At 42.9% G+C, this 108,030-nt stretch overlaps 3 protein-coding genes and 1 long non-coding RNA gene across 12 annotated transcripts in view; 3 read left to right on the top strand and 1 right to left on the bottom strand.

The window, feature by feature from the left end:
• Positions 1–10,623: 10,623 nt before the first annotated feature.
• On the bottom strand, positions 10,624–45,481 carry LOC116244690 (tropomodulin-2). Of its 7 annotated transcripts, none has more exons than XM_090148871.1 (11): positions 41,556–41,628; positions 41,027–41,145; positions 32,591–32,796; positions 30,708–30,864; positions 20,743–20,865; positions 19,149–19,235; positions 16,998–17,128; positions 16,276–16,383; positions 15,865–16,008; positions 15,423–15,567; positions 10,624–13,779 (listed from the first exon to the last, which is right to left on the bottom strand). In XM_090148871.1, exons 3-11 carry the CDS (start codon positions 32,714–32,716, stop codon positions 13,745–13,747), a joined length of 1,056 nt encoding a protein of 351 aa, XP_090004997.1. In that variant the 5' UTR covers positions 32,717–32,796; positions 41,027–41,145; positions 41,556–41,628; the 3' UTR covers positions 10,624–13,744. The 7 variants fall into 7 exon arrangements, with proteins under 7 accessions (XP_090004997.1, XP_090004998.1, XP_090005000.1 ...); XM_090148872.1 differs by having other exon boundaries at positions 41,027–41,140; positions 41,556–41,620; XM_090148874.1 differs by lacking the exons at positions 41,027–41,145; positions 41,556–41,628 and adding an exon at positions 44,880–45,481.
• A 57-nt stretch (positions 45,482–45,538) lies between these two features.
• On the top strand, positions 45,539–70,077 carry LOC116244689 (tropomodulin-3-like). 3 transcript variants are annotated; one of them, XM_031616569.2, is made up of 10 exons: positions 45,539–45,654; positions 51,244–51,430; positions 52,692–52,848; positions 61,720–61,842; positions 62,454–62,543; positions 63,071–63,201; positions 64,395–64,502; positions 65,734–65,877; positions 66,226–66,370; positions 68,315–70,077. In XM_031616569.2, exons 2-10 carry the CDS (start codon positions 51,305–51,307, stop codon positions 68,347–68,349), a joined length of 1,059 nt encoding a protein of 352 aa, XP_031472429.1. In that variant the 5' UTR covers positions 45,539–45,654; positions 51,244–51,304; the 3' UTR covers positions 68,350–70,077. The 3 variants fall into 3 exon arrangements, with proteins under 3 accessions (XP_031472429.1, XP_090005003.1, XP_090005002.1); XM_090148877.1 differs by lacking the exon at positions 45,539–45,654 and adding an exon at positions 46,090–46,383; XM_090148876.1 differs by lacking the exon at positions 45,539–45,654 and adding an exon at positions 47,406–47,430.
• Positions 70,078–72,435: 2,358 nt separating this feature from the next.
• LEO1 (LEO1 component of Paf1/RNA polymerase II complex) lies at positions 72,436–85,890 on the top strand. Its single transcript, XM_031616568.2, has 12 exons — positions 72,436–72,579; positions 73,020–73,745; positions 74,012–74,119; positions 74,842–74,936; positions 75,598–75,743; positions 76,271–76,355; positions 76,691–76,785; positions 77,057–77,191; positions 77,740–77,875; positions 78,214–78,400; positions 78,671–78,768; positions 81,746–85,890. The coding sequence occupies exons 1-12, from the start codon at positions 72,522–72,524 to the stop codon at positions 81,848–81,850; spliced, it is 1,974 nt and encodes a 657-aa protein (XP_031472428.2). The 5' UTR covers positions 72,436–72,521; the 3' UTR covers positions 81,851–85,890.
• A 6,222-nt stretch (positions 85,891–92,112) lies between these two features.
• Positions 92,113–108,030, top strand: part of LOC116244687 (uncharacterized) — a 22,949-nt gene continuing 7,031 nt past the window's right edge. The window contains exons 1-3 of the long non-coding RNA XR_004170252.2: positions 92,113–92,348; positions 99,199–99,275; positions 102,746–102,853. This is a non-coding gene — a long non-coding RNA (uncharacterized LOC116244687). The remainder of the gene's footprint in view (positions 92,349–99,198; positions 99,276–102,745; positions 102,854–108,030) is intronic.

Below are 108,030 nucleotides of genomic sequence, written 5' to 3'. Positions count from 1 at the left end.
CAGCCTCTGGCCTTCAAGCTCTGTGGCTTTGTTCAGTTTTTTTTTTAGCCTTCTTGTTTTTCAACTTTTCCTTTAGGTCATAAAGACCTTGGAAATCAAGCTGTTTAATGAGTTGTCAGGCAGGTAGTTTGGCAGCACAGGAGGAGGAAGCATTTGGAGCTGCAGCATATGTCCATTAGCATCATAAAGTGTTGTGCTACGCTGCAGTGGTTGTCAGGAAGGCACCCTGGGACTGTGTCTGCTGTCCTCAATGATACCTGGGTTAAATGTGTTCCCTTTACAGCTAACACATCAGGCTGTAACCTTAATTTATGCCTCGCTGATTGCTATATGTAGTTTGCTGTTGCATACACAGAGGGATGCATGGATGTTGACTAACCTGTTAATGCATCACTAAGTGGTCCCTCTCACATTTACTCAAAGTACTCATGACAGGAGATATTAGCAACATACCTTTTGCCTCCCAAAATGGCTCGTAGGTTTGCAGGCAGTGATAGCTACTTCTGCTGCTGAGCCCTTCAGCAGCTGGTGAGCTGGGTCAACAGCACTGTGTGCCTTCCCCTGCTGAATTCAGATTCAGACAGCTAACCCCTGCTCTAGCCTTTTAATTAAAGAAGCAATTAATACAATAAATCTGGCTGTAATATGATAGTTGGTGGCACCTCCCCTGGCGTGTATACCCAGCAATAAATGTAGGCAAGACAGCCCTGTCACAAAGGATGTGAGCAGTGCAGCCGAGGGCTGGTAATGAGGGAGCACCGTTCCTCAACCCAGTGCTTCTCCACATGTGGCTTTTTTAGTCTGAGCAATTCTGGTTGGAGGATATTTTATCAGAAAACCTGTAAACAGATGATTCACCACAAGAAATGCTTTATTCAGACAGAAATAAAAATTCTCAATATATATTTGTCAAAGTAGGCGTTTTTTCTTTAGTGTCATTATGTGCATCACTTGCCAAAGTAGTTCCAGTTGCAGCTGAGCCAAAGGGAGCTTTCTTAATTAAAGGAAGAAGCACAGAGGACAAGACATTATATATTATTGCAATTACTTTTAGGCTATTTTTTACAGTCAGCTTTGTGTAACCTGTTTCAGCAGGTCAAGAGTAACTCATTCATTTTATATAGGCTTATAGTTTCACTTTAGTTTGGGAAGACTTAAAATCAAAAAGCCCCTCTAGACCTTCCTGCAGCTGTGGGGTTCAGTGGGACAGGCAGGGAGTGATTTGTCAAGAGGGCTGTCCTCTATTGAGGTGTACTTGCAATCAGTCAGTCAAGGATCCAAGGAAGCTCCAGAATTCCCTAAAAATGGGAATGAAGTTAGCTGATGCCCAAAAATCCAGAGCAGCTTATCAAGCCCTTCCCCTCCATGTGCTACTAAACACATCCTTTTTTCTGCTCACTGACCCTATTTCTCTCAGCTATCCATCTGCATCCCACATTTCCATCATTTGTTGTCTTCAATGTGGATCTGGCTTCAGCTCTGAGCTAAAGCTGCCCATACAAGGCAGAGTCTGAACTACCAGTAGGCTCAGTCCCCCATGTTCCATTTTCTTCAAGTGATCACGTGCAACTTCTCCAAAATGCAAGCTGTAAGCTTTCAGCCTCTGTCAGATACCCTCCAACTCTTGAGCCAGCTGGCAGAAGGGCTCAGGCAACTGTGCAGATGCTCGTTCTTGCCATGTGTGCTTGCAGCTCCATGTGCCTGCTTTGTCCAGGGGGTGGGCAAGTGCTTGCAAAAAGCAGCAGTTGAAATTAAGGGCGATTTGTTTGTTTTCCTTGCACAAAAGTGCTTGCAAAGCTGAACTCGGAAAGAGCAACTCCAGTTGGATAATTTTGGACTGACACAGAGCTTCATCCTGCAGCAGTTCCTCAAGGACCCCTGTGGGGCTCCTGCCCATCCCACTGCAGGGAGAGGCTGCTCTAGGGTGAGGTGAGAGCAGTGACCTGGCTGCGTTTGGAGCTGCACAGCAAGTTTCTATTCCAAGAGCTCTGTGTCCTCTGAGCTGTTTACTGATGTGTGTTTTCTTCCTGTGGGAATACATTAATTGGGCCTAATCAGCATCATGGCTGATGTTGTCACTTGGTGTCCAAAATGGGAATGTGCTTTCAGTCTGAGCCTATTTTTAGCAGCGGCAAATAGGGCACAAAACCAGCAGTGCTCATGCTTCTCACGGTATGCTTCTCATCCAGCACGATGAAGAGATGGACTTTAAGATATTACAGAGGTGTTATTGGAAGTGAGAAATGGTGCTGGATGAAGTGGGTCATTGCTTGGCCAGCTGAGTGTTTCTGGGTGCTGCTCCTTAACTTAGTCTGTAACAGGTGCAGGTCCCTAGGCTTGACCAAGCAGTAATTCCCATTGCACTCTCTGGGTCGTACCACAGTATTTCATGGTTTTCTCTCTGGACTCTGAGCGGGCTCAAGTCTGACATCTCCAACAGCGTGATGCCTGCAGGGGAAACATCCTGCAGCCATGTTCTGGTGTGCAGGAGGCCACTGACCGAGTTCCAAAGCAAGTCTAAGCCAGAATACGAGATGAAGAGTTAATAACGGGGTAATGATGACCTGTAGGCAGGCAACTTGCAGCAGCGCTGCTCTGCTCTATACTTTGCCTCTCTGCTGGAGGCTGCTGTCTATGCAGCAGTGTTGCTGGAAGCAAAAGGATGCTGGCTCCTCACTCAGTAAACCTCAGCTTAGTGCACTTAGTTTAACTTCGAGCTGCTGAGAAGTGTGTCAGTGTGTGACCTGTTTTGTAAGTTAAAAGTCAAAAACAGGAAGTGAGAAGAGTTTCTTATGTGAGGAGAGTTGAGTCTTTTGGGAAGACTTTGTTTTAATATTTCCAGTATATTCAAAATATATGGCATTTTTCCACACTCTGCTGTAGTTCAGTTGTCCAAAGAGATTGTATATATCCTACCCACATGTTATCCTTGGTACTTGTCAGAGGAGCCAATGTCATGATGAGAATGTTCTTGTGTTCTCGTGTTTTCTGAAGGACAGTAGGTACTGCTCTTAGGTGCTGTAATACACTATCATTCTGGTGCAGTGTCCAAATACTGCACTTTCTGCATTGGCACATCTAATTGGCGATAGATTTGTTTGTTCAAGCATCAGTGGGGCTTGTGAAGTCAGACATGAGTATGTATGGTCGTTACAGTTAAATTATTTCTTCCTCCTCAAAGAATTTCATCTGCAGAGTCTCTTCTAGGGAGTCCTTCAGGCCTTGTCATCTCAGTACCTGAATCTTCCCTGCCTCACTTTGCTGTTAGGTCTCTTTGAGTGCCAATGTAATGTCTTTTCGTCTCTTTTCCCCATGCCCTCATTGCTTAATCCTCTTCCTGTAAAGCACTTGCTGCAATGAGCAGCTCATTCTTGCTCACCATCCTTTGATAGTCTTTGTAATTGTTGTGTCTGTGTATAAGAAATGCAGCATGTATGAGTGTACAAAGGCCTCAGTCTGTGAAATATCCATCAAATATTGCCAGGAAAATCATCTCTATGATGACTTGGCTCAGCTGACAGCAGCCTGTGCTGAAGAGCTCTCAAAATGATTTGCATCTCTACTTCTAGTTGCTGAGAGCTCCTTAATTAAGACTCTAGTACTGGCCATAAAATAGCATGTACCATATGATCATTTTGGCTCCTCGTGGTTTTAGCCTGTGCTGTCTGAAGTCTCATCAAACCCAAGTGAGATATGGGAAGACTGTCTGGGGCACTGGCACTAAATGTGGGAACACAGGAAGGAAATGTCCAGAAGATTATGGCAGTGGGTACAATTCTGACCTGTGCTCTGAATTTGCAAACATGAGTGTTAGAGTTTGGATAGAAACTTAAATTGTGAAAGAAATCCATTGATTTCCTTGCTGCTTGCAACAAACAACTGTAGCTTCCCTTGAATTTCAAATTTGGTGATATATAGCATCATCTGTGCTGGTATCTTGCCTTTAGGAAGATCATTTGAATGAAAATGATGGGAGAAAACTGGAGAACACTGGCAGAACATGATTGCTCATTCCTTGCAATCCAATACAGAAAAGCTTGTGATTATTTTTTTCCTTTTATTTCTTGGCTGAAATGCTCAATTACTTCTGGCTTTGGTTTCCAAGCTCAGCCCAGCATCCATGTGTTAGTGTGCAGCTGATCTGTGTATGATACTAACTAGACATGGCAGCTCTCTTCTAAAATAGACTGTTCCAATCTGTCATTTTATTCCTTGGCACCAGGGGTTTTCATTTTCCTGAGATGAACTCCACTGCTGGCCTTGAGCTCTGATGGAGTGGAAGGAGTGCAGAACAACTGCCACGGTCATAAACTCACCTGAGCCAAGCAGGGAGCCGGCCTCTCTGGTGAGGCATGCTAAGCAGCTGAACAAATATTTCCAAAAGAGTGATTGAGCCACTGAGAGGGATGAACTGAGAGCCCAAACGCATCTTATGCGATGCTCAAGTTGTACTCAATCACATGGTTTTGCTGAAACTTGCCTCATCTTTTTTCCTGCTAAGCAGTTCTTCCAGGCTGCTCTGAACTACTTCCCAAATTCCGAGATACCTGAACAGACAAGTGAGGTCAAAGTTTTCTTCAGGTTCTCAGGTCATCTGCTTCCCAAGGACTATTGTGGCACTGCAACAAGATGCCCTCTTTCATTATACGTGTTGCAGCATGGCTCAGTTCCTTGCTTCTAGAAGAACGTACGATCTAAAGGGAAGAGGAGGTGAAGGAGAGGGAGTAGGGGCAAAGGAATCCCTCTGCAGAGCAAAGCCGTGAGGATTTGTCTGTTCCCTGTGAGTACAAAATGCAGAACTCATTTTTGCAGCTTCAGAGCTGGAACCAAAAGCTCAGAAGCTTTGAGCACACCTTGGGATCGGAACTGTGTAGCCCTTTGGAGACAGATGATTTGTAAAGCCACATCTGTGCCACTCTGAGTGAGGGGATAGGGTGTGTCATGGCTTGGCACTCACTTTGTGTGGATCTGAGGGGTTAGGGTGGGTGTTCAGACCTCACTGTTGCTTCAATCCTCTTCTGCAGGACTTAAAGAGAGATCCCACTTGACTCTTTTTCTCCCCAGTGCAGTTCTCAGTATTTAGTCATACAGATTAAACTCAGCAAGCTGATTGCCACTGTCTAATACACAAGTTGAGAAGCAATGAGTACTAAATATATTAATTTCTTCAGTGCTGTAAGACACCTCGTTGCCATCTGCTTTTGCAAGGATCATTTTAGTCATCTGTCACAGGTAAGAGTTAATACTCTTTTGGTAGGAGTAGGATTTTGTACAACCGCTGTACTGCTGGTCACAGTGATTGATTAGTATGACATTTAACTTGAGTGCAAAGTGTGCAATAAAAATTAAGGCAGGTCATTATGTGATACTTTTCAGGCTGAGGGAGACGGCAGTTCATGTAATCAATCCAAACCAGTGCAGGGGAGAAATGCATTAAACTGAGAAAAATACACTTGATTCTCAAGGAAAAACAGTGAGTTATGAAGTGGCTCCTGGGGTGTTTTTCACATCCCAAGTGTGCTTAGCTGTGTCAGTGCACACTTGAACAAAAAGCTCAAGCAGTGTGAGAACTCCTCTAGCAAACCAGGACTGCCTGCTATGGCAGGAATGTGTGTCTTAGTGGTAGCAGGCAGAAGGAAGTGTTGAGCGATGGCTCTGAGGAGCTGGCTGTGATGTGATAAATACATGCTAAAACTGGAATCTTTTTTCACAGCTCTGAAAAGTGAAAGACCGAGTTTAAACAAAAGCATGGTTTTGAGCTGGCAAATTGGCCTACTTGAGGGAAAAGGTGCTGTGAGCATCAGCTAACCAAGTGGTACGGCGATTCTTCAGCCTGCGCTGTTTGCCCTAAGCAACAGGAATGGATGTGTTTAATGGCCCTGTGAATTGAGATCAATATTTTAGCATAGCCATAACTGCAAAGAAAATTAATGATAATCACCGGTAATCCCAATAATGCTGTGACCTTTGAATTCTGTGTTGTTTGTAGCTGTTGTGCGTGCTTCAAAACACGGCCAGAAAGCACGTTCAGCAGTGGACATACCCACTAAAGAATTGAATGCTTCTATCCAAAACCTAATAATCAAATTAAAGAAAATGCTACTTTCCAAGTACTTTTTTTGGGTTCTGCTTAGAATCCACACTGTGAATACAGAGGATGTCCTGCAGCACCTCAGTACTGCTGCCATTTGTGCTCTGCATGGCACACTGAGGCTTCCCATCCAGCTGAGGCTGCCAGGCTCTGCAAAATGTAATTGCTGCCACAAATGCACATGTGAGATTTAGAGCTAAGTTCTGTAGTCTTTAAATGACCCAAGTGATTATCTCTCTATGGTGGGAGTGCTACCTGAGCTGTTCCAGTGTGGGGCTCAGACTCATCATCTTAAAAGCTTCTTTATGAATCATAACTCTGTGTCCTTGAATAATTGGAACTGAACAGCATTGCAAATCTTAAGATTAACAGTCCAAGCCTCGCAGTGATGGTTGGTTTTGACTCACATCCAAAGCAGGTACCACTGCTCATCCTCACTTGAGCTGTCCCTGGGTCCATATTGGAACACCATAGGGCTCTGTTCCCCCAGAGCCAGTAGCTCCACACCTGTCCCTAAGCAGAGAGGCTCCAGGCATGCCCTGTTAATCCCAGCCTACGAGTCTTGAGCAAGGTGTGGATTCAGACCTTCTGTTGCAAAGGAAGCCTATGAGAATTAGACCAAGATATCAATCAAATTTATTTTTATGAAATGGTTAAAATGTATTGCTCTGCAGTAGGTAGTGCTGTACTGTACTGGTAATTCAGTCATTTCTAACTGATTGATCAGGTGTAATTCTCATAATGAAAGTGCTTGTGAGGATTTCTGCTGTCATCTGTTGTGAACGTTTTGTCTGTGCACAGAATTGACTTGGAGTTTCACTGATAGTCCATGAAATTTCATTTTAAGGCTCTGGCTGTTACCTCAGCACGTCCACCTTGGCCTTACTGGCTGTATTCTGTCAGCTTTCTAGTCCTTGTGTGCTCAGATGACCTTGCAGTGATTTCTCCCTCCACCTTCCCTGCACGTGGCTTTGTGAAAGTCAGCGCTTTTAGCTAAAGCTTGGTTTTATTTGCAAAAGTCTTTTGTCATCTGCCTTCAGGGGAAAAGAGCACTTCAGACCCCAAGCCTTGAATTGTAAAGCTTTACAAGCACAGATGCATTGCTTTTATCCCTCACCCTGAGCAGCTGCTGGCCACCTGCCTGCACACTGCGCATCCCTCCCACCGCTGCCATCCGGCAATTAGGGGAAAATGCTGCTCTTGCTCTCCTGTATCCTGTTACAGGCCTGGTTTCTATTAGCAGTACCATTAATTATAAGATCTACATATGTGTAAAACAGAGATCAACTTGAATGCTTTTATTTAAGGAGAAAACAGGTTCTCAATGCAGTTCCATTACCATTGCTAGTAGACCAGCAGCTCCTTCCCTAGCAGTGTAAAAGTGGCTGGGAGCAGCAGTAGTAACTGCAAGGAAGCATAAGAGCTGCTGAGGAGATCAGAGCTCTGCAATATCACCAGAGACCTCTTTTAGTGCTGTGTCTGAACGAGTCCCTTGGGATGCACAGAGTTGTGATAAACATAATGACTTTAAGCTGGATGCCTCCAACACTTTCATAAAGAAATCAAATAAAGGAGCCAATCCTAAATACATGGCAACCGTTCAGAATACTCAGTGAAGTGTTGTTGTGGTGTAAAGACGACATGTATGTGCAGGATGACCCTCCCCTGTGGTGAATCCTGGTCCTTGCCCTGGGAGGAGAGCAGTGAGCTCTAATCACCTCATGGGGGCACAACAGTGGGCACTTGGGAGATTCTGCTTCTGAACAGACAGTGCTGTGTCCTATGCGGCAGATAGATGTGGAGATCCTCTAGCTCAGCCCAGCAGCTGTGTTTATTCTCAGCCCCTAAAAGGAGGATGCTGCCTGCTGTTGGGTGCCATCAGGTAGGTGCCTGCTGTGGGGTGGCTGCTGGTGGCACCCAGATTGCCTGCAGTCAGGGTATGTGCGTTCCTGCACGTATCCTTGGCAGTATCTGTATTCTTTGGGGGATGAATTTCTCTTGAATTTCCAAGCAGCTTTGTTCAGGGGAGGAGATTCCAAGGGTCAGCCAGAGGGCTGATAGCTTGGCACCAGCTTAAGGGTTTTCAAATAAATTTCCCAAGGTCTCCTCTGTGAAGCTCCAAGCAGAGCAGATGACTGAGCTGTGTGTGAACACAGAGAATGACCCATCGGTGCCAAAGCTTTCCTAGCATCTCTGACAGCTCCTGTGTGCCAAACCACTCATGTGTCCAGTGGTGAACTCTGCTATCCCTGCACCCTGCTAGGCTCACAGACCTCAGGCCCTTCACTTCTGCTGGAGCAGGTGGGCTCTGCTGGCACCGTGTGGAAATAGCTGCATGTATTCTGCAGCATTCATTCCTGCCATTGCATTGCTTACTCCCTGCAACAGTTTTACAATGTCAGCTACTCTGTTTTATTCTGAATGATGCAAGTATTTGTTCTGATTGAGTTATAGGCTAAATTAAGGACAACAGATGCACAATAGGCTGGACAAGCTGGCCCCATAGCCCATGTTATGGAAAAACATGACCCCAAATTATCGTATTATGAAGTAAAAAGGCTGCTTGCAAACAAAGGGAGCTGACTGACTCACAGCTGATGATCTGTGCATCAGGGTGACCAAATACACACATGGCCTCTGGAATAACTCATCGGGCACCGAATACCAGAGCTGGGTGCTACAGTGACTATGCACTCATGGGACATTAGTGGGAAAAAAGTAAGCTGAGCTAATTTACAAGTCTGCTCTTGTTTTCCTCAGCACTTGGAGCACTTCCTTGGTGTTCTTTACTCATCTCAATGCTGCACTAACAACCCTGCTGGCTCTTTGAACATTGCAGGTCCTTACAGCTGCTGCTGGGGACTGCTGCAGCTCCCAGCACTGCTCCCTTAAGTCTGAGCCCCACTGCCTTTGGGGCGTCCAGCAGCATGGCCTTTCTCCTGGGGAGCTGCATTTCAGTGCACCAGTGCTGAAGGCAGCTTGTTCTGACCTGCTCTTTTAATTATGGACTCGGTTGGAGAGCTTTGAAAGTGAGGGAAAATCCAAACGTTCAAATTGGATTTTCTCGTCGGCACAAAATAGAATAGGAAATGAGTAGAAAATATTAAGTACAACAGTTCTGCTGTAATGAAAGATGTGTGCTCAAGGAAGTAAATGCATTTTATTAACGTGTCGTCACATCTCTTTGTTTAAACTGAGCTCTCTCCCATCTCAGAGGCGATCTCTGAAAGTGAGCGCTGCTGCTGCCAGCTGCCCGAGCTGCTCGTGTCCCGGCGGCTGCCCAGCGCCTCTCCGTCATTCCTGGGCATCGCGCTGCCGTCCCCCTCCGGGCACTGTGCTAAGATGTCACAGTCGTTAGCCCAGCTCAGCCGCTGCGCCTTTGCGGTGTAACGGTGGGAAAAGCTTAACCGGAGCTTCGACCCGCAGCCGCGCAGCGGTCGGGGCAGACCGGGATCTGAAGGCTGTTATTGAAGTGCTATCCTTCATTTTCCAATACCTTTGACCCACCTCCCCCACGCAGCCCGAAAGCAGCGGGTTGTTACGGCACGGACGGAGCGCCGTTGCCGCCTAGCGGGGCTGCGGGGCCGTCCCTTCTGGCCCCGAACGCGGGGATGTCGGGGCGGGGGGAGCGCGGCCGTACGGCGAGCAGCCCCTGAGAGGGGCGATGGGCTGCAGTGCTGCCGGGGAACGCCGCCACCCGGCTCAGCGGGCGTCTGTGCGAGGGATCTCCTCCGTTTGGAAGCTCTCCCCGCTGATTTACACAACGTATGGGCTTTCCGTGGGCACGTAAAGCGCTTTTGCTTTCAGAGATGGGATACAGAGCGTCTCTGCTCCCTGGTGCAGATTATGTTCGTGGTCAAAGGGACTTCAACCCAGGCTGTGTAATGGCAGCAATGCGGGACCGACTCAAATTGCCGTTCCCTTCTTGCTGGAGCTGAAAGTGTGTAGAAATAAAAGCCTGTCTTGGAGATGGGAAATGGAGTGTGTGACTTCAGAAGTGTCTCTGCAGCTGTATTCTCTGATTCAGCTCTAACTGAAGATCTGGGAATTTTGCTATGTATTTCCATGAGCACTCCCCCAATGTTACGCCCTGCAAATCCCCCAGAACTGCATATTGGGCACAGATGTGTTGTGCTTTCTCACTGAGATATTTCCTCCTTTTTCTCAAGTGTCTTATCCTTTTGTTGTTGTTGTTGTTTTGCATGCAAGAAAAGAAAAGTAGAAAGATGCTGTGGCATGTTGGTGTTAGTATTGAAAGCATTATTTGTATTTGTAGTGTGTGTCGGTGTACAGCAGTGTGATGATTTCACTAGCTCAGCCTTTAGGCATCTATGGAGATCCAAGCAGGCAATGTGTTGGTTCCCCTTAAGCTTGGAGAGCTGTGTGTACAAAGAAAGCAGTGTGTGCTCCCGGTGTCACGCTGATAAAGCAAAGAGCCCCAATCCTGAGCACATAACAGGGGGAGAGAAGGTGAACCCTGACAGATTCGAAGGACAACACCACAAAATATCACAGAAGCTAAATTTTTATGAGGGTTTATTTAGAAAAACCATGATGGTGGGGAGTCACTGTTACATAGTGTGGCAATTCCCTTTCCCTTGAGTAATATGCACCACACTGTGCGCATGCAGTAACTTATGGTCCCGCAGAAACATCTCCTCTAGAGCTTAACATGAACACTGCACTGCCCTTAGCGCACACCACCACTGACATACATGTTGGGACACACACAAAGTTGAGCTTTTCCATGAAAAAATTGTATAAAAAACACAAGCCAAACTGAAGCTGTCAACTCAAGAAGCAATGTGCAAAAGTAGACAAAGATACTCCTGAAGGTTTGCTTAAGAAAAAGGGCCTCTTCTGTCCTTGTCCCCTGCTCAGTGCTGTTGGGAAGTGTGGCTTTAACAGGGACTTGTCCCATCCTGACCCCTTCATGTTACCTGCAGAGATTTCCACCAGATAAATCGCCCTATAAGTGAGCTATAAATGCAAAATTCTGCCTTCAAGAATCACCACCATGCTGTCACTGTACTGAACGGATCCTTACACTGTTGCAGTGTTTGATATGTGATGCTCAGGGCCAGATGATGAAAAGCCCTTGTGCAGAGCACCCAGAAGAGGCAGGACGGATGTCCCTGATCCCTCACAGACAGAAGCAGGGCTGGCAGAGGCTGCCCAGAGCAAAGGGCCAGGCTGCTGGGTTCCCCCCATATGCCAAAGGAGCCAGAGCCTGGATCCCTGCCACACAGTGCTCAGCTTTTGAGGCTGGGGGTGATACCCCTCCTCCTGGAGAACATGTGCTGGTGCAAAAGACACGGGATATGAAGGGCAGGAGGTGGCCCTGGGCCTTCCCAAACTGTTCCCTGGCCCTTGATGTGAGCTGAACACAGCTGTGGGGCAGTGAGGCCACATGTGCAGCTCTGCATAAAGCAATGTGGAACGGCATGCTGCAGGCACTGGGGCAGCCATGCCAGCCATCCTTATGGAACGCTGCATGCACACACCGACACTGAAATGGCAGATGAGAAGAGAAATGGATTGCACTTGTTTCCCTTGAATGCACATGCATGTACCATCCTTACTAACAAAAGTGTTAAAAAAAAAATTAAATATGTTTAAAAAATGACAGTTGAGATTCTCTTCATTGGAACAAAAGAAGAAAATAGGGGCAGCATGATTTTGATCACTGAGGTTGGTCAGCAGTCATCTTCTGCCTTTAGGAGTGTGGGTTCTCTCTTCCTCAATGCTGCAAAGCTCAGCATCTGTTCCAGATGGTTTTCAAGGACTGTCTATTTAAGACCCTGCAGAGTTATGACTGTGTTACAGAACTTGCTATTTTTTAAAGGAATATCAAAGTTTTTCTACAGTAAATCCTCCATGGATCCAGGGAAGATCTCAGCGAGACTCCCATGTTGTTTTCACTTCTAAAGAAAGACTTCAGCAGATATGGTACAGACTGGGAGCTCACTGGAGAAGTCAACTGCAGGTACTTTGCATCCCAACTTGGCATCATATTTAAGTGGGATTCGAGTGAAATGTCATTCAGTTCAGACCCCCCTATGAAGACTGGCATCCAAAGAAGGGGCTGCTGTGGGCCTACTCCCATTCATGAAGAAGGCACAGAGTGCACTGTGCCTGCCAGCCTGCACTCTTGCTCTGCTCAGCCATACCCAATGCAGGGCTGTGCCCCATCAGAGCTCAGGGGCTGTCACCACGTGATCGAAGCAGCACTGTATCCCTGATGTCCCAAGGGAGCACTTGAAGCAGAAGCTGGTGTACCCCAGTGTGCTTCTGCAGCTTTCCACGAGCACTGGTGTCAGCATCACGCCTGCCTGGAGCTTCCCAGGCTGCTGATGGACAGCCACAGTGGGCACGGCTGTTTGCCAGAGCCAACTGGCAGCTGTGACAAAACAGTGGTACAGGGTAGCTCTGGACTGTAGGATGCACGATACAAACATCAGACTAATGTAATGCTGTTGCACACTGGGCTTAGCTGCTGCTTCACAAGCACTTTCCCCTGGGTTATGAGTTTGTCTGGCATCTGAGTGAAGACCCTGACTTAGCTGAGCACTTGTGCCTACCTTCAGTCTGTCCTTACTTGGCCAAGCACTCAGGTGAGTACCCAAGTGCCTCGTGCCAACACAAGTGAAGTCTGTGCATGTGAGTTCTGCAGTTGGTCCAGATACTCTCTTGTTGTTTTTCCTGGAAGCATAGCCACTGCTCAAGATTAACTACTTGATTAGCCTTCATCAAAAAGGTCCTGAGAACATTGCTATAATACTAACAAATATATATATATAAATACCAGAACATAGGGCTCAAGGCAAAACAAATGCTTGTTTAGATTAATAGCTGTAAACTGCGTTTTCTATGAGCAAATAAAAACTTGTTGGCATAGGAAATAAACCTACCATTCAAAGTATATAGGATTGGCAGCACTAAGCTTACTGTACTCTCCGGGATGAGGACAACAAGTACCAGTGTAACACTGCAACAGGTCCCACCAAACCCAAGCTCGTGTAAACAGGTGTGCTTTGACAATGCTTACACATTCAGGCATGACCCTGCACTTGGAGTCAGGCAGGCAGAGCCCTGCTAAAGGGCTGCTCCTGCACAGCCTCAGGGCCTGCTGCAGGACGCAGGGTGAGATCCTGCAATGCTGCACTGCCATTTCTAGCTCTACGCATGGGAGTGCCCCGTTGCAGGACCAGCTCAGCAGAACGATACACATAATAAGGATTATTTGCAGTGTAAGGCATTGCAGGACTTGGTCCCAAGGTTTCTATTTTCAGCAGAGAACCCCTTATCCATACACAAGTTCATACTTCAGCATATCCAAAAGTGCCTAAAATAAGGGTCAATGTCACTACATATTATGCCCAGTAACACACTTACGATGCTGCATATTGGCTTCAGATATTGTGAAATTTTTTCATTAAATTCAAACCAACTATGAATCTTCCTCATGAAAATTAAATTAACTGTGGAAGTTAAAAATGATCAGGCTGCGTTTTCAAGGTTAAGAGGAGACGTTAACAGAAAGGAGCAGCTCCCATTGCAATGGTTTTCCAACGCCTTCCCTCCCTCCCCATGAACACTCTGGGATTGCAGTGCTGGAGGGCTCCAGTTCTGCTGTGCATCCGCTGTGTGTGGCTACTGCCGCTCCCCTTCCACGCGCTTCTTGCGAACTGGGACAGCAGGACAAGAAAAGAGCAGTCAGTGAGAACCAGAGCACTTTTCTCACACGCTCCCTTCCCGTGACGTGAGTGAGAAGGAGGGAGCTTCTAACAAATACTCAGCACTGTTACGTTCATAAATACCATCACTAACTTTTCTAGTTGCAGGGGTCTCTGTTTTAGGTTTTAGAAAATAAACTGAGGTGCTGACATCAGTGAGTACAGGCAACCAGGAAAACATAGCTGACCTTAAAGCTTCTGTTTAAAGTTTCTGTTTAAACTTCATGTGCTATGATGACATCACCCATTAATGTTAACCAGCACCAATTAACTCTGAACAGAGTAGGTTGAGATTGCCAGTAAGCAGAGCAAAGAGTGATGAGCTTGGTGTTACGGGCAGGATTCAGTTGACAAGGAGACACGTGTGAATTTTTACAGCACTTGAGATGCATTATGGCTGTACAGAGAAGGTCTCATGGGGCCCCATCTCCTGCTTCATATCCCAGTAAAAATGCACTGAATATTCTCTGCCTTGCCCAGATAAGGATGTTCTTCTGTTCGTGTGATACAAGGTGGTGTTACACTGAACTGTCGTGTCCTGCTCCTGATATTAAATTGCTGGAGTAGACAACAAAGGCAGTAAAACTGGATGAATGTGCACCTTTCACTACAGAAAGCCAATAATAATATATAACTGCAAAAATCCCATTACTTTGCTATCAGGAGGTTTATTTCACAGTGTTTTCCTGGCAAACACTGTATTACTCCAAGGCTGTCAGTGTATCATTTGTCTGCTAGTGTTTTGTTGCAGTTATTTCATTTTTTGAAAATATTCTGCCCCGCTAAATCTTGAAGAAAGACACACAATGCAAAACCTGGAAAATGAAGATTAGCTTCAAGATACATGCCTAATGGCAGTTGGTTAAATAGCAGGCAAAGTTTCTAAGGAAACGAATAGTTTCAGGAACAAGAGTGTATTTTGAGGATGGTTAAGTACTGCTAAAAATAATACTAGGTAGGAAAGAAGTAGGTTCTAGCTCAATTTTTATCTTAGCACTTTAAGAGAGAAACCCAACCAAATGCATCACGATTTGACACCACACTTTGTGTTATTAATCAGTTCTACCTCGTAGAGCTTATTTTTATTTTATTTCCTTTTACTGTAAACTGTTCCTGCCTAGCCATCTCCTCCCTGCTCTGTCTATTAAGCACAGAGCAGAGCATCACACTCTGGTAAAACTTGCAAAGCTCTCTTATCCTTTCCTGTCACTGGCCACATGAGCACTAAATTTTCATGTTTCCTCAGTTGGCCAGGTTTGCTCTGCTATGGCAAGGTGAGGACTCCTGTGGTCCCTGAGCAAGCAGTAGGGCTGGTTATCTTTACTCACTGGCCAGAAGAGCCGATGGGACAGCTGGAGATCCAGGGCATTGCCTGGAAAAGGGTGCGCTTACTCCCCCTCCCAGCACAACCGGGAGAATCACAATAAGACCTTAGGTGTTCTGTGCTCTAGAGCCTATGGAGTTGCACATCACCCCTTACATACAGACTGGATGATGTGACGTTAATATTCAATCTTATGTACAGACTGGAGGAGTGTAAAGGCCAGGGCTTGGCTCACCTGGGCAGATGAGGAATGGATGGAGAAGCGTCTTACCCAGGTCGTTGTTTTTAGTGATAGCCGCTGCTACCCTGGTTCGTGGGCCTTGCTTTGTGAACTGGTATCCAAACTTGAGGATCTTGGAGTTCTCCTCCAGCATCTTGGCAATCTCCATCTCTACAGCTGTCCCCAGCTGCTGCCTCTGTTGGTGACATGGTGAAATGTCCCCAAAAGAAAAGAAACTATTTGTTCTCAAAACACAGAAAATAAGTGCTTATATTTCAGAACTGTGCTCAAACTACAAAGAGAATCCCTATCCTGGAGACACAGCTCTGGGTTTTATGTTTCCTTTGACTAGTTTTATTTGGACGTTTTCCATGGTGGGTTGCATGGGACATGAGCTGCAGAACAGCTCCAGAGGCTGCCTTGGCTTTGCCAGAGCCCTCTGGGAATCTGCACAGAAGGGAAACAGAAGGGGAGTGCAATGCTCTCTCTTTACCTGGTTGTCAATTTTAATCTCTGTCAGGGATTCATTCTCCTTCAGTGCATCAATCAGTGCCAAAATACCCGTCCCAGTTATGAAATTGGACTCTACATTCAAACTCTTCAGTGTTTTGTTCACTTTCAACATATCTGCAAATGCCTGAGGGGTTAGAAAGAGGGAACAGATCAAGTTCTTGAAAGCTTCAGGAAATAAAAGCAAATGTGTAAAACATGGCTTAGTATTATCTACAAAGAAATAAAATACAAATTGGCTTGAAAGAGAATGGAGGTAAATCAGAATAGACTATGCTTCTATTACGGATTGTAGCAGGGAAATTCTGCTAGGTAAAATGAAAGCTCTATCCTAAAGCATATACAGACCTACTTTAACACTGTATTTTATTTTCCAAACAGTGTTATAACTTACAATAGCTACAGGGTCATTGCTTCGAGTAGCAGCAAGGCTGAATGTCTTCACATGTACGTTGCTTTCCAAGGCTTTTGCAAATTCTTTTAGTGTTGGAATAGGGATATTCTACATTAAGAAGATAAATCGAGTAGTTAGGAAAGCCAGTCACATCAGTAGACACTGGTTCTATTTATCATCAAACTGATGGATTAATAGCCACTGTGTGCTTGAACCATCCCCAGAGCCCATAAGAGCATCTCAGGAAGGACCACTTGTGCTTGGGGTGCTCAGCAGCCATGTGGAGCTCTGTGCTGGCACACTGTGTCAGCGCTGCCTGTATCTGGGTCAGGCCAGGACCAGCACGTGACTGATCTGAGCTACTTTCCCATTTTGCTGCTGGTAGTTCAGAGTCTCTGCATCCCAGCTCCTCCCCATTTCTATATGTGGGCTAATTGAATTAGGGCAGTGATGATTATGTAGTGCCCAGGAGATGTCTTGCTTTACGAGCTGCTAAAGAAAGGCAGCCAGAGGGAGTCACCCTGTGGGCTTTCAATTGGCTTCTAATTCAATATCAGGCATTGATGACCTGGGGGCTTTTAGAACCCTCCCCTTTGCTGCCCTTTCCTGTGTGTGCTGCTTTCCCTGCACATTACAGAGAGTAAAAATATAAAGATAAAAGGGTACTGGAAATATTTGAATAAACCCATCTGTGAGGATTTATACGAAACCATGGCATCTACCTTTATGTTGTTCAGATTAACTTCTACGAGAGTAGGATCATTTGCTTTTATCCTTTGTAAACTTGCTTCCACGTTGGTTGGATTAGGTGGCTCCTCAAAAATGGGCTTCACCTTTTCACCTTTGACCACATCTGCAAAAGAAAACATCAGATGCTGACATCAGGACCAGGCACGATGGGTGAGCCTGACTTTTCAGTTGTTGCTTAGGACAGCTGTGCTCAGGAAGACGTTAGCATGAACCACAGAGCTCAGAGGCAGGGGCATTAGCTGCATGTCATTGTCGTGTCCCTGGCACCTTCCTGCACCAGAAGCACATCACTGGGGCCATAGCAGCTGGGAGGTATCATCACAGGCAACTTCCTCCCTTGTGTATATACAATTAGTTTGAGCCAAAGCAGCTTTTAAGACTATTGCATAGGATGTAATATACAGCAAGGGCTGCTTTGTTCTTCATCTGACATCCATAAGGAAGGAGTGCTCAGAACATACCCACTGCATTAGTGAGCAAACCTCCACATCTACAGATAGACTGTGCTAACAGAACAGCCTGGGATCAGGAGGCCCTTCCAGTTCCTTTGCTGCTCTGATGCTATCTGCCTTGCTAGAAATTTAATTAGCTCTTGTAAAATTGCAACATCTGCACTTTTTGAGTAATAAAACTATCAAAACATGAAAAGCGAGTCTGTCTGCTAGCACTAAGATTTATGGAGTCATTGAGTGAGTACTCATGCTCCAAAAGATACAATTTTGACTACTGGCAGCTGTAAGCCCTATATATCCTTAGAAATGCATAAAAGTCATAGCTTAGAACACAATTAGTACTTCTAATTCCAAGACATACAGTTGTGAGGATTAATTTGTAAGCCCTGACCACCCAAACCACTAGAAGAAACAAAGGAGTATGTTTTGGACCACATGTGTATTTAAACCCTTTCACTTTGTCACAATGAATTATTTAGAAGACTTGTGCTCAAGCCTCTGTGCACAATACATTTCTGCTCAAAGTTCATCCCACATCATGGGCCAAAACAAAACCAAATACACTATAGAACTTAACAGAGATGAATTCATTCACAAACCTGAAGCTGATTTTCATTCCATTCCCCTTTAGATCATTTTTACTCGTTTACCAATTCCCTGAGAGACCACGCATGTGCCTGAAGAACACTCCAGCCTTCCTAAAGATCAGGAAGTTGAAAACTGCTGGTAGAGAATTTGCTGGGCTTTGGGTTCAAGGATGGAAAGCAAAGAAAAGCCAGCAAAGTGAGTTTGCACTTAGAGCAATGCCATGCCAAGCTGGAACCTGGGCAGGGACTCACCCCCATCCTCAGTTGGGGTTACTCTGTTACTCAGCCTAGAATTAGCAGTATTCTCCCTTTTCCCCTTCTTGTTGTTTCTCATGAGTTTTATTTTGTTTCTTCAATCATGGTGCAGTTTCACCACACTGACAGGCAACTTCTGAGCTGTGTCTCCCTCTTGTATTGAACCATTTCAGCTGGCCAAAGAAAGGCATTGCTTTTGGACCAAAGAATAAAGCGATGTGACAGGGCAATTTTCTGGCTGGTAAGTCTGTACTTGGAGCATAGTTTAGCTGACTCACATAGCTGACATTGTGACTCCAAGCGACAAAAATAATTTGAAATCTATGTGGATTACTAATGTATGCAGTTGCCTGCTAGGAGATAGATGGCAACTTGCACAGGGCCCCACTTAGGAGAGGGAGAGCCTTAATCCTGAGAAAAATGAAGTGACACAGCATTCTGCCTGCTTTCCCACCTCCTCTTTGGTAATAAGGGATGGAAATGAAAGTCCTTGGTAAGGACAGCGGTGGTTCTCCTGGCCTTGCAAGAAGAAAGTGCTTTTTGAGTGCTGCTTCCAAGGCAAAAGGCATTCCACAATTTTGTCTCAAACAGCAAAGTTACCTTACTTGGCGTCCCAGAGCTCGCTGAGCACTGGATGGAGGCACGGCAGCTCCTGAGCCTGTGATGAGAAAAACCTGGGGTTCAAATGTAACCCTCACCTCTGAGATTTGATATACCACAGGTCTGCTTTATTTAGTATAAATGCTTCTGGGTTTCTTGGATGACTGTGCTTCCCATGTACCTAAGGAGCCACGTAACAGACATAGCCCACAAAGAAATGTTTGCTTACTTCTCATGCTTCCTTTTCCATCTTTACTGCGGGCTCCTCCTTCATCAAATTTTGGGTTATTGACCATGTTGTGCACTCCAAGGACAGCTATAAACGTGTAAACATCAGCAACAGGATACAGTGTTAATAGCAGGAGCAAGGATTGCAGAAAAACATATGCTACAAATTCTACTTTAGTTCTCCAAATTGAGTTTATAACATTTTAGCTCTGAGTTGAGCTTGCAGCATGCAGTCAGGGAAGTGCCAGCTGGAAGGCACTGCCAGGGGTCACCTTGTCCAGCATCCCTCCCTTGCAGGAGTGCTGCCAGCATTAACCAGGTCAGCCGTGGCTTTGTCTAGCTGGGTCCTGAAAGCATCCAGGGATGGAAATCCCACAGTCTCCTTGGGTAGCTTGCTGCAATGCAACCCTCCTTAATGATTTCATTTTTTTTCCTTTAACATACAACCCAAACCCCTTACTGCTCCTTGTTGTATTGCTTGGCACATTGGAGATGGTTTTGACTTCACATGTGGTTAGATTAATAAATGGGTATTCATCTTGGGGTTCTTATAGAAGCACATAGATGCTAACATGCTTAGGAAGAATCAGAATATATTCAGCACTTTAAAATAAATAGTAAGGCTATAAGCTGCTGTGAGAAAAGAGAACTAAACTCCATCAAAGATACAAAGTTATGTTTTATGCAAATGAACTTCCACAGTGTCAGAGAATAAACTATGCTTTTTCCTTCTCCCTTAGATTATCTACTCAGACTTTATGCTGTTCATTCAATTTTTACTTTTTTTTTTTTTTTTACTTTTATCATCACATTTTCCTTATGAGAGAAACTCCTTGTTCTGTAAGCAGTGATATTTGCTGTTACAGACTCCATTCAAAACTCTCAGCAGTAGGTGTGCTGCTGCTTTTTGTTAGACTTTGATACCTACAAACTCAGTCACAAATGGCTGGATGCTGACCAGAGCTGAGCAACACTTGGAACTCCATTCCATAAACTTCAGGCTCCGTGAGAAGTGCCAGCTGCACCACAGCCCTAGATTGCTGTGATACATCACATGTCAGCAGAGTCAAGTCTAATGCATCCCAATATGTGTGGTGTAGCCAAGGATTATAGAAGATAATGGTGAGATTGTGTCCTCTGATGGGACAACAGAATAGTTATACAAAGTTTGGGTTTAATGTTGATCCAACACAGATTCAGATGAATGGAAAACACTGAAATATTTCATTTAGATTTTCTTAATTAAAAACAGAAAAATGTCAATGGAGCTGAAACTCTCCCACCAAAGTTTTTATACTGATTAGAGCCATGAAACATTGGCCATGCATCTCAGCAGAGTAACATCAGTGATCTCTAACAAAGCACATGCCCCAGTCTCCCACTTGTTGACCCTTCCCTTCCCCAGATCTCATTAGCTGCTTCATCTCCTCTGCTGGCCTGCCCCACATCAATTAGAGATAGGTGAAAGGTCTGCAGCAGCTCTCGGCTCATGCTCAAAGTGCTCATGGGCACGGCATGGGACGATACTGACCCCGGTGCCAGCTCCAGGCAGAGAGCTGGATGTGTCAGGGGACCATGCTCATGTACCATCTAACCTGCAAGGTCATAGAGCTCCGTATCTGAAGCGCTGGCCAGGGCTTCTTCAAGCTCCGGATCCAGGGTCACTTTCTCTTCTGTACGAGTTTCTATGGGTTTTTCTTTAGGGATAAATATTTTTCCTAGGAGAAGAAAAAAGCCAGAGTGACTAATGGATTATTTTAACAACTCATCTGCCTCCTGGCGCTGGAGGGAGTAGGTCTGTGATAGTGGAGCTGCTTGGAAAAGTCTCAAGTGCAAGTTTTCCTGTTTCTTACTTGATGCTATCCTCAACACCAGGATCTTAATAAGAGTCTAAAAATAAACAGTGAAGACTTCTGCTCTGTGTTGGTGATTGTTACTATGGAAGCGAATTTCCTAAAATAAATCCCCAGGAGCAGTGACAGCAGGGATTTTTCTGAAGTTTCTGTGGGCTTATATTAGGCAGAATCAGGTCTACACAGAAAGCTTGCAGAAATTTCATCCTCATAATTAAGCGAGGCACCAGAGGCAATTAAAACCATCCTACTGAAGGAACTTTTGGTTTACAAATGCCGTACAAAAGCCTTAAAGCTCTGCAAACCCGATCACTTTCAGACATTCAGCTTAGTTCCCAGCCTTTCCATCAGTATTTTCCCTCCATCTCCTGATAATTGTTCACTTAAACAGCTTTTTCTTGATCACCTGTGCAGACCTGAAAAGGCTGAACTAAACCTCGTATTCCCCAAGGCTTGTTTGTTCCCTGCCTGTTTCCCATTCTCCACCCCTCCTTGTGCCCAGGCATGTTGCTGTTAGCAGGTGGTTCCATGGGACATCGCCTGAAGACCGTCAGCCCTTCTGCTGAAATGAAGAGACTGAAGGAGAAATCCAGAAACAACACAGGAAGTCAAACTTCCAGCCTTAGGCTGTTATTGTAGCCAATAGCAATAATGTGATGCTGGAGCAGAGCAAGATCCCTAAAATTAAAGTTCCAGTGGAATGAAGCTGGGATGAGTTTTGGGTGTAGGAGGATTTGGCCCGCTGTCAACTTCAAGCTGCTTTATTTGTGCGGCACGATCTTGGTGATATTATTTTGTTACTCTTAATAAATGCAGTTCTGCTATCTTGTGTTCAACTACAGACTTTCTGCCCCCGTTTTTTTCAACACTGGCATCCTCATGGTTTTTTTTTTCCCATTATCATAGAATCACGGAATCACCACGGTTGGAAAAGACCTCCAAGACCATCTGGTTCAACCATCCACCTACCACCAACATTTCCCCACTAAACCACATCCCTCAGAACAACAGCTAAATGTTTCTTGAACACCTCCACAGTGACTCCACCACCTCCCTGGGCAGCCAGTTCCATCAGCTGACCGCTCTTTCATAATGTTCCAAAGCATCACTTCTGTGTAGATAATACCCAACGCATTTATCTCTTCCATACAAGCTTTTCTACTGCAATTTCTGTATTGTCAACTTCCATGAAAGAGGTCACTGAACAGGCTCAGAAAAAAATAAAAATAAAAATGGAATTTTCTGAAGCAGACAAGCTTACTGATGCAGAATTTGACTCATTTATTCTAGAGATATTTGCACCGAGGCTAAATAACTTCAGAGCACAAAACTGGATAGAAGGTTATGCAGAAAGCAAAAGTAGTATCATATGATGATTCATTTTTTCATGTGATATTTTAAGCAAGCCATTTTTTAACAAGAGGCTTCTAGAAGATAAAGTCCTCTGTGGGCTAAGGGTAGGGATTGTTTTCACTTTCAGCCTGCATTCAGTGCTGAATCACAGACAGCCGTCCCAGCAGCAGCAATGAGAAGACAAGTGGCAAACTTGGGGTGAGGAATGCTCGTATGCTGAAGACAGATTAGTCACACTCTGCAGAGTGCAGAACAGAGCAGATGCTGTGATTTCAGACTCGCTCTGTACTGTCCCTTAACCTGAAGTGAGGGACGGCAGCTTCCAGATGCCACAGACCAGGAGTTAGCTGATGCTAGGAGTTAAGCAACTTGACTGGTTAGGATAATGCATCAAGAGAAATTCCATGACTCCACTGGAAGCTACAAGACCCAAAGGAGCCAGGATATCTGAGTAAACAATCAACAGTGAGGAGCACTGGCTGTGAGACATTTTCCTTTCAGATCAGTGGCGGTTCCTCGAGTTCTCAGTAATCAGTAGTTCATTTAAGACCTAGAGGGAATCCTGCTTATCTTTATTCTGAGTGACAGCATTACCCCAGCCAGCCGTGCTCAGAGCTGTGGCTGGTACCAGCCATCTCAGGAGGGCAGGCAGCGCTGTGCTGGGAGCCCAGAGCCCAGCCTGACTGCTTGCAAGCACTGACAGAAGGCTGTCTTTGGATTGTCTTGCTCTGCTATTCAAGGGAGCCTAGCTTGACTCCCAGAGCTGCTGTGAAAATAGCTTTGGAAAGGCCTCTTGCCATGTCAGCACCAAGTGGTGGGGCTGTCTGGGGCAGAGTGATGCTTCCATTTCAGAATCCCAGACTGGTACAAGTGGGGACAAAGTAATGCTGTTAGTGGACACAGGGCCTCAAGTCTTGGGTAAATGAGAGTGGTATATATTTCAATTGGTCCTTCTCTCTGAATTTTGGAAGTGGGTAGGCCAAGTATCTTGTACAGAAAGAAAGCAGAAACTAGTACAGGTTCATACTTTCTTCATATGGTTCACATGTATAGGAGTGTAATTTTAAAGCATTTGTTTCAGGCATATGTAATTATTGGATGGCAGCCCAAAGCTTTCTAAATGTGTATATGACTCTCAATGAGAGTTTCATTTAAAGCATTCTTGGCAAATGTTTTAGAAAAAATATTCTATTACTGGCTGTATGAAATATTTAAAGGGGCAAAGTCATGTCAGAGATGAAAATATGTCTCTTTAATATATGTCAGCCTTTCTGGCATCCAATGGCTTTGTAAAATTGTTCTTCTTTCTGCTATCTAGACAAGGACATTCTTTTGCATTAGCCCGATGTGAGGAGATTTTGCAGCATAACAGCCTTTAGAAGAGCTTATGCATTTAGCATGTTATTAAGAATTCATTACCTTTCCATCAGCAGCAAAACTGCGTGCATGTGTTTATAGACTGCAGTCGGTCCGTTTTCCTGCTTTATTTTAAGGACAGAGTTCAAATATCCAGGAGGTTCCTCCTGTCCCACATTCCTACATTGTAAATTCATTTTATAGCGCAACTCATTTTATCTTGGAATCCACTGACAAAAAAAATAAGGATTATGGCCTCCTTGTCCCAAGGGACCAGCTTAAATTTAAAATGGATTATTTGTAAATACTTTGAAGCCACAGAGGAATAGTTTTATTATTTTGAAGTTAGATTTATGAAAAAAAAGCTGCCTTTTCTATTCATGCTGTAATTTGGAATTTAGATATGATTAACGTTGGCTGGGTTACCTTTGCCTCCAGAATATGTTCACGTTCCAAGCTATTTCTTAACATTAATAGCTTATCTTTCTTTGAAAATAGTGACAAAAACATAGCAAGAAAAGCTATGTTTCTATGTGTCGTACTTCAGTGTCAGCATTAAGCCAACACACACTTAGTACCAATTATATGTATTTTTTTGTGTTTAACTGCAAAATGAATTTCTGTTTTGATGAAAACAAACTTGAAAGCATTAAAATATCATTTTACTTTTACACACACACATATATATATAAAGGTCTGGAAGCCAAAGTGAAATTCTACACATCAGTCAATGGAATTCTCCCCTTCCTTCAGTCAAACCGGGATAACTGGCTGTGGTGACCTGGATGACAACTGGGGTGGATGCTTATAGCCCAGGGGACTTTGTGACTGTGAGTGTGGTGACTGAAGATCTGTACTGGCTCAGCATTACAGCAGCCCTATTCTTTTTTAAGCATTGCTAAACTTCTATTCAAATTGAAATAGGATATGGTTCACGTTTTACTCAAAAGGGGTTCAGGGCAAGAAAAGAGCCTATTGAAAGCCAAAGAGAAGGATTCAGTAAAAAGGACTGAATCAAATACAGAGAGACTTAGAAATGCAGAATGAGATGAAAGGAAAACAAATCCTCTGGAAAAAAAAAAAAAAAAGGAAAAAGAAAAAAAAAAAAAGAAAAAAAAAGAAAAAAAGAAAAAAAAAAAGAAAAAAAAAAGAAAAAAAAAGAAATACTCCAGGTACTGTCATAAACCCATGGATGTAGTTCTGCCACTTGGTGTGAGGAAGCTGAGATTTCCTGCACTGCTCAGATGCCTCCTTTAAAGCAACGTCAAAGGAAAGCAAGGAAATGAGACACATCCCTGTCTCCATCTCCTTATGCAATAGCAATTAGCTACATAAGCATATATGCACATCTATAGGAAAACTGAGGAGGTGACTATGCCAAGCGCATTGTGGTAAAATAAGTTTATTTGCTTATTGTTATGTAAGGGGAAAACAGAGAAACTGAACAGCACAGCTGATGGGATTGTATTAACAGGCACATTCATAAAACATTTTGAAGATTTCATCATCACTTGAAGTTCACAGCATTTGGAGCAGCCTTTGTGGTGTGTCTGCTCTTTGCCTTGCTTCTTAGCCTTCATCAGACTCTTGTGAATAAATGTAAGTTGCCACCATTTTTATTTGCCTACTGTTTAATATTTATTCCCACTTTGCACAAGTCAAAGGGACTCAACAAAGTGCATAACAATGAGAAATAACTTCATTTTTACTCAAGTGCCTTTTCCAAAATGTCCTTTCTATCAGTTTTACAAAGGACAGTTACTTAATTTTATACAGAGGCATTTTCTGCCATAATTGTAAAGTAATTACTTTCTTTTCCTATAAACTGTAACTCAAATTATTGTACTTCCAAGAAAATATCTGGTTACACTTATTACTTCTTACTTTTCAGTGAATCACTGACTACAGTGAGTGTCTGTTTATTCTCCATTACAGAATGTTGTAATTCTGAGGTCACAGCACTGACCTTAGAAGTGAAATCCAATGATCTTGGAAATCTGCCTTGCATAAATCACAGACACTTGATTCACTTTTTCCATTTTGCACTATTCTTTTCTTTTGAGGCTTACTTAAGTTTCCCACTCCAGATACTCCGTGAAAATGGGGCTAAATCAATACTTTCTGAGAATAAATGTGTATTATGAAGAAGAAAGCAACCAAGTTCAAGTAAGTGTGAAGCTGAAAGCCAGAAGTAATTAAAACACAGTATCATAATTGCTGCTGTACTGCTACTCTTGGATTACTGACTGTATCATCTATGCCTTAAATCAGCACAATGCAAAAGGAAGGTTGCAAAGTTCAACTTTCCAAAGCTGTTAAATCTATTGTGCATATACACAGAGCAAAGATAAGTTGCAGCAGCATCCTTGGCTTCAATCAGCATGCAGTGATCCTGCCACCTTATTGCTGCTGTGCTGGCACATGTGCCCTCTGTGCAGGCAGGCAGAGGCTCTGAGGACACAAGTAGTATTCATGCAGGAGCACGTGTGGAGAGCACCAGAACAAACTGGAGGTGCCAAAAGTAAAATATCACTAAGATTCCAAATGCAACTGTGTTTCCCTAGGGATTGCAAAGGGCATGCATTTCTGGTCACATCTTCAAAGCATGGAGGCATTGTAGCTCACAAAAAACAGCTGGAAAAATTTACTTGAGATGGCTAAAACAATGTGTTTTCTCCTAACCTTGTTCTTGGAAACAGCTGAGTCCTTTTTTGCTGACACTTTCCAAAAATCCAGCCTGAGGCAGACTCTCAGCATGGGAAATTTCAGTGTAAACTGTGGAAGTTTGGCAAAGTCAGGAGCAACTAAAACAGGGTCTTCCAAAAGCAAGCAATGAAAGACATTGGCTTCAGGAATTACTGTCAGCAACAGCCCCTTTTTCATGCTTTAAGACACAAACATCAATTTTAAATTTAAGACTTGGAGAATAGGAAGAAGGTGGCAAAAATTGAAACAAACGTTAGATTTGGGGGGGGCTTTTTTGTCAGTCCAAAGAAGATACCATGTCCCTAAACTAAACCCTTACATTTCTATGCAGAGTCTGGTACAGAGGCTGGGAACTCATTAGCATCTGTTCTATTACTCTGACCTTCTGAAAATGACTCTCATTATCACCGGGCTGAGTACTGATACTCTGCATGGCACAGCACAACTCTCAAGATAGATGGTCTCTGCCAGAGCAACTGAAAACAGGGGTTTGCCCCAAAGTTCTCTGGTTAATCACCATTATTCTTCCTTTTTCCTTTTACCAGCCGACTGAAAATGTTGGTGTTTAATCACACACAAGCATTTTCCCCTTCCCTTTCCAGACACAAATAATAATAGCCCGATCCACTGGAGTTTTTCCATGAGGAGAACTGGATTGCATCCAGTCTGAAATGGTTTGGCCAAGAGCGGAAGACCTTGCAGAAAACAGAGACAGTGATGAAGGACTGAAACAGCAATCCTTAACAGCAATCTAAAAGGGCACGGCCAGCTTTTTGTATCTGATCATCTTTCACCATAGAACTTCTTTCAATTATGTTTCATTACTATCATGCAGTAAGAGAACCACCGCAACAAAGCAGAAACAGAAATGTTGCTAACAGCGTACGCTTGCATTACAGTAGTGCTTAACTAAGATCAGCTGCACACATCAGTGAGAGAAAGCTGCGGGCAGCATTTTCTCAGCAAAGAAGGTAAGCGCAGATCAGAGGATTATGTTCCTTTCTAGAAATGGATGGGTAGGAAAAATTGGGGACAAGGCCATGAGAACAGTGGGGCAGGCCTTAAGTGCCAGTCCAGATCCTACGACACAAAATGCACCATTCCCACTTCTCAGGCCTTCTCTCTACCTTAAACAGAGTCTCAATCCCGTTTCCTTTTATTGTAATGACACAGCAATAGCACTGCTAGTGCCTGAGAAATCAGAGGCACTAGCCCTTACCCTCTTCATCTTATTTTTTACTCCACAATAAAAAGGCTTCAGAGCAACCTTCCTGTGACCACCGGCCATCCCAGCTACATGCATAGAGGGCAGTGGGTCACTGAGCAACTTCACTGTCTTCCATGTAGGGATTTCTAGAGCATCTGTCTGAAGTAGGAACTAATCCAAACGTCCATAAGATAAACACTTAGAAGCTGCCAATCACTATGGCTACACTAATCGGCACTACACCTCTGCTGCTTATTAGAAATGAGCTCTGCTTGTGGGGATGGCTGACTAACAGCAGTTACACACCAGTTCCTGAAAGCTGCCCGATCTTCTGCATGCACCCATGGGAGCAAGCACTTGGATGGGGACATTCTGACAGAGCATCCACCCCTGACATGCATTAGAGAAGATGTGGGGCAAAGCGATCTGACAAACCTGCTCAGTGGTAGCCTGGGTGCACTGCCACCAGGCTGGTGGAACGTTCTGTCCCAGGCTCAGCACAAAACTTGGGGTTCACTGAAATTTGAGAGCTGTTCCATGAAAACTTTTTGTACAGCAATTAATGTCATAAGCTAACAGGCTGAAATCTGGCAGAGGGCCAAAGCTCTAATGCATGCCATATGTTTGACTGTTTTTGCCAAGCATTTCCAGTCCCTCAAAACCATGATTATAATCAAAACCAAGGCAATTCCCTGCACAACCACCCCCCACCTTGAGCTCGTATTTAACACTTCCTGTGCTCCAACCACTCTGAATATCCCCCTTAGCTTTGGAATTTGTTTGGCCTTGTTCTCTAGCACAATCAAAACCTTATGGTTGTGTTGAGCATATAGAGACCAACATACAGAACTGAATTCTGTCCTTCAGCAGCATTTTGGTATTGCTTTTTGTTCAAGAGCACTCCAATAAAACATTAACAACAGAAGAAAAAAGGCAGAGAAAAAAATAACCATGTATCACAGACTGTTCTGGAAGGAGGACATTTTAAATGCCACCTTCTTCCAGCTCATCACCAAATTTTCAAGTCAGTATCAGATTTGCATGATAAAGATAGGAACTGGTAGAAACATCACTTAACACTTGGTAGAAGCATCCTACCTCCTAAATGTGGAAAAATAGATTATTTCCCAGTGTATGACAAATATCAAAGTAGAAAAGAGTAACAAAAACTAAGCAATACTTCACATCTTCTAATCCTACTGACAGGCAAACATCCTCAGGTGGTAAATAATGCCAAATGGTACATAGGCATTGACACCTCCCACTTCTTATACATAACTAGAGGCACTCTGGAACTGTTCCAGAACTTAATTTTTAACTACCAGAATTGCTGTAAAATATATCTGTGGCTATTTACAATATGGCTACATTATAGTGCTGCTATAGTGTAAAAAGTGATTTAACAGGCATATATATATAGCATAATTATATAAATATTTACCAGACTGTAAATACACTTTAAAGCCCATCAACTTGCAAAGATGAAGAACAAGCTTTTCCCAAGCTATCTTCCTCAGTTTCCTGTGAGGATGTATTTTCAAAACACAAGCTATTTAACCCAAGCTAATCACTGAGCTTTAGAAGAACACTATCAACACTTAAATCTAGTCTGTAATGTCATATATTGGATATCCAGATGCATAGGAAACATTCTGATAGGCAGCAATGTTTATTTAGCCTCATCAGATGAAAACTCAGTAGAATAAGCAGTGTGTGGAGTCGCACTGCCACGGATGGCGCTGGGATTTGTTTTACGCAGCTGCTGTGCCAGTCCTGCAGGTGCATGTATCTCCATGCAGCACCATTTTGTGCATTTATGTGTGAGATTTCAAATGTGATTGCAGTGCAAAATGACAAAGTCTCAGCCCTAAGTCAGCGAGGTATCAGTAAGGTGAGACCTGACTGAAGGTGTTGGTACAAATATGCAGCGGCCTGTGAGTAGTAACTTACCCTGTTCTGGGACAGTGGTGCATAGGAGACTGGAAAATTGAAACATTTGGCAGTAAAGCTACACACCAATAAACCATTCTCCTCTCTGCACAGAACGTGGTTGATCCCTTGCTACCTGCAGGATCCCTGCAGCATTCCTGTATTTCCATAGGGCTCAGAATCAGCCCAATGAGTAGCAAGGAGCTCAAGGGACGGATGGAGGATAAAGGAGATAAATGAATATGCTGCAGGATAAAATAATGCAGTGATCAGATCTAGCTGTAAACTGTCTCCTTCATCTGAAACCATTCTTCCACAGAACAAAAATACAATGTAATGACAGTAGCAGCCACTCTTGCCTGGCAAGGAACATTTGTATCTTCAGTAGTGACACGTAAAGTGAAAAGTGTTGCACTTGACTGCCTTGAAATTCCCTCTTTTCTTTAAGTAGGTCCTACTGGAACCAGGGGCTGATGGTCAGGAATGACCCAGACTGTCCCTGTTGGAATGCAGGGATGGCTGCAGGCAGCTCTTTGTATCCACTGCATGGAGACGAGGAAACGGTGCCATACAGCACTGCTTGCTTTAAAACACGGTTGTTCCTGCCCTCAGGTTACCCTACCTATGTTTAGGTGATTAGAATTAAGTTTTCCTTTTTTCTCTTTTTCCCTGTAGCTGTAGGGCAAGGGGAAACAATGAAGCTATCTGCATGAATAGCGTTACCAGATGTGCTAGTAAACAAGTGCAAAAATACTTATTTTTGGGGAGCATATTCCCTGAGTTATCACACACAGCAACTGCAGGCATACTGGCTTAGGAAGGCATCTCTTTTCCTGCAGAACACCTCCCCCAGCACACACCCTCACACGGCCTGGGAGCAGTGTGCTGAGCGTGAGGCCAGCCATGCCTGCACTCGCCTCCAGCCAAGGCCCAGCCGGCAGCACGCCTAACCCTGAAGCTGGAGCCATGGGGCAGTGAGGCAGACACCGTGTGATGGGCAAAGCCACCGTGTCACCTCCTGCAGCAGCCCTGAGCCTGACTCACCAGCCTTGCCCTGCAAGGTGGCCTCCAGCTCCCTGTCCTGACCAGCCTGACAGAAGGGCTGGGCACCCAGGTGTAGGTCATGATTCAACCCTGACATGAAAGGTAGCCGTACCTTTCTTCTCTCCTGTAAATGGAACAAAGTCTTCCCTGTCCTTGTGCTCAAGTGCTTGCTTCTCCAAGTATGAAAGCAGGCGTTCTCTGTCGAAGGGCCCCGTGGCAGGCTTTGTTGTCTGGTCCTTTTGCCGAAATCCAGCTGGAAGCAAGGCGTTCTGTGAAGGCATGTGGAAGGGAAGGTGGCATGTAAAGGAGACGATGCAAGTTCATACAGTCTTCCAAGTTACTCAATCTATTTTTTTTTAAGTGGAATTATTATTTGCATGTTTCTTCATATAGTGCTCCTTGAGGACAGCAATAACACACATTACCTAAATGTAACCAATAAAACCAGGGTGTCTTCCTGTTCGTTACACCTCTTAATATCTTCATTAACTACATCTACAACCGTAATATGGAAGAACAGAGCAAAATCAGAGCACTTTCTGTTACACATACACATACATAGAGTTTACAGCCCGAGTAAACATAGTAGATAGGCTTCCTCTGCATTTTCTTCCCTCTATTTACTTGTTTCTCCTCCCAATTTTTTCTTTCTCTCCCTTCATTTTTTCCAAAACTCTCTTTAAGCTATTACAAATCTCTCTTGAACTTCAGAAATTAATGGAATGCACAGAAAGTAATTGGTGAATGATGTGGATGTCAGCTATTCAGAGCACGCAAGAAGCAAGTACACAAAGCCCCACTTTAAACATGTAGCTGCATGACCATGTGATTGTCTCTGCCTCCTGTAACATAGGAAGATGCACAAAGCTCTCTGCCCAGAAAACCCCACATGGACAATACATGGACATGGTGGTGAATATGCAGCAAAGCCAATGTGTGGAAGATGCCCTTGGAGTAGCGCAGGAACATTTCACTGCTGGCCAGAACATGCACTGCAAAGCTGATCTGTGGCAAACAGCCATCAAATTCAGAGCATAACCAGTGAACTCCAGACACTAGACATTTCATCTCTGCTTGCACAGACGTGCCCAGAGTGCTGCAAAATTACTGCACACGCACAGCTTGGCTACAAATACATGGTGGCTTTTTTTAAGATCTTCTGTCTCTATCTGAGATGCTAGATATTCTTGAAAATAACAGAAAATGCAATGTATTTGTGGTAAGTGGCAGTATGGAGGGTCAGAACAGTAGAGCCCAACCTTAAATTTCCAGGTAAATTCGTGTAATAAATCTACAGGCTATCTGTTGTTTTCTTTCCAGTTATTTTTGTCTTCAGAGTGAGTGGGTTTTATCTGTCAGTTTACTGGCCAATTTCCAAATTCCTACACCGGTTTGGAAGGTTTAAGGGTAGGAATAACCAGAATTCCCAGAAAGAAGGTTTGTGACTGTAGGTTTGTAGGACTTATGGTACTCAGGCCGGAGATCTTTAAACTTGTTGTGAGGCTGCTTCAAGTATCCAAATTACCCTCATTCTCTAGAAAATGACAGCTCTGTTGCTGAATCTTACTCTCCTTAATCATGCCCAAATATACTCTCTTCTGCTAAATATATCTGTGATGAATGACACAGACAACAGATTTCTGAAGTTCAAAAGATGTGATCTTCACGAACACCCATTCTGTTTGTTTGGTTTTTGCTCTGTGCTCAGAAATAGCAGCCATAAAGCACTCCTCAGTACACTGCAGTGTGCAAATGTGATTAAAGATTTAGGCTGCAGACAAGCTTGTGTCTAACAGATAAAGAAAGAGCACGGTGACTCCTATAAAAGCAAGGAGCACATCACAGCAGGAATGAAACCAGCATGTCCTTAGCAGAGCTGCTCCTCCTTCCGAGTGCATTGCCCCTCCCATGACAGACTACAGACACAGAATGCTGCAGTGTGCAGAATTTATAATGAACAGCTCCCAACTGTGAGCCCCTGGCCCCACTACTAACCTCAGGATCAAGGTCATCGAGAACATGCTCTAGCTGCTTCAGTTCATCCTCTGAGAGTTTGCTGAGTATTTCATCTTCATTGATATTCTTGTATTTCTCCAGCTCTTTTCGGAAAGGCAGAGACATGGCTCCTGCTGCACTGCTCAGCTGCTTCCCCTCCAGTTTCCAACCATGCAGGACTACGGAGCTTCTCGTGGTTTCACTCCCTGTTAACAATAAAGCATTATGAGCATCTCGGTTTAGCTGCTGCAGCCCTGAAGAGCCCGCATGCTGAGAGCCACATTTACAGTTTATTAATGAAAACAAAGCAGCACGATGCTCTGGCTCAGCTGCAGGAGTGGGATGTGCTGAGGCTGTGCAGCCCTACCCGAGGGATGGCAAGGGACCAGATGGCACTTGGGAGCCTCACAGGTGCAGTGGCAGAGACAAGCTATGATACCTATGTAAGAAAAAACATCGGGAACTTATCCCTTCCACAGAGATAAATCTGTTTTCTTTCATGTGCTCAGAAACAGCAGTATCTGCTGTTCTTTTGGCCAGAGGAATGAAAAGCATCAGAGGAAAGCCAAAGAAAGCAGCCCAGCCCTGACACAGAAGAAACAAAATGTTACACCTTGAGGTATTTTATCTTATTTCAACTTTGCCGAAGGCTAAAGGCTTACCCATATCATTTCAGCTGGCTTTCCAACATTTTGATTACTAAGCCGCTTTAGACTACGCTGGTTTGCAGTGCTATTTCAGAAATAGCTGTTTGGCTACAAACAGTAGCACTTCTGATCAAAATAAGTCTTGCAGGGGGATGTGCTACTTGGAGCTCAAGAGATCATTTGCCATTCACATGGGCACAACAATTAGTCATTGTCACATACTTTGTCATATGACTAAGAACTCTCTTTTTATTCACTGTTTTTTTTCCTTCTCAGACGCAATTTGAGAGCTAGAATCTGCTGTGAGTGGATGGAGTGACAGGGAATTAATGCACGATCAGACACAGCATCAGCTGCAGAGTTTAAATGGGATCCAGGCCTTCCCAAGCGTGCCCTGCTCCCCACCTCCACACAAAGCTCTCTGGATTACCTACAGCCAGTGGTGGGGTTTGGCAGCTGAGTTTTGCATGCACAGATTTAAGTTATGGTTGATAGGGCAAGCAGCCAGCAGGCACTGCACGTGGCTGATCTTTCAACCAGAACGTCCTTCAGCCAGGTCCTCAGCTGTCCTACACCAACAAAATCCACGCAGGTTGTGTTGCTCCTCACATGAGCTGGAAACTTGGGCTTTACTTTTCTTTTATTCAAAATCTACATGCAAATGTTGCATCTACTCACAGGCTTTCTATTAAAATATTAAATATTAAAAGACACCTCCTTTTGCTATTTATCTGAAAACAGCAGACTATAGAGACGGAAGAGAATAATTAGCACTATTCCAAATTAGACAAATCTGGAATCACAAGCCTTCCCTTGAAATGCTCAAACACGATATTCCAAGGAAAAGCATTATTTTGCCCATACAGCCTCATTCTTTTACTACTGTTTATTAGCCTTGTTAAACTGTGAGTCTGCTTCTGGAAGTTACACAGCAAGAGATGTTTCACAAAGATAGAGGAGCTGTGAAAAATTCTTGTATTATCAAAATTCTATTGTATGTGATGTGGGAACTACATTTGGGTAAAAAAGAATAACAAAGCAATGGCTAATGTTTTAAAAAAGCATTTTTTGTTAAAAAGAGAAGTATATTTTTTAAACTATGACAACAAATTGAGGAGCAGTACAGCAGTGCTAAGGGATCAGGTGCCTTCTCAAAGTTCCTTTGGATAAACTCATTAAACTCACAGCATTTCAGCTCGGCACTCATTAACAGGGCTGAAAACATTTCTTTGAGGGGATTAGAGCTTCTTAAAACTCTATTTAATGGTTTAAATGTTTCTTTCATTACAGTTAAATCGCAACCCTGGGAAAGACAGACACATAATCCTGAGGTCAGGTTTGCTGGGCACTGTTGGAAAAGCAACAGGTGAGATCACAGCACGGCTTGCCCTGCCTGGCCCAGCACTGCTTCCCAGGGAGAGCATCTTCCAGTGGCTTTATCACTATCAGCAAAACCATGGTTGTAAGGGCTGTTGTGAAAAAGGTTGTAAAGTTGAAGCCAGGTACTAATGGGTAATTACTGCAGTCAGGTTTGTTTTGGAGATGTTTCTGATTTCCTTGTGAACTATTTAAGGGCTTAGTCATAAAGGGCAGCATGCCAGGAGGTACTTTTCAACATACCAGACTCACTTCTGTCATGGCATGAAGCACTACTGGATAACCCATGTTAGTGTTAGTAGCGCATGGAAGAGCTTGAAATGATGCTTTTCTTGTATGCATGTGTTTATGACAGAAATTCCCTTGATATTTTCCCTTTCACAACTGCATCTTACTCTTTAGTGACTGAATAAAAAACAAAGGAACTGCTAAGGGGGATTCTTTGCCCACAGTCCTTGCAGGCAGTAAAGCTCTCCTGGATCTTGCCACTCACATGAGGAGCCCTGCTGAAGTGCCAGCCTTCACGTTCAGCCTCTGTGCTCACTATCAACCTTTTGCCACAATCACGTTATCAGGAACCAAGGGAACGAGATGGATCTAACAAGTCAGCATCGATCAGTCTGGAAAGGAAATGCTGAAGTCCTGAGTTCACACGCCCTGGAAATGGCACTGTAATGTGATGACTGCTATCTGCACCTTCCTAATTGGATTCCATTCTCTTAATTTTGTGTATGTAAACAGGGCCGTATGCTGTCTGTGCTGCTTAGTGCGGTTTGACTTTGTGAGTGTACACATACTGCTTACTTTTTACAGATGATATCCACTTGGGTTGCTTTGTTATGGTTACTGTAGGAAATAAACATACTGAAAACTGAAGAAAAGCAAACATAACCAGCAGCAGCTGCTAGCTGCCCTTATCTGGAGCACGCAAAGGCAGATCAGGTGTCAAAGGGAGGAGATGTTCCATCCAGCTGCAGAGGCACCGTGCTGCTCAGCATGGCCTTGCATCAGGGACACTGAGGGAAGAAGAATGGGGGTTCGTAGCTAAGACTGTTCAAACTTACAGGGAAGAGTGAACTCTGAGAATAAGGAATAGAAGAGCATAAATTCCATTTGTTTTTCCATTTAGTTTTAGTATTGAGGAAGAGTTTAACATGAGCTCAAAGACCCATCACTAAGCTGCAAGTGTGCCGTGCTGCTAGAAGCCCATTTGTGCCATCAGGACAGAGCAGAGCTGTATGGAGCAGTGCTTCTGCTAACTGTGCTACCTGTAGAGCTTTGTGGAGCACGGATGTTTCACAGTGAGCTTCAAAGGCTCCATTGCTGTCATTTTGCCTTTGATTTCTTCTAAAGAAAGAAATACTTATTTCTGATTAATCTGGGGTAGCTTTTTCACCCTTTGCTATCAGTGTGAGGATTCAAAACATATTTTCAAAGACAAAAGAGGTGTCATTGCTGTCTGCATAAAATCACTACATCTGTATGTGGTCAATGCTGTGGTAACTCCTATATTTTCTTGTGCTACATAAGAAGTTTTTTTATTACAAGCCTTATGTGCTACTGAAAGGTTTTGTAGAGTAGGTAGGCTGTAGGTTCTGCTGACACTGCAGTATTGCCAACATTTTCCACTGCTGATACTGCTGCTTCATTCTGAGATGGAATCAGTCCTCTGCTAAGTTACTGTCTGATGTCAGTGGTCCACTGTCCTGCAGAAGTCTTGGAACAAGTTGGCCTCCAGGACCAGCAGCTACAAAGGCTTCCTGTAGCACAGGCCGTACACCTAGAAAACCATCATGCACCAGAGCACTAGAGAGAATATTGTGATCCAGGTGATGTGAGCTCCTTGTTTGTGATAATGCATACAAGCTAAGAATGAAGTTGCATGGCAATCTGCACTTATTAATTAAACAGAGATGTACCAAATGGGAAATAATCTTATAGAGTAAAAAAAATCTTTTTTTAAAAATCAAATTTAAGAAATTGCTCCAAAGTGATCAAGAATTGCAAATCACAGCAACTGTTATTTATACAGGAAATCCTGATGTACAATCTCTTTTGAATGTTCTTCACATAGACAGTGATGGCTATTTACATTCTGAAAAACAGCCCAGGAACTGATCTGTAAATGCGGGAAAGTTCTTCACTTTCTTTCATCTCAAGTAGCTAAGCACAAACGTGAGGAACGGGTGGAATAAATCCCGAGTTAAACTGATACTGGACCAAATAAATAGGATTGGGGCCATTATGATTAAGAGCAGTGTTTGTGCCACACAAGCAGATGCTGTGAGATTCAGGTGATTGTTTTGTACCATCCCAGCAACACTGCCTTGAATCCAGCTCCACGCTGATGACCTCTCTGCTGTCCAGAAACTGCTATGAAAAATAAGGCTAAGCTCTTGAAAGCTGACATTTTAACACATATATATTTTAAGAAATACTCTGCTGCTTGACATACAGCTAAGGTTATTTTAATTTCTGTATGTAAACATAAAAAGCAAGAGCAACGTGTGCTTTCCAACCACGAGCAAAAGGAAGATGCATACAGTGTTACAGTATTTCCTTCTGGTTTAGAACTAGGAGGTTCTGGAATCTCTGAAGATGTAGAAAGGATGTATTAGGTCCAGCACAGCACAGAAGCACGGTGGTACTACACAGTGAAGCATTATAAGAGTGACTTTTTTGTGTGTGTGATGAAAATGGTATCAGCTGGAGATCCTGGTGTAAGTAAGAGGCATCACCAGGCAGCACTGAGGTCAAGGCTGGGCTGGGCAGTGCTTATGTTGCCAGATCTCTTCTACCCCAGATGAGTTTGCCATTATTTGTCATACTTCAGCAAAGAATCCCCAAAATTCTTATTTAAAACAGCTTTCAAATGAAGTGGGTTCTCTGCGCTGTTGTACAGTAATTGAGATCTGTTTCTGACTACACTTTATTAGAAATTCCCTTAACTTCATTTGCTGCAGAAAAAATCCTCACACACCTGTCTTTCCCCACCTGGAAATACTTGGAGGTGAATGGCTGAGCTGGCCGGCTGAGGCATTGTGCCTTTCACCTGCAGACACCAAACTCAAAGCAGGCACTACAAATGTTCTAGATGCCTAACCAAGGACTACAAAAGGGATTTGTTTGTTTCCATAAGTTACTGTTACTGTCTACAAGTACAGCTTTCTAGATTTGCACATCCTGGTCTATAAAGCAGCATTTTCCTTTCATCCTAATTTACTCTGATATTAACAATCCAACAGATCAGATACCCATCCGATTACTCAAATTGCCACCAAATGCTAGCAGTGTGTTAGCAAGGATATATTTCATCTAAAAAATGATGTGTGGTTTCTGGTTTTATGTTTGGCAAATTATCTCATTACATTTCCATTTGTATGATTAAAACCTGTTTGGCAGAAAATGTCACTTTATGTAAATGCTTTTTAACCCCCGGGCTAATCTAGAGTTAGTTCACATTATGTTCCTAGCAACTGCTCTAGTCCCAGAAAGAGACCAGTAAATAATTAACAATTGTGATGTCCTAATATTAGTCTAGGTTTGAACCTTCAGGAGGATTGGGCAGCGATCAGACACTCCATTTCATAACTGGATGAGCCTTTCTCACCACTGATCACTCTTAAGGTTACGTTACAGTTAGCTCCTCTTCTGAGAGCCTGACAACCAAACAAAATGCAAGGCATCAATTCATTTCAATTGGAGTTCGACCGTGCCCTTTATAAGTAAGTAACCATCAAGTAAATTGCAAAATTATCCATATGACTGTACCATCATTATTGAAGATAAAGAGAAGCAGTCTCTTTGATTCAGACAACATGAGAGTGTTTTCATTGGCAATAAAAGGAAGATGAAACATTAATGCTTCTCCCTCTTAAATACAGAATAAAGTTACATGATAAATAATTTCTGATTCTTTCCAAAATAACATTAACAGTACTACTCATAACTGTTCAAAACAGGAAAGCAAGTCCTGGGAAGGAACTAGTTTTCTTTACAATGGTTGATGAGTTTATAACCTATTTCTGGATGAAATTATATTTTTAGATCATAACCACCAGAATTGTTTCCATACCAAAAAACATAGTAAGTAATTAGGCGTTGACCATACGATAGTCCATAGCCCACCAACCGTAACCAGCGAACCACAAATTGCTCAGTTCCTGCCCACAGAAAGAGAATGACCAAACAAACCTAACTGTCCCTGCCAGCAGTGGGATTGCTGTTATGGTGTTCAGGCACGCCTGTGATGTGTCAGGTGTAAGAAATGGGAAAGAATACGGAGACCTGTCCCTCTGTCATGTCTCTCGCAGGAAGATTCTCTGCTATGGTCTTAGAGAGGTAAAGCTTTGGTTAAAAAATAACAAAGCAAACATCTTCTATTCCTGTTCACTGTGACTGGTGACCCTGCAGAACTGGAATGTAGGTTTCTTGCATCTTTAGAACTGGAGAACTTATTTAGGAAATCCATGCAGGGTGGTAACTGAGGCTGCACCACTGCTTGGACTGAACGATGGCTGCAGCCAGCAGCAGCCAAATGGATGGCACAGAGCAGGCATTGCACCCTGCAGCTGTTTGACTGGAACAAACCCATGGGAAAACACTGTAACTTCACACCTTACTGTCCTCACATAACTCTTTTATAAAATCACAGTATTAGTTAGCTTTTCTACAATTATAAACATGAAATATTTACTGTCTGAAACCAAGGGTGGTGTAAAACATGAGCCTGAAATCCAGCAGAGCAAAGTCTTCTCATACAGATGGACTATGAAACAGCAGCCCCACCCAAAGGCTCACAGTCCTCCGTGAGCTTTGGCTGTGATGTGCACAGAAGCACCTCTCTGCTGAGCTGTACGAGTGGCTGCTGCCCAGCACCACTGGGCTAAGATTCAAGATCCCAATGGAGACTATCAGTGGTGATGCTGGTCAGTGTTCTGTGCAAGTGGGTAAGAATCTATTGCAGAGCACCTGGAGGAAAGTGGCATCATTATGATGAGACTTTAACCTCGTTCGATAGCTACCAGACTCTGCAGGTTTGATTCTGCAAAGCATGTGCTGGGGTCAAGAATTATCCCCAGAAAAAAATCCAAATTAAGAAGGATTTTAAAAAGTAAGCTTACAGGTTCGTGTAGCCTTACATATAGATGACCAAATTCTGCTGTTAAACAGAAACCAGGGCTACACTGATGTGTTCCCTTCCATAACCTGACGTGTGAGCACACATGGCTAAAGGACACTGCCTGATCCCTCTTAATGCAAAACCCTGCAGAAATGCCACAGCCTCAGCCAAAAGGATACCCAACCATGGAAAACATCAGGCCAGGACATTCAGTAACTTAGGAATGCTACAGAAAACCCCAGAGCTGATCAGTAACAGCAGGAATGCATAAACATTGCTTGCCAGAAGTAGTAAAGCAGAGGAAATAAACAATAATAATTTGGGGAGTTATGCAACAAGAGAGCAAAGTGCACCATTTTGAACAAAATGATTTAGATCGTGAAGATGAGAGATGTTGCTAGCTAAATTCAGACAAACCCAACCAAGCTAGATGAATGGGAGAAAGGACAGGCATGGAATGTGGGTCAGCAAATAGCTCACAGAACCTCATTCACCTTTCATCTAATGGTAGAAGTCTAAATATCTCTGTAGTTTGTGGAAGTTCAGCTAGGAGCCATACTGCATACAGCACCACAGCAGAGTCTATTAGCGAGCAAAGGAGCACAGAATAATGCCACAAAGATGATAATGGCATTAGAATACATACACAGGAACTCCCTACAGCCCTGGATTTGAGTTCACATCTCCCTCACAATGATTGCAGGGGGAGATATCTGCAATATTAGGCCAGTTGGTCCCAGGTGTTCTTTCCCATTACACGTTCTTACCTCCGGGCAGAACAGAGGTTCAAGGGCAACTTCTGAGAGTAATCAGCTAAAGAAAAGCTTTCGTATGATGAGATATTGGAAAGTCCGGATCTATTTACATCAAACACACAACACAATACCTTACCGAAGCCTTCCTCTACCAAATGCTTTTGGAAGCATAGATTTACAGTCTGCTATTCAAGGCGGAAAAATAGGATCCGTCCCAATTATTATTTGATGTTTTACACTGTTGCATTTCTGGGTTTGTTTCATCACTAATGATGTTGCAATGTTGTACTAAGTTTGTTGTTCCTAATAACAGCACAGTCACACAAATCACCATTTTCATTCATTTTTCATTGCTGGACTCCTCACTTATATCTCTCAGTGGTCGACTACAGATTTTCTGCTGGCCATAGGGATTCCCTCAAAGCTTCCATCAAACTAAAAAACCCTAAACTAGCAGAGGAGCTACCGATCATTTTATCATCAGAAGATGATCAAGAAGAGTACTCGTGATACCATGAGGACACATTTTGCTCACCGAGAGCTTGGCAATGTTAGCAGATGAGCATCTTGTTCCTCAGCCAGGCGCTGGCACGTTTATTCCGGGCTGCTCTGCCGCACTGGAGCGTAACGCACCGCCTTCCTCCCGCTGCTTTCCTGCCATACAAATACATTGTGCTCCCCGCACACCTTCCTTTACAAAAAACACCTTCCTATCTTCTCATTTCATCGCACTGCTTCATCTCGGCTTCATCATTTAGCGCCCGGCATAAAGGATGTGAGCGCACCGAAATAAACACGTATGCATCACCTCACAAAACGCTCAGCAAAACAACATCCACGGCTCCAAACAGACTCAATCCGAGCGGACGGGGCTCAGCCCCGCACCGGGCTCTCCGCAACCCCCCCCCCCCCGCCCCGGCACCGCCCGGGCCCCGCACTGGGGCAGCAGCACCCCGACCGGGGATGCTCCGCCGCCCGCCCCGCTCCGCCCCACCTCGCACCGCACCCGCACCCGCACCGCCCCACCCCGCACCGCGCCGAGCCGCCGCCCGCCGCCGCCTTACCCCGCCGCGCCGCCGCCTGCGCCCCTCCGCGCCCCGAGCCCGGCGGCGGCAGGTGGGTGCCCGGCGCGGCGGCTGCGCAGCGCGGCCCCGGCCCTGCCGGGCACGCTGGGACTCGTAGTCCGGCCGTCCGCAGCCCGCAGCATCACCGCCCGCAGCCCCCGGGTATCCGACTGCCCGCCCTGTCTGGCGAAGGCCGACGGACCCCACGTTCAGAGCACATTTTTCGCCCCTCACCTTTGGCTCGTTGTCATGAGAGCACCGGGGGAATAAGAAGAGATTATTTGGATGCTTTTCCGCTCTTCTTTTCATTCGTTTCGACAATTTAGTTTGTCTGGGCTTTGATACTGTGCCAGTGTTAACTAAGGGTTGAGTTTGTGTGTAATCATACAATCATAGCATGGCTTGGGTTGGAGGGGACCTTAAAGATCACCGAGCCCCAACCCCCAGCTGTGTGTTGGGTGCCCCCCAGCTCAGCTGCCCAGAGCCCACCCAGCCTGGCCTCAAGCACCCCCAGGGATGGGGTACCCACAGCTCTGGGCAGCAGTGCCCGGGCCTCACCGCCCTCTAAGTGAAGATTTCCGTCCTAACATCTAACCTGTATCTCCCCTCTTTCAGTTTAAAGCCATTTCCCCTTGTCCTATCACTGTTAAACCATGTTAAGTCAGTCCTGCTGATAAGCTCCCTTCAAGTTCCCTTCATAATATGTAACACAATTTGAATGCAGTCCCTGCAATCAGTCTGTCCACAACCAAATTAACCACACCGCCCTCACAGGACAACACACTTCTGCCAAAGTGAGGCTCTAAGTGCTGAGCACCAAGCAATGAGTCACCAGCAGCAGAAAAACTGTTCCTGTGATTAAAACGCCTTTAAGTTTCATGATGTGTTGGCAAGAAAATGAGACATTCCCTTGTGAAGGAGCTGAATTTTCCTATGAAAAGCCATTTGATTTGGGTGGAAGCTCCACTGCAAACATGGTCCAGTCCGGGCATGAAACAGAGAGATGTGGACTCTGTTGTTAATATGGATTAAAACACCTTTTGGGTTTTCTCCAGTCTGTAGGACGAGGGCTTGAATGAGTTACTCAAATTGTTATTACACAAATACTGTAAAGGGAAATGTATGATATCAACACAGAACAAAAGTTCACTTTGGGGTGTTTGTTTTTTTGATAAACTTGTGCAAGTTTTGTACTCAGATTTTCCTGTCACGCCTTAAAATATATTTGAGTTGATATTCGGCTTCAGGGAATGGGAAGAGCCCCTCCCATGCCACCCTTTCCTTTAGCACTGTACCTGCTGACAAATTCACTTCCCATGGGTTTCTATAACCTGTAACAACACAGCACCTCCATGGTGTAGGCAGTGCTTGGCTGGACCCAAAGTTCCACTCGTTGCCGGTGCATTCTTCTCTCTTTCTGCCTTTTATCTCATGCATAGAACTTGTGAGCGAAAATAAGACACATGACCAGTGTTTGTCTAAGAAAAGCTACAGGTCCCTGCATGGCTGAGATGTACAGACAAAAATATAGGTTGCAAATACATACATCAGTTGTGGATGTACACAGCAGCAGCACACCTACGTGTACAGGAACAACATTCTCCTTAAAAGACAGCACACAAAGTAAAACACATCACATCTCAGTCTCACATACAGAGGATATGTTACAACTTATCGTTCTTTCTTCCAGAACCATGAAATGAAAATACCCTTTTTACAATTAGGGCAGTGAGGCATTGGCACAGGTTGCCCAGAGATGTGGATGTCCCATCCCTGGAGATACCTGAGGTCAGGCTGGAGGGGCTCTGAGCTCCTGATGGAGCTGTAGGTGTCCCTGTTCAGTGCAGGGGAGTTGGGACAGATGGTCTTTAGAGGTTCCCTCCAACTCAAACTATTCTATGATTCTTTTCCATAACAAGATAAAACACTACAATATTGCTCACTTATCTGAGAGGTGTTATATCCCATACATGGTATCTGCTAAGATACATCTGCATCAAATGACTGTGAACATCCAGACTGATCTCAGGGTGTTTGTTGGAGGCTACAGCCCCAAAGAACTCCTTTTTCCCTGGTAGAAATCTTCACACAGCACTTTGCCTCCAGGCCCCAAGCAGCCCGGCTGCTGCCTCCCTGCCAAGCCATCACCCAGTGAGTGCAGTGCTGAGGTTTGATGCTTCTCCAGCACCAAGCTGCATGCCAGCAGTTTGCATCTGTGTAAATCTCTAACTGGAGCATCCAAAAGCAAGCCTTATCTCCCTGGACTATTTGTAGCCAAAATGCGGTCAGTTGTTCTAAATTGTTGTGTTTTGTTGTTTTTTCTTTTAATAAAAAAGCAGAGGGGCTCCTGTGATCTTTTCATCTGTTTTCCTTATAACATGGCTTGTAAGACTTTGCTTAATTAATTCCTGCTTGAACTGGGGTATGTCTTTTAGACAACATCTGTTCCTGATTACTGTGCTGTGCGTGTTCTGATCCCTTCCCTTAAGACCAGCTGTTGATCAAATGCAGTGACCTGTATTTAGAAGCTCTTGGTTCAGGGACTGATCATCAAGCCTCACACCTCGGGCAAAGGCAGCATTGTACTCGTCTGCATGTAACATTGCTGAGTGATGGTGACATTACCAGCTGGTGTGGTTCATAAGCCCCTGGTGACAGGAGCCTGGTGGTGCTGGCATGAAGTGCTTGCCAGAAATACATCAAGTGAGGGTCTACAAGAAAACAGGGGACAGACTCTTTGGCAGAGTTTGTTTTGATAGGACTAGGGGAAATGGTCTCAAACTAAAAGGGGGGAGACATAGATTGGATATAAGGAAAAAGTTTTCTACAATAAGAGTAGTGAGGCACTGGCACTGGTTGCCCAGAGAGGGGTGGGTGCCCCATCCCTGGGGACACCCAAGGTCAGGCTGAAGGGGTCTGAGCACCTGATGGAGCTGTAGGTGTCCCTGTACAGTGCATGGGAGTCTGACCAGATGGCCTTTCAGACTTCCCTCCACTCAACCATTCTATAACTCTGTGAAGTAGCCAGGCTGCGCCCACACTCAGGCTGAGGTTTTCTAACTGCATTGGTTTGACAGATAGTAGGGTTTCCTTGACTTGTTTTACAAGGCAACATACAGCAATGCATCACAGAATCACCAAGGTTACAAAAGACCTCCAAACTAATTGAGTAACACTAACTTAAACTCAACAGTTGTTTCTCCCAAGCTTGATTCCTGTCAGTCCTTCAGTACCCATAGCACGCTAAGTCCTGAAGATACGTGTTGAGATGTGGGCACTGCACTTGCTGTGGCAGTACTGGTAATAGTAAGTCCCTGTACTTACTGATTTGTGGAACTGCATCTGAAATGGAGTCACTGCTTCCATTGGAAGGAATCCCTGGAGGGAACGTGATTTCCTCCCTCAGTTTGTTTCAGCCTGCGCTTGGCCACTCTCATCACAAATTATAAAGGATCGAGGGTCCAAGAGTTACAGGACTGAGGGTCCAGGTGCTGTGTTTGTTCATTATGCAGTTTGCTGACAGCATCCTTCCTCTCTACATCCTGCATCAGTTCCCAGGCAGGGAAATATTTCCGTGTCAGCCCACAGACACTGAGCTCGTGCTCCCCATCTGCACCGCACAGGCGGTCAGTGAACACGGTCCGATTTAAGCAGCTCAGGATTAGAGCCGAGGTGCTCCTGCCATGCGCAGCAGAGCCGCTGCCCGGCAGCAGGAAGGGCCGCGCTGGGAGCGCAGCGGGTCGCCTCAGCTCTGCGGAGCTTCCGCCGCGGTCAGGGTCCGCTCGGCGCTGTTTTGCACTGGCCGCACTTCCTTTCCTCGCCCTTGGCTAACAGAAAGCTCGCCTCAGCCTCTGAAGAAGCCGGCTTTCCGCTCATCCTTCTGAGCGCGTTCTGCCCGCCCTCGCACACCGGGCGGCCAGCTGGGGAAGCGCCGGCCTCCGGGGACCGAGGCGCCGCCGCCGCCCCGCGCAGGCCCGGCCCGCGGCCGCACTACAGTTCCCGTCCCGCCCGGGGGCGGCGCGCAGGCGCGGGGCGGGGCGGCGCTGAGCGTCGCGGCTGGGAGGCGGCTGTGGGAGCTGAGCGGCCGCCGCCCGCCCGGGTGAGTGGGGAGCGGCCGGGAACCGGGACGGAGTCGGGGGGTCGGTTGGGCCGTGCGGGCAGCGCCGGCGAAGGGGACGCGGGGCGGGAGAGGGGCGAGCGGAGCGCTCCGTGCGCGGACGGGAGCGGGAGCGGCCGGCGCGGCAGCGGCTCCGCCGCCCGCGGAAGGAGGGGGCCGGGTGGTCGGGGCGCGGGTCCGGCCCGCTGCCCTCTGCGGCCCCGAGCGCCGCTCCGCGCGTCCCACCCCCGGCGCCGGCGGCCCGCGCCGCTCCCGGCCGCGCCCTCCCGCTCCCTCTCCTCGCGCCCCGGCCCGGCTGGGCGGCTCCCGCCGCTCCTCTCGGCCGGGCGGCTGTTCGGGGCCCTGGGGGCGCCGCGCCGTGCGCCGCTCGGCCCGGTGCGTTGCGGTCCGCGAGCTGCGGCGGCGGGAGCTCTGCCCGCGGGTCCGGTCGGCTCCGTCCGTCGACTCGCTGCGTGTCTTCTGCAGCTTACGGAGCGCGCGTTAGTGGCAGCGGTGAGGAGGAACGCTTTTCCGGTGGCTGACGGACGGGCGCTCGGCGTGGTGCTGACATGAGAGTCTTCCGGTAGCGAGCACCGAGCTGCTGGGGCTTTAAAGCGTTAAATGCCATAGATGGGTGCAGGAAGCCGACCTCTGATGCTCGAGGTGAAAGGCGACAGGAAAACAAGCAATGTTTTGGACATGTGAATCCCTCTGCTGTTGAGCTATAGGCTTGTACGTCTTGTCACCTTTTTTTAGTAGATACAGACGTATGAATGTTCCTTCAGACAGCTCGTATAGTTGATTTGTTTCCCCTTAATTGAAGGGTGTGTAGAGGTTTCTCTGAGAGTGAACGTTGTGTATCAGTGCCTCTGCTGAAGAGAGTCCAGAGGTTGCCTGAAAAGCTGAGGTCGGAGGCTCCTGCAGCGGTGGTGCTGCGCTGTGAGCGGGGATTGCCTGGGGCTGAGATTTCTTCTGGAGGAACGTCCATGATAGGTGATAGGTTTGGCCAGTATGTGGCACGTAGCAGGCCTCTCTGGAATGCTTCCGAGGTGCTCATCCCTTCATTCTCCTGTCCCTGCCCCGTGTTTGGTTCTTATTGCAACGCCTGCCCTGCAGCCAGTTGGATGAGCAGGGCTGGTGGTGTCCTGCAGTGGGCATGCTGCCAGGGCATCTCCTCTGCTCTGTGGTCAGCTGCTGGGCAGGCAGCCCTGGTGCCCACTGCCACTGCTGGTATTCCATTGGCCAATAAGGACATGGATCTGCTGCCCTGTAGCAGGTGACAGGTTTTCCCAAGGTGTGCAGAAGTAGGCTGCATTGAGTAGGCCCCTGTTAGCAAGCTTACTGCCTTAATTCCACACAGCTGTGGAACTGGACAGGAGTGCAGAACATAACCACAGGTCTTGTGTGCATCCCAAGTGCCCCCTGTTATGGAGCAGGACTGGACAGGAATGCAGATAGTCTCCCATCTCCCTTGCCATGGAAATGTCTATCCCTCATTGTGCTTTCAGTTATTCAGCGCAGCTCTCTGCTCACCTCTGTCCCCATGTGGCTGTACTGACATGCGTGAACTTGAGAGGGCTCTTTGCTCCGTGTAGAACTGAGCAGATTGTGTGAGCAGAATGAAGCCTCAGGCTTGTTTATGTAGGAAAATAGCCAGAACTGCTCTTCCTCACTTCCTGGAGACACAGCTGCAGGCACAGGCGAGATGCCACCTGCTGGCTCCGTGTCACCCAACCAGGGGATGTCAGCTGCAGTGCCTGTCCATCTGCCCTTTGCTAGGTATGCATGTAGGGCTCGGGGATGTCTGAGAGCCTTTTGGGGTGGTGCTGCCTGGTCATGGTGTCCTCAGGTGCTGCAAACTGTCCTAAAGAGCTTGCTGGAGTGGGAGTGTTTAGTTAAAGTCATTTTTCTTCTTGGCTTGGTGCATAAAGATAACTCGAGCAAAATGTGTTCATCAACAGTTAATGTGTAGTTTTGCCACAGTGGAAATTCCCCTGGGAAATGCTGCCTGTGGCCATGCTGCTTCAGCAAGGGCATGTGAGGAGGGGGGTCTGAGGGAGCAGGTGGGATTTTAGGCAGTTCTGTGGACATGCTGGCCAAAACCAGTTCACTTCGTTGTTCCTGAAGTCACTTCTGTTTTAAAATCTAAGTTACAGAAACCACTTACAGAGGACTTCAGCAGGGCTCGTGTCCTGTAGGTGAGATATTGCGACGGTTACTCCTGTTGGGGTCCCAAGAAATGATGTCCTTACATATAACAGAAGTTTGCGAAGAAAACTGGGGAGTGACTGTTTTTAAACTTGTTTTTAATATGCTTTTAGATAGAAGAGAACAAAAATATCTTAATTGTAGATTGAGCATATGGAGGTTGCTTGACAGCCTTTCAAGAGATGAGTCTGGTAGTTATAAAATGGCCTGAAATAAGGTAATTGCTTTCTTTTCACTTCCTTAGTTGTTCATTGATTCATCAGAATATCTTCCCTTCTACTATATCTTCTCTAACAGGCAGTAAGTTAAAACTTGCTTGATTGGAAGTGATGGCTGTTTCCACACCTCAGATGTTTCTTATGTGACTATCAAATTGCTAGAATAAAGTGCTTACTCTACACAATAGTTATATGTGTGATAAAAAGGTTAGCCTTATAGACATTTCATGTATGTAATGTTTTTGTGGTAAAGCTATAAGGATACTTAGCACAAACACAGCACTGCTCATCAAAAAGTATTTGCAAAGCCAAAATTGCTGGTTATTTTGCAGCAAGATGTGCCATTAATATTCCCAGTCCAAATAACTGCCCCTTCTAACAATTTGTAATTTTTTTTAATGTGTCTTTCTCAACTGCACTGTTACCATGAATAATGAAAGGCAAGTGAAAATACCAGATGTGTTCGGTGGGAGGTGGAGGGAATGGTTTGATCAGATGATGACTTTGGCTGGCCTTCCTGTCCTTTTTAGGCAATGAGAATTCTGGCACGTGCTTTAAAACCTGATTTTTAGCACGTTATATATACGTATTGCAAATACTTTGACAGATATTAGAAAATGTGTCCAAAACACCTTGAATTTGCTAGGTCACAGGTGGTTCTCTTCTTGCTAAAGAGAAGTCTGTCATAATTTAATGTGGGTTTTTTTCCCTTTTTTTTTCTGTGTGTGTGTGAACATTCCAGCATTTGAAGTGGGCGCTTTCATTATATTGTAAAGACAGGTGAAGCTATGGGTTATGACCTGGGCATTAATGAATTATGAAGAATTAGTCATTTTCCAATATGAAAGATGTAAATCCAGTAAATAGAAGGTAATTAATTTTGACTGACAGCATTTTGCAGCTATTTATAGAGAGAAAACACAGCCTGCCTGGATGCAACGTATGGTTGTGCAGTGCTACTCTTGATCAGAGTGAGGGGAGCATTACTGTGCAGCATGCTAATTAGTGTGCTCCTTGTAATTACCAGTTAAAATGACACCTTTTAATATTTGGATGCAAATGGCCATGCAGAAACGTGGTAAATGGCAGCACGTTGATTTAGCACTCAGGCTGTGCAGCCTGGTCACAAACAATGCTGTCTGAGTGGCTGCAGGAAATGTTTTTCACTTCTGATAGTGTTTAATGCTTTAAATTGTGCAGCAGAGGAAAACAGTAAGGCTCTAGGAATGAGAAGTCTGCATGCAGATTGCGTGGCATGAGCTGCAGCAGCAATCTAGTTGTTCTTCAGCTGTCGTGCAGCTCCAGAAGCAAACACTGTAGGGCTGTCGGATGTGGTGCAACAGCCAGGAGAGATGCTTCTCTGGTTACTTTTGAAACACTACTGTGAAAAGCTTAGGTGTGCTGCTCTGTACGTCTGTAGCTGTTAAATTCTGTATCTGGTGCTCTCAGCTCTGTGGCCTCTTGTGAAAGGCCCAAGTTCTCCCAGTGCCATTGGCTTTAGTTCCAGGGAAGCCAGCCGCCATCCTCTCGATGTAACAAGGTTGAGAATTCCTCCTGATTGCTGTTATTTTCAAGAGGTCTTGTTCTGTGTTGGTAGCTCAGCCTTGGAGTTGTCCTATCAGTGTCAACCATGGTTTATGAGCAAATGATAGTGTGTATTAGCAGTGTTTTTCAAAAGCAGGTGTGCTGAAAATAGCTGTAAATGTGTTCCTCCTTGGGTTGCAGATGTTGGTGGGAACTGGAAATTTACCAGTCCTGTTAAAGCCAGATAGACTTTACAGGTAAAACAGTCCAACAGCCTGCGTGAACCTTCACGTGCTCAGCTCTGTTCAGTGTCTCTGAATTAAAATATCCCAATGTCTGTGACACTGCCAGCATTCAGAGAGAGACCTTTCTGGGTGTAAACAAGTGAGGAGAAGGAATCCAGTAAGCCCAGTCCCTTGGTATAACGTGGCCCTTTTACTTAAGAGGTAACAACTTTATTCATCTGCTTTTGAAGTACAGAGTAAGTCCAGGTTTGAATTAACGTAGTTATTATATGTGATGTGATGTGATCATCTGAACTGGAACTTGGGCTTCATAGAACAAACAGTGTTTGCTGAATGCCTGGTTTATTTGCTTGGTATTTCTATAGAGCTGAGAAAGGAATCAGATGTTCATTGTATGGCTAAGATGTATGGATTTTGCTGTAGCTCCCAAATGCATTAAGAATGCTGTTGTTCACAGGGAGTCATTCAAGTTTCCCTTTTTGTGTGTGTGTGCCTGCACATTGAACTCGAAGCAAGAATTTTGCAGAGCAACAGCAGAATCCTGGAACTTTTTGGAGAAAATAAAAATAGCTTGTCTGCTTAAACAACATTGTGATTAACTGTACATTTTGTTCCTAGTCAAATGGTCGAGCATTTAGATCAAAGGTTGCCTGTGTTTTCTTAGGATGTAAGAAGTACTGTAGAAGGACCCAGATTTCTTCCAGATGTAATATTAGGGGGCAGTTACACAGCCTATTACATCTTTTTGCTAGTGGGACTGAGTGGACTGCTACACAGACATTGTGTTCCCTAAGCTTTGCACCAGGGTGCTTTAATTTTCATCTGACAGAACAGAATGGTACTTCAATTGCAGTGACATAATTAATAAACATCCTCTGCTTCCCCTGTAAGTAATAGGCAAGGATATGAGTCACTAATAACCAAATATCTTGTTTGTATTGATGTACTCCTTTACTGGCCTCGAACAGCGGCAGCAGCAAGTATAAAACATCTTAGCTGCTCTTCTGACTGAGTATCTGTAAAAACTGGTGGCATTAAGCTGGGCTTATTAATCAGAGTATAACTGTTGTCTCCTTCCCACCCCATGTCCTGCCCTGCTCTTTGGGAAATACAGCTTTGGAGTTCTCAAGAGAATTAGGTACAGATGTGGATCTTAAAATATGTTTAGCTTGCTTCTGTGTTCTTGTTTTAGTTGTTGATGTGATGGGAGAAGAGGGCATTGCAGAGAGGGATTCTGCTCAGGGAGGAAGCAAGACTCAGAACAGCAGATCAATATGAATAAGGGATTAACAACTTCCCTTTCAGAAATGCATTTAGAAGCTGAATATGCTTTTTAATTCGGATATTTACCTTAATTATGGCTATTTATTCCAATTTTTTTTTCTCTCCTTTTATAGATCTGGTTAAGAATAAGACTCAGGTTCTGAAGCATTTGAGCAACTTGGTACTGCCCGAGTCATGACGCTCCCGTTTCGAAAAGACTTGGACAAGTACAAGGATCTTGATGAGGATGACATTCTCGGCAAACTATCAGAAGAAGAACTGAAACAGCTGGAAACAGTTTTGGATGATCTTGACCCTGAGGTAGGTGTTAGCAGAGACAAGTTATTTCTTTTCATTAGTTCATGAATTAGTGTGCAATAATTTGAGACTTTCTTTTACTTGAACTGAGCTTGTAGTTAGTATTGTCTTGGACAGAAGTCTTTCCTAATCTGCTAGCGGTCTTATTTACGGATACATGTGTGTATGTAATGTCCCAACGGGGTTGTTTCCTGTTTGCAATGTGAGTACAGCCACAGTAGAGGAAAATAAAATAAGGGTTTGTTAGAAGAGGCTGTGTGGGATCTATTTATACAGGAAAAGTTGCTCTTAAGTGATCTTTTTGAAAGAATTTACTTAGAAAGACCTGTTAAACTTTTCTGTTTCCGATGCTGGATGGTAAACAACTCTTTGCATCCATTTCTGTTTTGTTACCTGTACCGTTGGATGAGAGAGGGTAAGCACTAAACTCTCCCAAAGATTCCTCATCTTGTATCTAGCAGCATGACTGTTCCCATTCTTGTACCTTGCTGGGTTTGCAAAGAGGGAGCAAAAATTTTCTCAGCACCTGGACAGTTGTCAGCATGGGATGTTAAAGAATATTTTAGCCTTCTGTTATGAAGAGCTGAATGATGTCCTATACAGATATCCTGCAGATAGTCTGAATCCAAGACCAGTGTTTCCACCTCCTGATTCTCTCTGTTCTTGTTTTTATTAGCATTTACTTTCAACTTGATATTCAAGAATTGCTTAAGAATGTTATGATTATTTGTTTTGTTGTACAGAAAAGTATTCCTGATATTCTAATTTACTTTGGCTTATAAACATTTTAATAGAGGAGAACTGGCAGAAGGGATTGACTGCCTTTTTATGAGTCTGAATTTCTGTTTGCATATCCTTTTTTTCTTTAGCCAAGGTATGTTGATATAGCAAGAAAAAAAAAGCAAAACAATGGAAGAAAAAAAAAAAACCAGCAACTTGAGTCAGGCCAAAAGTAGAAATACTTGGTGTTGTTAACAGCAGCATGGACAGTTGTCTTAAGCACAGGGAAATCAGTGGTGGAGGAAGAGGACTGCTTACTGACTGTCTACTAAAACTGAATAGCAGAAGTTTATTTGTTCTTCAATTAAATAGTGCCCATTCTAGAGAAGAAATAGTAAATAACTAGCAAGCCTTGTGCTAGGTGTTATTGTACATAAAGATGTTGGGCTTGAACTTTGAGGAAGAGGAGGAGAAAGGAGAGGAATCTGACCCGGCTCACTCAGACTTTGTAAGCTGTATTTATTTGCTCCATTTTGTTTTGCAGAATGCGCTTCTGCCTGCAGGCTTCCGACAGAAGGACCAGACTGCTAAAAAGGCCTCGGGTCCTTTTGACAGGGAACGACTCCTTGCATTTTTGGAGAAGGAAGCTCTTGAACACAAAGACAGGGAAGACTATGTGCCTTTTACAAAAGAAAAGAAAGGTAACAACACCATTGCCTGTGTAGGTGGTTAGGAAGTTTGTGAAGAGGGCTAGCCTGAGCTACTCTGAACCGAAGTTTAGTGGCAGCTCGACTGCTTTTTAACCTGCAGAGTGCCTTTGTGCAGAGGCAGGGTGCTTCCTGTTCCAGCCTCAGGTGGCACTGGAGCTGGTGTACCCTTTGCACATTTACAGGAAAAAAATCAAATTCAAAAGATTTTACCAAAGGTTGTCAAGTTCTGATGGGGGTGGCATTCTCCAAATAAGAGCTACCCCTGGCTTTGTGTCAATAGTAACAAATACTGTTGTGCCTCTAGCTTATGCCCCGTGCTTCTGAGTACAGACAGTGATATTTGTAAGACTGAATTTGAAACAGAGCAGTAGAATGATGTGTCGTGGAAGATACCCAGTAATGTCTGGCATTATTAGCCTACAGCATTTTTGAGCTAGTGGTGTAAGCAATTATGTTGTATTTCTGGTATTGTTAGTGAAAGATTTTAATAAGATTGCATGGTTATTATTAGTTAATTATACACTTAACATTGCAAGAAGCCTTGAAATCTAGCTGTGGCTTATGATGTAAAAACTGTGGAAACACAGACCTGATATAATAGATGCATCATTAAAGCCTGGGATTCTAAATCTTTTGGTTTCTAGGTTCTCACTGGCTCAATATAAATTGCTTTTATTTTCAGGAGAAAAGAAAAAAGAATTCACATTTAAATGTTGCAAGAATAGATTATTTATGTTTTCACAAGATGAGTTCCCAAATTTAATGTGCCTTACTGGGTATCACTGATAGGGACAGGAGCTCCCAGTCCTGCACTGGCCACATATGCAAAGAAGGAGGCTTTTAGCTGTCACCAGTGTTTGTATGCTGCTCCTGAGTCCTAGCTTGTCTGAACCCTCCCCAGCACCATGGCAGGTCTGTTGCAGTGAGAATTGACAGAGCTGCCTTATAAAATGTGTTCTGACTGTTCAAGATGAACAGGCTCCTCTCTTAAGAGCTGTTCCTCTTTTCTTAAGGGTTTGATACCAAACCCTGCAGTTCTGTGGAAATCCGTTGCAAATCATTGCTTATGTGAGAATTGAGTCTTCATTCATTACTGAATTTGTATATGTGATTGTACTTATGCAGGAGATTCAGTGGTATTTTTTGTGGAAGTATTTGCATTTTCTCTGTGCGTACATAGCTATAGCTATTGTTTAACATCATCTCTTTCCTGAAGGATTACAGAGATTGTTACTTTATAACATGCACAGGGTGGTGACGCACTGGAACAGGTTGCCCAAGGAGGCTGTGGATGCCCCATCCCTGGAGGCATTCAAGGCCAGGCTGGATGTGACTCTTAGCAGCCTGTTCTGGTGGTTGACAACCTGCACATAGCAGGGGTTGAAACTAGATGATCGCTGTGGTCCTTTTCAACCCAGGCCATTCTATGATTCTGTTGTATAGCTTAACACTTTTTTTTTGTTGAAATAGAACCGTGGCACTTTGTTGCTGATGGAGGAGTTTCCTGACTTTGCATCTATGCAAGTACCAAGTAAAGGATGATGCTGGGTAGCACTGGGTGCAGAGGGCAGTGGAAAGCACCTGTCATTTTGGTCCTTTCTGTGCTGCTGCCTCTGTGGGCAGTGCCTCTGCTCCTGCGTTTTCCTCCTCAGCCTGCTTCTTGCCTGACAGATCTGCTGGTGTGTGCTGGAGACAGCGTAATGGTCTGATGGGAGAGTCCAAGAATGTGGCATTGCCTCTGGTGTTTGGCAATCCCTTTCAGCCCGTTCAGGACTAAGGTTGGCCAGAGAGGATTTCCTCTAATGAGCACTTTGTTGTTTTGCACATATGCTTCTTTTCCCATCGAGGTGTACTAGTACTTCATTCCACTTGGTGGTTCTTTAAAGCCTACTTATGTATACATGCACCCAGCAGAACTACTTGTTTTGGTTGATAAAATCTGTGAGAACTGCGTAGGAAAATAGAAGGGTCTGCCTGTAACACATCTTGGTTAAGAAAACTCAAATGTCACTTCCTTTATGTAATAAAGTATTACTAAACAGCAGTCTGAATGTTGCAATATGACATGCAAATTTAGTTAATAAAACTTCCCATATCTTTTGAAGAGGATTTATTATAGTAACTTCCTACTTTTTTTTTTAAATACCATGAAGGAAGAAAATGACACTGAAAATGAAATGTAGCTTGCTTTCATCCAAACTGAAAAAATGTGTTCAGTGTAGAAATTCATGCCTCTGTTAAATGAGAGGGAAGAGAGAAGAAGGCTGACTGCATTGCAGAGTAGGTGAGGGATAATCTTTTCCACTCTTGAAAATTCTATAGTTCAGTTTTGACTTGCTGCTGTGTTCATGTCAGATTTGTGCAAAAATGGCAATCCTGTATCACTTAATCTGTTAAATCTAGAGATTGTGACCTCTCATCGAGATGTGAAAACTGGAAAAGGAGTAGAGTAAAACTTGATTAGGATAAGGACTTTCTGTGGATAAAAAACAGCAAAAACCAACAACCATCCTTATGTGATTTTTCTTTAATGTTAAGAGGAGAGGGAAAAAAGGGCTGGCTCATAACTATTCTGTTTGACTAGATAAATGCAACTAGCAAGTTATGGAATGGGGCAGATGGAACATTTTGCTTGGTTATGCTGCTAATTCAGAAGAAAATTGACAACTCTAATCTTCAGATCTAAAGGATCTCAGGAAGAGAGATGGATCAGAGTTGTAGCTACTTTCTTGGTGCCATTTTTGTGAGTCAGGGTTTACTATCATAATTATGTATACCTGGCTGCTCTCACTGGTCTCATTTGGTCTAATTACCCCTTCTATGGAATAAGAAAGGAGGAATCTATCCTTCTTTGTCAGTAAAACCAGTGTCCATCATGGTGACTACACCTGCATGGTTTATCAGAGCAGCTCAACCTGGGTTGTTACCACCCTTGGTGACCTTGTTTCCCTACTGCTGTGCAAATGAAAATCTTCTCTTCCAATTGTCCTAATTCATTTTGAGTTAACATATTGTTAAAACATTGTAAAACAATGTTCATCTTTTTCACTGCTAGGTGCTGTGAGTTCTCCAGATTTTAACTTTTTTTTTTGCTGTGCTGTGAGATGTGGAAGATGCAAAATAAAGTACGCTGATACAGTGAGATGAACAGTGCTAAATGAATGTGATACTTAACAATCCCTAAATTGTTATATTTTATTTTTTCAGTTCCTGGCTTGGTTTCTAGATGCATCCTTTAAAAAACACTTTGTTTTTAAACAAGATGTAATGACTTCAGTCACATTCCATTCCAATTAAGTGTTGAACCATACAGTGAACCATTGTTGCCTGACAAATAATTCAGGCAAGACATTCATGAAACCAGTAGGGTAATAATTTAAACAGAACTGGCTTTGTCTCAGTATGTGTCCATGAACATGCCAGAAGGATTTCCCAAGGCATGCTGCAGTGAGCAGGATGCCCCATCCCAACAGAGGAGGAGGACTTCAGCTCTGGGCACTGGTGCCCTGCCCGTGCTCCCCTCTCAGCTCACCCAGGTTCCATGCTTCTGTAAACAGCAAAATGTGAGAATTATTGCAATTGATATGAAGCAGAAGTGTACCTGACATTTGTAATGCACTTTCAGCTGTGCAGTGTAAGGCATTAGCAAAGTATTAAATCAAGGTTTGTACTTCTAGGCTTTGCCCTCTTCTCATCACTCTTTTCCAGCTTTCCCTCAGCGTTCCTGCCAGGCTGTGTTTGTTCTGCATAGGTTTGCTTTTTGTGCGACTTCTGCTTTTTTTTTTTTTTTCCTCAGCTCTGTTGCCCAGAAGTCATTGTTAGGTTGACACTCTCACATGGTGAGAGCTATTTCGGTGTGACCTGCCTGGCTGGTTTGTGCTGTGCTCGGTCACTATTTGAATTTAGGATGCTGCTTCCCCCATTTGCCTTTCAATCACTAGTCTTTAAAGGAAATGTGTTACATGTTGTGAAATGAAGTTAATATCTTGTAGGAGCTTTGAAGAAACAACTTGTCGAATTGATGTTCACCATACGAGGGCCCTGGAACAAAATAGCATGTGATATACCAGCCTTAATGCACAACAGTGTTCTAATTCACAGCCACGTGTTCTGTAGACAAATAATGGATAACAGTTTTATTTCCTCAGTAAGACACCAAGGAACACTACTCTTCTAAGCTGAAGTTCAGAAAGATTAATGTTTACTTAAACTTCTAAGCAAGTTGATGAACACAAGGCTGTTGTGTGCTAAGACCTGGTGATTGAGTTGTGGATCGTAACAACCTCTGTACCGCTGAATGTTTAGTGAATGCAAGGTATATAGGATACATTAGATGTTGTGCACCCTTCTTCATGAAGTCACTGATGACAGGAGGTTGTCCTCGGGTGACACTTGGCTCCCTTTCCTCATCAGAGAGCTGCAGAACTGATGTGGGGCTTTGTTCTGGCCTGCTGTTTGTGGTCGCTGGGTGCCTCCTGGGCTGTGGGATGTGGGGAAATTGTGCTGGCAATGGTGAGTGCATGGCTGTGCTGAGCATTCCTGAACACTCTGCAAGGCCTTCCATCCCACCTTGGGTATGTGTGCAGTGTCTCATGCTTCAACACACATCATTCTGCTCTCCTGCCTTTAGTGGGATACGTTGCTGTGTAATTGGAACTGCAAGTTCATTCTGTTGCAAGGAAAGGCTTGACTTAATCCCAAGATGTGGATTGTTTAATGTGTTAGCCAAAGCCATAAAACACCTGAATATATAATTATTACAGAGGTCATATGGACATGTCAGAAATTTGCCTTTTTGTGCTGTATTGTTTAATTTTTGTGGTGTCCTTGTTGGCTGAAGAGTAAAAAGGACGCTGTGTTACTTTGTGCTATGTGGAAATGTTCCACCTGAAAGCCAAGGAAGCTGCTCATCGTATACACTGTGCAGATGTGTATTATAAAACAAAGCAAAACAAAAAAAAAGCAGGGGAGGGAGTGGGGGAAGGAAATCTCCAGGCTGCCTTGGCAGCAGGCTTTGAGTTAGATCATCGTCCCCAGAGGTGCACAGGTCTTTTTTTTTTGAAGTATTTGCTGATTGCTAGAAGCAGGGAAGGACTTGCTCTCATGTACATGCTGTGAATCTCTGAACTCTGGGCTAGGGTGAGTGAATAAGAGATTGTATACACAAGGGTGTGACCTGGTTTATAACAAAAACTGTTCCTGACCCAGTTCGTGTGCCTGGGGTTGGCTGTAATTTGTACTTCTGGAAGGGAGCGGCTTTTAACATTTTGGCTTTAAGAGAAACTTTTTTTTTTTTAAGGTTGTCCCAAGAGCCAGGCACGTATGGGTAAATTTAGTCCTATTTTTTCAGCACGCAAATGCTTAGAATCTGAAGGTCCTAACTGTGAACTTAAGAATTAGTTAAGTTAACATCAGAAGTAGTTCTCTTTTGTTGTGGGTGCTGCGTGATGAACTAGACAGGGGACTGAGCTGGGTTAAAGTGAAGTTGGTTTTAAAAACCATAGCACTTAGGAAGTTCTTTTAACTGAGCTTCTCCCACCCCCTGCCTGCTGCACTGCTGCTTGTGGTGGGGAATAAGAATCAGTAGCTGAATGGATTTGAGAAGACAAAAAGGATTGTGAAACTTCTCTGGTTTGGGCTGTTCAGTGACAGGGCGGAGTGTCAGTGGAACTAAAGCACAACTATGGATCTGCAGATAGAAGGCTGTGTTCCTTCCTGAGTTTCTTCCTGAAAGAAACAGAAGGCTTAGTCAAACACTAATGTTAAGACTGGGGAAGATTCCACAACACTGCCAAAGCACCTCTTCAGGTGTAAGACATGTGTTGAAAGCAGAAATTTTGAAAACTTGAGAATCTCCAATTTTAATTTACTCAAAATAATGACGAGAGGTATCTCCAGGATCAGAAAATGTCATTGAATGCTTTTTGCAAAGTTGTAGAATGTCTCGGGTTGGAAAAACGTTTTACAAAGTGCTTTCTTAGAATGCTGAATAGACACTTGTTGCTACAAGTCTGTACCTGGTATTTTTGACAGGTCGTCTTAGGCACTGGAATGGGCTGCCCGGAGAGGTGGTGGAATCTCTGACCCTGAAGGTGTTCAAGGAACATTTTGATGTGTGTTGAGGGACATGGTTTAGTGAGAGCTATTGGTGATGGATGGATGGTTGGACTGGGTGATCCTGTGGGTCTTTTCTAACCTTGGTGATTCTATGATTCTTGCATACTGTAGATATCTTTTCTCATCTGGAAAGTAAATGAGAAATTTTAACAGCAAAATTCATAGGATTGGTCATCTTAGAATAGGCAGAATGTCATTTTAATTCTTGTAAGATTTTTTTTTTTACAAGCATAGGTTTTTATTTTTGTACAAAACTGGTTATTAAATTACACGACTGAGAGGGCCAAGAATTCTTCACGTGCTTCTAAACAGAATTCACATGGAATTCAGAGAAGAAGCCAGCTTAATATGGAGAAAAGCATGAGATGCACTGATGCTGGAAGGCAGGTGGTGTGAGTGGAGGCTCAGGCGCTCAGTCTCACCATTTCCCTTTTTTCCTCCTCGTGCTCTGCCAGCCTCACTTTTTTGCTATTCCGTGTTACTGAGGAAAAACAACACAAACGCAGATGATGAAAGGCTTTAGGCTGTGCGTGTGTTGTTCAGAGTGTTTCAGAGGTTGATGGAAACCTTGTCACATGTTCTCTTATCTCTTTTAAAAATTCCAGTTTAAGTTGAAAATTATTCCTGCCCCAGAAGGCGATACTGATATACTGAAATGGGAGTAGAAGATGTACTGTGTCAGGTATATCAAAGTAGTCTGACGCATTTATCACTCGTGCCTTCCATTTATGAAGGCTTTCTATTTATCTTGAATTGCCACAAGCTTCCTTGTGCACTCTCCATCAAAACTAAGGTATCTGTGGCAATGTATGTCAGCTGCTTTCAGCTCCTGTTTGTAGTCAGAACAGTTATATAAGGCGATTTATTTTTTGCTTCTAAACTTACAGCTTTCCAAAGTGATAGCAACCCAGGAACAAAAGTACTGTGTTGCTAGCAACAAGTCTTTGTCATCAGACTGTTGTGAAGAGTTCAAATTGTGTTCTATGCTAGTGGTGATGTCAAAGTTCCTTTAAAAAGAAAATGAACCACAAACTATTGTAATCTAGGGTGGGGACGTGGAGAGAGGAAAGGTGGATGGGTGATAGGGTGTCAGCATTTGTCTCCAGAAATGGTGAAACCCAAACGGTAATTTGTCAGAATTTCCCCAGAATGTAAATTGGAAGATTCCTTTAAAGCATCTTGTCACTGGGAGGCATTTAGAAATGCTAAAGTTAGTTTTAGTCCATACATGTAACAAGATACACTTGTATATGTACAAGGAGCAAAATACTCTGCTCTTGGCTCCTGCCCAGCTGGCCTGCTGCTGGGTGGGGGATGAGCTGGTGTGCTCCATGGGAGACGTGGAAATGCCTTACTGTGGGTATGGAAGTGTGGGTTCCTAAATTAACTGAGAAATCTTGGGGTGTGGACACCACCTTCCACCCTCGAAAGCAGTTCAGTGCTGCTGGAAGCTGTGTCCCTCGGCTCTGGCTTCTGGTAGCCCAGGCAGGGAGGCTGAATGCTAGTGAACACATCCAGATGGTGACAGCCAAGGTGGATCATGCTTGTCTTTAGTAAGATGCAGTTGTAGACCAAAGCTATTAGACCAGTATGCATCTGATAAATATACTGTTTTTTCCCCTTCACTCACTTTTCTTGATCTTTAACAGTATGCAAAAATTTTGAATAGCTATTAAGATTAAAATTTTCTAGTTGTGCAAAGCACCTATTGAATGTATCAGTTCTGTTCTGTTATCCAGGACCAAAGCTTTTACCTACCACACTAATTTCTTTGGTTCTTTTGTAGTTGTAACTTTTTTTGTTGTTCTGAAGGGCTAATCCATATCATTCCAATCTGAACCATTTATAGAATAGTTATTCTAATAACTTGATTTTCTGATATTTTTTTATTATTATTTATTTTTTGCCCTAGCTTTTTGACCAAAGATATGTGCAGGAATTATGCTAACTACTTATACCTCTATTTGTAATGTATTTACCCTAAAACCAATTTTCCCTTTAGCTGTCTGTAGTGGCTGAAAGGTGGGTGTGACGTAGTTGTCGCTACTGTTCCTTTTTCTCATCGGATCTTCTGTGACTTCCTTGTGAATCTTCCTTGTTTCTAAGCATCATTTTAGAAAATTGTCTTTGGTAGTGTGTGCCAGAGATAAATTATCATACTTTCTGTTGTTCTCAAACCATTCTTTTCTTAAGCATCTCAGGCGTTTCATTTTTTTTTAAATTCAAGATTAAGTTGACGTACGAAACCAGAAATATGGTATATGCTGTAAAACTGCAGTGAGTATTCAGTTCTGGAATTTAAGATGATGCTTAGAGAACGTATTTCTCAGAAATACTCAAATTACAGCTCTGCCTGGGTCCCTTTTTCATTTGATGCACTTCAGTGTATCTGTCCTTGTTTTCCAGTAATACTAAATTTTATTTGCAGGCACTTTATTTAAAAATATGTTGTTTAAAATGTGTGATGCAGATTTACATTTTACCCCAATACTCAGAAGAAACAAGATTGGAGTCCTGATACAGACTCCTGAAAAGCTGGGATCTTGAATAATGTTATGTTCCTGTTTATGCCCTTTTCTCATCTCCGACTTTCAAGAGCAAATAGAAGAGACCTCATTCCTTTGTTGCCCATACTGTCCTAGGATTTCTAAAATGTTATATGTCTCCCTTATGAACAGAGAAGTTTAAAGATAAGTAGCTATGAAACGCAAAGTAATAAAGAACTTTTCACTTTCTTTACTCTAGGGAAAATATTTATCCCGAAGCAGAAGCCTGCCCAGTCTTATGCGGAAGAAAAAATTGCTCTTGATCCAGAACTGGAGGAAGCCTTGACAAGTGCCACAGACACAGAGCTATGTGACCTTGCAGGTTAGTGCTGTGGGTCTCTTTGTTTGGAAGTACAACTGGGCTGCTGCATGTTTAGAAAATAGAGATGTACAATTAATGTTAGAGGGTGTTTGTTGTCTGAAATGTAGTAGAAACTACTATGTAGGTCAAATTAAATGCTGGTCTGTTTGCAGCATATCATCTTTGTTGGTCTGTGCTAATATATAGGGATGTTTTGGCTTAAGATTCCCTATTTTAAAACTCAGAATCTTTCAGTTCATTCCTCAAACTGGCTGCTTTTTGTTTAGTGTTCACCACTGCTTTTTCATGCATATGTGTTGATATGTGCTTATATTCCTAAAGCTTCAGTCAAGAATGTTTGGCTGAGCTGCGCTTTTAACTATGATGCCTGAACCTGGTGAGGTTGAAACTTTCTAAGACATGAATGCTAACTAAAAAGTCTTTTCTATTACATTAAAAGTTTTTCTCCTTTTCTTTAAATTAGGAGATTCAGTGGGTTATTGCACTGGCGATCTGGTGCTTGATGGACTTCAGTTATTATTATTTAAAGGAACTCTGCCCCTAAGCTGAATTAGCCAGGGACACTAAAATTGTTCTTCGCTTTTTTCTTTTTTTTTCTTCCCTTTTAACAGCTATACTGGGAATGTCCAACTTGATAACAAACAATCAGTTCTGTGATATTGTAGGAAGCAGTAATGGTGTTGGCAAAGACAGCTTTTCAAGTAAGTATTTACACAAGTGCTGAATAAATGTGTTATTTGTACTGCAGACTCTTACTGTAGTGTTAACTATTTTCTGTTACACTGGCATTTTTAATAGGACTTTACATTGTAAATTGATAAGATACGTGTTTGTAATGTTTCCAGTTGAGTTCTGGCAAGAGTGGAATTACCAATTCACGCTTAAAACTATTCTGTAGTTAATTCACTTCTTGGAGAGATAGAAGTGGGCACAAAATACATTTGTGTGCCTTTGTTTTTCGGTTTAACGTGTGTGTTTGTTATTCAAATCCTATGTACTTTCTGGAAAAAAGCTCATGCTCAAGAAAAGGAGAGAGGCTGCAATAACATTGGAGGAGGGCTGAACTTTGTAAAAATATAGTCAGAAATGATGGTATACTTCTTGGGTGAGGAAGAGATGTGAAGATTGAGGAAATGATCTTTAAATACAGCAAATATTTTGTATATATATCACGTGTACAGTGAATGTATGCAATTGTTTGATTACAGTTGTATCCCTTACTTTTCAGATATAGTAAAAGGTGAGAAAATGTTACCTGTTTTTGATGAACCACCAAATCCCACAAATGTGGAGGAGACTCTGCAAAGGATTAAAGATAACGATTCCCGTCTTGTTGAAGTTAATCTAAATAACATCAAGGTAATTAGCTGAATTATGCAGTAAATATGCTGCCTTTTTTCGGGAGAAGACCCTTAAAGCTGTACAGCACTATGAGTGGGCACAGTGGCCTTATTTTAAGTATAGAAGCCTTCCTGCAAAATGCAGTGTACTTTAGCTCCAAGTTTCTGGCCTGAAATAAAGCAGTAAGCCATCTTGGTATCTTTTACGAAACGCCTACTCTAAAAGTCTCAGATTTTCTTACTGCCAAACCAGGTTTCTGTTGCTGCCAAGCTGGTGACAGTTCCAGCAGTTCACCATCATGGAGTTAACTGCTTCGAATCCTTTGTGCTTTGTGAAGCAGTGTGCTCTCAATTACTGCTACTGCAAACAAAATGGTACTTGTACCTAATATTGTTCTGATTCTTGTACAGAAGAGCTGTCAGTAATTATCAGCTCTTAAGAATTGTTCTTCAACGTGACCGAACATTTTTGCATATATATATATCTGTAAGAAAACAGAGCTATAACAGAACTGACTTGCTGCAACCAGCTGCCTGTCACTGCTTTCTGCACTGTCTCACTGGCAGCCTAGACTATTTGTTGCTCTTACTGCAGGCAGTAAAAGAAATGCATTATTTAAGAACACTGCACAACAGTGAAGTACTGGCCAGAATATTTAAAAAGGTAACAGAACAAAACTGCTATTACAGTAAGCCAAGAAACTTGCAACTGTAATTAATTATCTAAAATTATTCCTTTTACAGTTGCTTGGTACTACTTTGTGAAAATCGTCAAACTGTAAATTGGTGATTTCTGAGATTATTTTTAATATAACAGAGAGGATGGAATTCTGTTGCTTTAGAGCTCTTAAGTGGTTTCCTGTGTGTGAGAGATTAGTATGGTAGTGATAGTAAGAAGAACATTCAGTTCATGTAAGCTCAGTAACATTTCCAAGACAGCTAAATATCTTTTAACTCTTCTATTGTGGCATTGGCATCAGTTAAATAAAGGTGAGTTTAATGTATAGAATTACCAACTCAGAACCACTGCATCCTGCACGTAGCCCTGCTGCACATCTAAGACTTTACCGTGAGACTGCTGGAGATCAGCGATGGTTAATAGTGTAGTGTGTTGTGCTGTGAAGAGAATAAGGCAATGGAAGAATTTGGGGGTGGAGAGTGGGGGTTAAACTTATGCATCTCAAGAGACTGAAATGCTATTTTTATTTCAAGAACATACCAATTCCAACGCTGAAAGAATTTGCAAAAGCTCTAGAAACCAACACACATGTGAAGAATTTTAGCCTTGCAGCCACCCGAAGTAATGATCCTGTTGCTGTTGTAAGTACTTGTGCTTCGGTGGGATACAAGGGAAGTTAGGATGGAAGGATAGCAGTAAGGGATAGAACAGAATCCTGTCTGTATGTGTGTGTGTATACATATATCATTTTTAATATGAAAATGATTAATTTCTTTTACCTTGTGTTGTGTGTTTACTTTAGCAAACCTTTGCTGTATTGAAGTTGGTAAACAATTACTTGATGACTATACAGCAATGCGTCAGATGATGAGATGAATGGGGATTTCATTTTGCTAACCTCCTTTTTCTTTCTTTCCTAGTTGTTTCATTAATAATGTTCATGCCATGAGTTAGGAATACACTCAAAATTAACTGCCAAGGAAATACATTTGAGGCTGAAAGTGCTCATCGCATTTTTCAACTAAGTTGAGTTTTGGTTGAACAGAATTGTAAAATACCCATTTCTCTGATCTTCCTGCTACCAAAGATGGGCTCAATGCATTGGCAATGAAAGTATTTAATTCAACACAATTGAAACCGAAGTCTTTATCATTTGGTCCTGTTTTTCTGTACTGAATCAAAGTAGTTCCTTATTTATTTGCACATAAAGAAGTAAGAAAACAGCACTAACAAATGTGCTGGGACAATCCTTTGCCCTTGTTTCAGCTTCACTTGTTTAAAGCATTCAGTTAAGTGAATAAATAAACTTTTGAAGGCTTTGTCCTGGGTGAATTAAAAAGTTCCTTTTCAGTGGAACAGAAACACTTGTAATAAGGTAGAGGGTTGATTTTGGGGTCTGGTTTTATGTGTTTTTTGTTACTGTTTCCTACCAAATCTGTAGACACAAGCATTTTGAAAGTCAGATCTCCTGTTTACAAATTAACCATATCTAATTCTCTTTTTAGTTGGCTTAACCCCCTTTCTTTGACTCTTACTTACAGCTTGCATTACTCATTATGTGCTGTGAAAGCTTACAAAATGGAATTGGTCCAATATGCTAATTTCAGACAATTTATATTCTCTGTAGCTTTTTAGTTTGTAACAAGAGCAAGACAGGCCTTTTCTTGAGTAAGTACTATTAAAAAGAGAATGTAGATAATTCCTAGTTGAAAACTCTCTTCGGTCTCAAGAGGTGAATATTTGCAAAGTTACACTATGCATCTGTGAAGGTGTTGCTCCTATTGAGCTAGTTGGTGGAAGTGGTCATTGCTCTGTCCTGTGATGTACTGTAGCACAGTTCAAAAGTTTAATGGTACTTTCTTGCATTCAAAGGCTCTTGCAGATATGCTGAGAGTAAACACAAAATTAAAAAGTTTAAACATTGAATCAAACTTCATCACCGGAGTTGGAATTTTGGCACTGGTCGATGCACTGAAAGACAATGAAACATTGACAGAGATCAAAATTGATAATCAGGTAAGTGAGACTATGGTAGATAATTAAAATCAGTGCTTACATGCTGTCTGTCCTTGTTGACTGAGTACTTTTAGGCTTCTTGTGATAAACATTCAAAAATATTTTAAATATCTTATGCCATGTGTGTTTGTCTATAAGATTTTCATAAGCATCCATTTCAAGAAGCACTTCTCTGCTTCTTTGTGCTTTAAAATGCACAAAGATATGATAATGAGTTTGTGCCTTTTAGATTAATTTTTTAAAAACAGGTATTTATTAACTATTATGATGAAGGTATCCTGATCTCTTTTTTATGAGGGATGAATACACCTAAGCTCTGCTGTCTTTGTGTATTTTTCATTTAAATAGAGGCAGCAGTTGGGTACTCTTGCAGAAGTAGAAATTGCCAAGATGCTTGAAGAAAACACCAAGATCCTTAAATTTGGATACCATTTCACACAACAGGGACCTCGAGCCAGGGCAGCTGCAGCTATCACAAAAAACAATGACTTGGGTAAGACCTGTCAGTCGAGAGTAGCTCTTAAAACTTGTGCTGCATGCATTCATTTAAAGCTGTTTGTTTTCCCAGGTTTTCTTTTGATATAACCAGGATGGAAAAAATTTGTCAATCAGTTTCAGGTTTCTCCTGTGCTTTTACTCTTCTGTTGCTACTTGATGTTCCCTGTTTCTGTTGTTGCAAGATGTCCAGATGCATGAGTTCAGGATTTTTAGCATAGTCCAGAAACAGGAAGAACATTCGTATTTCAGATGTGTTGCGACAAGGGAAGAAAAATAATAGTTTTGATTATTTGGTTTTATTCAGATAAGATTAATGGCCTTTTTAAAGACTGTATTTGAATTTATTAGTGTGAGATGCCCTCCTCCGTGCTAATACACCCAGTCTCATTTGGAATGCTTGAGCAGGGAGGGATGAATGCACTGTCTTGTGCAGAAGTTGGCAGTCACCTCTTCCCTTACAGCTCCATTAATGCCCTGGTGCCTTGCCTGCCTCTCTTAAATGTAGATGGTAGCAGTGGTGTCTTTATTTGCTGCATTTAGTTTTGCTGTTTGGAGCTCACATTAGAACTCTAACTAAACAAAACAACAGAAAATTGGTTAATAGTATAACATGTGAATGAAAATCTTATTAATAGTGTCAAATACTTGGAGGTTTCAACTATGACAAGTTAAAAGGAGGTCAATATGTTCAAATAGAATTGCGTTTTAAAATTCCGTTTCATTAAACTTTGTTTGGTTAGATGCTTTGTGATGCAGTAAGGATTACAGATCCCTTCGGTGTGAAAATGAGCCAGGCTGTTCAATAGCAGTAGTAGGAATTCAGGAAGAGATCTAATAACAGGGAATGCTTCTAGGAAGCCAGCGTTTGGTTTCTTGATCTGCTTCCCTTATAGTAAAGTGCAGGCTAACATCTCTGAAAGAAAGAGAGAGAGAGCAACAGGTAGAATAGAGACAGAAGAAAGGCATTTAAACACGCATAAGTGTTTCTCAAAATTAATTCCAAACCTGTTTTTCTTCTTGTCACTCTGTATGTCTCTGTCCTTTAAGGCTTCTCTTTTGGCTAGTTCTCATTTTAGTGTTTGACTGATGGAAGTCTATGTTTCTACTGATATCTTGCCTGTTTTTCCTTGCTTTCTTAGTCTGGAGTATCCGAGTAAAAATTTCTGCAAATACCTTTTCACCTCTCCAGTCCTGAAGCTGCAGAGACAGGTTACTCTAAATGCCCACTTGGGTGTCAAGCACTGAAAACCGAGATGCTCAGTCTTTCAGTTGTCTTTGTACGTGACTTCTTTATATTTAAAAAAAAAAAAAAAAGGTCTGCACCTTTCTCCTTTGTCTACACTGTGCTGTACTACTTCCCCTTCCTTCTTTGTCTGAAACCATGTGCATATTGCTTTTAACTGCATGACTGGAGAATTTGAAGGCATTCAATGAATCTTGCGTAAAGCCAGAGCAGCATGTGAGCATTGGTGATTTATTCATGGATCTTTGTTGCTTTTGCATTTTATGGCAACTGAATATTTTTATTAATAAATTGAATGCTTTAGGCTATTGAGCATAACATCTCAAAGAGTTTTTTAATATAGTTTTGTTTTGAGCGTGTATAAATTTGAATGAGTGTAAATCTTATTGGGTATTCTTGAAAGTTTTAATTGTTTCTGTCAAAGCCACGCAAACTATGGCAATAAAAACAAAGACTAACTTGTTAAATCTGCTTACTTGAAGTAGAAAGATTAATGTTTCCTATATGATTCTCCTAACAAATATTTGAATCTGTTCTTGTGTAAATGGTGGATAATATTAAATGTTGATTGCTTTAGATTATTGCATGAGCCTTTGTACAGCAAAGTGGGGAACCATACAACATACCAATGATGCAGAAATACGTAATACAGTAACAATAACATTTTAAAATACATCTTTTTCTGTTTTGTTGTAGTTCGCAAGAGAAGGGTTGAAGGAGACAGCCAGTAGATCTTGCTATAGAACTGTGTGAAGATTTCAAGGGTCTTCAAAGCACGCTCTTCACAGTGGGCTTTGGCAATCTTGGACTGCATTTACCTGGGTTAGAAGGGAAAAGACTGGAAACCCCATTCCTTTTAAAGCAAAGCTATATTAATAATCTGCTGGTATGCATCACATTTTTCATAACCACACCAATCCATGTACAGATCCAGTTTTTGATTGTTTTTGTTTGTTTTTTTAAAGAACTTTTTTGTATTTTAAGACCTTGGCTGTGCTTTCTACTAAAAGTGTAATCGCAAATCAATTGTATAATTGTCTGTAGTCAAAGAATGGGACATTCAAGATCATTGGGTATATAATGACCCAGTTAGAAAATCTAGGGGTGCTCATTTACATGAAGGGGTATGTATGTTCTTGAGAACAATGCTTTAGTGATAATGGATTCTTCACACAATAGTTGGACTCATTGTTTAGAGCTGTTCATCCTTGTTCATATGCACTGAAGGGAAATCTTTCACAATTGTCTTATTTGTATATTTTTTTGTTTTGATTTGTTCTTGATACTGTGATTAAGTGTAAACATCCCTTAAAAACAGGCAAAAATAAATTGACTTTTCTTCCAAGAGATTTGAGGGACTAATTAAAAAAAAAAAAAAAGTAGGAGCCTTGCCAAAAAAAAAAAAAAGTCATGTAAAGTGGGTTTTTTCTTACTATGCTTAACTCCTAAAAGCTTTTAAAATGTCCCAGAATTGTAATTTGCTCTGTATCTAAACTGGACACTTTAAGACTATCATGTGCTCATCAGCATTTAGTTTATATGTTTAAAAATTCTTATCTACAGGCATAACTAGTGTGAATTTCTCTAGAAGTAGTGGACAAGCTTTTGTCAAATTTGCCTAATTTTGTACAGGAGAAACAACCTTAATTATAAAAATCAGTGCCCTAAGTTTCTGGCAAATGGAAAATCCTTTTTTACAAGCTATTGCATTAAATTGTTATTACTTCAAATAAATGTATAACTTTTCATGAAACAATGAAGTAACGGTTTCTTGAAAGGCTTGATGTTTGAAACACTACGACTTGCAGAAATTAACCAATGTGTAGTGCCAAATTTGCATAGTACAGTACTTATTCAGGCATTCCAAGCTCTGTGTCTATGCCAACTAATAAGGCCACAAGAATCACTTAAATTTCTGCACATAATCAAAGTATACATCTTGGAAATAATGAAAATCTAGGGGCTTTTTGCTGTGGGCCTGTTTGGACTGTAGCGTACTGAGCTTACTTAATGTTGTCATGAGACCAGAAATTAACAAAATACTCTGAAGGACTGCTCAGATATTTATGAGAACTCAACTGACAACCGTTTTCATCAGATCATCATCATATGGTGAGCTTTTTATATAGAGGAAACGTATAGGACTGAAACTTTTTTTGCATCACGTTGTATGTACTATAAAAATTAACAGAGCAATCCTCTGACACTGTGCCTGTGTTATAATTTCCTACAAATGATGTCTTGGATTTTAGACAGACTTTGTTCTGCAGGTGACTTCTAATCTTACCGCAACTGTACAGCAAATTCAAAACTATAGTGCCTTCAATGAAGATGTATTTAACTGGTTTATAACTGTGGAAGAACATATTTTTCCTGTTTCAAAATTGGCCTTTTATTGACTAATTACAAATAAATGTGTGCTCTGAAAAGCTATTGGAATAAATTCTATTAAAACCAAAGACTTTACAGAGTGTAAGTTTGAAGCAACCAGAAGTGATCTCACTAGTAGCAATAAAAAAGGCTTCTTTTGGTTTTGGCTTTTATGAATTTTCAAGAGCTTCCTAGATGTGAAAATCTAAGTGCTTACATAGTATGGATAAACTCACATGTTAAGTGGTTTTGTTTTTGTTTTTTTCACAGACAGGAGTGATGTATAAACATGGTCAAAGCCTTAATGTGCTCAGTTGCCTAAAGCTGAACTTCTCGTTTGCCAGGCACCATAATAATTTTGTGTCAAAAAATAGTCTGTAATGTTTTCCTTCTTTTCTTGAAGGGCTGCATGTTCATTAAATCTGTTCATGTGTTGTGATTCTGTAACTATTTTATACTATCAAACATGATTATGCAGTTATGTCCTACTTGAAGATGAAGGAGAAAAATGAATGGCTGGATTATGGAAATTATAGCCAAAATCTCTTCTTTATTACATTATAGAATCAAGCGTAGCTGCTTCATGGTTGATATTCCAATCAAAGGTAGAGGCTTCCAAGTTATAACTCTTGGGTGTCCTGTCATAGGCAATAATAGAGGACCTCTCCTAACTGGTTAACTGCTAAGAATTTGTTTGTTGGCCCTTTCAGGGTAAGTATCTGACAGTGGGCATAGAAAACTTCCCTTCGTCTGCTGAAAGGCATTTGGTGTGGACCATGGAACAGTTATGACAGTTACAACACTTTTATCTACAGTATATAATCATTCTGGAATAAATTAAAGAATTCAGTCTGTAGCCAGGAATCATAAACAGTCTTTAGCGAAGTTGAATGTTGGGATTTAATGGTTTCAAGTGTAGCATATGACTTTGAGTATAAAAGTGGTATTATTTTGATAACTAGCTACCATAAATGCAAGGTCTTTTTCCAAAAGAGGTGGTACTCTTCTTTCACATTCTTTTCCATATTTAATGCAGAAGCCAAATAACCACACACTGTTGATTCCATTGGCTCCAATCTAAGCATGGAAATGTAGACTATATTCCAAAACAATTATCTATATACTGTTGTATTTTAAAGAAATAGCCTCATTCTCTCTACAGCTTGTAGGCTATAAATGAGCGTGTATTCAATTTAAATTTCCATTGAGGAAATGTGAATTGAGTGTTTTAGCTTATCAGCACTATATGCTGTCAGACTGTAAAGCAGTAAAATTTTTGAATGATTAAACTATTGTATCATTTTGTTTGTTTTTTAAATAGTACATAGTAGTACACTACTAAGCTGTCTGTGGATCTCTGCCTGTTCTCTACATGAGCTCTGCTATATGGCTCACATACTTCTAGCTGGCCTTGCTTGACAGAAGATGCCAGAGAAGCTCAGCATCTCTTCAGCTTCTTCATCTTCACTGCCAGTCAGGCTTCCATGCTGCTTGTATCCCTGAACCTCCAGGTGGGAGATGGGGGAGTGAAATCACACCCCCTCTGACTGGAAAAAGGGAAACATCCTTTTACAAAAGAAGGACCTGGGGAACTACAGGCTGTTGAGCCTCGTGTCTGTTCCTGGGAAGATCATGGAGCAGATCTGCCTGAAAGAGATACTAAGGCATGCACAGGGCTATCTGAGAGCGTGGCTATAGCAAGGGCAGACTGTGCCTGACCAATCTGCCAGACTTCTATGAAGGAGTGACAGCGTTGGTCAACATAGGAAAGGTGACTGCTGTCATCTACGTGGACTTGTGCAAGGCCTTTGACACGGTCCTGCACCGTGCCTTTATTTCTAGATTGGAGAAACATGGATTTGAAAGCTGGACTAGTTGGATAAAGAATTGGTTGGATAGTTGCTGGCAGAGGGTTGGTCAGAGCTCTGTGTGCAGGTGGAAGCTGGTGAGGAATGGTGCCTCTCAGGCGTCTGTCCTGGGACCAGTACTCTTCAACATCTCCATCAGTGACACAGATGATGGGATTGACTGCACCCTCAGCAAATCTGCAGATGGCGCCACACCGAGCGGTGCAGTTGATGTGACCGGAGGCGGCCAGGCAGCTGACAGAGGGAGCTGGGCGCATCCCATACAGACGTGGTGGTGCTGCTGAACGTGCGAACGCTGCTGTGCTGATTTACTTCTGTATTCCCAGCTAACTCTGCTGCTCAGGCCTTAGATCAAACATTTCATACAAGTGTGGTACGAAAACTATTAAAATGCACTTCTTTGGGGGGAGAGGCGGCGCGGTGTGGAGGTTCAGCTCTCCCTTAGCTGGGAGCTCCCGCCTCACAAGATGGCAGCGCGCCGCGCACTGGGCGCGCACACCTCGCACCGCGCTGCAGCTGAGGGCGCTGTGGAGGCGGAAGAGGGCGGCGGGAGCTCAGAGGGAGCCCTCCCTCCTCCTCCTCCTTCTCCTCCTCCTCCCCCTCCCGGATGCAGCCCCCGGCGCTCCGTATCGCGTCACCGCGCGGCGCCGGCGCGTGCAGCCGCCATGGCCGACATGGAGGAGCTGTTCGGCAGCGACGCCGACTCGGAGGCCGAGCAGAAAGGTGCGGCCGTTCGCTGCCGTGTACCGGCTGTCCCGCCCGAGACCCTCAGGCAGAGCAGGGCGGAACGCGGGGCTTCGGGTTACCGCCCGGGGGTGGGGGTGTGCAGCCCGCCGGCTCCGTGCTCTTCACAGGTGAAAGGTGGTTACGGGCGTCCTAAGGGACAGCGGTGCAGCAGCGCCTGGCAGCGGGCACTGCCTCAGAGTTCTTTGCTTTGTTTAACGGCTTATTCCTTCCAGAGCTTTAGAATCTTAGGTAATGGCTGGGCATGCCGAACACAGCGGTACCTGTGGCCGTTCTTTGTGTCGTCGTTGGTAAATGTTTTATTGTTGTGGGTAACTTCTGTGCCTCGTGGAGTTCTGCTGTTGGGTAACGCGTGCCTGGGTCCTGTTTGACCCCTCGTAGGGACGGCTTAACTTTGAGAGGCGGTGTTTGTTTTGCAGACACCGATTCCGGCTCAGACTCCGACTCCGACCAGGAGAACGTGGGCTCCGGCAGCAACGCCTCGGGCAGCGACAGCGAGCAGGATGACGAGCGGGAGGCAGCAAAGCCCAGCAACAAGGAGCTGTTTGGAGATGACAGCGAGGACGAAGGAGCCTCCCATCACACGGGCAGTGACAACCACTCCGAGAGGTCGTACAATCGCTCCGAAGCTTCGGGGCACTCTGAGCATGAAGACAACGATCAGTCGGACGTGGACCAGCACAGCGCTTCAGAAGCCGCTCATGATGACGAGGAGGATGAGAGGGGACACGGGTCTGATGAGGGCAGTCACCATTCTGAGGGAGACGGTTCAGAAAAAGCCCATTCGGAGGATGAGAAGTGGGGCAAGGAGGACAAAAGCGATCAGTCAGACGATGAGGAGCGACAGCAGAACTCCGATGATGAGGAGAGACAGCAGAACTCGGACGATGAGGAGAAAGCTCAGAACTCTGATGAAGATGAGAGGCCTCAAATGTCTGATGATGAGGAGAGGCTCCAGAACTCGGACGAGGAGAAGATGCAGAACTCTGATGACGAGGAGAGGCCGCAGGTGTCAGACGAGGAGAAGATGCAAAACTCAGACGATGATGAAAGAGCCCAGCACTCCGATGAGGAGAAGATGCAGAACTCTGACGATGACGAAAGGGCCCAGCACTCTGATGAGGAGGAGCAGGAGCATAAATCTGGTAGGATCCAGTGCAGCTGTAATGGTTTGCTTCTTACAGCCTGGTTTGTTCTCTGTTGTTTCATTTACATTGGCTTGAAAAATTCTGTCTTAAACATTAATCACATAACTTTCAAACATGGGCATCTTTTTAATGTTAGTTTGTTTTGTTTTGTTTTTACACAGTGTTTAAATTACTTCTAATCTAAAACAACTTGATTAATAAAAGGAATTTTAAAATATGTAAAACAGAATTCTTAGTCTGCTGAGAATAATTATGCTTTTTAGGAGAGTCTGCAAGAGGCAGCGATAGTGAAGATGAAGTCTTGCGAATGAAGCGAAAGAAACCAATTGCATCAGATTCAGAGGTGGACAGTGATACAGAAGGCCAGAAAGGTAAAGATGGGATTCGTTTGTTGGCTTTTGGTTCATTTGTCTTTAAATCCATCGTTTGTCTGCTGTGATACTTGATACAGTCAATAGCATTCACATTGTGATGTAACTGCAGTGCCATGGACACAGCAGAGCGGCACAGAAAAGATGCAGTGTGAGGAGGCACACGCTGTATTTCTCCTGGTGATTTCTCTTTAGCTTTGTCGTCTCTCAGTTTTCTCCACGAGGGGCAGAGCTTTTCTGTTGTGAGTGTTGGTTCACACCCCATTGTCAGAGCTCATGGTGCATCTTATCACAGGAGCCTGAGAAACCCTGATACTTTGCTGGTTGAGAGAAGATGCTGCTTTTAATGAGAAGTAAAACTTCCAGAGTTTGCAGTGAGGTTGCTTGTCATGTATACTTAAACACTTTACACTTGAGTAAAGGATGAACTTTAACTCTTGATTTGTCTGTTGCCAATTTTCATCTGGATTCTCCATAATAGAGCCTTTCCAGGAAAGCACTGACTCTCCAGCTTCAAAACAAGGAAGATCTTTTTTTTTTTTTTTTTTTTTGTACGATAAAAATAGTCTGTGCTTCATAACAATTAGAGATTCTTAAACTTTGTAGGTGATTTTAAGTGGTGATAAAAGTGAAGGATTATTTTTTCTGTGTTTGTATTTGCATGAAGGGGCGTGTATGTTTGCATATTTGTGTATTTTAAAACAGTCATTTTTCTCCTCCAGAACACGCAGACGTCATGGACCTGTTTGGAGGAGCAGATGACATTTCTTCAGGGAGCGATGGGGAAGACAAGCCACCAACTCCAGGACAGCCCATTGTGAGTAGGCTGACTTTTGAAGTAATGAAACCACTATTTCACTTTGAGATCTGGAACAATGGGGTTTGATAATATTTTAATGGAAAAAGTGTTAACAGTTGTTAACAGTGTTAAGTAAGAATCTACAGATAATCTTGCCCTAGCTAAAATAATGATTGGAGTTTTATGCATAGCAATATTAGATATGTTGACATGCCTTCCCCCAGCCCTGCTCCACTTCTTCCATTTGGAAAAAAGAATACACTGACTACATTTTGATTGTCATCAAGAGAAATACAAATTCACAGGTCTTCTTGGTACCCTACTTACAGCTGTTTGACAAATATTTTCTTTTTGAGCCTTGAAGATACTTAAGAATTTTTTTTTAAATCTTATCCCACGCTTATTTTTTCATTCCTTGCTGAAAGCTGTGTCAGCTCTCTTGCTATTTCCATTCTGTCTTTGTTTTCTCAAGTTCCCGCTGGTATTTGAAATGGCTTTCAGTGTCATATAAAAATGGATTGGTTTTACTGAAAAGGTTCAAGTGCATTTATGAGAAGCTTCCTGATCTCTCTCTACATACCAGTGGAATTTTTCTCAGTCAAAATGGAAGCACTTATTCCAGCAACAGTCAGACTGATATTTTTTCACTTTTGCTCCTATTGTGCTTCTTTGCCATTAGGATGAGAATGGGCTGAGCCAAGAACAGCAGGAGGAAGAGCCTATTCCAGAGACAAGAATAGAGGTAGAAATACCAAAAGTAAACACAGACTTGGGTAATGATTTGTATTTTGTGAAGCTGCCCAACTTTCTCAGTGTGGAACCCAGGTAATTCTATATTAAATATGCAGATGATAAGTTGTTGGGTTTTTTAGTGTTTCAATATTTTGCTTTTGTTTTAGTAGTACAATTAATTATATTGGTTGTATTTAAAATGGTTAACATTAAGGTGCACACTTTAGTGAGGATAGGTCAGTAAGATGTAGGCTAGTGAGTGGGCCTTTTTATAAAATTACCTGCATTTATTTCCAGACTTAACCCTGACCTCTTTATCCTGATACTGAGGAAACATTTTGTTCTGACGCAGACTTGCTTTCTTTAGCTGGAGCCATTGAGAGGGTGTGAATGTTAAAGTGGCTGTAATTGATGGTGGTGAAGATGCTTGGGTTGGCCTCCTGCAGAGCAGAGTCAATGCAGTAAATTACATTACTGCAGAAATGGCTGCCTCGCAGCTGCAGTGCCTCCTGTTGTGTGCAGTGTATAATTTAAACCTTTCAAGTACCTGTTATTGTGCACAAGAATAATCTGGATTAACTTCTAGAAGAATGAATACTATATTGTATAATTTATTACAGACCATTTGATCCCCAGTATTATGAGGATGAGTTTGAAGATGAGGAGATGCTTGATGAAGAAGGGAGAACGAGATTAAAACTCAAGGTATAAGCATATATGCTCTATGCTCACCTAACCACGTTTCATTGAAGTCTATTTCAGGTGTTTTGTAATGGTGTTATGAGTTAAGTTACGAAGGTATGGATGAGTTCACTGCTGAGGAATATTGCTGTGTTTTAGTAATGCTAAAAAAAAGAACAAATTAAAAAAAACCTGTTAACAACTTCCTTTCTCCTGTAAGAGCCACCCCTTTCACCTTCATCTCTTTGTATCACATGGCAAATTATATAGCTCTTCTAGCTGTCATTCTTGACCAGCATAGGGTGTATTTTACCACAGTATTCCACTATGAGTTTAACAACAAGTTGCTGTTCTGACAGGTAGAAAACACAATACGGTGGCGGATGCGGCGAGATGAGGAAGGGAATGAGATCAGAGAAAGCAATGCCCGGATAGTCAAGTGGTCGGATGGAAGGTTGGTTTAAACTTTTTGCTTTTGGAGGAGTACAGCTCCTGTTTTCACAGTGGAATCCTGTAGCATGCAAAACTGATTGACTGTTCCGTGCAACAAAAATTAGTGTAGTCTCAGTGCATTGAAAATGTTCTGCTCTGCTTTGTTTGCAAGTGAAGTATAGTTATTGGCTATTTGTTAAAGGGAAACGTGAAGGCTTTCACTGTTTATAAATGAGGCAAAAAGTAGACTGTAGTGACTTTATCAAGTAACTGATACATTAATCTCTTTTAAGCATGTCTCTCCACTTGGGAAATGAGGTCTTTGATGTGTACAAGGCACCGCTGCAGGGAGATCACAACCATCTGTTTATCAGACAAGGGACCGGTCTGCAAGGACAGGCTGTTTTCAAGACAAAGTTAACCTTCAGGTAAACATGATGTTCTACATCAAATGGTGCTACTACTTTTGCAATTAAGTACTGTAACTAGTACATAGAGAGAGAGCAATTAGTAAGCATTCAGAGCTCAACTGTTCACTAAGAATGTGCTATTTTTGGAGGGTTTGGGAAAGATTTTTCCTAAGCTGGATGTCCCAGTTTGAAAGGCTGATGTGTTTGTTATTCACTGCAGTACCAAGGCTACGTGTGTTCATTTACTTTTTTAATGTATTTCAGTTTGTATTGTGAAGGGCAGGTCTCCATCTGAATCAGAATGGCGGCTATCAGGGTGATGCTTATGACTTGGGATATTGAAGTGAAATGTGAGGATGATTTTTTAGGCTGCTAATGGACTGCAGACAGGGTGCTGAGAGAGGAAGTGATGTCTCCAGTAGCTATTACAGTGCACAATAGTAGTAATGCTTTTATTTTTGTGCAGATTAATCTTTCAAATCTTAAGTACACCTGCTGTGTGATTGTCACTTGGAAATGGATAGATTCTTTTTATAAGTATTTAACCCAAAGCAATTTTCCATCAGGCCACACTCTACAGACAGTGCCACCCACAGGAAGATGACTCTGTCTCTGGCAGATAGGTGTTCAAAGACCCAGAAAATTCGTATTTTGCCAATGGCAGGTCGTGATCCGGAGTCTCAGCGCACAGAAATGATTAAGGTATTCTGACATGGAACTTTCTTATCTGCTGATTTAATCTAAAATCATTAAAAAACAAAAAAACAACTGAAATGTAGTTGAACATTTCTAAACATTTGATGTGTTTCTGGAAAACAGTGTATTTTAGAGTAACAAGTAGTAATTGTTAGCTGTGTGTGCTGCTTGTACTTGCAGCTTTTTTCTTTGAAACAGCTTAATCTTACAGATCACAAAAAAAAAAATCAGAATTATATGCACTCTTCCCACTGCTGTGAGAGGATTTTAAAAGCTACAGTAGACTACCGCGATTTTTATTATGTTTGACTCATCCTTCATATTTTGCTGCTTTCTTTGGACAGAAAGAAGAGGAGAGATTAAGAGCTTCCATTCGCAGAGAATCTCAGCAGCGAAGAATGAGGGAGAAGCAGCATCAGCGTGGTCTGAGTGCAAATTATTTAGAACCAGATCGCTATGAAGAAGAGGATGAGGGAGATGATGCAATCAGTCTAGCAGCTATCAAAAACAGATACAAAGGTGGCATCAGAGGTAATTATAAACCTTACCAGTAGTTAAGTAGGGCCTTTGTAATTCAGGTGGATTTATATCATGGGAGAATCCTGATAAGATTATATTTTGCCACTTAATTTGATACATGAGGAGATGAGAGTTCAGTTCATGCACGTTTATTTCATTTAATAATATACAGATTAGATCCTGTCTGATTTTTGTGGCACTAAATGTACAAGGAGTATTTTTCATACTGTCTTTTTCTCAGCAGTTTCAGATAAATATTTATCTTCTCATTTTTCTCTGTAGAGGAACGAGCTAGAATCTACTCTTCAGACAGTGATGAAGGCTCAGATGAAGATAAAACGCAAAGACTACTCAAGGCAAAGAAACTTACTAGTGATGAGGTAAAATATGACTTTGTTCTTTAATAGCTACTTGTTTTCAGTCAGGAACATGCACTTAATACAGTTTGTAAAGCTGACGTTTTTGTAGTTTCGGTTTTGCTGTGATTAGCATAAAATTTGTGTTGGCAGGCTGATTAATTATTCATGCCTATTTCTTATTTACTGCATTAGTTCACAGATTTGAGTGATACCTGAAGGAGATCCTTATTGTTACTGCTGATTGCACAGAAAAGCAGGTGCTGTGCAGTGTAAAGTGACTTCAACAAAATCATGCAGAGAGGAAAAAGGCTTAATACCAGATCCCTTTTGCAGTGTTGTCTCCTAAGCTTAATTAGATTCTTACTACCTCCTACTTGTAGGTTACAGGAGGTGTTTTTGTACTGACATGCTGGTTTGATTAATCTTCCAGTCCTGTTTGACTGTAAATTATATTTTATTTAATTAAATGCTTATGTATAGAATAATGTACAGAAGTTTAAAAACAGAAGTTTGGGTAGGTCATTGTTAATTTATGGAATGCTTTTCAATGCTTTGTTCAACTTTGGTTCTATATCACCGTTTCCCTTAAGAGATTATTTTAACTATTGAAATTATCTCAGCTCTTGTCCTAGATGTTTCAGGCACTTTCCTTTAGTTACATGTAGCACGCTAGACTAAACTGTAATTTTGAGAGCTCTGTTGGTGCTAGTAGATTTATTTTACAGACAAGACACTGCTAGCTGTTAGTCTGCAATATAGCAACATCAGGATTTTGCAATTCTATTCTCCCAGAAGAAAGGCTTTGTTAGTTGTGTTTGTCTGCTGCTTGAGAATGGTAGCCTCCATTTTACAGTTGCAGGCTGTAAAGGCAGTATTCCTGTCAGAACCACAAAGGGGTGCTGCAGCTCTACTTAATGAAACCCAACCAGTAGCTCACAACTTACTTCCTTCATGCTCACTGAAAGTACAGTATCTATATATATGAAACATTGGACTTGCTTTTGTGTGCTGTCAGTCAACAGCACAGCCCAGATCTTTTTCCTGCTGACAGTTGGTTAGCAATGCTGAAAACATCACTCTGTTATTAATACCTTTTATCACCATGTGGCAAGTTACCATTACTGTAATTAATGAGGATATTCTGCACATAGGAAGGTGAGTCTGTAACAATAGCCCAGCTAAATTATAAGAGAACAAACGTTCTGAGGAAGTAGCTGTGATTGAGATTCCCACCCATACTAATTTGTTTTCCATGCTTAAATTTCCTTCCTAATTCAGATTCTCAGCATTCTAATTCAACATTAATATAAAATAAAATGTTTTGAATAATAAGTAATTAGAAAGGCTATGTTGTCTCTTGCTGCTTCTTAAAATCCAATTAATGTGTGTTGCTCTTAATAAAGAAAATTAACTAATGGAAGGGGAGATTAGGTTCCTTATGCCTGAGGGTATTTTCAAAGTTACTCTTCTTTTTAAATTCTAATTGAGTTGCCACTCATCCTTTATGTCAAAATTGGTGAGTTTTGCATTCGCAATTAATGATCTGTAGTGTGAACAAGTATCTTCAGAACACTTTGGATCGAAGTGGTGCCTAGCAGGCTGATTTAAATTGAACTGGCATAAATGTGTTTAGATTAACAATCAAACTGTTGGCTCTGTATTTAAGTGCTAGGAACTGGTCACCTGGCCTGCAAAAAGTCATTGCAGTGTTGTTATGAACAGGAGATTATCTAGAAATAGTGTGACAGGAAGAAATGATGAGTTCTACATATTGATAAGGTAACCTGAAGCAATTTGGGCCTGTGTTGTAGGCTACTTGGTTAATCAGAATCTGTTACTTGGGTTTTTGCCTGTTCTTAAATTCACAAATAGTTTTTACATAATTTCAGTATTTCTTTTAGAACTCTGCATTGTGAACCACTCACCTGTTCTTGCTATTAGGGTTGATTTTACAGCAAAGACGAGACCTGTGTCACCAAGTTAGACATTTTTCTTCAAGTTTTAAGATTGACAAGAATTCTATTTTATCTGGTCTAGTAGTTGACAGCCCTGCCCACAGCAGGGGGGTGAAACTAGATGATCCTTAAGGTCCTTTTCAACCCAGGCCATTCTATGATCTGTAGGAAAACACTAGATTTTAGTTTGCTTCATGCATTAGAGTCTGTATTTTAGCATTTGAATTAAATGGTGTGAGGGGCTTTAACAGCAAAAAAACCAACAAAACAGGCTGTAAGTTATCTCAAGTGATCGGCTCATGTCAAGTTCTTTGTGAATTCCTCTGAGTAACTGAAGTCGCACTGATTGGAGTTCCCATGACCAGCCCTTTGAAGCCTCCTACGCTGTACTTCTAGGACTGTAAGCTGTGGGATTGTTTCTTAGTACTAGTGGTTCCTTATCAATCTTTTTCCTTTACGCCAGAATGTGGTAGACAAAAACACCTGCCAATTCATGGGCTTTTTGTTTTGTTTTTCTCTCAGTAGCTCTAGCTTAAGGTTTGCAAGTATCAGTAGTCTGACAGCTGAGCTCTCCAGACTGTCGGAAGAGAAAGCTTCTCTGTGTTGAAAATTTCCCTACGAATTCTAGGAATTATCCATAGTCATAAGACTTGTAGGCTTTTGTCACTGTATAAATAGCACTTCTTTGCAAAGAGCATATGTAGAACCCCAGTGTTAGGAATCTGAGGGAAATGTTAAGCTTATCTCCTTAATTCATAACTGCTGATAGTGATATTACACATGCCATAAATCCAGATTGGGAGATAAATGACCCTTACACAGTAGTTAATTTTGAAGCAGGTGTTGATGCATTCCCACTGAGGTAAACGGAGGTGCAACTGTATTGGGGACCCTCTTGGTTTGGGGTCTGAGACTGGAACCAATGCTGATCAATGAAGTGCAGCACTACAAAGGCATGAGCTGGAAAGACTAGAACAAATAATTTTACTGTTTTTTATTTTAGCTTGAATATTTTTTTAATTTTTGTCCTTTCTTGCCTTAAGGAAGGGGAGCCTTCTGGAAAGAGAAAAGCAGAGGATGATGACAAAGCAAGTAAGAAGCATAAGAAGTATGTCATCAGTGATGAAGAGGAAGATGATGATGATTAACATTGAGGGAGCACTAAAGTTGCTTTTTATATATACATATTTATATATAAATTGTACAGTTCTCTTACAGCAAAGATGTAAGTAGCCATAATGGGGTTATTTTGATAAAGGAAAATTCCATTGAAATTTGTGTTTCTGGTGTGAATAAAAGTTGGTTTCTTTCTTTTTTACTTTCTGATACTTTTACATCTTATCTTACTGCAGCAGCTGCTGCAATGGGGATCATCACAGTACCAGTTTTTAAATCTTGTACAGTACATTTCAGTTTTGAAAACTATAGTACAAACTGGTTGTACGACTGAATAAAAGGGAATAAATTAGTGGTCTTACTGAGTTTATTAGAAGAAGCCATAATCTTCATATAGAATGCTTAAATTGTAAGTTTTCCCAGACAAGTTATGGAGGTGAAGGTTACCATTTGTACAGAAGATTTGGAATGACATACGAGTGGTACAGTACCATACTGTTTTTTCCTCGCTTTCCTTATTCACTGCTGGCTGTGGACATACTACATACATTACTATGCTGTTATATTTTGATTTTTTTGACTGAATGTATTTCTTATCATGTCTACTCTGAGTAAACTGTGAAGTTTCTGTAGTTAGAATAGTAAACCGACCACATAAGATGTTTATTTTTTCATAAATTGAACAAAAATCCATGTCTTACCTGAATGTTAGCATTAATAACAATCACATCACGATGTAAATGTCAGAATAGAAGCACTTGTTTATACAAAGCTAATGACTTTCTCCAAGTTCATGAAAGACTTCTTTAACAACTGCAGTGAGCCACACTGTGAATACATATCCTAGTAATACCGTTTTGTAATCTCATACAAGCCTTCTGATGCATTTTCCTATTGTTCCTTGTTGGCTGAAAAGATGGTGAAGGAGAATATTGTGGACAGAATCATTGCTGCTTTTATGCTATTTTTAAACACCTTATTTGATTATGCAAATAAGATTGCAAAATGAGAGGCTACAAGAAATGTCTCATCTTTTCCACTCTTTAAGATTATGTTTCCCACGTGTAGTTTCCCTTGTTGGTGAGATAGCATTTCCATGTTATCTATGTTGTTTTTTAACTGGCTTTTGACAGTCTAGAAGGCTTGCAACTTCATAGAGACAGCAGGAAGAAAGCAGAAAGCATAGCTTAATGCCTTTTTAAATGCATTGAGTGGTGCTATGGAAAGTTTGCTGTGTGGATTTATGTTTCGTAAGATAAAGTAGCTAACAGTTATGTAAGAATAAATGTTACTCATCTCTCTCCTGCCCAGATGAATTATGCTTTTCTATAAAAACTTGAGTTACAGCTTTTAACCTGGCTGTCTTTCCTTTGAGATGTATAATTAGGCAAACAGTTTACTGAAGTACTCTACCTCCATTTTTCCTGCCTGGAAGGTGTGGGAAGCATTCTAGCTGCAGAGCACAGAGCTCTGCACGCGTTAATATATTCTGCTCAGCAGCTGACTGCGGTGGTGTAGACACTTGCAAATATGAAAACAAAGTGAAAAATGTCTACTCTGAAGTCTGAGTGCCTGAGAAACTGTTCTTGTTTTTGTTTTGTAATTGTTTCTAAGAGTTTCTGCCTCTCTGCTCTGTGCAGATAAAGCCTTTCTCCATCTGCTCGAATTTTGACCCTGTAATCCTCTTAGGTTAGACCTCTGCTGGGAGTCTGGCTTCTCACGTGTGGTTACCTGCATTTCTGTTGTAACCTGCTCAGGAAGAAGCCAGTTGTAGAAAAAGGGAGTTGTTTCTTATGCTATGTGGATGCTCGACTTTCATGTCAAAGTCTCCCAGATACCTCCTGAGCAGCAATGCAAAGTGTATGGAAATGCACCACCATTTCACTGCTGATGTATTTGCTTAATGTCAGTTTAATTAAAGCATTGGTTATTTTTACTATATTCCGAAGAGTGAAAATGTTTTAATCACTCTTACAGGTTTGATGCTGACTAAGCCTTTACTTAGTAAGTGGGCTATTTTAGCTTCCAAAAATGAGGCTTTTGTGGATTTAAAAGATTAAAAGAAGTGGTTTTTTTCTACTGTCTTCTTTTGTCAATTGCTCTTTTAAAGTCTTATTAGAACATGGAATTTTAGAATGTGTTTTCTCAGCCTAAATTGGTTTAACAATCACCTTTTAATTGAAGTCACTTGAGCAAACTTTGTCTTATCCACAGTATTTGTTGCTTGGGAGTGTGATGTACAGCTTTGTTTCACTCATAGACATAGTTTTTTTGTTCTCCCTTTTCCCAGCCTCCAAGTATGTGAAATTACACGTTGTATTTGTTTTTTCTTACCCAAATCAGAAATCTGGAGCTGAAACTAAAATGTGTAAGACGAACAAGTAGATGAACTGTATTTACTTTTGTACAAACTGTCCAGAGTAATTCTTCCAGAAAGGTTATGATTTGAACAATTTCCAAAAATAAAAATCTGTTTGAAGAGCTGATAATGAGCTGAGTGTTAGATTTTCTGGCTAGTGGTAGAGTGTAGGATAAGTTGTCTTGAAACCATCGCTGAAAGGTGTTCCTAGCTATATGGTTTTGTTGTTTCAGGTCTATTGTTCAACTGTGTACTTGCCAATTGCTGAACTGGAGTTTTCTTTTTAGCACTGAGTAGCATTTTCTTCCATCCTAGCAAGTTGACACAGTTTTCATGCTACAGCAAGCCTGATGGATCGTGGGCTGCCCTCAGAAGGGTGCAGCTGCCCATGCAGTCCTCCTCTCTTCCTAGCAGCAGGTTTGGCAATACCTGAATGAATTTGCTAAACACCCAGGAAACTGATTTTCTGCTGTGCTGGAGTTTTGTGCCGGATAGGCCAACAGCTACCATGTGAACATGGCAGCCAGCCCAGTAAGTTGGCGTGGTCATGAGGACATCAGGGGGCATGGTGGGAGGATGCTCTCTTCAGCAGAGGTGTGATCATTTACTTGACTGTTTTTTGAAAAACAGCTTGACCTGGTAGAAGATAGTTGATAGTTTTCTACTGGTGTAGCTGCCTCAGCTGGCACATCGGTGTGTCGGTTGTGACTGGAGGTGGTGCAAGAAGTAGAACAGGACAGTTCTGTGTGTGGCAGCAAGTTTTAACTTGGCTCAGATGTGGAGCTGCAGCCACAGGAATGTGTTAAATATGAGATGGTGACTTTCCAATGAAGTCATAGGTATTTATTTCTCAGCCAGTGGGCATAGGAGCCCATGGTGTCAGCCCATTCTAGTGGAGTGCTTTTCTCTAACAGCTTTATGCTGCTGGTCAAGCTGAGTGTTACTGTGCTGAATGCATAGAGATTGATACATGGAAAGAAGGAGAAGGTTTTGTTTCTGATAAATGTTCTTTTAATATTAGTTATGAGAAGTTCTACATATTAGATTTGTGAAATTTAGCTATGCTGTTGTAACACTGAGACACTTGCCTGTGGCTTGACTTGGAAGTGCTTGTGGAGAGCAATGTGACTAACACCTCGTGTTGCCTAGTGATGCCCTTTCACTTGAGCTGGGGGTTTTTTAGTGCTTGTCTGGACATGAAAGACTTACAGAAAAGCTGAAACAATTGTTGACTGCTAGCTTGTCTCTTTAATTGCTTTAAAACTCTTGGGCATTCTGATGAATTATATAAGCTTAAGTAGTTGAGAAAATGACATAAAATTAAGTAAATCCCTGCTGAAATCATTCTCAGACAGAATTGGACAAAAAAAAAAAAAATCCTTTCACAAGACTTTTTTAACTTTTTTTTTTCTAAAGGAGTTTTTATGGTTTCAAAACTGTAATGGACTGATACTTGGGGGGGGGGGGAAGTTATTCAAGTGGAAACTTAACTAGAAAGTTTTTATTTGTTGCTTTGTTTTCTCCATTATTTTGTGAAGAAATGAGAGACTGTAGAACCAGTTTACGAACTAAAGTGACCTCATGTCTTTTGAGTTATTATGAAATTTTCTGGGAAAGAATGGCATTCCTGCAGTTATTGATAGCCATGGAGTCATATATACACTGTATTCTTCATATATTGTAAATGAAACATAAATAAAATCCTAAAAAACAGTGAAAGTATCAACTATCACACCCTCTTTTTTCTATCCTATGACTGAATTAACTTTTTGTGTTTTCATGCTATTCCTGTTCTCCTCACAATCCTTCATAACGTAACTGGAAAAGACACACTAATCCTAGTGTGATGATTTGTCAGTTATCTGGTGGTTTTTTTCCTTCTTTGTCAGTGTAAAGGGGTATGATACAAATTCTATACAGAATGGGCTCTTAGAATAGGATTCGTTGTTGAGTTCTACAATGAACATTTTTTGTTTTTTTTTTTTTAATTTTGCATGGATACTCAAGGGCCACTCTCATTTTCATATGTAAAGGAAATAAAAAGGTTTTGGCCACGGCAGTAATCAGCATCTCTCATTTGGGTGTTCAGTGCACTTGTACATGGTGCTCATGTTTGGGAAGCTGTCCTGCTTGGTTGGCTGAGGGTTGTATTGTGAGATGTGTAACCTACTATTGCTGTAAGTCCAGTGCTGGTGCTGGTTGTATGTAATGCCAGCAGCATCAAATTTTGTTTACAAATATGGAATAAGGTAACTGTATTTAAACTATGTGAGCTTGTCATCTCCCAGTCTTATTTTTCAGCTTAAAATAAACTGCTACTCAGACTATACTGTTTGTGAAGGGAGGAGTGCATCCCACAGCAGATAAGAAAGGATCAAGCCAAAGCATCGTGGCTAAAACATGGTGGGTTGTTTTTTCTTTCTTTTTTTTTCCTTCACAGAAGTAACTGGAAAAAACTCAGCCACCAGCAGTTTACAATGCTAGAGGTTTTCTTCTTTCTGGCAAGCAAGTTAATCAGGGTTGGTTTAAGGGAAACATGTAATCCAGAGTCTGACATGTATCTGTCTGTAGATAGATAAATCTTTCACATTAACATCAACACAACTTGAGTTGTTATCCTTTCTCCATACCCTCATTTCTACTTGTTATGTGTCAGATTGGATTGAATTTCCTGTCTTGGCACTCCATTTTTTTTTTTTTTCTGTTGCTTGGGAAAGGAAATGAGAACATTTTTCCCTTGGAGAAAACACGCAGAATTCCTACAATCATTTTGAAAAGTATTGGTGATACAGCTTCACAACTGATGATGAAACAAGAGGCTTAAATAGCAAAGACAAAAATAGCAGAGTGTTAGCTTACTGACTAAAAGTGTGTGTCTGTTTTTCTATTTGACAGTTCTGTGAATTATCTTGTGATGTAGCTAATGTTCCTTTTTTTCTTCTTGGAACTCTTAAACCATTTTACTGAACCTTATTTATGATTTACAGGCAGGATAGACACTTTCAAAAATGTTTGGGCTTATGGTGAGGATAACCAGTCTAAGCTAAAGAATTGCAGAGATGAAATAGCTTCCAGAATAAACACACAGGATCCCTAGCCCAGTGAACTTTAAGAACTCAGTCAAGGATATGAAGGATGTCGTAAGGAACAAAATCTGTCTATTCATCTAATGAGGGTGGCATCGAGCGTGTTATAGACCCTGGTGAGTATTTATGGATGTTTGTAAAAGGCTAGAAGAGATGTGTTGTCTAGTAGAATGCTAACTGAAGCCTTGACCTGTCACTATGTGATTAGGCATTGCTATAGAAACAGGAGATTTATTTGTTTCAGATAAGAGGGGGGATCAGATTCCCTGAGAAAATGAGGTTTTAAGTAGGATGTGCAAATAAAGCATGCTTGGAAGTAAAAGATAGACAAGTGTATTCGATAGAAAATAGGGGAATTTATTACCATCCTCTGAAGTTATCAAGACAAACTGGTCCTCATTTCAGCACCCAGCAAAGCGTGCAGTTCCATGACATGCCTGGTCCCAGTCAGTATTAATTTCAGCTCCATATTGAAACTTTTCTGAGAACGTACAGAATGAGCCAGCAACCTGCAATATAGGTACTGCATCAACAGCTTCTGAATGCTGCCCGTTACACTGTCCTGAGTGAGGAATGCAGTTTTATAAAAAGTGATTTATGTCTCTCTGTCTGTTTCTCCCAGCTTATTTAACCTTTAGTTTAGGGAAGAGAAATTCAGTTGACCGCAGTGCTCTTAAGACATTGCTGTTCACTGAGTCGAAGTATCCTAATATGGGGTTATATCTTCATCAAAACACAAGAGTACTTTTTTTCTCGTACAGTCATGCTTAGTCACGGGTAGTGGGATAAACACTGAATAGATTTTTATGTTGACAACCAGCTGTCTCGATCTGGCTGCTCTCACTCTGTGTACGTGTTAGATGGGACACTGCTATAAATACAGATGTTTGTTTGGATATTAAACTATTTGTGTCTGTGTTTAAATGTACTCAATTATACCGGGTAGGGGAATGTTCAGGGATAGCAGGAGCTGCCTGATGTTGGCTGAGTGAGTTTTCTGCAGCTCTGCCTGCCTGTGTTCTTATCATGCAAGTAACATCTGTACATCTGTTTTGGTTACTTACAATGCTTCTCTGGTTGATCACAAGGAATGTGTGTGCTGTAACCATTTAGATAACGTTTCCCCAGGATCTCCACTGGCAGTGATTTTATGCTTCTGGAGTAGGCAGTGGTGGAAGACTCATTCCTGGCCTTCAGTAGGGTTCCTTCTTGCCCTTTGGTGATGTGGGTAGGTGCTGCAAGCAGACAGCTCAGTCTTGTGGACAGCTTTTTCTTTTGGAAGCCACTCATTCGTGGTTGCCTTGAGTGAAGGCTTCTCTGTTGTGACCTGAATTATACTGCTGTTTTCAAGGCAGTGGCAGAGCACAAGGGACTAAGAGGAAAGACTTGGTAGTTTTATGTCTCAGCTTTTTGTTAACAGCAAATTCTGGGAAGTTCCTTAGAACTGTTAACAGCTTTAATTGTGTGTTCAGCTAGGCAGGCAGCTATCTGCTGAGCTGTGAGACGCTTGGATCAGTGCATCATTTCACATTCTCTAAGAATTAATTGTAGATAATACCAGGATGGGCTTGTTTGTTTAAACAACTGGCATTTTATAATATCTTTAACCATTTAGCTCCTTCTGATCTTGTTTACAAAAAATGGAGGATATTAATGAGGGTTTGACTGCTAAGAAAAATGGTGTGTTCCCTCTGTTTATGTAGCATATGGCTGTAGGAGAGCCAGCCTTCCCATCTCAATAAGCGAGTCACAATTTGTATGAGGGATAGATAGAAGGGAATGGTGTTTTATGAGTACCATTTCCAGGTTTTAAATGTGACATTCAGAAGTTCATATAATTCTAATCTGTCTGGGATACGGTCAAAAACTGTATATCTCTAGATGAAAGTGCTTTCTGCACATGATCTCAAAGTGACCATGCTAAAATTGAGAACATTTCACTAATCTGTGGATATGTTACCCTCTTACCAACCCTGTTTGATCTTTCAGAACTAAATAGGATTATACTGGCTCTCATACTTTTCCCAAACGCTGACTCTGGAGTAGCTGCTAGCATTTAGCAGGCAGCACCATATGTGTGTCTGCCTTAGGATCTAATCTTTCCATAGCATGACATTACTAGATGCTGGGGAAAGCTAAATCTATGAATGCAGCACTGCTAGTTTGAAGGCTTGAGCCATTTTGTCATTTGATGCTCGTGGACCTCAGGACCACAATTTTTCTTAGTTATTTACTACCTTTGCTCCTGTATTATTAAACCTCAGATTTATGTAACAGTGGTTTTAAACCTGATTTTCTCTTTGAACTTCTTTGCAAGTGACCCACACAGCATAACTAAGAAAAGCTGGCCTGTTGTGAAAGACTGAGATGTGCGGGAGACCTCTTAGAACTGACATTGGAAAAGGTTAAGAGCTGCTGATCCAGGTACAAGGGATAGTTCATATTGCTGTGTGTAGTACTGTGTGAAAGTAGCCAAAACACATCCATCTGCTGTGAAAGACGGAATTCCCAGGTAGATTGGAAGGAAACTTTAAGTCAACAAATGAGGCATGTTTTGTAAACTTTTGAGCCTTCCTGTATCCCTCCTCTCCTCTTCTTTTTTGACAGTGGGGGCATTTCTTGCACAGCGTCCTATTAAATCTCTTCAGATTTTCCTGCCCAAATGTGTTTTGTTGTTACGGAACATCATTCAGGGTGTGCAGGTGGGTTGGCTTGCGTTGCAAGGAACCTAGAGATGAGCGTTCAGACTTTTCAGAACAGTCAGGAAACCAAGATGTCATGTTTGGATTGGAGATCTTGGGGAGTAGTTTAAATGCATTCCATGCTATGGAGCTCAACTATGGGGATATCAAAATCTGAAATATTCTTGCTACTGGGTGCAAATAGGCAGGGAGTCACAATACCTCTCTGGGATTCCTGAATTTGAGAAGCAAACAGACATTACTTTTTAAGCCTGTGATTGTAAGATTTCAAAAGGAAATATGGATTTCAGATACTCTAGGTAAATTGGCACTTGGACAACTTTTGATTCAGAAGGGGTCTGGCTTTCAGATGGATCTTTCAGCAGGTTACATATGTGTTTCAAAAAGTGGGAGAGTTTTAAATTTCAAGGAGATCTGAGAAACGCTGAAGCTCTGTAGTAATTAATTGAATTCTGTGTACATGTACATTAACTTTGGATATTTCTCCTGATATCTTCTCAGTACTAGATGCCATAACGTCTTGGCAATATGTGGCTCTAAGTTCACATGTCCACCCTTGCTCTGAAAACTAGTTCTTGGCTGTATGGGAATAGATGGATGAAAATGTGTTGTTTTGAAAGCTGAGAAATGGCAGAGCTCTTTGCAGATGTTTAATCCAGCCAGAGGGGCTTCCCTGAGAGCTGCAGTGCTTCCAGCCACTGCCCATCTGCAGGAAACTTCCTCCCCTGGGGCAGAGCTGGAGCATAACTGCACAAAGGCAAAGGCACAGGAGGCATCTGTAGCATATGTTCTGTGTTGGCCTTGCGCACGGGGGTTTGATGCAGCTGAGTTTAAGAGACGCATTTTGCTCTTTGGAAATGTAATTAATGGAGAGTGGGATCACATTTTAAATAAAAAGCAAGCAAGCAAACAAATAAAAAACCCATGAAACAAACAGGAAAAAAAAATCACCAACAGATGTGCTCTGTCTTTCTGAAACGCATCCTCATTATTCAGCAGTACACAGGTTGTCTACCAGGAGAATGTTTCTTGGGACGCGATTCCAGATGGTACTTTTAAGACCATATAAACACACGTATGTTGTGACCAGTAACAAAGAAGACTTTAAAATAAACAGAAAATCTGAAACTTGCATAATATTTAGAACACACAACAGCAATTTAGACTGAAAAGTTATTTGAATTCATCAAATAAAATATGTGATCCTTCCTAAGGGCACACAGAGGTTCCGTGCCCTTGTACCCCAGCAATTCAGCCAAGTTCTGCATCAGGGGAGAATTTAGATTGGATATACAGAAAAAGGGTTTTTTTATGATAAGGGCAGTGAGGCACTGGCACAGGTTGCTGAGAGGTGTGGATGCCCCGTTCCTGGGGCACCCAAGGTCAGGTAGGATGGGGCTCTGAGCACCTGATGGAGCTGTATGTGTCCCTGTTCACTGCAGGGAAGTTGGCCTAGATGACTTTTAAAGGCCCCTTCCAACTCAATTCAGTGATCTCTGCACTCACTGGGATGCGGGGTGATCTGGTGCAGCACCCTGCTCCTGCATGGGGCTGCCTGGTGCAGGGCTGCCATGCTTGCACCGTCATTCATCGGTTGCTCCATCTGAATGGCTCAGTGTTGGTGGTGCACTTCTGATCCTGCAGTGCTACATTTTGCTCTACACGCAAAAAATGTTTGGATGTTACCAAAGTTACAGTCTCTCAGGTGTTTTATACAGAGTCAAAGAATCACAGAATGGCATGTGTTGGAAGGGATATTAAAAACATCCAGTTCCAGCCCCCTGCCATGGGCAAGATTGCCATCCACCAGTTCGGGCTGGACAGGGCCCCATCCATCCTGGCCTTGAACACCTCCAGGAATAGAGGATGCAGTTTTATTCTGTGGCTAAGTGGAGTCTATTGATAGCAATGGAGTTTGCCTTGCGTGGCAGGGAAAACTCAGAGGTTCCTGTTGTGTGATGTGACAAAGGAAGACCAGCTGGAGGGCCTCAATGGGAGCATAGCTTACAAATCCTATAAAGAATTTACTGGAGTGTTTAAAAAGCAAGAAAATATTTGTTAAGGTAGCAAAATTGTGCAGTACACAGTTCTGAGTATTTTGGTTCTTGGTGCTCCTCACGAAATGCCAGTGACTTCAGGTTCACAGAGAAACGGGAACCGTTGAGTCACAGCCTGACCCACTGATTGAGCACCTGTGGAAAGGACCCCCTCAGCCCTGGGAGCACAGGTGAAGGCAATTCAGCTGTGTGACCAGAAAGGGTGGAGCCTGGCTGCACTTCTCTTAGACCTCATTTAAGGGTTGACTGCCACGTGGAAGGATCTTTTGCTGGACATCCCTCCTTGGTGAAGCTTCCCCCTGCAAACCTGGAATCTTCTGATATAGGTGAGTAATCTTCTTCCTTTGCTTTAGTACTTTTCCATCATGCTGGTCCTTTTGTCATCACATCTCTGTTGTAATGCCTTTCCCATCGTATTGATTTGTCAGCTACAGCTGTGAAGTCTTGAGAGGTTCTCTCAGCCACCTCTGTGCTCTGAAATAGAGTTAACTTGATGTCGGCTTTCCTGGCAGATTTTAATCTGTGATCTCCTAGTGATGATTGTGCTGCTTAGCTGTCCAATTTTTTCTGAAAGTTTTCTGAGTCTTAATTTACCTTTTGTTGTGTTTTGTCTGTGTATTTTTTGCTCTTAGGAGTTAAGGACAAGCTGCAAGTTTATGGCTATTTTTTGAGAGTTTTTTTAGATATTGTGGTGCCTATCTCATTCTGTTGGCTGTTTGCTTTGAGCAAGGTGGATTATTACTGCTCCTGGGGGAAAAAAAACCAAACCTGTCCTAAGGCCTTACAGCTTAACTGCTCTGTTGTCTTCCTGCTCATGGGGAACTTGTTTTGTGAGGATGGAGCAATTGGCTGTGCATTTAACGAGGTCATTTGGAGGTGGCAGGGGAAACACCTCTGTGCTTTGGTGTGACCCCTGATAATACATATTAGCAGAGTGTTAACGTGGAAAGCTGAGATTGCTGCTTTGGGCCGGTTGCAACTGGTCTGTGTCGTCATTCATCAGTTTTAGGGCTTCAGAAGGGAACAGGGCAGATTAGAAGAGAGTCGCACATGAAATTCCTGCTTTGGACAGCTTTTTGGTTCTTATGACTGGTTTCCATAGCAGGAAAATATGCAGCTTTGGTTAAACCTGTTACGTGTAACCTTGTTGTAGTGCTTTCAAATGGCTCCTGTATTTAATAGCAGTGCTGAGCAGTGTACAATCTGATGTTGCCAGATAGGAACTGCGCCTGCACCAAACGGCAGCTGGCAGCTTTCCTGCCTTGTCATGTGTGCTGGCACCAGCTCCGACAGCCTGATGGGCTGATTCACCGTGCCAAAAACGGGCTGTGCTGCTGTCAGCCCCACTGGCATCGCAGCATGATTGGGGACATGAAGTGAGATTGCCTTCTGAGTGCAGCTGGTAGCCTGGAGCTTGTGCATCATTAGCCCCAAATGTGAAGGGAATTCAAGTTTTGAGCTGCAGAGCCCAGTGTGCGCTGGAATGCAGACTATTGGAGCAGCGATCTCTCTGCCAGGCCTACCAAGGGGATCCAGCAGGGTGGTTTTCCCAGGGGGATGGCATAACTGTGGGACCTTGTGGGCCACGGGTGCTCATCTGCTAGCAGGAGGAGTCTGGTCATTACAGTGTTGATCAAATTGTCATCTCTTCAGCAACAACTCCTCTCGGCAGGCTTTCTTTCTGTTTCTGAAAACCCACCAAGCCTGTAAAACAACAGTTGCTATTTGGAACAATGTGGCGGTGAGGAAGGATTTAAGTTTTTGCAGTGGTGAGTGATGTCTGTGGGGAATATTTGTAGTGAAAACCTGATAATTTCCTCACAACACATCTCAAGAACTACTTAGTGAAGCGTAGGAATCGTTCACGTTAATCCCTTTCCTGTGTTGGTTTGGGCAGCCTGCTGTGTCACATCAGCTCTTGGGATGGCCCCAGGAGGTTATCGTGCACCTGTGAGGGCCTTCCTCCTGCCAGGAGGCTTTGGGCAGTGTTGCACTGCACTGCCAGGCTTCGTGTCCTCTGACACTGCAAAGGAAGTCAATGCTATTGTCTCCTTATTTCTGCTTGCTGTAAATTCTGCGTATAATTGTGAATTCAGCAATGGTTTTAATCTTTTTTTCTGTCATGTTTCTGTTTTCAGGACTGGCTGAAAGCATTGTTTTCCCCTAACCTTCCACTTAGCCCTCTGCTGTGGGCCACTAAGGTTCTGAATCTCCACGTCTGCTATTTTAACTGATAATAGCTAATCACCACCGTTTGCAAAACATCCTACGATGTAATTTCTTTCCCTTTTACTTTCTGCTGGCCTGCAGTGTTCTCTTTCATTTTGATTTATAGCTCTACACATGGGTATGTTAATGGAAAAACCTTGAAGGGAGCAGATTGTGTATGCACAGACAGCTACTTCAGAGAGATGCGTTTAGCAGCGTGGATTTCCATGTATGCACTGCATTATGGCTCAGAGGAGCAAGTGGGCCATGCATTTAATTTAGCAAACGTCTCTCCTAACCTGTCACAGTGCTGCTTGTTTTCTCTAGAGCATATGCTTTGATGGGGGCTGTTGATTCAGCAAAAGCAATGATAGCCAGTAGAGTTGATCAAACGCTTCGGAAGTAGTTTATCCCATACATTATTCACTGGCTGTTGTGGTTTCTTATCGCGTAATGTGTTTGACCATTCCTGGCTGCTGTGTACCACTTAGCCCCAGGTCCAGCAGGACAGCTCTCCCAGCTGCCTCATACCTCCCTAGGGCTGCGGAGGGGTACAGCAGCTGCTGAGGCCTTGCTGCTGTGCTCAGCATTGGCTCTCTGGATATGGAGAGAGGGCTTTGCTTTGCTGTCTGTCTTTCTGGCTTGCTCAGCAGAGAACCTGAGCCTCAGCCCAGTCAGTGCCACCACTGCCTTCATGGCTGTTCTATGGGAAGCTGTGGGTAAAGGACAGAGCCAGTGAGGGTGTACTTTCATGATTTTTCTCTAACAAAATATGACTTAAGGTAATTCAATGCCATGTTTTCTTTAATAGCAAAACTTTCTGACAAAAAACAGAGTCGTTTGATAAAAATTATTCCCTTTCCAATGTCCCAGGCTTTCCCTCGTGCCACTTTATCAATAGATCTACCTGTGAGGCCACAGCATATAAATCAGATTATTGAAATAATCAGAGACTTAAAAAAAAAAAAAAAAAAAAACCTCATAAAAGGAGAGAGACTTGTTCTTGTACTAAACTCCTTCATCTATGAAATCTATCATTCCTGGCATCTCACAGTCTTGAAAAGCATTAGAGATTATCGCTGGCCTTGCAAGTGTGTTTGAGGAATCTGTCTCCACCCTGAAGCCAGGGAGAGGAGAGGACAGGGGGAGAGGCAGTGTATGTTTGGCAAAGGTTCCATCACATATTTACATATTCTGCTAAGACAGATTTCCTGCAGTGGCCAAATCCCCCAGAGCCTTGTTGAAGCTCTGTAGTACTGAATGGGGAGACAGATATGAGACTGTTTAAATATTGCTTTGTTTAGCAGCTGATCAAGATTCTTCCTGATCTTTTCTCCTGCCACTGAAGCAGTGTTTAAATATCTGTCCCAGAGCAAGTGTTCAATTTAATTGTTAGGGTCGGTTTGTTGTTTGGAGACCACATCTTCAGGTCAGCGGTGCTGGACCTTCTGTTGTTGGGAAAACTGCTGTAAAAGCCCAGCTCTGATAGCACTCTATTTGTGAGGCTGGTGAATGGCAGGTAACAACCTTAAAAGGAAATCACAAAAAATCATCAGGGCTGGAGCTGAAGTTTTGCCCCCTCAGGTAAATGTTTTGGAGCCGCTGTTGAACTTTTTGCATTTGCATTGCAGTACTGTCTCGCCATGCAGTGCTACTTCTCCCTCTCTGAACACAGCAGCTAGGGGAGCAATCACAGCAGCAGTTCTCATCCAGCTCTGCTGGCTTCTTCCACAGCCTTTATGTGCAGCTCAGTCAGTCCCAAAGGCTGCCCAAAATCAAATGCTTGGAACAAAGCATCTGATGCATGAAATGGAGAGGCGCACTGTGCCAACAATTGATGTGCAGTGATGGGTTAAAATAGCATCTGTCCCTGGGGCTGTTTGAGGAAGGACACTTCCAGGAGGAACAGTGCTGGAAACCTGGGCTGTGTTCCCACAAACTTCAGTGCTGTTGTAGGCAGATGTTCCAAGCACAGTGGGTGGATATCTATTGGGAAAATGTGCCTGAGAAGACACCTGTTTGTGAGACTCAAGCTTAAAGGATGAGGTGTGAAGCACAGAGGTGCACATCATTGTAGACAGCTGAAATCAGTACTCATGATCCAGAAGGTATGTTGTTATCCACAGTTGCAGTTTACTTCCAAGATCATAGAATCACCAAGGTTGGAAAAGACCTCCAAGATCATCCAGTCCAACCACAAGATGTTACCCTGATCAGGATTTTCATCTTTTTTAGTAAATGAACATCTCTCTGACATGATAATGTACTCTATCTGTATTAGAGATAAAGGAGTTACCTCTCTGGAATGATGTGAATTTGGACAGTGTCAGGCATTTCATTGTCACAGCAAATGGTCTTGCATGGCATAAAAATAAGGTGAAATGTAATACATTCTCCACAATCAACTTCTGCAGAAAATGCAGCATCTAGCAAGGACTGCGAGTCCTGACATTCATTCTGCAGAAAGCAATGACACTAAAATGCCATACCAAATAGGTTAGTCACTGGTAACTTAACCCAGCAATAGCAAGGGGAAAGTGGCTTGAAAATGAGAAGGTCATGTTGAGTTGCTTCTCTGGTTTCCCAGGCTGAGGCCCATTGCGTGTCCCTGAAAGACCTAGGTAAAGCTAAAATTAACTCTGATCTATTTCTTTTTTTTTTTTTAATAGTAGATATGTTTGGATATAATCCTCAAGGGATCCACTTGCTTTCTCTGTGCACTGAAATGTACTACCGGGGGAAATAATAGCACTATAAATACAGCCTTGTTTAGCTAGGTCATTACCTTAGGGGTATTACTGATAGTTCTCTAAGGACCAGAGTGACAGCAATGAAAAATCTAGCAGGGAAAGGAAAAAGCAGTACAGGGTGATCCCTTTGGAAACGACGCTTTGGTTATGCAGTGGCCAATTGTTACAGCAGCAAACGGGTTTAAAGAGCTTGTATGTGCAGGCCATGGCAGTAATTAGTGCAGCATTCATACAGGCTGATCAAATGCTTTGTTGTTGATTTCTTTTGACTGGCTTTTGCCATCAGTTCTTTGTTTGCTTCCCGTATTTATTTTTTGTTATGTTACAAAATAGAGCAGTGCACAAGGCTTTGAGGATTCAGACAAAAAAAACATGATTTTGTTATATTTCAACCTACAGATTTCCACACCAATTTACTTAGACATCTTCCAAAGCATATAATTATTTGGTACTCTGTATTCAGACAAAAATGTCACTCTTTGTAGAAAATTAATCTCTTTGATTTGAATTTCTCTTGCCCTTTGTAGGAGCAAAACTCGGTGAGCTGCTGACTCTTTCCTCTGGGAGATGCTGCTCCAATTTCAGTAATAAAGTGGGCAGAGTTTGCAAGAATTGAGAAAGGTCCTTTGGCTTTCTGTATAAATCAAAGTATCACAAATCCCTGATTCCCAGTTTCTGTGGGAAAAACTTCAAGCTCAACATGCTGCTCCCTTGACCAAGGAGTTCTTGGTATGTGAAAGCCTTAAAAAGGTGTTTGAGCTTTGTGTTTGATGTGACCACCTCTCCAGGAGGTTAGGAATGGAGATGCGTTCTGCCCCGGGCTGCGTGGGCCTTTCTGCTTGCATGTTGGGAAGCTCTGTGTCCAAAGCAGTCAGTAGGGAGTCGTGCAGAAGGATGTGTGTTGTATTTTCCGAGGGGGAAGCCAGCTTATGCGCAGGAACTCTTTATCCATCCTCTTTCCTGTCTGGTAATTTGAGCCTGTGTTATCTCCTTGATGTCACTTAGTCTGTGCTGGTTAGACAGGAGCAGCTTTGCCTCTTGAATTCCTGTTTCTTTGTAGTTAGCTCTGAAATGCAGTTTCTGTGGCACAGCAGCCAGTGTGGCAGTGTTGAACAAGCAGGTATTGTTTATCCTCCACATACGCCAGTGCTGATACAAACCTACTGAGGTGGTCCATGTGTAGTGTTCTGCTCTGTGCAGACAGCACGTGGGGTGCATTTAGGGTCAGTACTATCCTTAGCATGAGGTTCTGAAACATCTGACAGCCAACAGGTCTGGGCTGCAGTGCCTTTGACTTCTGATTATTTACAGCAATTGAAGCTGCGCTGCTGAGACTTCCTGTGTAGTCAGTGTCTGGGCCCCATAAACAGCCAGGAATTGATTCTCTATGAATTTGTCATTGTCCTGCTGTTGCTTCTCAGCTGTTACTGTTCTAGGACAATAGGAACTCAAGGAATGAAAATAGCTTTCCATTGCTGCAAGCAATGTAGTAATGCTGATGCGTAAGTGGACAAAGTGTGCTGTGAACAGTGTCTGAATATGCATAAGCTCTCAGCCACAAAGACAAGTACTCTAGCAGTGACAAATCTATTTGCTCTGATCCCCCAAAAGAGACCTTGCATCGCATTTTTCTGAGTATCCCTCCTTTCTTTCCCAGCTGTCAGTACCTTTTGACTCTCAGGCTGTTACCCAGTTGCTAGTGATAGGTTCACTGGCCACAGTATGTAACTTCCGACACCTGCAGGCTTTGTCCACAGCATGTGTAATGCACAGGATTCAGGACTTGCCAAATTTGCTGTTGCCATCCTTGGCCTGCTGAGTGCTTCTTTTGAAGCTCTACATTTAAGGAACTAACTGGGACAAAGAAGAGCAGAAATCGCTTCACCACTGTGCCAACATGAACCCAGCCTCTATGAGAAATGTGTTTAGAGGATCTTTACAATCTCAGTGCACACAGTCATTTATCTATAGTAAATCATATTTGGCACAAGCATTGCCTAGCTTCGTGGCTCGCATCTGACCTCCTACATTTTTTTCCCTTTGGCCTCTGTTTCAGATCCCTCTCTTGTGCTGCCTGCTGCTCCAAATGGGTGGCTGCACTCACTCCCCAAACACCTGCTGAGCTCTGAAAGTGTTATCATGGATCAGTCAGCATGGTGTGATGGGACTGGATTATAACCAAACAAAACCCTCGTTATTTCTCCATTTCATTTTCCAGGTGGATTGTTGAAAAAAGCCTTCCTCAAATAGGCCTCCCACAGCTTCTGTAAGAATCTACCAGAAACCAGAGATTGAGTAAGTTCTTTACGCTTTGGTTTTAACTTCATAGTTTACATAAACCCTAACCACAACAACAGAAAAAAACACTGCTCCTCTTCATTGAAGAGCTTTCAACTCTGTGCCCAAAGACTCCATTTATCTGATCATGAGCAATTAGGCTGACTTTCACGCACTTTCCTTCTTGTGTCAAGCCATAAGACAGCCCAGGGTCTGATACCAGCAGGCCTCACCCAGCACTGTCTGCCAGCTGCAACAGACTGTGATTTCTTGCAAATAATTAAATCCCTGGGGAGAATCAATAGCTGTCTGCCTAATACTGCATTTAGATAAGAAAGAGGAACTGTAACGTGATGCAGGAGAATTCCTTTGAAGAATGAATGCTCTCTAAAGCATTTTCTACTGAGGGCAGATGACTATCAAATCTGCCTCTCACCAATTAAATTTACGGCTGAAGTTGCTGCTTCTGTAGAGCTTCAAGAGGTTCAGCCCTCCATAAATCACTCCAATTTGCTGCCTCAGTCTTCTGCTTGGTTGTTCAGGCTGAGGCTGTGACCAGGCACATCCCAAAGTGCCAGAGGCTTCGTGTGCACATCTCCCTGGCTGCCCTTCTTACCTGTACAGGGACAAGAGATGAAGGCAAAGCTTTCGTGGCAGGGTTCAGCCACTGCTACCTCCGTATGCAGAAGGTCCACTGGCACAGTGTGCAACCGTTTCCTCTCAGCACATATTCACACTTTGCCCTTGCATCAGGGGAAGACGTTTACTTGATGCACCCTGAGACTGCAGTAGAGGTGGGGGTGCTTAACCCCTCTGTACATCAAACTGCCTTGTCTTGGGGGAGACGTGTGCTTGCAGCTTCTGGCACAGTTAATGGGATCTGTAATGAGAGCTTAGTAATCATGAAAATCAAGCCTTGAGTTGTACTCTTGGGAAAGAAAGAAAATGTCTTACCCTGCTATGAACCTTTAAAAGCCTCAGTGGAAGTGGTCTGTAATAGCAGGAATTCATTTGTTAATAAATTTCTCCTTGCTTGTCCTGTCACTTAATTCAGTGTGATACCAGTGCTGTAAGGCCGGTGCTCAAGCTGGGGAAAAGCAGCTCAGTGTCTCAGGGAATTGGGTAGTATTGCAGGTCTTAAAAAAGCTTCCTAGCCCTAGTAAATACATGATAACAGAGGCACCTGTTTATTAGCTTGATGAGCAGCTTGCTTCCTTTGGAGTATGTGCTATACATAAAGAATAGCTGCTGAGATATTTTTAGAAGAGGAAGTTCAAATAAAACATAGAGGAAAGAGGGCTTAGCTATATAAAACACCAAACAATTTTGCACTGGCAAGGAAAAGAAAAGTGTTTTAATGGGTTTCCCAGGTTACCGAGGAAATGCAAAACTATGTCTTGCTATTCCATGTATCTGGAAGGCAGAGGGCTCTGCTGTTCTTCAGCCTCACCTGACTGCCGGTGGCAGCACTGATAGCCCTGGTGCACAATGGCAGTGTCCAGTACATGTCTCTCTGCCTGCAGAGGCTGGCTTTCCCACTGAAATTCTCAGCGTGTGACTGACCAGCCATTACTAGTCAATAATTAAGCTGAAAGGCAAGACAGGCCATGTGTTGCAGGTGCTGGTGGTTGAGGCAAAAGGGTAAAAGACTGCGGTGTAACCATCACCTGCTCTGAAGCCCATTGGTATGACTGCCCATGGTATGATTGTGGAGTACTTTGCACTTTTCACCTTCAAAGCACCTCACAAGCATTAGCTGCCTCATCAGCGTGACCTCCCAGTGGGACAGATGAGATCAGTTTTAGAAGCAGACTGGGTCCTCAGGGAGAGTGAAGTGCTAAGAGAGGCAATGTTTTCTCTCAGTGACATTCTAGCACAATGTCAGAGCCCAAATGAAGTGTGTGAGTTGGACGAATGCATCCTCTGCACATTATCTCACCAGGCAAGGTGGGAGGCCGGAGCGCACCAAGCTTGGCCAAGGCCTGGATCCATCTGCAGCAGGACCCTTTGGGGAGGAAATGTGCCAGTTATCTTGAGAGTAGGAAGGTTTTGCAGAAGTTCCCTCTGGTTAGAGAACGAGGAGAGATGTATGAGGGAGAGAGCTTGAAGTTGTGCAGCTCTTGGTTGGTTTTGGTGCTGTTAAGTTCCTGTTTCTGCACTAGTATTACTGAGTACGTGTCATTAAACATTGAAGAGATGACTTCTACAGTCAGATCAGATTGATTTACGTGAAGGCCCCTACCATGCCCAACACTTAGCTGGCTATTTGACTTAAGCCCTTTACAAAGAGGAATTACAGCAGCCACCCAAGTCCCCTGCGGTCACTGCTACGGTTTGAAGGAAATGCCAGTGTGATTTGTCTATGCTGTCATAGAAAGTTCAGAGCTCCTAATCCTGGAGCAGATCCAAGACCTCTCGTGCTTTGTGCACAAGCCCATCCTCAGAAGGGCTTGCTGTTTCCTGGTGCTCCTGGGAAGTTGTCCCCTACACCAGCAGTTGTTAGCCCTTGCTAGCCTTCATCCAGACTTTAGTTTACTCTCAATACTCACGTGTGAGTTCTGGGAACAGATGAGGCTGTTGATGTGGCAAATTCTTCCATGGGTCTTTTCAAGCCAGAATTGGCTTGGCATTCTCTGCTTAGCCAACATTATTCGAGGGGGGAGAGGAAGAACGGGGAGGCAGTATGCAGCACTCTGCCTCATCTTTCTTTCCTTTGCATGTATTTTCTGGACAAATGTTCCTACTCTGACTCAACATTAGTAAACTCCTGTCTCCATGTGTGTAATTGTTCTCTGCTGATAGAGAAGGAAGAAAGCTGTCGTCATAGGCAGTTGGTGAAATGGCCTCTGACTTTTCTGTTAACTTGTTTAAACAAATACATCTTGAAATCAGTCCTGTTCAAGAGGGCAGTGCACAGAGGTTAACTCTGTGAGTGCTAGTAAGCAGTTGTGTATTATGCTCTACTTACATGAGGAAACCTAGATATGTTTTCAGAGAGCTCAAGCTCCAGGCAGCAGCTAATTTTTGGTTAGCAAGATGTATCTCCATTGCAGTAAGTTAATATGCAGGCATTGTGTGCTGCTCTTTAGCTGAATATAATGCAAATATTAATTTGCCAGTTCACATTTTCCAGTATTTTCATGAGTGTGGTCTCCTTTGTGAAACTGCTAAGATTATTCCCCTGTGTTCTTTTTTGTTTGAGAGGGCCACGATTCAGAACTAACATGAGTAGACAAAAATGACTAAGAAAACCTGTGACAGTGTTTAATACCAGTCCTCATTCCTTTTGTTATTGCAGGCATACTCTGCTTTCTCCCAACAAATTCATGGCATCCTGTGGTTAATTCCTTGGACTGTGCACATTTTAGTCTCATCTTCATGCATGTCTCAGGGGGTGAAAGAACTGTCATTTGTGAAGAAGCAGCTGAAAGTCAGGAGGGATTTTATGAGTTGTTTTCTGCCACTTCTGTTTCACTGATCTGTTCCAGCTTACCCAAGAGATCTGCTGCCGGTTCTCCAGGACTGCATAAAGGTGGGATATGAGGAGCAGCATCCTCCATTTGAAGTTCTGTTTTCCATGCTTCTGGAACAATGTGGTGAGTTTCCAGATGACTGGCAGAAGATTTCAAAGTGAAACAATGCCCAGGCTTGTTCTGTTCCTGACATCCAACACACCAGTTCTCACTGACATCTCAGGTGTTCTGTGAAATTCATAGGCCCATACCGTACCCTGTTTGCTTTTGGAAAGTCCCTGACAAAGACCTTCCTTGGTGTATTGAGATACAGCAGTCTTTTAAGATTCGGGGTCCGCTAAGTTGTGATAAGCCACCGGAAAAGATTTTTTGGGTTGAGTTCAAGGAGAAAAAAAACTTTAATCCACAAATCATATCCCACTGAAGGAGTTTTTTGTTCTGCTTAATTGGTGAAATGTCAGTTTGTCTGTGTTTTAATTTCTGTTCAGTGCTTAGGAAAAAACCTGAACCCTGGGAAGGGCTGTGGAGGGGCTGATTAAAAGGAAAGACCTCCTCCCTTAGCAGGAGGAGCTGCCAAGATCCTGTTTGTGAATGCAGGATGGTAACTGCTGTGCAGCACACTGAGTAGGTCTTCAATGGGTTGTAGACAGCCTTTGGGCCTTCGAGAGCCCTAGTTTGCATTTTTGCAAATGCTTTGCATTCAGTAGCTCTGTTTGTGCCCACAGGATCAATTTATATGAAATACTCAACAGTTGGTTTGCTTTGCTCCTGTAGGAATCTGTCCTGTGATTCCTTTCCAATGCCTGTTGGCATAACTGGAGAATCTTTCTGAGAATCTCTCCAAGAATTTCCTTGCTGCATTACCATTACTTTTAGTACTAAATTGGGCTTTCCTTTCTACCAGTTCAGAAATCCTTCCCTGAATGCATCCTCATTCTTTTTGTTACAATTTAATTTTTATTTCTATTTCATGCAAACACGACCAGCAAGCTTTTTAGTTGAGACGTAACTCCTGTGGCTTCGGAAGGCCTTGACATCAGAAGTAAGTTCTTGTGTTGCTGATGGTTTTGCACAGAAATTCTTTATACAGTTTGGTATTTTGATGCTTGAGATTAAAAGGAATTGTGATAGCAGAGCCTTCCTAAAGTCAATTTGGATTAGTTTGCTTTGGATGAATTGCCATGGGAGAGCACAGGGTTACTGTTTGTGATCCAGGCAAATACAGCTAAGTAGCCACTGAAGTGCCCCCCACTTTTAAGCTAACAGAAAACACAGCTTTCTTAAAGTGCTTCCAAGGTCCAAAGCTCAGCTGGTGTGAACTGGCCTCAACTCCTCTCACATGGCTTTCCATTCCCAACATGACCTCTGTGCTTGGATGTGAGAGCTGCCCTCAAAAAGCTGGCTGTCAGCTGACAGCCCACTGTGCAGACTCCAGGCAAGGATCAGCCCCTCTCAAGCAATATAAGCCCCAGGGAGATCTAGGTGAGGAACAGCTGGCCATCTGGAGCTGGTAAGTCTGCTCCTTGCAAACAGGTGATGCACTCCTGTCCAGGCTGTTCCTGTGCTCATTGGGAACAGGAGCTGTGGTGGGCTACAGGAGCTCAAAAAGACCTGGTTGCAGCTGGAAAGCTGTGGAAGTGTTCTGTGGCAACGAGTTTTGAAATTTGTGCTTGAATATCTCATTTCCTGTCACTGCACTGAGGTTTTGCACTTAGCAGAAACAATCATGGCTTGTATTTGATCTGTGCTTCAAAGCAAGCATTGTGCTGCCACAAAGAAAAGTCCTGTTTCTGCAGCAGGGCCCGTTCAGGCCTGGTACCCAGTGGGGGCAAATGCTGGCATTGACCTGGGTTGTTCTGCCTGGTACAAACAACATCTGCAGGGCAGGGGGAGGCTTTGGGGCAAAGTGGTAGAAAGGGAGGGTGGTCCAGAACTGGTAGGTCTTGGCTGGCAAATGAGCTCACATCCCATCCATAGTCCCTGAAAAGTCAGTAGCTAACACATTCTCCCCGCCAAAGCAGGCACTGGTTTCAGTAGATGGCCTTGGGGAAAAGGCCTCATGACTGTCTTGGTTTCCCTTTTGGTGAAGATGCACTAGCCATGCCTCCCTCACCATCATGCTGAATCTGCTCTGTAGATGATGAGGTGGTGGTTTGTAGGTACAGAGACTGTCACTGTGGGATGAACTCGTGTGCGGCTCCTTAGAAAAGAGAAGAAATGGAAATCAGTTAATCTCTGATTTCACCATTGTGAGGAATCTTTTTGGATAATATGTCAAATCAGGAAGGTTGCACTGAGCCGAGAGCAGTCTTTACCAGACATTACGAAAGCTCTTTTCTTTTATTTTTGCTGTTACAGCCTCATCTGAAGCTGCATGAAATACAGCAAGTCACTTCCAACGTGTCTGAGCAGGCAAAAGATGAAAAAGACCAGTGTTCTTATAAGTCAGCAGTTGTCAACCTGGCAGCTGTAAGTGCAGGCATAGCACAGCTGCTCTGTGCTGCCTGTGCAGGTAGAATAGCACTCTAGTTCATATGGACGGCCTGGTGTTCAGCACAGGTGATGGGAATTGGCCTCAATAGCTGAGTAATTACTTACGCACTTGGTAAGATCGTATGTTGCTGCAGTAAGTTTCTACTGTAACCCCAGCAGCTATGCTTGTGTGAGAGGTGCCTGCAGTGTAAGTGAGCCCTGGTGCACCATGCCCTGTAAAACAGTGCTATTTTGAGTTTACTGCTCCTGTAGTTGCTTTTGCATCCAGTTATATTAGTGCCTGTGCATATTCTTTAGCCCTCTGATCACCACTTTCTTCTGGAAGGTGTTCTGGCCCTTTGGAATTTTAACTCTTTTTAAGAAGAAGACTAAAATGAGTTGACGTATTATTTGGAGGTAATTTTGAGAGGTAAAAGCACCAGATAAGGCAATTTGCTGTTCCTGTCCTAACTAGCCAAGCATTATTCTACTCAGTCATCCTTCACAGCCGCCGCTGGATCCAGCCCAGCACTCCCACCCAGCCGCAGTTACTGTACAAACCCATTGTTCCCAGCTAATTGCTTCTGCCTGTAACAAAGTCGACTTTCACTGAACGGCATCACGTTGCCTTCTGCCTCGTTCTTCTGTGGCATGTAGCAACCTGATATGGCTACGAGCAAGATAAATGCACGTGGCTGCTAAAGGCAGCACAACTTTCCATTAAACAGAAAAATGCTAACCTGATGTGGTCTTTCCTGAGCCTTCGCTGCTGTTTGAATTAACAAGGCCAAGCTCGGTGCACCTGGTCTTCTTCTCTGCCTTCAGACAAGCTGAGCAGTATTAATTGCTTTATAAAGAACTAGTACAGTACAGTGGGGTAGGCTTTCTGTAGTGTTGGAAGCACAGGAGAAAAAGCAGTTTAAACGGATATCTTGGGAAACCTTTGTCTTAGTTCAAACTGGGCTGGCTGAGATCTGTTGCAGACAGCTTTTTTTTGGCTTTCTACCGTGCCCTGGTAGCTAGTAATTCCCAGGCTCTGTTGGTTTCTCCTCTGCTTCCCCATGCCAGCAACTGCTCAGCAGTGAGGTTCCCTTTGGACTTGCAAGTCTTAAAACCATCAAGTCATCCTTGAGCAACTTTTCCTTCTGGTTGCTTTCACTGCCCTCCTAGGCTCTTGCTTGACGACTACAGCATGTCAGGTTGTAAACTAATGTCCCATTGTCCAGCACTTTCCTTAGGCTCTGGCAATGTATTTGCAATATGAGTGCAGCTGGAGCATTTAGAGAACCTCCTGTCACACTCATTCCCCCACCACAGCACTGCCCTGTCTGTCCAAGCCTGCTCCAGCATGTGCATGTGAAATTAGAGCATTTTCACTGGAATTCCCAGGTTGTCAGGTTTTGTGTGTTTTGTTTTGAAGGATTACAACACAGGATCAAGACATGACTGCGGTGTGATTTGTTCTTCATAGCAGCACTGCTGCTGTAAGTCACTTCCCTTGCAGGGAAAATAACTTGCAGATGGGCCCACAGCCTTTTGAGGGCCATTTGCATCTCACAGCTCATATGACATCCATCAGCAGTGGGTATTTGTCAGAGTGAAAGAGGGAGTGTCCCTTTTGTGTGTCTGTATGCGAATCTATGCGAATCTCTAATAAAAGATATGCTGGGGAGTCCCTGGCACGTGACTCATTGTGACTCACAGCATATTTTTGATTTTGGTATTGTTTCCTTTTAGGCTGGGGCTGTAGATTTTTTTTCCCCTACTTCGTTTTTAAAAGCAGAAAATAATTTTCTCCATTTCTGTGAAGTGACGGTGTATGCAGTGGCAGTGGAAGTTTCTTACACAAGAAACTTTTTCCAATTTCTTTGTAATTAGAGTGAAATTTGGATGCACAGAAGAATGATTCATCAGTTGGGTAGGAAGCGATTGGACAAGGTTCACAATATTCTCATATTGAATGTGAGTAACAAAATATCCTTAACTTTGTGAGCAAATTTGGAAGAAGAAGAAGAAGCAAACCTGTGTGCCTGCTGTGCTACCAGCTCCCCATAAGCAGTCCTCTGCAGCATTTTTCTTTCCAGCCTCTACAACACGACTCAAGTCCAAGCCTTCAGCTCTCAGCTCCACTGAGTCTGCTTGCACCCAAGTTTTTGGTCAGGCTGCTTGCTGTCTGCCCAGCTGGCAGATCCTGATTTGATGTGCTGAGATGGGGCCTGGTGCTGCTGGTGCTGTCAAATACTAGGAGGTTAATGTTAGCTTCCTCACTCCATATTCTGAGCATGTGTTACTACTCAGGGTTTGGCCTGTAGTAGATTAATTTCATTGTGAATTATTCCCAAGTGCTTCAAAATTTCCCGTGAACGTTGGTTTCAAAAATGAATTCAGATTGTTAGCACAAGTAACTTGTTAAAGTATTTAGCAAGGAACAAAGATAGGAGGGTGGTAATCCTGTTTGACGTCAGTTTGTTGTGTCAATTTATGTAAACTGAATTTATGAAATCCTTATTTCCTCCTGTTAAAACTGGAGCACTGCTACTGTGCTGCCTCAAGGGAAATATTGCCATTGTCCATTGAGAAGGTTGTAGGGAATAGTTCAGCTCTTGTATGACGCAGTAGTTGATCCCCTTACATAACATGTATCACCAAGCAAAAACCAGAACAGGTCCGTGGAAAGGATTTGTTGGGTGCTATGTGTGCATTCTGTATGCTTGAAGGAGAGAAACTCAGAGAAGTGGCAGAGAAAAAGAAGCAGAAAAGTAACCACAGCTGGCGTAGAAGTTCAAAGGGTTATTCTGGAAGGACCATCCCACTGAAACTATTGCTGA

Source organism: Phasianus colchicus, chromosome 12 (genome assembly GCF_987193195.1).
Source record: "Phasianus colchicus chromosome 12, bPhaCol1.hap1.1, whole genome shotgun sequence".
Classification (NCBI taxonomy): domain Eukaryota; kingdom Metazoa; phylum Chordata; class Aves; order Galliformes; family Phasianidae; genus Phasianus; species Phasianus colchicus.
The sequence above is the reverse complement of the archived record's forward strand: the minus strand, read 5'-3'. Positions and strand labels throughout refer to the sequence as shown.

Coding starts and splice junctions, on each gene's coding strand:
- LEO1 (XM_031616568.2), top strand. CDS start 72,522: ATGGCCGACATGGAGGAGCTGTTCGGCAGCGACGCCGACTCGGAGGCC. Junction 73,746..74,011: donor GGAGCAGGAGCATAAATCTG/GTAGGATCCAGT, acceptor TATGCTTTTTAG/GAGAGTCTGCAAGAGGCAGC. Junction 78,769..81,745: donor AGAAACTTACTAGTGATGAG/GTAAAATATGAC, acceptor TCTTGCCTTAAG/GAAGGGGAGCCTTCTGGAAA.
- LOC116244690 (XM_090148870.1), bottom strand. Junction 20,866..30,707: donor ATTTACAGGAGAGAAGAAAG/GTACGGCTACCT, acceptor TTCTTCTCCTAG/GAAAAATATTTATCCCTAAA. Junction 15,568..15,864: donor AGATTAAAATTGACAACCAG/GTAAAGAGAGAG, acceptor TGTCACCAACAG/AGGCAGCAGCTGGGGACAGC.
- LOC116244689 (XM_031616569.2), top strand. CDS start 51,305: ATGACGCTCCCGTTTCGAAAAGACTTGGACAAGTACAAGGATCTTGAT. Junction 52,849..61,719: donor TTTTACAAAAGAAAAGAAAG/GTAACAACACCA, acceptor TCTTTACTCTAG/GGAAAATATTTATCCCGAAG. Junction 62,544..63,070: donor TGGCAAAGACAGCTTTTCAA/GTAAGTATTTAC, acceptor CTTACTTTTCAG/ATATAGTAAAAGGTGAGAAA.